This window comes from Xenia sp. Carnegie-2017, unplaced genomic scaffold (genome assembly GCF_021976095.1).
Source record: "Xenia sp. Carnegie-2017 unplaced genomic scaffold, XeniaSp_v1 HiC_scaffold_6, whole genome shotgun sequence".
NCBI lineage: Eukaryota > Metazoa > Cnidaria > Anthozoa > Malacalcyonacea > Xeniidae > Xenia > Xenia sp. Carnegie-2017.
Genome location: NW_025813526.1, coordinates 2,389,111 through 2,529,110, shown reverse-complemented (window position 1 = coordinate 2,529,110; position 140,000 = coordinate 2,389,111). Strand labels below are relative to the sequence as shown.

General features: G+C 34.0%; 7 protein-coding genes, 4 long non-coding RNA genes and 1 pseudogene across 11 annotated transcripts; 2 read left to right on the top strand and 10 right to left on the bottom strand.

The window, feature by feature from the left end:
• Nucleotides 1-2,562: 2,562 nt before the first annotated feature.
• On the bottom strand, nt 2,563-4,310 carry LOC124458387 (zinc finger protein 862-like). The gene is made up of 2 exons (XM_047008411.1): nt 3,699-4,310; nt 2,563-3,540 (listed from the first exon to the last, which is right to left on the bottom strand). Exons 1-2 carry the CDS (start codon nt 4,308-4,310, stop codon nt 2,563-2,565), a joined length of 1,590 nt encoding a protein of 529 aa, XP_046864367.1.
• A 4,735-nt stretch (nt 4,311-9,045) lies between these two features.
• On the bottom strand, nt 9,046-9,596 carry LOC124457766. The gene is made up of 2 exons (XR_006952781.1): nt 9,542-9,596; nt 9,046-9,423 (listed from the first exon to the last, which is right to left on the bottom strand). It is a non-coding gene; the product is annotated as an uncharacterized LOC124457766 (long non-coding RNA).
• Nucleotides 9,597-35,433: 25,837 nt separating this feature from the next.
• Nucleotides 35,434-37,875, bottom strand: LOC124458382 (piggyBac transposable element-derived protein 3-like). Its single transcript, XM_047008408.1, has 3 exons — nt 37,744-37,875; nt 36,700-37,518; nt 35,434-35,520 (listed from the first exon to the last, which is right to left on the bottom strand). Exons 1-3 carry the CDS (start codon nt 37,873-37,875, stop codon nt 35,434-35,436), a joined length of 1,038 nt encoding a protein of 345 aa, XP_046864364.1.
• A 5,327-nt stretch (nt 37,876-43,202) lies between these two features.
• Nucleotides 43,203-43,932, bottom strand: LOC124458045. Its single transcript, XM_047008154.1, has 4 exons — nt 43,841-43,932; nt 43,702-43,770; nt 43,544-43,618; nt 43,203-43,474 (listed from the first exon to the last, which is right to left on the bottom strand). Exons 1-4 carry the CDS (start codon nt 43,914-43,916, stop codon nt 43,323-43,325), a joined length of 372 nt encoding a protein of 123 aa, XP_046864110.1. The 5' UTR covers nt 43,917-43,932; the 3' UTR covers nt 43,203-43,322.
• A 4,975-nt stretch (nt 43,933-48,907) lies between these two features.
• Nucleotides 48,908-51,453, bottom strand: LOC124458381 (annotated as a pseudogene).
• Nucleotides 51,454-51,911: 458 nt separating this feature from the next.
• On the top strand, nt 51,912-52,510 carry LOC124458219. Its single transcript, XR_006953083.1, has 2 exons — nt 51,912-52,030; nt 52,359-52,510. It is a non-coding gene; the product is annotated as an uncharacterized LOC124458219 (long non-coding RNA).
• Nucleotides 52,511-52,831: 321 nt separating this feature from the next.
• Nucleotides 52,832-61,030, bottom strand: LOC124458220. Its single transcript, XR_006953084.1, has 3 exons — nt 60,965-61,030; nt 54,701-54,702; nt 52,832-52,842 (listed from the first exon to the last, which is right to left on the bottom strand). It is a non-coding gene; the product is annotated as an uncharacterized LOC124458220 (long non-coding RNA).
• Nucleotides 61,031-71,534: 10,504 nt separating this feature from the next.
• LOC124458380 lies at nt 71,535-74,463 on the bottom strand. The gene is made up of 2 exons (XM_047008407.1): nt 74,204-74,463; nt 71,535-72,132 (listed from the first exon to the last, which is right to left on the bottom strand). The coding sequence occupies exons 1-2, from the start codon at nt 74,461-74,463 to the stop codon at nt 71,535-71,537; spliced, it is 858 nt and encodes a 285-aa protein (XP_046864363.1).
• Nucleotides 74,464-77,519: 3,056 nt separating this feature from the next.
• On the bottom strand, nt 77,520-79,085 carry LOC124458379. Its single transcript, XM_047008406.1, has 2 exons — nt 78,677-79,085; nt 77,520-78,556 (listed from the first exon to the last, which is right to left on the bottom strand). The coding sequence occupies exons 1-2, from the start codon at nt 79,083-79,085 to the stop codon at nt 77,520-77,522; spliced, it is 1,446 nt and encodes a 481-aa protein (XP_046864362.1).
• Nucleotides 79,086-89,483: 10,398 nt separating this feature from the next.
• LOC124458378 lies at nt 89,484-91,028 on the top strand. The gene has a single exon (XM_047008405.1). It carries the CDS (start codon nt 89,484-89,486, stop codon nt 90,966-90,968), a length of 1,485 nt encoding a protein of 494 aa, XP_046864361.1. The 3' UTR covers nt 90,969-91,028.
• An 87-nt stretch (nt 91,029-91,115) lies between these two features.
• On the bottom strand, nt 91,116-93,119 carry LOC124458377. The gene is given in 3 exon segments (XM_047008403.1): nt 91,116-91,461; nt 91,463-92,822; nt 92,950-93,119. Coding segments are annotated over 3 exon segments (1,815 nt in total). The 3' UTR covers nt 91,116-91,176.
• Nucleotides 93,120-134,198: 41,079 nt separating this feature from the next.
• Nucleotides 134,199-135,002, bottom strand: LOC124458179. The gene is made up of 3 exons (XR_006953053.1): nt 134,925-135,002; nt 134,684-134,853; nt 134,199-134,449 (listed from the first exon to the last, which is right to left on the bottom strand). It is a non-coding gene; the product is annotated as an uncharacterized LOC124458179 (long non-coding RNA).
• Between the last annotated feature and the right edge of the window lie 4,998 nt (nt 135,003-140,000).

The window sequence follows — 140,000 nt, the reverse complement described above, 5'->3', positions numbered from 1 at the left end:
GTGCATGCAAAAGGTTCTCTTTAAAAGGTGATAGGAAAATGAAAATAAGTTTTGATTTCAATAAATGAAAGTGTGAAAGACAATAAACAATAATTAAAGTAATTTAGAAGGAAGAAATAACCTGTGATAACCAACAAAATGTATTCTTAAATGAAGAAATGAAAAATTTTACGTTTACATTTGATGTATTAATGTATTAATGTATTTGATGTATTAATGTATTGTACTGATGACTTTTACAATTCCATATGGTTATTTTTAGATTGATAATATAATATATAAACCAGTTGTAAAACTTCATCATCCTTTTATGATGACTATTTGTGGACCATCACAATGTGGAAAAACACATTTTATGAATTAATAAAATTTAATAATGAAATCTTTGATCCTCTTTTCACAAATCTTTTGTATTACTATTCATCTAGTTACCAAGAAATGTTTGACAAAATAAAATCTGTTATTAATGAACAAAAAAATACAGCCCTGCAAAATTAGGAATTTATTAAATGTAAATTGCATATACCCTTTGTAACTGACATAAAACAAAAATTAAGGAAACAATTTATTAAAGTCATATCAAGCTGATCTATAATTTTGCAAGTTTTATTATTAACAAGCTTTACTTGTACATTTTTCCCATTTCAATCAGCTTCTTCACCGCCAGTCATATTTGAAGGAATTTTCTCTACAGTGTCAATTTTTTGAATCCATCCAATATATCTTAGTTCACATTAGTTAAATTGTCACGTGAATTATATGGTGTGTATAAAATACTTTTTAAATATGAAATTCTATTATATTGATTAGTAATATTATTTACTAAAACATCATTAATGAATAAATTTACTTTACCCCACTTACTGGTTAAAGGTCTTCAATAAATTTTATTTTACCACTTATAGCAAAGTCATCAGTTCTCAAACCATACTCAGATCTTGACATTTGAAGAGGTCTAAATTCTATTAATGTGTAATTTAAAGGAACTGGTTGAAACAGATTTAAATTATTACTTACAATATGATCATTTTTATCAAGTTCATTTTCATTAACACTTGCCATATTTTATTACTGAGAAGTTGACACCACCAACAAAAAATATAAATGAAAACATAATTTTTTTTTAAAACTTATAAATTTATATTATTTACAAAAAATTAAATTTATTTCTGCGAAAAATTCATTAAATCATCATTAGGAAGTGTGAAAGCAGCAGTGAGATAGTACGAGGGAGTGTTTTGGCTTGTATGGTCCTTCATAACATCTGTCTTATGAGAAAAGATAAGATTTCCAAAACCCTTGCCCTTTCAATTGATCCTGCTACCAATGAGAAACGAGATAGGGAGAGACATGTCAAATATGACAACATGTCGAAAAGTTAAAGATACCTGTATTGAAGCTGGGAAAATTATAAGTGCTCTTGTTGAAAAACTATGGCTGGAAAAAGAGACTGGAGAAATATGCAATTTTTAATGACAATACCACTAATTTTACATGAATATCCTACAAGTGTTTTATATCATAGAAGAGGTATTTTAAGGTAAAGAAATGGTTATTTTTATATCTCTGTTTATTGTATATTATTACCTCTGTTTATTTTTCTTCTAGGATGTAATTGTGATGTAAATTATTTGAACCCAGGATATCGTTACATGTTTGTAAATGTATATCGTCCAGGTTGATATAGTCCTAAGAAGGACTGTCTTCGTTGTTGTTGACTGACGTTTTGACAACCTTAACGGTCAGAGTCAAATGAATGTCATTCATGAGTGGCAATTTCCCTGTTGTTGGGCAGCTATTGATGGCTGCCACAAACCAATAAAATGCCCACCAGGTGGTGCAGAATCATGAAATTATGAATTAACAATTAAAATCATGATCAATTAATCAAAATCTGAATTAAAAATAATATTTTTTAATTAGAATCATGAATTGAAAATAATATTTTTGAAAAGGAAAGTTTAAGACAGTTGGTTAATGAGATTTTTTATGTAAATAAAGTTTTGTTGGTGGATCCTGTTATAAGCTTTGTGATAAAAAATGTGAAGAAATTGAAGGGAAATTTTATCGTGAAAAATTAAAAAAGGTTTAAAAATGAAAAATATTACATTAATTAGTAATGTTAATAATAAAAATGGTGAAAAAAATGTTTTACTACAACATTACCTGGTCAAATTCATGCATTAAATGATAAAATATAACATAACTGTGTGAAATGTTTTTTTATCCAAAAACAGCAAAAATATTAATGAAGATGAATGCTGATGTGATTTAAAATTATTTTATATATAAAATATTTTATTCAAACGGATGTTACTCAGGGTGCGAATTAGTTAAGAAAAAACGATGTGCAAATTTTTTCGACAAAAATTTTTCTCCAGAGGCATAATCAAATGATATTACATTTATTATTATACTGTACTATTTACTAAATTAATATTTTTAGAACGTAATATTTTTATAACATTTTATCAACATATACATATTTACAAGTTATCACGTTATAGTACACGAGTAGTCACTTTCTGACGAGTCTTGGTCCGAAAAATAAGCATGTTTGCTTCAGCTTGATGCGTCTAACGTATCGACGCTCTTTCGCTTCTCTGGGTAAGCATGGCCTCCATATCCAATCCTTCGTTTCTTTTGTTGATACCACCGCTCTATTGCGGGAGCTGGATCATAATCTTCCACTGATGGACCCTCCTCACTAATTTGTAACAGACTGTCCAATCTTTCTCTTGACATTCTGTTACGTAGGTGTGGCTTCATTCTGGCCATTGTTGCGAACATTCGCTCAACCACAGCATTAGAGATGGGCGTAATTAATAACAGTTCCACAATGTTAGCATTTGAAAACTTTTCTTTACTAACTGGTGAAGAGAGAATGGCAGCCCAAACATCTAAGTATGGTATAGCTCTGCCATACGTCTCTGAAATCAACAACTTAAGCCCACTCCATTCTGTCAGCATCGTATCGTGCGACACATCGCATCCGTTATGCTTCAAAAGCTGAATGAAGTGGTCGACAAGTAGCGTAACCGATTCGTCTCCATAGCTCACCAAATTAACTTCCTCACCTGGCCAGGATTGGGTGTCTATAATTGGACAAAGGTGTTTGTAAACTGGTGTCTCTTGAAGATCACTAAAGCGATTGCCCAAACAAAGGATACTCGCATCTATCCACTCTTGTCGTTGTCCCGCAGCTCCATTTAGTGCACGGGGACAATTTGTGAGCACAACTTGATACGAAATCTGGTTCTTGTCATCACCAGTAGGTTTGCAATCCTCCCTAAATTTATCGAAAGTAGCCTTGCCAAATGTACTATCTTGAAGCTTGACCATTTTCCAGTCAAATTCCTTGATTCTCCTTAAAGCTTTAGCTGGATCATTGTCGTCAGTTTGTAGTCCAAGAGACAGAACACGCAAAGGACCAATAATGTCCACAAAGATAGAAGCATACATTGGGAAACGAGCGTCTTTCCATTTAGCTAGGAAGCCATTTATCTTCTGCTTTTGGGCATCAGGTGAAGTAGTTGCGGCCTACATAAGAAACAAAAAGTAACATATTACATGACATTAAATAATTTAATAAAAATGCTTATTACTGTTATTACAGGCAAACATTATTCTAGAAAATTTAAGGAGGCGATGCAAATTTGATGGAAAACAGCAAAAGTTGGAAAATTAGCCATTTTTACCTGTTCAAGATGCTGCATATACATGCCGTAGTTCTCCAGGAAAACCTGCGTTGCGCGCACTTTGTGATCTATCCACCTTGTCCCACTTGCTTTGATGGGCTTATAGACAGTTTCTCCATACACTTCAGCTAGTTTTTTCAGCTCTCTCAGTTTCTTGGGTGACGTCTGGTACAAAGAAAACAGTTGACGCAATATTTCATCTACTTGTGAAAAAAACGTAGCATTGAATGCGTCGGCAGCAGCTAATTCTAGACAGTGATTGAAGCAGTGGACGACAGTGAGCCAAGGAGTGACTTCTTTTAGACAAGCTGCTAAACCAGTATTTCTCCCCATATTAACACTTGCCCCATGTAGACCAGTTGCAGCTAGTTTCGATTCGAAGTTTGTAATGCCAAAACGGGCAAAAGCTTCGTTCATACCTTCCTTTAGCCCTGCAGTATCTTCGTTTTCAACTGTTTCAACCGACATAAATTTGCAAGTACTACGACTGTTCTTATTCACATATAACACGTAAAATAGTTCTTGTGATTTTACACTAGTATCAGTGCTGGCATCGCATAAAACTGACAAATATCTAGCATCCTTTAAATCTTCATCAAGATTTCCTTTCATGACCCCAGAAATGTGATCTGACAATTCAGCGGCTGATCAGCCTGTTTGATACGATTTACCTAGATCAACGCAGCACTTCTCCAGGAGCTCGCAAATGGGGATATACTTTTTGAAAGGCAACTCTTCTTTACACACAGTGAAAGTGGCATTAAAGAGATATTCCATCCTTTCACGATCGGCAACTGCCATTTTGTTGAGTTCTTGCCCAATGGGAGTTTCGTTTAAGTATTCTTCAACATATTTTTCATTCAACGTTTCTTTCAAATTTAGCTTAACTGCCATCTTATGTTGATCAGAATTCATATGATTTACCACTGTGTTTTTCTTTACAACAGCTGATCCTGTTATGAATGTGCGAGAGAAATTTTTTGCGTTTGTTATTCTGTCCTCTTTGTTTGTACAAACTTTAAAGCGCAGTGAATTCACCACTTGGCCATCATTCTCGTATTCAAGCCAGTCGGCATTTAACGTTTCTATCCATTTTTTTACTGTTAATTTTGCTAGTACAACGTTTCGATGAAGAAGCAATCATGGCAAGAAAAACATAAGCGAGGAGAGAAACATGCACCGAGTATAGCTACTTTTGTCTTCTGAGTATCTAATATTCTTTATTGATGTTTACTTACAACAAAAAATATTTTTGTCATATTACAAACAATGCATAAAAGCAAAAAGTATGTTTAATCCAAGTTGCCAGTGATTTTTTTCTAGCATTATGCTCCCAAAAATCTTTTTGGCTTATTTTTCAAATTTGAAAGTTTTAAAGGTTTTTTTAGGAATCAGAAGGAAAATGTCTCCTGATTTTATCGAAAACACTCAGAATAGCTATGATGCCAAAAAAGTAATGATGTACAAACTACAAAACAATGCAATGCAAAAAATAATATTTATATATGTATTACATCCGTATATGGTCAGAAGAACCATGTATGTCGACCAGTATGTCGACCTTTGACAGACTTTCCAGTCTCAAAGTGACGACGTTTTGAATTTGATGACATTGTTTCAACAAGGCCAATTACATGGCCTAAGATTTTAAAAACGTTTTTTTTCAATATATGTGATATTAATGAAAAACTTTTTTGCTCATCGTTTGAAAAAGTGATGTGCAATTATTTTCATTTTAGCCAAAACAATGTGAAATTGCACACCGTTAATTCGCACCCTGATGTTACCACTAAAAATATAGATAAAAGTTTATATACAATTTTGAAGTTTAATATACCACGAATTAGAATACCGTTGGGAGTATATAACAATAAAAAAGTTATTTCGCTTTTAAATGATTATTTAAATTATTTCAATATTTTTTTAATAATAAAAATGGAAAAATAATATAATTTTAACAAATGAATATACTTGTTACTATATTCAGGGGAAAGAGTCGTATTCTAGAGGGTAAAAAATATGATTTTAAAAATTATATTTGGACAAAACCCATAATGAACAAAATAAAATATATCGATTTTGCTACAGGAAATAATACATAAATAATTGTTCCTTTACATTATGCAAGTGAAAGTGGAGATGATTTGTTTGTGTACAATCCTCCAATTATAAAAAAAAATTAATTTCTTCATTAATAAAAGATTTAACTATAAAAGTATTGAATCATCAAGGCAATTATATACCATTTGATTCTGGAAATATAATGTTGGGATGTCAAATTGATTAAAAAATGGAAATTAAATTACGTCCTCTTAAAATACCGCAACATACCGATACTTCAACTCGAAATTGTTTTAGGGCAAATAAAGATATATCCTTTGAGTTTAAGTGTGCCAAATCGAGCAGTACCCACCAACACAATCTGGACCGTCCAATAGTAAACGATAGTGTTGAGAAATTAAGTCAGATCGATTAATTATTAGCAGAATTGAAGAGAAGACATGAGGAAGATGATTTGATTAATGGAGTAACTAATAATACAAAAAGACATGAAGTAATAAAAGCATATAATATATTAAAATCAATGGTACGAATACATATATATTTTCTAATATTATTTCTATCCAATTGAATTCCTTTGTGTTCGTAATAATCTAATATAAAATCATTTAGTTTATCTTCGTTAACAGTTTTATCCTCATTATAACATTCTGCAGGAATACCACTATTTTCTTGTTTCATTTTCATAAAGTTATTTACAAATTGACCAAAACTTTTACCCTTATTTTTATAATGATAAATTTCATATATTTTAATTATTCTATAACCACATTCAATAGCTTTACTTATCTCAACACTTGTCCATGTACCCCTTAGTGCTCTCTTATCATTATATTGAATACATTTTTGATTTTTTTCCATAGCACAAGTATAACACAATGTAAATATCAATTTATTATCAATGTGTATGGGTAAAACAGGAAATAGAACTGTACTAGGCAGTAAAATACAGCATTTAATCCAAACATACTACCAACATCAGTATGTAAGCATTCTTCCTCTAAATATGTTTCAGGATGATTTAGAGGATATTCATATTTTTTTAAACGTATGGATATAATGACATAAAGTCAAAATATTCAATCTTTTCACTTTCCTTCACTTCATAATATAAATATGAAGGTGATATTCTACCACCATATAATGCGTCACGTGGATGTAACGGTAGCACATTAAAAAATTCCTCTTTCCTATTTTTTATTTCACTAATATTTGTATCTTTTAAATATTCATATTGCCACGTTTCGACTATGCTATAATTATTAACAATTGTTTTGAAAAATGTTGTTTGCATTCTTATAAAATACATTTTTTCTTTTTTAATGTATTATAATCATCATTATTAAAACAATTATTACAACCATGAAAAAAACATCCGTAAAATTGATATACAGTATTGTTTTCTTCACAATATCCATCAACTAATCTACCTAAAATTTTTATTTCTCCATTAATGGTAATTTTTATTCTAAAGTGTAACCCATTTCATCTAATTTTAATTTAACTTCGCTTAACCAACAATGCTATTAAACTTTGCATGGTATTACTCCTGTATCCAAATGATGGGATTTGTGATATTTTATCATCTGGTAAATAATTACTTCTGAATATTTTTAGTGTTAAACCAGCAATTGTTATGCATGATGTATTGTTAAAAGGTAAAATGTTTGTGATGTTGTAGATTAAATTTGAAAATTTTATACATCCAAGTCTTAGTATATTAACATCATTACTACAATAATAATGTATTGCATCTCAAATTTTATATTCTTTTTCACATTATTATACCATGTGTTAAAATCATTTGTTTCATTTTCTGAAATATCAAAGTACTTTTTATCAATCATATTTCCCCTGTATGTCAAATCAAAAAATTTGTATGGATCATATCCTTTTACAATATTATCAATTTCGAGTGATTTTGTAAAGTTTGCTAATTTCATGAATAAAAATTAATAACTATCAATAATTTGTAGATTAATTTCTTTTATTTTTAAAGATATAAAATTTTATTTCCATTCATAACAGTTTCGAATTATATTTTTTTCTGTCAATAAGAATTTTAATAAAAATTTTGTGTCAAATCTAGCACCATTATGTGCAATCCAAACAGCATTTCTTTGTTCTAACATAAACTGAACTAATCGTGATGTTACATCATTATTACAATCAAATACAAATTGACCATAACCACAGCAATCAACGTGATCAATTGATAAGTCAGTAAAATAATCCATATCTTGTAAAAATACTCTAAATTTTTGTGAAAAGGAATTTTCTCGCATTTCCGACATATTTTCCGAACAACACAATAGAATGGTATCATTAAATTATTTTCATCAGTTTTTGTTTCAAAATCAAAGAAAAACAATGTTGGTGTACGCTCATACTTAAAGTCTTGGAATAAAGTCTAAAGGTTTGATGTGGCATTTAACTTGCTTGTTCAAATACTTTCTACAATGAGCACACTACATTTTTTGATAATCATGAAAAACAACCTTATTTTTTTTAATGAAGAAAAATCGTGGAACAATTTCTTCCATGTATTACAAACAAAAATTTTCGACAAGGAGTGACCTTAACACTGTTCTTATTTTTAAGCAATTTATTAAACAGATGTTTTTTGAAAACTATCTGTAGATTTAAAAATATGTTACATTCTTTGCGTTGAAATTTTTTGCTTTCTTAGTGTTCCGATAACATTTTAAACATTTATCTTCATTTTTACACATATGAGAGTCCACATACTCGTCAAATAATGCATGCATTTAAAGCAAAATAAATCTATGTTTAACTTAGAAAAAAGTTTAGGATTTAAGATTAAGTCATAGTGATAATCATTTAACCATAAAAAATAATTTTATCACTTATGTGAAAGGATTCGTGATTAGTCATTCTTGAATCATAACTTATTGTGTCTAATTTATCTTTAAAAAAAATTACGCCAATATAGTCATATTTTATGAATTTATTGGTACGTAAATATAAAAAGTGCTTTTTATTTAGATTCCCCTTAAAAAATCCTAGTCTGTTAAAAATAGGCTAATTGCAATGAAACGGGATAAATGGAAACCATCTCAATACTCTGTTTTGTGTGAGAAACACTTCAAACTGCATGACTATGTAATGCTTGGAATTCACATAGTTTCTAGAGGGGTTGAAACCCACCCCTACATAGACATATCCACCCCAAATTGGTAACCCACCCCTACATTTGGGTCCAAAATTTCCTTACCCACCCCTACATACGAGCCGAAAAAAAATTCGTTTTTTTCTACGGAAAAGCTGATTTTAGACTTATTTATGGTCTCTCTATGCATACTATATACAACACTGATAAAGTCTATGTATTCACTAATATTGTCAATCAAGCAAGTTCACCAAACTCGCCAAATATCTTCTTCTTTGAGGCTAACTCTATCTCTTCATTGTATCCAGTGGTACACTCCCGGACAGGTAGTTCCAGCATGTTCAGGAAGAACTCATGGCGGATATTGTCGACCAGAAGTTTGTTCCGTCTTGCAGTGCAAATCAACTGCAATTTGCTGTATGCTCTCTCAATCCACCCAGTGTTGGGTGGGATTGAGAGCATGACCTTCACCACCTGCACCATGCACTTATGTTCCATCCTCCTCTCTTGAACTAATTTCCTCCACAGAGCCATCTGAATGTGAAATAAATGAATCATTTCAATTCTCTGCCTATTTTTCATCAATATTATAGGTCAACAAGGATGCATTATATATCCAGTGGATCTAGTTAAACGAAAGAAATGTGTTTACCTGGGTTATTTTTCCTTCTCCATACGATATCAATGTCTTCGTTTGAAAACTGCCAACCGTTACCAATTGGTGAAGGAAGAGTCATTTGGGGTAAAATAGACTGACACCACACACCCGCCTGGTAATTTACTCTTTCAATGTGTCTAAGAAGGCTGTCACATGTTGGTGGCAATACTTCATCCGAACATTTTCCACCTTTCAACATTGTGTATCGGCATTCATCGGCATTCTTTGATGTATTGTCGCCATACAGTAGACAAGTGAACTTGTTCAGATCACATAAAAGGACGTTGGCAGGAGGGAAGTTATAACCAAGGAGAGAAAATGTCTCAACAAAGCAAGGATGAGCAATTAGCGTTTTCCATGCTTTGACCTTACCTTTTCCGTAAAACGAGCTCGTGCAGTCACTTCCTAAATGTAAAGCAAACGTCAATACTTTAGTATTAGTTACCCTCATATTTTAGAACTTGGTAGAAGTATAATATCAGTGAAAATATACGCAAAAAATAAGAAAATGATGCAATGATTAGAAGGAGCCATTTCTCTGACCACCCCCATCAAAATACCTACATTGAAATGCTAACCTGAAAACACGTGAAAGCCTGGCAAGCAGCGACAAAATTCTTCGTTCATGGCGACAGTAACTGCATTTATATGTACTGTGCGAGATTTGTTTCCAGTACCAGTCATAAAAAACAAATCCTTTGAACCCAGGTTTTTTTGCATTGCTACACAAAGAATGAAGACATCTGTATCTGGACTCCTAATAATAACATTAACGTTAGTGCCCATTGCATGCTTGGCGTGTAAAGCATACGGGTGTCGGCTTCCTCATGATTGCTTTCTAGCACACTGCATTCACAACATAAAACCGGTCCTCGTCAAAAGCTGAACAAGAAAGTACATAGCATTTTTCTTTTGTAGTAATATATAAATTTTCAACTTGCGTCAGTTGAGATGATTTATACTCTTTCCAATGTTCACACAAAAATCATAAGGGACTCCTTGTTTTCTCCACAACTTAAGAATTTTTCCACTGCTTTGGAACGGGCTGATCTTTACCAAAAATTCAATTCGTTGAACTCCTTTCTCGCCCGTCTCTTTCTTTCAGCGTTCTTGATACTCAATTTTGGATATCGATCTGTGACGAAGTCCAATCTTGTAGCATTACATTGAAATGCAACTTTCAGAAGAAATTGAAATATCGAGTCAGATAATTCACCGAAGGTCTTCCACTTTCTTTAAATAAGCAATTAAAGTGAGAGGCCTCTGAATTGCGCAAAGAATTAACAGAACACTTTATGTCAAGTTACGACACAGAAAGACAAGTCTACGTTATTAAATTCAAGAGAATATGTCGTGTTTGCATATATAAAAGAAGGTCTGTGCATGCAACGTGTCTTTAACATTTACCTTTCATAACTTGCAAGACAGCCATTGCATCTGCTATAAGAGCATTGTTGTGAAAGCTGCGAATATCGACTTCTGGATTGTCTGCTTCTCTCTCCAAAATTTCAAGCAGTTTAGGCCTTGCAGTTTTTATGAGTCCTCCATTCGGTGTTGAAAGTGACAGGGGAAACAATCCTATACTGTATGACAATACCCCCTTCAAATTGACGTGACGATTTTTTGCTATGACTAAAAGCTTAGCAAAATAACTTCGGTTTATTTTGATGTTTTTTCCTTCCCTTTTGAGCCACTCAGTACTTGTTTCCTTTTTCCAGAGAACGTTTCAATACTGTTGCGCTCCAATTTTGTGAAAATATCCGGATTGTCGGAAAACAAGTTGTTTTTAGAAAATTCTGAGAACTACCGCTCACCCAGTTGCTCTGCAGATAGAAGTCGATCTGCCACAGTGGTTTCTAACTCTACTCCACTTGCCAAATTTATCAAATGTTCTTGATCAACATCAAAAGGATGTGCCATTTGGGATATAGAAGTTAGTACGTCTTGAACACATTGCTCATAGCGTTTGCACTTGGAGTAATCAAGGTCTTTACGCTTTCTGAAATGCATGAAAAGAGGATGTCTCCAACATTTGAAGGGAATTATAAATTTATTTACACGAAACAACCCATCCTAACCCTAAGCTTCATAGCAGAATATGCGAATCAAATTCACCTTGGCTTATATTCCAACCCCGCCATGTAATTACACTTTCTTGTTATTGCTGCTCTCTGCGATTGTGATAGCATCCATCTTTGCACCGCTCCAGGATTCATAGAAATTCCAGTCAAACCACCCTTCGTCTTCGAATCGCGGTTTACAGTTTGCTCAATTGTTTGATCACACGCCACAGCAGAAAAACCATAGTTGTTTTGACGTTGTACAGCAAAGTTACATGATATTTCAGACAAGATTCCTATATAATAAAGATATATCACAATTGTTTGTCGTAATAAGCAAGACTTTAATTAAATGACACAATGACCAAATCAAACCTGGATGTGTCTGATCCAAAGCAACCATCTCAAGCCAATATGCAGACCCATATCTTGCATAGTTTATCCGATCACAGGCGAAAAACCATGGCAACATTGCTCTAAAGGTTGCCAAATGTAGTTTCCAGTTTATCTCCCTTGTAGCTCTGATAAACATCAACAAAATATCTAAAAAGTAGGAAGTATATCTAAAATTGATAAATTCAAAGTGCATGTCCTGTAGATTTGACCTTGTTACAACCTAGAAAATAAATGAGAGGGTTTATTGTTATTTACCTATCATTTTGTTGTACATACTCCAGAAAGCAAACGCTCTTGATTTTGAGGATGCATTTTGTATGAAGTTTTCGTACTCTTCGCATATTTCCTCAAACAGTTCACTTTCAATACAATCGCGGAAACCTTTATTTGGAAACGAATTTGACATTTCACATAGGAATGCCATTATTCTTCCATCTTTTTCTTCTTCTAAATCATCCAGGTATGCTTCAAACCTTAAACGTTGCAGTGCTTCGTACAAAATTTTATGGCATGACATCGATCTATTGTAATTCTTTCCAGAAAGGACACTCTTTACGGATCCTTCGCTCACAACACCCGACTCAATTAACAGATCCTAAAGAACGTTTTGCGGAATCATTACTTTTAGAAACGTATTTATCTAATTGCCACTTATTTCTTGTATAAGTTTTATATGTGAAAATTAAGATATGAATTCGCACCTTAAGTCCTCCATCTTCAAAGAGCTTTTACACTGCAGATAGAAAAGACATGACAGTATGAAATTCTCCAAGACGTACGACCAGTTTATCATAGTAAACGGGTTCTTTCCATCGTACGTGCTGGATTTAGAGTAAACTGCCTCATCAAAGACTAAGACAGCATATTGTAAGTCAAGCTTCTCTGCGATATTCTTGCTTCTTTTAAGAATTTCATTAATTGTAGAATATTCAGTTGGTGGCGCATTTATAACTGGCAGGTAACCCACTCTCGATACCTCAGGTATTTCTTCAATAAGCATGGTGTTAAAGCCGGTCCATCCAGGCAGTGCTGTTTCATCAGTGACATGAACCATTTTCGTTAAAACATATGCTAAATCAAGCTTGTGAGCTGCTTAATTTAACTCATGGTTCCTATCAATAAGCATTGAACGGGCGACTTCATTGATATCAAAAAATATTGGAGTTTTTTTTGGCCCAATACTATATTCTGCTATGTTGGTATTCGGCATCTTAACAGTTCGCTGTGACTTTTTGACGATGCTGGAATTTTGCATTGTTATGTGTTGCTGTCCAGACAATTTCTGCGTTATAATTCCGTTTGTGACATGGGTTTGTTTTTTTATGTCCTCGCCAAAATCAATGTTGTCGTAAATCAGGTTAACATACTCTTTCTCTACAAACTCTTTGGGAACAATATTAGATGTATCAATAGTTGTTTGGGCAAGGGCAGAATCATACGCCATTGCGGATGACAAGGAGACACAGTGTCCAAGACAGTTCAAAAGGCTGATCAGGCTTGAACAGCCAGAAATTTGTCTAACAGCTGTTGCCAAGGCTAAGGATTTAGGCGTTTGCATTTTTCCTTTACTGCTAACGTTGATTCTTCGTTTAGCGTTCTTCTCCCCTACTTCAACATATTCCGACAAGTCCGGGTCGTATGAAAAACCAAGCATCCATGCGAGGAAATTAAACAGAGTTGGCGAAACAATTTTCCTAACACTCTCATTATTTATGTCAGAAGCAAGGGGCGGCCAGTTTTCGTACCATATTGAGACGGCCCCGTAATGTTAGCGCTACGTTAAATACTTCATTAAGGGTCGTCGTTTTATTGCAGCTGCCTTTTGGAACGTCATTGTTGAAAAATTCATCTTCTGTGTCCATCTCACTTTGCGAAGTTTCTGTGTCTTCATTTAAATAATTTTCTGCCACAGTTCCTTGACAAAGACCTTCAACGTATACAATTTCACTTTTTTTCCGTTCTTTTGGTGAAAAGAAAACAATTTGAGGGAATCTCTCTCAAAATCTCTCTTTTAATCGAAAATTTCTATAATTTGACGCATCTGTGCCTTCAATTTCTGAAACTGTCTTAACAAACTCAGCTTTCATTCTCTTCATAAAAAAAATTTCTTCGTTCATCAGCAGTCTTTTCTTTACAAATCTTTCACAAAAAACATCAAAGGACTTTTCGTATTTGCATGCGTATCTGTCATAGTTTTCAGAATCATAAACTTCATCTATTACATTGCTGCGTCTTAAAAAGCTAGTGTATCGTTCGTAACACCGTCTATGATACCTAACCTCTAAAGCTACACAATCTTTATCAGCAATATTTACAAGTATACTTTCATCTGAATTTCTCCTAGCTGCTTCTCTTAATTTACCCCCATCTTTTGTCTCTGCCATAACCAGTCGATCTAGCTTTCGCTTTCGAGTGCCCTATTAGTCATAAGTGAACATTTTTTGGTGAAATTATTAATTATCAAGAAGACAAAGATTGTTTCTCACGTAAAAAAATTTCTTTTCAATGCGGAAAAAATATATAAGCGAGCTTTTAATGTAGGATGTAAAAGCTTTCGATAAAAAGAAAAATACAATAAAAATGTGTCACTTACCACTTCAATCACAAAAGACCTTTCTTTTTTACAAATGATACATGTAGGCGGAAGTACATGTTTTGATTTTGGTGCAATGGCTTGTTTCTTCAGTGTAGATCTAATTAGTTTTTTTGCCGATGTGCCTGTTATACTTTCGCCACCAGCAGGTAATAAATTGTCTGCAGTCGCATTAGTGTCCTGTCTTTCCCTCTCTTTCTCACAACAAGTCTGCACTCGATTTATAAACGTTTTATTGGTAAACTTAGAATAGCATCCTCTGTGATAAGCTAGGCTTGGTTCATTTTCTTCAATAAACGCCGTTCTCTCTGCAATTTCCCTCTGATCACCATCAAAAGTCACCCAAATTTCTCTGCATTCCATAAACGTTTTAAAAGAAACTTCGGTAAAATTTGTAAGTTGCCCACTCTCTCCTTTAAAGTGAATTAAACATTTCAAGGGCAAAGATGCCATCCTTTCGTTTTTTTCCGTTTTATCGCTTCGAACAAACACAGATACACATTTAATTGCCTATTTTAGTTCAAAGCAAATCAGAAGCAGGGCCAATATGAGCCATTTAAGAGACTAGAACTAGTACAATAGCTATTTATTACATGAAGTACGTAGGGAAATAATGGCGGCGATCAAGTTTCAAAGCAACAAAAATTATTGATGTTTGATGGCAAATGCTCACAAACTGCAGGTTTATACGCGTGACAACAAGTAAATTCTTATTCAGCATGTGAAAATGTATAGATTTATTTAAATTAAACTTAGTGCCCGACCGATGGCAACGGAACTGCACGATAATTCGACACAGAATACGGCCTAAGTTCCACTCTGGCATGATGATGTACTGACATAAATCAGTGGATACAATATGCTGTCTTAATAAGTCTTATTTTACGTCACTCATCAGCAATCTAGTTTTATTATATTTATGGTATAATACAACACATAACAAAACCATATACGAAATTTAAATCTTATTGAAGCACTTAATTAATTTGTTTTAAACTTTAATATTATACAATAAACACTTATTTGTGTCTACTGTAAAAATTATAAATCAAAATACATTTCCTTCTATAAGAACTAGGTACACCCCACTTGATATACTATATCTTAAGCTAATAAGGAAACAAATATAAACAGTAGACTAGCTAGAAGTGTCATTGCCAACTCCTTATCATCAACCTTCACTCCCATTTCCTTTAATTGATCGTGGAGCGATTTCAAATTGCTGATATGATCAAGCATGCTTTTGTCAACGCGGAATTTACAAGGATAATATTGTTGATGCAATCGAACCTTTTGTAACAATGATTTTCGCGCAAATTGTCCTTTTAAGGCATCCCAAACCTCCTTCGCCGTTGTTGTTTTTCTAACTTGTATTTTCTGTTCAGGCTCGAAGGCCAAACAAATATACGTCCATGCCTTCTTTGCTTGTGAATTGAATTTTCTTCGAATGTCATCATTGGCATCCTCCGCAGGAGATTCAGCAGTTCCATCTGCAAACTCGAACAGATCGAGGCTCTCCACGTACAACCGAATGTTGAATGCCCATGTTCGATAATTTGTACCATTTAACTTAGCAAATTTTAATGCATTTGAAACCTCCGGCGAGGCCATTGCCGTGCTAAACTAATATTCGCACAATTGTAACATTTGATTTATGATCGCGTATAACAAGGACTTTCTACGTCCTGGGCCCATAACCTATTGAAAGTAGTCATAAATCACAGTATCCAGTAATATAGTTTATTAAACGTGCAACATAAAAGAATAGAAAAGAATAGAAACGTAAACAGTAAAGCGCGGGCCACACTATTGTCGAAATGCAACGAAGTTCGTGACGAGTCGCTCGCCAACGAGCCGACGTGACAAGTACATGTGTCACATTGTAACGATTTTCCGTACAAGCATGGACGATTATCAGAGCAAAAAGAAACTTCTATTATTGAAGAGAAAAATTCTACTGCTTCTAATTTCTGCAAAACGACGTACATACAAAAGAAGGTTCTGGGTACATAAATAGAAGGCGAGAAGAGAAGGGCTTGTATGACACGATGTTGCAAGAGCTTCGTCAAGATAATGAAAGACAGTTGAACATTTTGACGAAATATTACGTTCAATTGCACCACTTTTGAAAAAAAGGACACACATTTGAGAGCAGTCATTAAACCAGGACTAAAGCTTGCCATCACATTGCACCATTTGGCTGAAGGAGCGTCTCATAACGCCATAGTAGCGGACTATCGACTGGGTCATTCAACAGTATCAGAGATTATTTACAGCATGTGTGATGCTCTTTGGGAAAAAATGCAGCCTGAATAATTGACCATGCCATGTGGTCCAGAAGCGTGGAAAAAGATATCTGATGGGTCAGTTTCTAATTTAGATAGCTGCATACGTATTGATTGCAATTGTGCAACAGAACATTATTAATATTATAGCACTATTTGCTAGCCAATAATAGCTGTATATTTCATTTATGCAATGTTTATCAGATTTGAGAAATAGAATTTCCCCCATTTTCTTGGGAGCATCGATGGAAAGCACATTTTGATCCAGAAGCCTAAGCATGGTGGATCAGAGTATTTCAACTACAAACAGCGGGAGTCCATTGTACTTATGGATGTAGTTGATGCGTCATATAAATTTATTATCATCAATGTTGGAAAATCTGGCAGCAACAGTGATGGTGGCCTTTGGGAGTCATGAGGTTTTGGAAGAGCTTTGGAGAACGGTTAGTACTTGGTTTGTCCACTTTGAGCAATCTTGCTTTTTATTACATAACTTTTTACTTGTCACAGGACGTGTAAACCTACCATTTCCAGCACCTTTGTCTAGAATTGAATCAGGTGAAGCATTGCCCTACATGTTTGTGGGAGATGAGGCATTCCCATTGCGCCCATGCCTGATGCGTCTGTAGTGAAGGATTAACTACGCATTGACCTGAAGTTAGGCTTTAATCAACGATAAACATAACCTAATTAACAAACATTGCGGCTGCTAAGACAGAAGACCGCTGACAATGATAATAACTGACTCATAAGCCACAGGAACCCCAAAACCATATAAAATGTACATAGAAGCGAATGCGGTTATCACAACAGCATCCTTTTCCTGGCCGGTCACTGGACAATGATTCACGCCGGATATTTAATTATTGTTTGTCAAGTGCTAGGAGAGTGGTAGAGAATGCATTTGGTATGTTTAACTCATTTTGTGAATTGCTTTACGTAATATTAAACTTATTATGATTGACACATGTTTGTTTCCTTGAAGGTATCATGTCTCGCAGATCGAGAATATTACTCAAACCCATCATTGCAGAACCATCAAAAGCTATTTCATTAGTTAAAGCCATCTGTGTTCTACACAACTTCCTGCATGTTAAGAATGATCTCAACTATACTCCTCCAGGGTTTTTAGATTCCGTTAATGAAGCTGGCAACAGAACAAAGGGTTTCTGGAGGACAAATGCACATAATCAAACCTCTATCACTGGCTACAACAGTCGCAGTGCTACTCAACAAGCCAGTCAAATTAGAGAAAAACTTTGCACATATTTTATAAGTTGTGAAGGTTCTGTGGAATGGCAGTGGAAGCATATAAATTGTCGATAGTGGATATTATCTTTTGTAGGATTTTGTTTTAATAGATATGGTCATTTGTTTTTGAAGCAGAAATAACTTTATATATGTTGTAAATATATTTAATAAGTATAATACAAGGAAAATAAACTGTTAGTAAAACATTGAAATAGTTGTGTGCTTAATGATGACATAAGATATTAAAAAAGAAAAACTACAGATAACAAATTTTTTTAAATAATTAACCTAGGTTGATGTAAGTAAGTGCATTATCTGGCGCAACAGACTGGATAGTCTGATCAGTAGTATTAGTAACAGTTGTGGGTTGGCTATTGGTAAAATTGGGACCGTGTGTTTGTGAAGGTGCAAATTGAATTTGAAATAAAATGTTTTCAATTTCTTTTCGTGCCACAGCTTGTTGATATTCACTCATTTTCCACATTTTACCAGCTATTGACATGGAAAAATAGTTTAAGTCATCATTAGGGTCCATCTGTGACATGCTAGAAAGTCCAGAGTTAACAGATGCCAACTCTTTAAGCAACAATGCATTTTCTCTCTCAGCATTACTGCGTTTTCTTTTGCTTGACCTCTTTGGTGTGAAGGTTGAATTACAAGTGAAATTACAAGCAGAGACAATGGATGTATGTTCCCGGTCCTCCATATCATCGGATTCAGCAATATATGGTGAACTTGTTTGATCACTTGCATGGCTGCATGTTGATGAAACTCAAGGCTCAATTTCAGGTAAATTGGAAAATAAACTGCTACTGAGAATGCAAATTTACTCGTGAAATAAATATTTTATGGCGAAGAAAGAAATTATGGAAGGCAAAAGAGAATATGAATCTGACTTACGTATTTTGTTTTGTGACATCATGTAACCATTGGAAACACTTCCACCATTTCCACACTGGCTCCTCCACTTCTGGAGCACCACTTGCAAGCTTTGCCTCATATGACCGTCTTTGCTGGTTGAAACGTGTCACGAAGGTTAGCCCACTTTTTCTTCACATCTTCATCTTTTAAAAAGATGGAAAAATTAATAAACATTCGACATAATACTGCGAGTATAATTCTATTAATCATTCGAATCCCGTTGAGTCACCTGAATATTTCAGGTTCATGACACAATTGCTTAAATTGTCCAGCAAAGTGCAAAGATCATATCTTCATTTAATTTCAAACACCGCACTGCATTTAACATTCAATCATAACAAAATATTTAAAACTTTACCTGAATGATCAATATTGGTCGCAACTTTCAGTTCCCGAGCAACATCCTTCCAATTAGTTTTTTTTATATTGCGTGTATCTTTATAGTCAGCATGAAATTTGTCCCACAAACATTGCCTTTCTCTCACTAGCTCAATTAATATTTCTTGCCAATCCGCCATTTTGCCACAGCACAGTGAAAGCAAACATTAGTCATGTGATTTTTTTTTGTCCAATCAGAGTAGATATGCAACAGATTACTCGTCACTCGTTGACGATTGGGGTGTGCATGCTCAACGGCGACGAATTCGGCCATATCGTCATATTTTCCCGTTGACGAGCGACTCGTCACGAAATTCGTTGCATTTCGACAATAGTGTGGCCCGCGCTTACAGATGCCAACTATAATAAAGCATGCAACAGTATCAAGTGACAAATTAAACCAATCATCGTTAACATAGATATGTGACCTTTGTGACCACGTTCTTATAGTGTGATCATTACATGCAAACTACATCAATTGATCTAAATAAAGTATCACTTCTTAACAAGATCACCATGTATGCACAGCAAACCTCCAGCAAGATTAACAGCAACTTCTTCCAATGATTCTAGAAGATGAGACTCTCTTACCATGTGGGCATCATGGCAACTGCCTTCAACAGGGCCATAGACTTTACTTGTCATTGGGGTAGCTATGAAGCTTTATTAAACAATCCATAAATAAAATTGGCAAAAAATAAAAATGGGCTTAATTAATTGATACAAAATTAGAGATTTTTGAGACTTGTGAGCCTCAAAACATTGAGTATTCCAGGAAATTTTTTAAGTATTTTGGTCTGGTATCTGAATATTATGCAACGTCACAATTTGGCATTGATGCAATGAGCAACAGCAATGTATAATGGAGACAATAGACGTGGTATAGAAATAGCATGAGAAAAACAACGGAATGTAAACAAGAACATTTTGAAATTTTTTTACTCATTTCCCGTGATAGTTATTTCTTAACATTTAAAGTACACTTGTGTGTAATATAAGAATACAAATACTTTAGGTGCATACAATTATTGGTAACAACATGAACATGCTATACAAAAAAAAGTTTAACACACTACAAAAAATCCTTTTTAGCAAGGCATTCCAGAACAGACGTGTGACATCATATGCTTATTTGGGACGTAAAAATTTTGGTTTTTAACCTTAAAGTTTCTAATTCTTTGCCCTGGTAACAGATTAGGTTTAATCCAATAATGTTTGGCTTTCTTGGTTTTAATGAGTTTAAAAGTTAGTTCTGAGCTTGTCTTGTCTAACCAATATCCCCAAATCTTATCTTCAGTAGACAATGATTCAATGCCTTCAGCTTCACCAGGATAATAGAAGAGCCAAATCGGTTCATCAGAGTCAGTATAAACTGGAAGAATGTGTCCTTTGTGTGTTCGTCTGCTTTTACAGTTTGCAATAATAGTTGCAAAGGCATCAGGTTTGAAAAAATTTCTAAGTTTCCCAGTCAACAAATCGAACTCTGACAAATCTATATCAGTTACCACCACATCGCATTTTTCAATCAGCTTGTTATGTATCAAGCACATTGATACTTTGGCTTCTTTGAAAACAACTTTCTTCAACACACATACGTAACATTCTCTCTCCTGATCAGAATATTGACAATTCTCTGTCAAAACCTTTTCTTCTTGCGGTGATACGATTATTTTGAAATTAACATTCTGTGCATTTTTCATAATGTTGGAAATCTGTTTAATACCCTACTGACCGGGTTTTTTAAATGTAATACCTTCTGACAAACCAGTAACAGTAAATCCCCCTTTTGAATAAGGTACTCGGCACGTTTTCTCACAAGCTTCACCTTCGAAGTGAATTACATTGATGGGCAATACATAAATGTAGCTAGCAACAATGACAATAACAAAAAGTCCCACACATATTTATGTGGGAGAGATTTTAATTCACACAAAACTATGAGGACAGACACTTACATTAAATGATATTTCTAAAATATGTATACTGTAATGCGCATTGTTCATTTTTTACAAAACAGCATTCTTTCCCATGATTTGATTTACTAAATTTGGAAATGTTTCACAATGGTGTAAAACATCATGCTGACTTACAATAAGTTAATTGTCATAAAAGGAATTGTGTATAAAATGGAGTAAAAAATATTAACCATGACACAAGCTCAGATGGAAAATCATTTCAAATGCAATTTGCACTTACTGTACTTCTGGTTGAATAGTTTTAATTATCACATCACATACCCTGTACTTTCTGACATCCTGTTTTGGAGAATCTATTTAATAAAAAAACATTGATAAAGAAATAAAGCCCATGTAAAATGCATGGAAAGGGAGGAGATGATTATTCATATATCTAGCTGAGCCCAACTGTGTAGGTACAGCAGTTACCCAAATACTCAACGAAATTGACACCATTTTTTTCATTTTTATTCAAAAAGTTGATTCCTTTTTCTGTTCCAAACTGTTGAAGACAAGAATCATCAGGCTCCAAGAATTCTTATCAGTAGTTTATTTAAATTGATGGGCCCAATTACAACAATCAATATTTACAATAATAATTTCATGCATATAGAACTAATAGTTACAATATCCTATATTAAGGTAGTTAAGGTAAGTATAGAAAATAGGTAGAAAAAACAGATAAGTAAGAAGATAAGTTAAAAGGTAAATGACAAGGTAAGTAAAGAAATAGATGACATTGGAGAGAAGGTAAGTGGCAGTAGGAGAAGACTATATGTAGAAAGAAATTCGACGAAAGCAGAAAGAAACCCACCCGTATTGTTCATTTCCCCAAAGTACATCATTACTATATACATATACTATTTACAAATATATAGAGTGTTCCATTGAATTATAGGTACGTTCGTAATAAGAGATGAGTTTTTATGTCGATTATGATTTACTGGGCTTCCTGGGTTGCCAGATCGCAGCCCAGGTGGAGGCGGTAGATGTCAGAAGATCCACGAATTGCATCCGAGCAGCATAACTTGCGGAAGAGGTTCTTGTATCGTCGCGTCATGCCAAGTCGGGTACAAAGTAGCTCGTTGGGGCGGTACCAGGATCCCAGGGCTCCGATGACGAAATGGTGGATTTCGCAGCGCTTGCCAAGTCCAATGAAGTGTTGTTTAAGAGGTTCGTACTTATTGAGCTTGGTTTGCGCTGCATCAGCCAAAGCGTTGTCATCATTGTCAAAGGGGCAAGTAACATCGATGATCAGGACTTCGTCCTCTTCCTCCACTACGATGTCCGGGCGAAGGCGTAGTCCAGAGTTCTGCACCGCATGGTCGGTGGTGACGTCACCGAATCGCACCGAATTCAGAATACGGTCCACGATAAGGTTGTGTCGTTCGCGCATCTGCGTCATCAGCGGTCGGCAGTGGCAGAGGACGTGAGGCAGAGTTTCCGGTTGCGTGCAATGGCGGCATGTCGGATCCGTGTGTGAGAATCTGCTCTTGTTGGCGTTAAGGGGGAGCACGTTGAGTCTGGCGCGATGAATGAATCTCCAGTCTTTGAAGCGAATGTTGAGGCCATTCATGTGCCAGCTCGAGCCATTGGCATAGATGTCCTCAGCCAGGCAACGAGCCACCTTCCCTTGGTCAGGAAGAGCAGCCAGCGAGTCCGCATACCGTTGTTGGGCCAAACAGTGCAGAAAAGACGATACCTGGTTGGACTTAACTGCGTCAGACTCGTCCGCAGAAATGGTGGGAGGCTCGGTATCAGAAAAGCGTATGGCGATGTTCTGGCGGCAACAGGCTTTTCTGACTCTCGACCACAGCGACGAGTGGGAAGAGTAATGAAGTGTTCGCAGTCTGGGATCGTCTTTAGCAGAGGTATTTCGAGATCAAGTTGGGTTGGATTGGGCTGTCTGACGGACAAAGGCACGAAGATCTTCCTTGGCGATGGTGGTGACGTTGTCATCATTGGAGGAAAGCACATGGACTGCCTGGACGATCGCCTGCATGTCACACTCCACGAAAGGGTCCTGAAATCCCAGGCCACCGGCCTTTTCGCCGCAAAGAAATAGCTCTGAGTGGCTCTGGTTGGCAGGTTGCAGATTTCGCGTAGGACCCTGACGAGGAGGGAGCGGTATTCACTGAGCGACTTCTTCAGCGGATCGCCGGCACGAAGAGCGTATGTGAGGCAGGGTTGAATGAAAGTGCGGATCGCATCCAGTTTCTGCCACGGAGCGAGAAGAGAAGAGTTGATGGAGTGGAGATCGTGGATCAGACGCGGGATGATGCTCGGGATGTCATCGATGTTGTGGATGACCCCAATTGGTACTCCTAGGTAACGGTATGACTGTTCGTTCTCAAGGGCCGGCAAATGGTCACCCTGAAGAATGAAGTCGTGGCAGTCTGTCCAGAGGCGACGTTTGCCTTCGGTGGTGAGAAATAGGGTTGCACATTTGTCAGGCCGAAATTCGAATCCGAGCACCGAGGCGGCGTCCGAGGCACGATCGAGAAGTTGTTGGAGAGCGTCTGGAGAGCGGGCCAGCAGGACCAAATCATCGGCGTAGGCTAGACACGAGACGGTGCGACTCTGAAACTTGCACACCCCCGAGCGGAGTTGACTGGCTTTAGATTTGACCATGCGCAGAATCAACTCCATGCATAGATTGAATATAATAGGGCTCAGGGGACAGCCCTGCTTCACCCCAGCACGAATTGGGATAGAAGCAGTGCTGCCTGCAGGTGTTTTTATAGTTGTTGAGGCACCAGAGTACGCGTTGCCGATGAGCTGAATCATGTCTGCTGGGACACCAATGTGCTGGAGCGAAGAGCGTATGACGTCGTGAGAGATGCTGCCAAATGCATTGCGGATGTCCAGCCAGGCCATGCACAGCTTCTGCTTGCGGCGTCGGGCATCGGCGACAATTGATTTTAGCAGGAAAGTATGCTCGTAGCATCCTTCCGAGGGCCGCGCACTTTTCTGTTCATCCGAGAGTATGCCGGTAGAAATACTCCACCTGGTCAGACGTTTTGCGAGCACGCCCATGAACAGTTTGTACATAGTCGACATAAGAGCAATGGGCCGGAAGTTAGAAATGTCATCCGTGTCCCCTTTCTTGTAAATCAGGATCGTCACCGCATCTTTCCACGGTTGTGGAACGTCCTTCTCTGCTTGGCATCGGTTAAAGATTAGGGACAGGATGGCAGCGGTGGGGTCGACTTTCTTAAGATGAGCATACTCGCATCTGTCTGAGCCCGGTGCAGTGTTGGCAGCGGAGCCGAGTTTAGCAGCTATCTCGGACTGTCGCAGTTCATCGTACAGGAGCTCGGTAGTGGGATCCTCACAGGCCGTTGGAGTGAACTGGTCGAGTTGTTCGTGAAGGATTGATATGTTTGTGTGTTTTTCTGCGAGGGAGGTAGTGAAGTGTTGTTTGGCCTCCCCAATAGAGCTGGTGAAGATGGTATTATTGTTCCCCAGAATCTTGCGCGCAGCCCGTCTCTTTGAGTGGTAATAGAGACCTTGCAGGCGACGGGCTTCAGTGGGGTCAAATCTGGGGATGGGTCTACCCTGTGGCGGGCGGCGTGAGGTTGGTGGGTGTGATTGAGATGGTTGTTTGGGCGTACGTGAGGTGTGCGATTTTTTCAGAGTGGATGCCAGTTCTCGAGCAGCAGCGGCGAAAGTGGTGCAATGATTTGTGAATTCCTCCCAGGTGGAATCCTCCGAGAATGTTGCCTTCCACTGCTCCCGGAAGAGCAGAAGGGCAGCTTGGTCGGCGGATGTGGGCAGTTGTTCCTCATCATTGAAGAATCCATCCACACCATCCTCATCGTCCGACGGGGGGGCGTTGTGATTGCTTTCCCCCGGTGGTAGGTGGTCGGGTTCCCGATGAGGACGAGGTTGGTGCGAGGGGATCTCGTTGATGGTTTCTTCCACCTGGTCAGTCATCCCAGGAGGTGTGTGCTGCGACTGTGGTGAGATGGATGGTGCGTCAGAATGGCAAGATACAGGCCTAGGGTGAAATGGAGGACTCGCAAAGTCGTCGGCAGAGTCCCAATCTGCATGGGTTGGAGCAGCCAGGGGCTGTTCAGTGTGGTCGTGTGGTGATGGGTGCATTGGTCTGTGGGCTGCTCGTCCCTTCTGGTGACGATATGCTTTGAGGATGGGGGTGAGCTGTGGTATCTTGGAAGAGGAGGAGTGGCGGTTGCGGCGGTGGGTCGGTTGTGTTTGTTGACTTAAAGGTGGTGGCGGAGCTACCCTGACGGGTGCACGGACCTCTGCGACTGTGGATGGTGAGCTGCTGGAAGGTTTGGGGTGTTCAGACATCTCCAGCAGGCGTGAAAAGGCAGTGATGGCTGGCTGCATATCAGTTGGTGATGGCTCGGACACAGAGGAGGGTGATGAAGCGGATGGAGGTGACGGAGACGCGCTGTCCTCACGGGTCAGTTGCCGTAAGCGGGAGAGACGTATCTGGATGTTGTCGATGTCGTGGCGGGTGGGCTGTTGAGGGGGGGGGAGGTGGAGATGGTGGTGGAGGTGACAGTGTGGCAGTGGTGGAAGATTGGGGAGTCTGATGGTCCAACTCCTGTGCTTTGCCAGGCGTTGATGGGGATATGGGTGGTGGGGTTTGGCCAGGGATGGTGAACTGTGAAGAGAGTACAGGAGTGAACGGGGAGTTGGAATGGCAGGTGGTGAGTGGAGAATCCAGTGGGAGGATTGATGGGTCCGGTGTGGAGCCAGGTGAGATGGACAAGCGGTCCAGCGTGTTGGGGGAATCAGGGGTGATGTTGTGCTTTGCTTGGTGGTGAAGCGCTGAGGTGGGTTAGGAGGTGATTGTGTGGGTCCCGTGGAGTGAGATGGAGCGGGAGGTGGTGGCTGGTGAACGATGTCAGGAGTATCTCTGGGATGATCTGGCGAGGATCCTCCATGTAGAGAAAGTCTATCGTCTTGTGAAGCTGGAAACCAACCAGGTGATGAGAACGATGGCTGTGGGGGACTTGGTACAGATGGTTGTGTAGGTGGTGATGACGGCGTGAACGGGGCAGCCAGTGGATCCAGTGGTGAGTGATGGATGTGTCGTTTCGCCATGGGTATGGAAACCTTCTTGGGTGAAGTGAGGCGGAACGACTCCTGTGGGGATAGAAGCCTGATGTCAAGCTTCATTGGCGATAGCGAAGACGATGGTGCGGGTTGGAGATGGCCCGGGACGAGTGTCAGTTCAGCAGTGGCGGGATCGATCACTGGTGTGGGCGGACTGAACTGCGTGCCAGACTGGGAGGCTCTGGTGTGCGCTTCCTGATGGGACTGCCGCTCAGCTGGGTCCAAATAGATGCCGCAGGTGCCACAAAAGTAGTTCACGACGAGCTCCTCACGCTTGTGACACCTGGAGAAGTGTTTAGATAGGTGTTTCACGGTATTGACGCGTCGGCTCTGAAATTTACAGCCTTTATGTGGGCAGTGAAGGTCTTGAGCCGAGCGGTCCGTGTTAAATGTCACTGTGCACTTCTCAGGAGGAGATCCGTCACCTTTAAGCCGACCATGATGCGTGCAGTTCCAATGACTGCTTAGAGCGTGACGGGTGCGGAAGTATTGCTTGCAGTAGACGCACCTCATTGCAAAAAGTCAAGTTGAGGTAACGTGTACCGCCAAACAGACGTGACACGATCTCTTGTAGCCACGCAAGCAATAGAAACAGCCGAAATACCAGCAAAGTTCGAAAAATAGGGGCCAAATTACGCTTTGTTAGCGGTATGTGGCGGGAAAACGCGCGAAAATGAACGGCACGCGTCAAAAAAGTTAAAATTTGGCTTAAGTATGGTGTCAAATATCGGCCCGTGTACGGCACGTACAGCGAAGTAGGACTCCTGGCAGTGCTGAATCGGCCGCAATCGGATAAAAAAAAAGAACCCAGAAATACTGTAATAACTCGCGTGGCCACGGAGAGAAGGTACAAAGTGTCGGGCCGTGTAAAAAGTGCTTTCCAAACACTAGCGAGCGAGTAACTTTCGATGGGCACGCGATACGCTTGACTCGCTGAACAAAAATATGCTCGGGAAAGTCTGGGATAAGAATCGCAAAATATCGTCGGTTGTCACCGATGTAATAACAAATAGTCGATAGGTGCTGCGGAGTGTACGTGCAGGAACAATTATATGTTATGGTTGGGCGAATAGGTTCACTGCACGGCGAGAAAATAGCGGCGAGGATGGTCGATGCAAATGTAAACAAACAGTCGGTCGGGAATATATAATCGCGTTTGTGTAGAGACTATATATCCCGAAATAAGTAAAGAGGCGGTTAAAATGTTTATCCCTCGATACAATCGCCGTGAAATAGTAGCAGCAGCAACTATCAGAGAGAGTTCGGTGGAAAATGCGGCAGATCGATGAGTTAGCGACGAGAAAGTTCCGTATTATGTGACGGTATCAATGTCACGCGATAATTGCTCGGTCAATTGAGCAGGCAAGTCGATAGAGTAGTGATTTAAATTCGTTACGTAGCAACCGAAAAACAGCCAACGGTCGCTTTTTCAAACTTCGGTTGAATCTCTCCAAATGACAAAGCGAATGTTATAAAACTGAGTGTGCTCGGGTAGAACAGCGATATCTCTCCAGCGATAGATAAAAAGTTCAAATATAATGGATTGTTTAAAAAAGTAAAGACGAATTTAAAATCGTAGCTAGGCAACCGAAAAACAGCCAACGGTCGGTTTAAAACTTGATAAGATTTCTCACGAATTTATTGTCGAATTCGTGCAAAATTCTGGTTGTAATGCTATATTGCCGGTGCTAACGCAAATTCGATGCGATGTTTGAGAGAACGATCGTCCAAACGCGTAATGGGGTCGTGACGGAATCTCGAGCAACTCGCTTATGAAAGTTCGTCTTCGCAATATCGGTTTTCTAGCGATATATATGAGTAGAGAATCGCACACAGTGTTCGTAGCAATACGAGGATCAATTGCAGGAAAAAATTACGTGGTTAAAAGCGATAAATGGTCCGAACCGAACGATGTAGGGAAGTGCCGGTCGAAAGTTCAAATTCTGTATCGCTTCGTAAATGAGTCCAAGTACGATAATACCAAAGGGTCTTCCAATTCCAAGTCCAATTCCAATTCCGATATAATCCAGTGACGTGAGCAAATCCAAATTCAAATTCAACTAACCTTAAAGAGCGTTATCCAATTAGCGATCCAATTAGCGATCCAATTAACTTTCCAACGAACCAATTAACGAAAATTGATCAAGTATAGCGTTGCCAATTAAGCTGATAAGCCCTAAGTAAGCTAGCAAAGAGCATAAGTTTTCAGCATATTTTTTCTCTAAGTAAACAAAAAGTATAAAATAAACACATCTACAACGTGTTAGATTAAACACTTATCATAATTGCTTTTGCCTTATTTTTTGATACATCTACTATTATTTTGTTGAGGAATTAGAGCCCCTCGTACACCCTAATCAATCTAAAGCTATGGGTTTGCAAAATTTCTTACAAAATACTCCCCCTTCACACCCATGACACTTGTCTATCAATGATAATATTTTCCACAGTAAAATTGCAAACGTTACAAATTGCTAACTTTGTGGATTTGTAACCCAGTAGACTTGGCTAAATTTCTGCATTTATTTGCTATTTCTAACAATTTATAACAACATTTTAAACTTTTTTGTAGTTGAAGTTCTGTGTAGGTAAATTGTCTTTTCTTTAAAATGGATTAAAATTTACAAACCATCGCGTTATGTGTATAGAGATGGTCAACTAAATCTACACACAAACAATCAAAGTAAAAATCATTCTCTTACATCATAACATAGGCGGGGTGGGCTGGGGCTGCAGCCCCAATTTCTCGAAATTTGTGTATTCGGGCAAGCATTTACATGATATTCTGGCAAGATACTTACTACAGTTTTAAATTTTCAATATTAATCTACATCATTTCTAGATCATAAACTGCTTCGGTTCTTGAGCGTGAACGGTCTTTAATGGATGGTTTTAAATTGTTTAAATTACTTAAATTTCAGGAGGTAAAATAAAAATCGCGTAAAGTGATTGGGTGCAAAATTTTTCTTGAGACATAATAGGAGAATTTTACATCCGCCCCATTATAATATAAACAAATTACGTCACGAGAAATCGGTCTATTTACTAGCGATATTGCGACGAATATATTCGGTGTTTACAACTTTTAAACGAACACGAACGCCGATATTTTCAATCAGAGCAAAGCTTTTGGTATTAAATTTATCCACATAACGTTCTCCATTTATAAAAGGGCTGAGGTCAGTAAAAGTCTTGAAATGTCTTGAAATTGCGAAAAATCGTCTCCCACACGCTATCCGTTATACATTAATATATAGATTAACAATCGCTGCGATCCCCAAAAGTGATTTTTAATTTTGCATGAAAATTAGGCTTCGTATGGAGAGGCACTGTCCATTCCATTGATTAGATTAGTGCCATTCACTCTATGATTGTTGTTCAAGGAAACTATTATCCACAAGGGGAAAACATTTAGTAGCCAAGCTCTAATAAAGCGTACATATGGCGTCTCGTAAACGACCGTATCGACATCGCGTTTGGTGCGAGGAATGCAGCAAGGAAATTGACAGTGATTATAAGGTCCACTTTCGACGAGTTCACAATAATGAAAAAGTTAAGTGTCATCGAGTGATGGATTCATCGGATTTATCGCAGTCAAAGATCAGTGGTTTCTTTGTAAAAAGTAACATGACAACCAAGGATAATAACCTAACCTTACAGGAAACAGAATCGAGTGCTAGTAAAGATTTAGCAGCCACTGGGTCTTTTGAGGAAAATCTACCTGAGATTAATTTGAAGGAGCCCATAAGCGAAGACCAAACGGAACCAATGAGAACGTTTATTGATGTTGATGAATTAAATCCACTGACGCAGTTCAGAGAAAATAAAGAATTGAATACGGTCACGGATAATGAAAATCTTACTTCCAGTGACGCACTGTTCATCGAAGAATTTAACTTAAATCAAAATATACAACGCGTTGCAACACCAGAATCAACGACGACGTCTAACACTCTAGACACAACAGCAATACAAGATTTAGATTCAACAGCATCTGTTCTAAATGAACAGACTAGAAAGGTTTCCTTAACAGTATGAATGAAGAAGAGATTTCCACCTTGCACGCCCCAAAACAGCCTATATTAGGTGAATATCCTGCACGAAAATTCGGCAGTGAAACATTTGTGCGACGATTTCAGCCTGAATGGTACAAGAAATATCCATGGATTAGTTACGAAGTGGATAAAGATGCATGCGTTTGTTTTGCCTGTAAAGAATTTGGGAAGAATACTTCATTTGTGCTTACAAATTGGAAGAAGTCGTCAAAGCTGGCAAAACATGGCAAGAGTGAGAACCACGTCAGATCCATGACAAGATGGCTCCAGTTTAAAGCAATGGAAAGAAAGAAAACCTCCGTACTACAACAGCTGAATAGTGCACACCAGGACCAGGTTGCTATTAACAGACAATACTTAAAAGTAATCATACAATCTTTGATGTACACTGCACAACAAAATGTTGCAATTAGAGGTCATGAAGAGATTCGGGGTGATATATGGGAGATATCTGATATAAATAGAGGAAACTTTCTCGAGTTACTTTGCATAAGATGCAACGATTTGCCTTGGCTGAAATCTAAACTTCAAAGCCAGCTGCAGACACATGCTCAGTGGACATCCCTGCTATTCAAAATGAACTACTGGAAATAGTAGCAAGTGTCATGCTTGAGAGGATAGCAGAAGAAGCAAGAAGTAGCGACTACTACGGAATAGTTGTCGATGAAACGGCAGACATCAGTCGAACAGAGCAATTATCTCTTTTCCTCAGATATGTTTTCAATGGCGAAACCAAAGAGACATTCACTGGTTTCTATTCAACCAAATCTACGGAAGGAGAAGTATTGTATGAGCTGTTAAAGACAGCCATTGGCAGGCTAGAGTTGACATTGGAAAACATTGTCGCAGAATGCTTTGATGGCGCTGCAAATATGAGTGGCCCTCGCAAAGGACTTGCTGCACGCATGAAGGAGTGCTCACCTCTTAGCATCTATGTTCACTGCCATGGGCATCGGCTTAACTTGGCTACAAGATACGATGACTACAATTGAGCCACTTCAGAAAGCTTTAGGTGTGATCCAGAGTCTCCATAATTTCTTGGAAGGAAGTCCCAACGCCACTCCATCTTCAATGACATCAAGGTCGAAGATGAGGACGAAGATATTACACTGACTATTAAATCGCAGAGTGCTACTAGATGGTCTTGTCGTTGGGCAGCTGTAAAGCAGTAGTAAACCAATTACCTAAGATCATCGAGGTTCTCCTTACACTCTCAAAAGATCGCGATCCGAAGACCTACAATGACAGCAATTCGCTACTTAACTCGATTTGCGACTTTCGGTTCGTTTTTGGTTTGATGGTATTAAAGGTTATTTTATCTAACACCGATGGTTTGAGCAGGTACCTACAAGGAAAGCAAATGGATGTCGCCACAGCAAAGAAGAGTGTTGATGGCGTGATTAAGACATTAATTGATGTCGTTCCCGAAAATTTCGAACTGTTATGGTCACGGGCTGAAATCATAGCACACAAAATTAAGGAGCAAATTGAAGGTACAGAATTCAATTTCAAAGATGCAAAAGTACCAAGATTCCAACAGCCGTCACGGCGGCTCCAAGCTCGTCGGTGAAATGGCTGAAGTAAATGCAGAAGTGGAAAATCGAACAGAAAAAGATTACTATCGTATCACATGCTACTACCTAAGCATTGACAAGATTGTGGCGGAGATGAAATCAAGATTTGAAGGTAGTGATCAAGAGGTCCTATTGGCACTTGCAGATATTGTGTTCAACAGGTCTCCAACCACGGCGAATGTTGAGTTGGTATCACACTTCTATGGTATCGACAGTGAGCTTCTTAGTAGCGAGAAAAATGTCTTTGAGAATATTGACGTTGATTTCCCTTGTGCTGAGAGAAAACGCTGCCAAAATTGTTAAGAGAATGTTCGAAAATGGTGTTCATGAAGTCCTGCCTGTGGCTTACAAAGTATTTTCGATTCTGGCCGCGATCCCGCAACATCCTGCTCAGCAGAAAGATCTTTTAGCGCTCTTCGTCGCTTAAAACCTATCTTCGAAGTACAATTGGTCAAAACGGTTAAACAGCATTGCCCTAATCAATGTGGAAAGAGCCTATGCAAATAGTACTTTAAAGAACGACATGGAAAAGATAATTAACATTTTGGACAGCGACGTAATCGTAAATCTTATTTCTTTTAGTCTTAGATCGTCGCACATTTAACTAACTAAATTTCTTCTCTAGTGTTATATATGACAAAATTTCAAATATCAAATAAAATGTAGTTACTTTCGTAGCATCCTCTTAGCAAATTGTAATGATTTTAGCTTATTAATTGAGATGGCCAGAGACAACATAAGAATATCTATGACGTCATACGTCATATGACGTCATATAATTCGGGCAAATTTAGTCCAGCTCCCCCTAAAAATATGTGCCCGTACGCCTATGCATCATAATACTGTACATATGTACAGTGGGTAATAACAGCTGTACCTGTAACAAAAGCTGCTTTTTCCCTTTTTTTTACTTGGTTTTTGCACTGCTTAACTATCAAGTCATGAATTTCATTGCTTTGAACAGCCTTTGCTCTTTCCACCTAAAACACACGCTCCTCTGCCCCTAACAGGTTCCTGTGGTCTACAGCTAACATTAACCTTTCAGAATTAGAGCTCAGCTGCTTACATTCCTCTAAAATTAAAAAATGCATATTCACAAAAAGGCATTTAACAACAGAAAGAAACATAGTACTTATTTGGGTTTAAGTGACGACTGCACAGGTTTTGTCTTATCACTTTTGGTGGAAGCAACGATGATACATATTGTGCAGGCCATAAAAAACAGACAGTTTATAGATCAGAACCTGACTTCAGCATATGTGAGCAAGAAAGATTATACACTGTAGTTCAACGCTTTGAAGGGCACAGGCTTAAGTCCTCATCTTGATGAGAGCTGGCTTTTCTTTTTCTGGACTGCCTTTCATTCCTAATCTATTTCTAGATGAAATAACAATAAAAACTTTCTTTTTCTTGTAGCTAACCTGGTTAACCAAGGTTATTTACTAAATGGTGATTGTACAAATAGAGTACTAACATAAAACATTCAAGTTATTTGAAGAATAGGACATGCTAACTTAGTCTATGTTACATGATAATCCATAATCATGTAAATTATACTTATTATTGTCATATACTTAAATATATTATGAAGCAACTGTTTAGTCATCTTTGTAAAATGCCTTACTCATACATGCATGTGTATGATAATCACAATAACAGGAAAAGCTTATGCATAGGACGTGGTCAGCCTACTGACCACACACAACGTAAAGGACGTGGTTAATCAACTGACCACAGTCTACGCGCAAGCGGCTAATCCTACATCATTGTACGATCACTTATAAGCAGAGAAATGAAAGATGTAGTTTTGTTTGTGCTCAGTAGAAGTCCACATCAGAAGAAAGCCACAAGTAAAAGAAAACAAACCATTTACGAAAACAACCAAAGAATCCAGAACATTCTATCCATCAACGAAAGAGTCACTGAAAGCAGTTGTCCTAGATAAGTTTGAACACTTAAACATTTATATTATAACGTTTATATTAAAATTATTAGTATATTAAATAAATATCTTAAGAATTGATCACAACTTCTCCACAAAGATTTACCTTTTGATAAGAGCAATTGAACCAAAAGCAGCTATTTTTATTGTTAGTCGGGACGTTCGTAACAAAATTGGGGGCCCACCTGGGAAAGAACTCTTTCAAGTTACTCAATTAAGCAGAAGTCAAAACGAAAAAGAAAATAGAATCCAAAACAAATTGCAATAATTTCAACAACAAAATTTCACATCAATATTTTATAAACAACAAAAAGAGAAAAATCATTTATCAAAGTAAACTTGTGGACCAGTTGTTTCAACATGTCTGCATTTAAACCAGAAGAGTTTATGGTGGAACCAACGTATGAAAATATTTTGAAATTAAGAAAAGATGATTTAAAAGCTTTAGCAAAATATCTTAAGGTCGTATTAAAAAGTTCAATGTCTAAACGCGAAATACAGCATGTAATTTTAAAAAGATTATGCAACGATAAACTTGTTGATGAAGCAGTTTTAGAAAGCAGTTTTAGAAAGCAGTTTAAGAAAGCAGTTTTAGAAGATGAGGTGTAGGCTGTGTCGAAGATTTTGAAGCAAGAAAGTGAATAGTTGGTTTTACATGAGTGAGATTTAAGGTGTCGGTTTTGTCTGTTGTGGTATGTTCCCTGATTCTGGTGGATAAATGGCGAAGTTTCGCCAATGTATCGGGAATTACATACTGCGCAATTGATTTCATATACCACCAGAGATTTAATTGAATCAGGGATTGGGTCTTTGAATGAGAAAAGGTTTTTGATTTTGAATGATATCAAAATTAGTCGAATGTCAATATCTGTACAGAAGTGTTTCATAATGTTGGTTAACAAAACTAACCCTGACCTCAATGTTCAAGTTTTTTTAAATTCAATACAATATTTAGTTTATAATACGCTCGGACGCTCCCATTAATTTATCTTATTTCCTTTTTATTATTCTAATTATTCTTATCTCCTTTTTATTGTTGTAATTTATGTATCATATTACTTTTATATAAACCTTGTATTACTTATTATTTCACTCATACTGAAGATGGCATCATGAGATGTCGAAACATGTCTATTTTCAAAAAACTTGTCGATTATATTAAATGTGCATTAGCAATAGTACTTTTACGAAATTATACAGTGGAATGTCATGTCAATTAGCCATGTCAATTAGCCACTGTTGAATGAATATACCATCAAAGGCTTTGGCGTTATGAGCAAAGGCTGTAAAACCAATTTGCTCTTGGTAAAAGAAAAATAAGCAAAACTCATTCAAGGCATTATAGCCTTTAAAAATGAATCTGTACTGTCAGAGTACTGAGCAGCAGCTTAATTTACGATAAGTTCGCCAGTTGAAAAGTCTCTCGCAAAGTCATGAAATATCAGTTTGATGTTACGCCGTTTTGGTTCTTCAGGCTGCATAAAGCACAAATGATCTTTCAACAAAAACTTTTTACCTAGATGGCACATGACTTAAATCACTGTTGAAGTACTGGAAGCATTTATCACAATAAAAACGTTTGCCAGGGAAAGCTGGGAGTTTAGTCGGATTTATAACATTGTAATGGTCCCCTTGCCTATACAGAACTTCTTACTTCTACGGGGCCCTCGTAAATTACGGTGTTTCTTGCATTAAAATTAATGACAACAATGTAGTAATCAGGCAGAATCCTTTGGATATTTTACTGAGACCACAGGGACCTGGAGAAATATTATCTTTATGTAAAGTTTTAAAGCTTCTTTCTTCTGTGCAATACTTAATAGTTTAAACAGCTTAAGTTTCGAATGCCTGTCTGCTATGGCTTATGCTACAGATAGGAAAGGGCCACAGCAAATATTATCCTTATTCCTTATAGCGATAATAGATTTCTTAACTATTTTGTCTTTAGAATAATCTAATACTTTTAAAGAGGTTGAATTTTTTTACCGGACCCTGTCAGCTGTCGTACTGCAACTACATCAATTTTGAACTTTTTACCTAGATGGCACATGACTTAAATCACTGTTGAAGTACTGGAAGCATTTATCACAATAAAAACGTTTGCCAGGGAAAGCTGGGAGTTTAATCGGATTTATAACATTGTGATGGTCCCCTTGCCTATACAGAACTTCTTACTTCTACGGGCCCTCAGAATTACGGTGTTTCTTGCATTAAAATTAATGACAACATTGTAGTAATCAGGCAGAATCCTTTGGATATTTTGCTGAGACCACAGGGACCTGGAGAAATATTATCTTTATGTAAAGTTTTAAAGCTTCTTTCTTCTGTGCAATACTTCCTAGTTTAAACAGCTTAAGTTTCGAATGCCTGTCTGCTATGGCTTATGCTACAGATAGGAAAGGGCCACAGCAAATATTATCCTTATTCCTTATAGCGATAATAGATTTCTTAACTATTTTGTCTTTAGAATAATCTAATACTTTTAAAGAGGTTGAATTTTTTTACCGGACCCTGTCAGCTGTCGTACTGCAACTACATTAATTTTGAACGATGTGTGCAGAGGGATGTTTTCGTTACTACCGTGAAATTGGCACCACATTGGGAACCACATTCAACACAACATTCATTACCACATTCAACACAACATTCATCACCACATTCAAAAAAGTTGAGGTCAGCTTTAGTACTACATCGGCTCCTTGGCCCAATTGACTTCTTTTCCCATTTCCACCTTGGTAAGCATCAAAATCGTACAATATTCCACTGTCACCTGCTCTACACCAGACCTTGAATCCCCATGGATGTGGTTTACTCTTGATATATTGTCGAATGGGACTTGTCCTTCCTCTGTATTTACACATCATTTCATCAATTGAATTGTGCTCTTCTGGAATAAGTTTCAGGCAGTTTTCTCTCATTTTTTCAAGCCATGGTCGAATTTTCCACAATTTGTCTCTCTTGTCATTGTCAGATACCAACAAATTGTTCACAAAATGAAGCATTCTCAACAAAAGCTGAAATTGATTACGACTCATGACATCACAAACAGGACTGTATGCAGTAGCAGATTCCCAATACTGTCGAACTCCATTCCACATCCTTACAAGCCCCATATGAAAAAACATACAGATGAGTTGTTCTATCTCTTTTTTATTAGTGTTTATTGAGTTTCCAGACTTTTGGACACTGTATTCATTGGTGCTTGTCAGCAAATTTTGAAGCATATCATCACTCACAAATTGCTTAAAATATTGAAGAGGAGTTTTTGTTTCCATGTTCACTGGGGCTTCAATGTTTGGACCAGTAAATGTTACACTAGTTTCCGACACAACAAATGAAGTTTTTCTCCAACTCGGCTTACTTGTTCGTATTGAAGCTAGGGGCATGTTATCATCATTGTCATCACTATCATCAATTTCCCCACTCACATTTTCAAACTTACCATCATCATCACTGCTGCCAGAGTATTCTCCCTACAGAAAAAAATATTTTCAAGTGAAAAAAAGTACTGGTTAGCATGATTGGCTTCTTGAATAATCAGCCTTACTGAAAATTGCTGACAAGTTTATTTGTATTTTGATATTTGATAACAATCAATCTTCTTTATTGCTATTATAGCATTTCTATTTTGGTTTATTCCAGTGTCAGTTAGCCAAACTAATAGGAAATCTAAATTTCATTTGTACAAAAACCAATACAATCAGCAAAGCTTTTAGCTGTATCTGTTCCCAACATTCGTTGTCACTGCTGCTATCTGAATCACCAGCATCACTATTGTCACAATCAAGGATGTCGAGAACATTGTGAGCATCAAAATGTTGCCTTTCCATCACCTAGAGATTTCATTCTAGTGTTAGCAAGTCAGTCTACACTTCCAGTAGTAAATATTTATTGGGATATAAACGTATTATTAGAGTAATATGATACCGGAAATTCATATCTATAATGATGATACATGATTGGATAATTGATCATGGACTTTGGCACTAACACTTATATATATACTAAGTTCTTTGTCTTGTTGACATTCTATATCTTTTAGTTTTCTTATTCTGTTCTATTGCACTGCACGTTGTATTTGGTTATGTTATATTAAAATGGTTACTTAAACATTATAATTCTAATAGGTTATGGGCCCAGGACGCAAACTGTCCTACTAAAGATAAGTAATTTAAAACTTAAGCAATGTCTTTTTCGGATAGCGCTCTTAAGTTCGCAAAATTGAATGGCACGAACTACCGGTCATGGGCTTTCAACATGCGGTTATATTTGGAAAGCATGGACTTGTTTGAATTCGTCGAAGGTAGTGCGATTGCTCCTAACGACGATGCCGGTGCTGATGTTCGAAGGAGATTCAATTCCTCCGCGAAAAAAGCATGGACGTATATTTGCTTGGCTATCGAGCCGGATCAGCAAGTGCACGTGAGAGAAACGATAACGGCAAAGGAAGCGTGGGACGCTTTGAAAAGTCAATTTGCCAGGGAATCGTTACTTCAAAAGGTTCGTCTTCGCCAGCAATATTATTCGTCAAAATTTCATGTTGGAGGGAATATGTTGGAGCATATAAACAACTTAAAATCATTACACGAGCAACTAAAAGAAATGGCGCAAGTATCGATGATACAACTAAAAAAATGGGCGCAAGTATCGATGATAAGGAACTGGCAATGACCCTGTTGGCTAGTTTGCCAGATAAATATAAGCCATTAATAACGGCATTGGATGCTGTTGGTGAGAATGAACTTTCTTATGAGAAAGTGAAAAACATGATACTAAATGATGAAGACAGAGCTAAAGATTCCGAGACCAGAAAAGAGGATGCATTTTCCGTGCAACGTAACAAGTTTCGAGGTGGGAAACAACGTGGTGGTCAGAATGAGAACATTTATAATCGAAAGAAAGGCTTTCGTGGCAAGTGTTTCATTTGTGACGAGAAAGGGCATCTAGCAAAAGACTGTCCGCAGAAGAAGACGAAGCAGTTTCCAAACAGTGGCAACTCTTCAATCAATAAGGGAAACAAGTCTGCTCAGCTTGCAGAAAACGAAGAAAATAGCGAAATCGATAATGGTGATGCGTTGATTTCAAATTCATCAAACATTACAAGGAATTCAGATTGGATTATCGACTCCGGTGCAACCCAGCACATGACTTACGATTTGGAAGGCTTATGCAATTACGTAGAATTTAAGCAACTCTGTGTAGTAAACCTTGGAGATAACCGCTCTATTTTAGCGTATGGCAAAGGAACTTATAAGGTAAAAGCTATTCTTGGCGACGGAAACAAAAACATCTCTTTGCAGGATGTATTGTATTTACCTGACATAAATAGAAAATTATTATCTGTTCGAGCGATGGTAAGACTTGGAGCTATTGTTACTTTCGAAAACGATGTTTGTAACATTCGACGAAATTCAAAACTGTTAGCAGTGGGAGAACTACAAGGAAAACTGTACATCTTGAAAATTGTCGAGCATTATATGAATGTTGCAAAAGAACAAAGCTTTGATTCAGATTTGAATTTATGGCATTGCAGATTGGGACATCTTGGAATAAACAATGTAATGAAACTCGTCGAGAATGATATGGTCGATGGAATAGGCAATGTAACAGGTAAAAATCAGTTTTGTGAAGCTTGTGTGTTGGGAAAACAGCATCGTTGCTCTTTTCCAACGAGCTAAGGAACCGTTCGAAATTATACATAGTGATGTATGTGGACCGATACAAGAGAATTCCATTGGTGGATCTCGATATTATGTCTCCTTTATCGATGACTACACCAGATATGTACAAGTATACTTTTTGAAGAACAAGAGCGAAGTTTTGGAAAAATTTAAAGAGTTTTTCAACTATGCAAAGAATATCTCTGGTAAGCAAGTTAAGATTATACGCACAGACAACGGTGGTGAGTATCAATCAAAAGAATTTGAGTCGTTTTTAAAGGACAATGGTATCACACATCAAACAACTGTTCCGTATAACCCAGAGCAAAACAGAGTTGCAGAACGGATGAATTGTACGATAATGGAATCAGCAAGAAGTATGTTGATGCACTCACGTCTACCCAATAAATTCTGGGCTGAAGCTGTAAATACAGCAACTTATCTTCGAAATAGAAGTCCAACAATTGCTTTGGACGGTATGACTCCTTATCAGTGTCTATTTGGGATAAAACCTGATGTAAGTAATCTGAAAGTGTTTGGCTGCGTAACATATATGCACATTCCTAAAGAGCAAAGGAAAAAGTTGGATGCAAAATCTCTCAAGACAATTTTCATGGGTTATCCTGATGGGACGAAAGGGTTTAAGGTATTTGATCCAATGTCGAAGAAGTTTTATAAAAGTCGTGACGTTATGTTTCTAGAGCAGCAATTTTATAACTTTGAAAACAAACAGCGTGAGCAAAAACTCATTGAAGATGAAGAAAATCGTAATGTACATGATGTTCATGTAAATAGCAATGATGAAAGCCAATCAATAGAAGATCGAAATGCTGAACATGAAAACGGTAATGTTGATGCAAGAGAAGTAGATGATTGCAATCGAGGGGGAGAAAATTCTTACGAAGAGAAATTCATGAATGAGGTTAGACAACTCAAAGGTGAAAGGATACGAAGAGCACCTCAAAGATTCAACGAAGAATGTTACACAGTCAGCGACTTAACTGCAGACATCAGTGAACCCAACAATATAAAAGAAGCAACAACTGGAGAACATGCGAATGAATGGAAGAACGCAATGATCTCAGAATACAATTCGTTGAAAGATAATCATACTTGGGATTTAGTACCTTTACCAGAAAACAAAAACGTAATCGGGAGTAAATGGGTTTACAAAGTAAAAAGAAAAGCTGATGGTTCAATCGAACGATTTAAGGCAAGATTAGTTGCTCAAGGTTATGCTCAATCATATGGAGTAGATTACGAAGATGTGTTTGCTCCAGTGGCAAGATATAATACCATCAGATCATTATTGGCTGTGGCAACCATGTGTGATTGGTAAATACATCAAACAGATGTAAAAACTGCATTTCTTCAAGGAGAATTAGAGGAAGAAATCTATTTACGGCAGCCTGATGGTTTTGTTGACAAAGATCATCCTGAATATGTTTGCAAGCTTAATAAAAGTATATATGGTTTAAAGCAAGCTGCAAGGTGCTGGAATGCCTCTATATGTTGACGACATGCTCCATTTCTCCAATTCTATTGAGATGTTGGAAAAAGAAAAGTCAGGAATTGCAAATAGATTCCATGTTGAAGATCTTGGTGAGATTCATTATGTGCTAGGGATGAGTATAAAACGAAATCGAAGATTGCGAACATTAACCATTAATCAGGAGAAATATCTACAAGGAATACTGAAAAGATTCAACATGCAAAATTGTAAAGCAGTCTCAACACCACTTGAATTTGGAAAGAAGTATGAAGTGTTAAGTGAAGGTGAGAATCCAGTTAATGTGAAGCAATATCAAATGGCAATTGGATGCTTAAACTATGCTACATTGATAAGTCGACCCGATTTAGCTGTTGCAGTTGGAACTTTATCAAAGTTTATGGCAAAACCAGGACTAGAGCATTGGAGAGGAGTTAAAAGGATCCTACGTTACATTCAAGGTACATTGGATTATGGTCTAAAATTTACCACAGATGGCAATGATCCAACATTGTCAGGATATACAGATGCAGATTGGGGTGGAGATATAGTGACACGTCGATCTACTACAGGGTACATATATCAAATTAATGGGAATACTGTGAGTTGGTGCAGCAAAAGGCAGGGATATGTTGCAAGATCAACAACAGAAGCCGAGTATGTATCTTTAAGTACAGCATGCCAAGAAGGAGTCTGGTTGAGAAAACTTCTGGATAGTATCTCAATAACACAACAAGAGCCTACCATCATCTATGAAGACAACCAAGGGGCTATTGAGCTATCAAGAAATCCGAAATTCCACTCTCGGACAAAACATATAGATGTGGCATACCATTATGTGAGAGAGAAAGTTCACGAGAATATCATTTCTGTTAAATATTGTTCCAGTGAGAATATGTTAGCGGATATATTTACAAAAGGACTTAGTAAAGATACTTTTCAGAAATTCAGGAACATGTTAGGCGCTATCAAGATTAAAGAACAATGAACATTCAACTGATTCAAGTATAATCATTAAGTGGGAGTATTGGGATATAAACGTATTATTAGAGTAATATGATACCGGAAATTCATATCTATAATGATGATACATGATTGGATACTTGATCATGGACTTTGGCACTAACACTTATATATATACTAAGTTCATTGTCTTGTTGACATTCTATATCTTTTAGTTTTCTTATTCTGTTCTATTGCACTGCACGTTGTATTTGGTTATGTTATATTAAAATGGTTACTTAAACATTATAATTCTAATAATATTGACTATTAGGCATTGGGCATTGTGAGCAGATTTTTGACTCCAATGTTACTTACATGGTCTTTATATTCTCTTATTCTTATTCAATACAAAGTAATTACCTTATCATGTTGCTTCTGAGCGATACTGCGTCCATTATATCTTTATTCCAACATTCTATATTATCTGCTATGAGGCAGAAAGCCCAATGTGACACCAATGTACACAAAAGTTTTGACGAAGTAAAATAACACATACCTTTTGAATCTAGAGCACATTATTGATTTAATATGAAAATAAACACTAAAAAAAGCTCAAATATATATAAAAAAGTAATTTCATACCTTATATAATCAAAAATATCAAACATATTTGATGTGTGTTGATGGACTTTGGACTTCTTGTTGATGATGGCCAATTTGTATATTGGATACTGATCGCCATATATAGAATAACCAATCAAATTCACTCATTTTGTGTTACAAGTACGTCACGTTGGGTATTGGTGCAAAATTTTATCAAAAAACTAGAATAGCTGGAATACAGAAGTCCTCTGAAAGGAATGTTACACATATGTCACAAGGGGCTTTACAGGGTTAAGTTGAGATTTTCAAGTCATTGCTAAACAAAGGCCTGTAAATAAAAAACTACACGGTAGAATTGTTTTAAACTTGGCCATTTTTGTAGATATTTTTATTGTCTATATCATATCCAAAATCTGTTTATATCATATCCAAAATCTGTCTATAACACTATCAAAATCATTGTTGATATATGGTTACCAATGTGCGTAATATGTAAATAAGTAGCGGTTCCCGTTCTATTGCAAACAAAGGCGTCTAACTTGTGAATCAAACGACATGCCTAATTAGCTGACAACAGTATTTAAAGTTTTTTATTCATTTTGAAGTCATATACATTAATATATATGAATAACTTTTTTTGCCCCCCTCTTCTTCCCCGTGGCTTTCTTCTTTTGTTTTGTGGGCATCTCCACTTTTTGTGCCCAAGCTGCCCACAAATAAAGCATCTCACATCTGTAAAAAGTGTTCGCACTCATTTTACTTGAATAGTTCTAGCGTTACTTCCTATAAAAGATGAATTACCTCTTAAAAATTGGGACTGCGTCGACGCTTGGTGCATTGGTTGATCTGTTGGCTCCTGATGCTCAATAGATGGAGCTAAAATTAAAATGGAAGAGAATTTTTTATCGGCTAAGAAAAATGAGGTTTTTCGAACATTTATTTTCAATATAAAACTGCACCTTGGGTACGTTGACTTTGTTGTTCGCTCGGCGGAACCTCTCCATTTTTCCGCAAATGTTCTTCAAACACTGTAAAATTATAATATATAACTATTTTATAAAGCTCATTAGATTGACTTGAAAGGATATTTTTATTTACAGCGAAATCTTTGGAGCATTTCGTCGTCCATTGTTATGGTTTTTCCCCCACTGTTTGGGGTAGCCACTTCGCGCATTGCCTCCTCGTTTTTGTCAGCATCTATAATAAAAAATTAGTCTTGTTGTTAGAAGAAAATATGAAAATATTGATGAACTTTTCTTTCTTCTATTCAAAAATATTACCCATTGGCGAAGAGATATTTTTTTTGAGATTCAACTCAACTGTTTAGATTTCAACGTAGTGGCTGGTCTGTAAGCTGTGAACAGTGAATAGGATGTTATGTTGTAGGATGCTTTGGTGTTAGTATTTTGAGACGAGGTGACATTTTGGCTTGAGATAAGATTACAACAACATAGCCAATGACTGCACTGCAATTTTGGGATGATTTGCATATCTCAATAGAACATTGACAGTTCCCTATTTTCATTAATTGAAGTATATTCAAAAGCATTTCATCGATTGTAGTTAACTTTAGAAAATTACATTGCTGATTAACATACCTTTTTTGAATAGGTAAGCAGTGGCCTTTTTTGATTTTTTGGCAACGAAATAACCAAACCGTTCTGATTTACTCGCTTTATTTTAATTTGCATTTCTTAAGGTAGCATTCATAAGGTAGTATCGTTGAATTGTGCCAACATACATGCATGTAAGTGGTGGAAAATTGATGGTTTTTGGGCTAAAGTTTTGGAAGAGTGTGGACATCCAAATCTAGTAAATTCACGCAAATACCTCTATATGATGTGGCGACGAAATTGGGGAGGGTTTCAAAATGCATACGAGAGTGAACAGCAAAGGGAAACAAACATCGCTAAAAAGGAGGTAAATTATTGTGAATAAGACATTAATACATTGTTTGTGTAATTAACCCTTATTTTACAATGACGATGCAATCTCGATTGTGCATGCAAACAGTGAACTCAATATTTAAAGAACTGGAATGATGCCTGAAAGCTGAAAGCAAAAATTGAAGCCAAAAAATCTTTGTCGTCATCATTCGTCATCACTCGTGTTTCTTCCGCGTTCATAAATAATTTGTATTTTTTTGGACTTTAATTTGACCTCAGTTGATTTCATTTTACTAGTCTGTTTTATCTTCATCAAGAAAACATTTTGAACTTAATTTACTTCATGCATGAGTGATTGTTTGAATGACATACCTAACAGTAAAGACTCCATTTGAATAAACAAACGTTTTGCGATAAAGAAACGAGGAAAACGTCTAAAATCTTACTTTCCTAATAAAGCCATGTGATTAAATGAAGCTAAAAAATATGTTTAACCGCATTACGTAAAACGTTGTTAAATGCACATATCTGTTCGTGAGGGTTTGTTTAAAATTTGTTGACAGAAGCCTTCTTACAGATAATGCACGGTCGTTTGCAAATTTGTAGACACCCCCATTCAGTGAAAAATTGGAGAATCGGGACAAGAAAAAAGTCCTATGGAGCAATAAAGTGAGCAGATTTTTTCTTCTATTATTGTCAAAGCTAATTTGCAAGCAAGGCATGAAAATAAAGAACGCAAGTCAATTGTAAAACCCCTGTCATAATCTTTATATATTTGTAGGTTGTTGGCTCTAGCATTCCGGGAAGTTGTATGCAATCACAAGAGAAATGGAAAAAGGAGATGCATACAAAAGCTCCTATATCAGGTGAAAAGAACATATTTATTGACACAAATGACTTTACACCATTGACATGTTTAGGGGAGAATGATAAGTCTGCAAGAATACAAGTTAAGAAAGACGAAAATATGCAAGTAGAAGTGAAGACGTTGGAAACTGTTCTCCAAGATAAAAAGTCAGCATGTGCAACACCCTCTAGTCATATTCGTGTTGCTACTAGGCAGCGTCGTGCCCCTAATGTGTACACTCCGAACTGCAACGAACAAGCTGTTTATTGCTTTTGCCAACGAGAAGACACTGGCTGGTATTTAGTGTGTAATTTTGAGAAGGTAGGATGCATGAAGTACTATCATCCTAGATGAGTTGGTTTGGAGCACTTGAAAAATAAAGAAGATGGAGAATGTTTTAGTAACTGTCTAGATGGTGTTTCATTCATGTGTCCTGTATGCATAAAGAAAACGGAAGAGGAAACAAGTGGCTGGATGAGAAACAAGGGTGTAACACGTGTGCAAAATAGTTCGAAACAAACAAACCGAGCCAATGCACATTTGTTGACTGAAGAAAATGAATGTACGGTCATAGAAGAAGTTAGCAGACTTAACAGCCCAAATGTTCCAACTAATGACGAATTATTTACTGCGAAGAATCAAGATGCTGAGATTGAAGGTGCTTGGAAAGAAGAAAATATAGTTTGCTCTTACTCATCAGATGACGTGAATTACGATGACATGCCAGACGACGTGAATTACGATGACATGCCCAATGACGTGATAACGCTGACATGCCAGATGACGTGAATTACGATGACATGCCAGATGACGTTAATTACGAGGACATGGCAGAGGATGTGAAGCATGATGGTATGCCAGATGACACATCAATAACGCTCAGAGAAATAAGAGACGACGATCTAATACAGAATTATAAAATCAACAGCTTAAAAAGGAGTGATTTGACGTATGTTTCCAAAGACAAAAAAGCAATTGGGAATGAGAACGGGAGTGACAAAAAACCATTTGATGCGAAAGAAGCTGTTCATATAAGACCACCAACTGTCAACATTTTGCCAATTCCTCATGACACCTTAGGTCGCATGATGGATTGTCCAAAACTAACATTTGATTCATTCTTCACTGCATAATGTCCATCAGAAGCATTGTTTACACTAAGTCAGGATGAATAGTCGCAGATGGTACCCACGTATGTATCACCAAATCGCCTTCAAAACAATTGGACTAAGATAATTGCTGGACACCTGCAACTATCTAATCCATTTTGCAGTTTCATCTTCGACAGGCATTATGTTCAGAAACAAAACTCACGTAAGCGACGTTACAAAATCTATTTCAAAGCTAATGGTCGATGTATATTTGAAGACTGTTCGTGCCGCTTTACTCTCGCAATGAGTAAAGATGATTTTCATCAAAAAATTGTTCACATGAAATACACTGGTAGCATGAAACATACAAATAGTGAAAGAAAATCTCGTCCCATTTAAGGAGAAGAACGCGCTCAACTCAGGGAAGAATTCTGCAGTGGCCTTCTTAAGCCATCCGTTATGTATCAGAAGAAAAAACAGGATGTTTTCCATGATGCAATGGCATCTGGAAATAGAACAGGCTGTGGCAATAAACTTGAAACCATGAGAAAAATTGCAAGTGAAGGAAAACAGTTGTTGCAACAAGATAAAGACCTTGCATGCTCTCTGGAAAAAATAAGAAGAACGCTTGTTGAAAAGGAAACTGCACGCGAATTTCCACCATCAAAAGCCCACGATGGTTTCGTACATACTATTGCAATGTATCCTCTCATCGTTCACATGTGGATAGAGAATCAAGTGCGTTTGTGGCACGATAGATGCAAGGATATTTCTTATCTTGACGCAACAGGAACATTGGTTGCTGATCACAACGGGAAGCGCGTCCTTTATTATGCATTAGTAATACGCCATCCAGTAAAATATGAACCATCGTTTCCAGTTGCAGAAATGATGACTTCGGATCATACAACGGGAAATATTCGCTCATTTTTAGAAAGATTTCGGCGAGATGAATCAAAGTTATATAGAGGGAATCTATCATCTCCAAGGCAGGTAAACACTGACTATTCAAGGGCTTTGTTAATGGCAGTTTTGCAGGAATTCAATAACGAATCAATGGCTGCATTCTTCAAGAGAGCTTTCAGGATAGTCAATGGAAGAAGTCTTGACAATGATTTATCTCTTACAGTACCTCATGTTGGATGTAGTCATTTCATGCACATTGTTCACAGGTATCTCAAGAAATTGGATTCTGCCGAAAAATTTGTACGGCCTGGAGACGAACTTAAGGAGAAAGAAGAAAATTTGTATCGTTTCAACATGTACGCCATGTCCTTGCTTGTGAATGCCAGGACTCTACACGAATTACAAACGACTTTAGAAGACATTATTATATGTTTATGCAGCAAGAAACAAACAAAGATGTTAAGGAACGCATATGCAAGAGTTAATGCATGCATCCAAAACATGGACAAATTGTGTTCTGTATACATTTCCGAACTTAAGAAGGAAAGCAATCACACCAGTTTGGATTGCAGCGACTGTGAGGATAGTGTAGTTATCCAATCTTCCAACCCTTTTGTCGATTTGTTTTCTACCATCGTTGGGAAAGTTAAAGGATGTGTTGAGAAGGATTCAGAAAATTCCTGCAAATCACCAGTAAATGAGAATCGTTGCTATTGTCCCAAATTTCTCTGCTTCATTACAAAGTATTTGAGTGAGATGGCATTGTGGTCTGGTGTTTTATTAGGAGATATGAAAGCTATGGGGAGAACGGGGGAATTCAACAAAGTAGCTCTTGTAAGTTTTTGTCGTTCACATCGGCAAACGCTAAGACTGAAGGCTACATAGAAGGAGCTATGCGAAATCTCAAACAGGAAGACTTCCTTGGAAAAAGACAGTTAAGAGCTGACGTATTTGTACTGCAAAATTATGAGCGCATACGACGTCGTGAGCGAAATTATGGTGATGGATTGCATGCTTACTTGAAAAAACAGAAAAAGAGAAGGTATGAAAAGAAGACAAAGAATATCGCTAACACAAACAATGAATCTGATAGTGATTTGCCAGAAATGACATATCACACAAGCCAAGAGAGATGGGGTAAGAAAGACCCGGAAACTCCTAAGCAGAATCCAAAGCTTGGAAGGTATCAACAATCACCATCAATTCCACTGAGTGTAACTCCAGATTTAAAGAAAAATAAAAGCAAAAGCAAAACGCTACTCGATAAAACAGACAGAGATACAACATTGATGCAAAGTTCACCAGGTAAAAGAAAGTTTATGAGTGATATGACGTACAAACAGAACGAAGCAGATAGTACCTATTCCGAAGTGGCAGTTACGAAGATGAAAATTGACGATTTAACAGAAAAAAAATAAACATGAAGATGTTCAGGTCATAAAGAAGGACAAAACCCGTAAGATATTAGTTTCTGGTGTATTTTGTCTACCGATTCTATAGCTGCTTGAAGATCACCAACTTTATCAACGAGAAAGGACGTGTTTTTTATAGCATCCAGTTTCTCATGAAGAACTTTTCTCAACTTGGGTGTGTCGTGATTTTGAAATTTTCCTTCGCACAATTTAGAATTAAAAGCAGGATGAAAAGACTTTTCGGATTTATCTGCAGTGCTTTCGATGTCGCATTTGGTGTCTTCCGGCGTTTCTATGGTTGTTGATTTCTCCTCTGCTGTTTTCTCTGAAATATCATAGTTTATAATGGTGAAATGTTCATTATCAAGTGTAATGAAAACGCTATTTCTGTAGTGATCAGGCAAAGAGTCGAAACTCCACTCTAGATTGGCGGAAAATATTGCAAAAAAATGTTTGCAAGGGTAATGAGTCTTCTTCCAAGCTTTGCAAGAACACTCTGGTTTGCTCAAATTTACAAGATGCCTTTCACGTGGGTTGGCTAAACTTCTGATATGAAACTCCCCCTTTTGGAAATTAACTGCTGAAATGTCAGAGGTATTGTACTCTGTGGCAGCATAACGACTTTTAAGGCAATGTTTTACGAATTGTGGAGATCTGTCTCTTAAATTGGAACGCTTTTGTTATACATTGCATATGCACTACTAAACATAAGGTTTTTTTGCATATAGCCCCGGTGAGAGTCAGGAATGAAACACTCTACAATTGTGATTGCAATGCCATTCACAGATTTATCCACTGATCTTGGTAAATATTCGTATTTAAATAGCTTGTTCATTGCCTCTGTGCCATTGTTAGTGTTGACGACGTTCACTGCTTGTTGTGTTTGAAACGCATGGACCCAACGTGCCGAACACGAAAGCCATGTGTTTTCAGTATATTCTTTAACTTTTTCATAGAATCCAGACTTCCGTAAGTTGGTGACTTCGGCATCATACTCACTCTCTGTGCTTGCAAATGATATTCTCTGCATTTGGCTCAGGAACATTTCCTGTACTTCTGGTGTTAGGTTGTGCTTCTTTGCTTTTGACCATCTTTGCATGGCTTGAATTCTGTGGAAATCGCAGATGTAGACTGTTATGTCATGAAACTGTTCTTCGATCGCCCCAATCTCGGCTGTTGAATAGTCGACCATGAAATACTTAGGGGTCCAATCACGATTCCATGATTTGACAATGTTCAAAGCTTCACTGATAGATACTCTGTCCTCTGCTTGGCACATGAACTCGCCACGAGTTTGTAGCCAACATTTTTGTGAACACAAATGAAGAACAGGGGTATCGCATACTTCGTTGTTTTGTATGTAGCATCCATCAAAACAAGCTCGTATCCATATCTTGTCAACAAACGCTGCTGCCATTGTTCTTGATGAACAAACAAAAAGCTTTGCTCTGCAGATACTCTATCGCTGTCGTTATTTCTCTTTGTCGTTTCCTCTCGCATCCTATAAAAAAAATTCGAAGTGGGATCTTTTGCTTTCCACTCGTCAACTTTCCTTACCAGTGCTTCCTGTTCATCGTCGCAAGATTTGAAAGAAGAAATGGCTCTACCAATGTGATTTCGAATGTCTTGCCGGATGGATAGTATCGTCGATTTGCTTTTTTGGGAACCTGTGTTTTTGGAACATCTCGAAATAGATCGTTCTCTACGAAATTGTCCAGCCATCGCTTTACTTCAGCAACGCTGGTAATATTTTGTTCGACCAAATCATAGATTTTTTTCACGACACGTGAATCGACGTATTGGCCAATTGATAACTCAGTTCCCACTGGGTGTTTTTGGTGAGCAAAGCTTGCGGTATCCTTAGATAAAATCGCGTGGACCTACGGACTTTTGCGTTCTCTTTATTAAGGGCCTCGTTTAGTTTAGTTAGAAGCGTACGTTTGGCAACTTTTATGGCGTTGTTGGATTGACAAGCGTTTTTGTCCATGAAGTAATCATCAAATCTCGATGCAGCGAATTTGCAAAGTTGCAGGGCACTGGAGTTTTCGACTGTTTTGTAGTCTAACTCGCTGTTTCTTTTCATATTCGTGGTCTCCCACAGACTGTACACTATAACCTCCTCTTCCATCCTGGATGTGTAATAAAGCAACGCAATTTTTTACCCGCTATATATATGTAAAAAGCCCAAATATTTCTTCTTTAATGTATAGCGAATGTAATTCTCTTTCTTACTGAATAAGATTTTTTAATAGTTAACTCTACAAACATTTTTATAGGCAGTGTTAATAACTAGAAATTTTTGATAAAAAGACTGTTTTTTACATCTTTGATGTTGTTGTCTGGTGATTGATCATTGATGTTGATTTACGTACCTTATTAGGTCCATGGAGACAATGCCGCGTTTCTGTGCTTTTTATAGAGAATGGCTTGCCAAAAAACGAAATTGGAAGATATCCTCTTTTGTCTTCAAAAACTGCATGATCTACGAGAACATGTATTGTAATTCATTCTATAGCTGAGTTACAACATCTGCGCGATCATTGTTTTTCATGTTTTCCAATTAACCCATTTTTGGAAAAAACGATATTTTCAATTAAGTGTGTTAAGTGGGATTATTCAAGCGTATTTGCGTCGTCGGGATCTTATTTCAAGCAACACATGTATTTGTCCAAAAACTCTGACCAGCCAACAATTTAAAAAAATATAATATAAAACAAATTCTGAAAAAACAGGACATCTTGAGATTGCAAAATATCAATCAAAACAAGACGAGAAGTGAACTGTAAATTTTCGACTTTATTTCAAAGTCATCCTCAGACATGTATTTGTAAACCTTGCTTGCGGCCTAACTAACATTAGCATGATTGGTTTCATGTTATCCGTGTTCATTTAAGTTGCTTGGATGTAGCGTAGCCTGGGGCAAAGTGCGACACCGGGGCAAAGTGCAACATTTGCCAATGATTATTAATTAGTTAAACTAAGCTGCAGCTTAAGAGTCAGTCAGCAGCTTCTCTGTCATCTGTGTCATGTAAGAAAAGTGAAACATCGCAGAAATTTACAAACGGAGAAAGCATGGCGGCCGTCTCGTGAAGTCAATTCACGAGTGAATTCAAATTGTGCTCGATAAAGTTTGGTTGAGTTAACAGGTATGTTGAAAAATTTTATTCAATACATGGCAAATGCTGGTAATTTCTCCATAGTCTTGCGGTTTGGATGTCGTTCCTTGAACTGAATCATCGTTTTTCAAAAAAGTTTCTACGACAACATTCATATTTGAGTTTATCAAAACCGCACTACTTTGGGGCAAAGTGAGACACTCGCCATATTTAAAAGTGATCAAAAGATATTATGTATCTGGTTTCTTTTGGCTTGCGTTTCTGTGTATGCATTGTTTGTTTTAAGTGACTATAAGCTCAGTTGACTTCACTATAATAGAATATGTATTTGAAATCTAAAGTCTAGTTTAATTTTTAGCAGAGCCATGGTTAGAAATTATGTTCGAAAGACAGACCACGGGTCCTGGAGTGAGAGTAATATGAAAGAGGCAATAAAAAGTGTCATCAAGAATGAAATGCCCCTTAGACAAGCAGCCAGGACTTTTGGTGTTCCAAAGGACACATTGAATAGAAGATTGAAGAAGTTGGATAAACAGAGTACTGATGATAACATTGATACCATGTGCCACAATAAGCTTGGAAGATTCTGCACTGTTTTGTCCAATGACCAGGAGAAGCAGCTGGCCAAATACATTACAGATATGGATAATGCATTTTTAGGACTAACTATTATGGACCTTAGGGTAATAGTTTATGAATTCTGTGACAAAAATAAGATTCCAAATCCTTTCTCAAAAGAAAAGAAACTTTGCGGGGAAGATTTTGTCCGAGGGTTTTTAAAAAGAAATCCAGACCTGTCTTTACGGAAACCACAAGGTGTTGCTTTAAATCGAGTATATGGGCTGAACAGGACGGCTGTGAGGACATATTTCAGTAATCTTGAGAAACTTCTAACTGAGCACAATTTTCAACCCCACAGAATTTATAACTGTGATGAGAGTGGAATTACCAGTGTTCACAAACCGGTGAAGGTGGTCACAAAAAAAAGGAAAACATTGTGTTTCCTCAGTAACTAGTGGTGAAAAGGGAATTACCACAACTGTTCTTTGTGCGGCAAGTGGTACTGGCCACTACATTCCACCCATGATGATCTTTAAAAGGAAAAATAAGAAAGATTCTCTCACTGATCATGCACCAGTTGGAACTTTGCAAGGAGTCTCTGATAATGGTTGGATCAACACCGAGCTATTTCTGCAATATACAAAGCATTTCATTAAGTATACCAATTGCACAAAAGAAAACCCTGCTCTGATGATTTTTGATGGGCACAAGACCCATACACAAAGTCTTCAATTAATTGATCTTGCCAGAGATAATGGATTGTTTCTTTTGTCATTGGCCCCCCATACAACGCACAAGCTGCACCCTCAGGATAGATCTTTTTTCAAGCCACTAAAAACACATTATAATAATGCTTGTCAGAAGTGGATGAGAAATCACCCTGGCCGAAGAATCCAAATCGAGAATTTGGGAGAGCTTTTCAATGAAGCTTATGTCAAATCTGCTACCATAGAAAATGCTGTCTCTGGTTTTCGCACAAGTGGAATTGTTCCATTCAATCCAGATGTAGTACCAGAGCACGAATATATGGAGGATCCATGTTTGTTAGTTACCACTTCCTCTGCTACAAGTGGAGAGGTTGCAAACAGTGTGGATGAAATTGAGGTGAACGTGCCAGAAGCTAGAGATAATGAAAGCCATGATGAATGTCTTTACTTGAATGAAAGTGTTACCACAAGAGCAACAACACCTCCAACACAAAGTTTGGCACCTGCTACATATCCTGTTTCTTCTCCACTTGGTGCTGATTTTGGCACCAGTCCAAGATCATCCACCCAAAATCACCAACCCAAGAACACAATCCCACAATCCTCAACATCATTTGAGGATATTTTGGCAACGCCTAAACTTTGTTTCAAAAGAAGCCGCCGAGGTATCTGAAATTATAACAAGCTCCCCATATAAAAGAAAACTACAAAGTGAGAAAGAACAACAGGCACAGAAGAGTTTAAAAACAAATAAGAGAAAAGGCAAGGCAAAGAACACGAAGGTAAAGAATAAAAGAAAACCAAAGGAAAAGAATATTGCAAGACCTGTTCTGACTGAATGTGAGAATGATAGATCAGACTGGATCTGCCCTGTCTGCAGTGGGAATTGGAAAGAAAGTGAAACTGATTGGATTGTTTGTACGAATTGCACTGCTTGGGTTCACGAGGAGTGCACATCAGACGAAATTTGTTTCTTGTGTGATTAGATTAGTTGTTTTTGACTTTTAAACATTTACATTTTGAACACTTACATTTTAGCTTAAGCTTTCTATAGATTAATTAATCTTTTTATCTTAGATTTGTTTGTACAAATGAAGTTTATATATTTTTCGAGATGTTTTCTCAAATTTTTCTCCTCCGGTGCCCTATTACCTATTAAAAAAGGTACCTAGCTAAGTGTCGCACTTTGCCCCAGGTAATGGGGAAAGTGAGACACTTCGACTTGTCGGATATTATGGAATACTGAAACGATACTTATTATATTTGAACGTTTTTTCATCCATTATTTATATCAGAAGGGCCTTGAGATTTATTGTGCCAATCTTTGAGTTAAACAAGTTTTTCCCAACCGAGATATATCAAAAAATGTGAAAAAGTGTCGCACTTTGCCCCAGGCTACGCTAAGATTGACGAAAACAAACATACAGTTTACGGCTTTTTGGCGTACGCACTTACTTGCTTGAGTAAATCTCTTATTACTCATCTCTTTCGTATGATTTTCGACGGTAACAAAGCTAATAGAATTAATTGCTTGAAGTTTCTGCAAAACAGCCTCCAATTCTTCATTTTTCCCATCAAAGTACGATAAACAATAATCATTTTCAATGTTCACGACATCGAAATGTTCATTAATGAAACAAATCTCCAAATTTTTCATTGCATTTATCTCATCCATGATTTTATTCGAAGGGAAAAGCCACTTAAACGAATAAGGGAAAAGCCAATATTCATATCAATAATTATTAATCGTGAAAGATGCTTAGGGTTTTCAAAGATTATCAATAATTATCAACTATGATCCACTACACTGACCATAATGCATCGCAGATGCACCCTCTCTCTCCGCCCACGATGTAATGTTTCCCGAATATATTGTAAACTCTGCAGCAAAAGCTTTGTAACGTTCTTCTACAACCCAATGACTATTGGTTGGTCGGTCTGACTTTTAGATATTACCTTGTCAATTTGCTTAAGAAGGCGTTCAACTTTGGCTTTTTTCTTAATACACTTAACCCTTAAACGTTCTAACTTCTCTTTTTTTCCCATCCTTTACTATAAGGCTAGCTATGTTCAAAGGAAAATTTTGGGAAACTTGACTTCAATTTATGGTGTTGCTCTGAAGGAATTTGCTTGTAGACTCAGCTAATTATAATATACGAGGCAGAATTATTGGAATTATTTATTCAAAACAATTCACAACGATATGATCCTTAAAACGGATAATTATAAAGAATAGTGCAATTATAAAGAAAGAGTTGGATTTTTCTGATTTCTTCTTTTTCTTTGGGATGGTTTCTGATTGGTTTTTACTTTTACGTTTGTTCGTCTTCTTCACCATATCTTCCCATTGAATAAAATCACACTTTTCATCCTTGGGAATGTACTTACATCTAAAGTACGGCCTTTCCGGATTGGAAGACGATTGGGACACCCACAAACTAGCGAGATTATCGCATTTACATGAAGGGAACTTATTCGGTTTGTACTGCTTTTCACAAGTAACAGGCAGCCTTTAGTTTTCCACTTCACTATCGCTCTGTCTGTTTTCTTAGACATGATTCAGTCAAGAACTGAGCTACAGAAGCAGGGATATTTTTTACGGAGACCATTATCCAACAGAAATATGTTAGTTCTTATGCTTTAAACTTGATATGATAAAGGCATACGAATTCTCTCTTTTCAAAGTATCGGACAGTCAATAAATTGAAATTCCAGCTAGTCGTGAGCATGAGTGGGCATGTTTGGGCAAGTTCATGGTAACTTTAATTTTTAGAGTATTCAATGTAGGCTTCACTGATCGTTTGAATAATTAAGAATGCAAAGGATTAATAAATCTTATTCAGGAAGCATTTGGAAGCACTTGTTATAAAATGAAAAATCGATAATCCCAACGACTCTTTCTTTTACCGTCCTCCTTCAACAACGTTAACATCAGATAAACCTATCCAAATCAAAGGTACTAATAATGTATCTGAGGAAAAGCCAGGAAGAATCTATCAAAACTTTAATGTTTTGCCATCAGACTAGTGACCAACGACGACTATTTTAATGATGACATGAAATGACAACCAGATGTGCTTAATAGATGCCAATCATGCCACCGATAGAACTACAAAAAAAAACGATCTTCCTTTGAACTTCTTCAATTTTCTGTGCAAAAAGTCTTGACAAAAGTGTTGTACATAAAAAACAACTGCTAAGCATGTTGCAAAACATCATGTGCACAACATCCTTGAATGTCAGAAATCAACTAAAGTACAATCTATGGAAAGAAAATGCAAAACTAAAGAATTAGCTTGGTAATAAGTTGCTACCACATTTGAAGGGAACAGTGATTTTCTTAATGCTGTGGATATTCATCCGACATTGGAACTTAATGTTCAAATGCTATTCATCCAACATAACTATTTATGTCTTAAAAACTTAAATAAACCTAATTCAAACCCTAACCCAAACCCTAACCAAGATTATTGTTACATTTTTATGTTTTGGTTGAAAAATATGAAAGACTAAGTGGATTATGATAACAACAAAATATTTGAATAATTCAACAAAATCGGACATGCTGGGGTGGGTTCCGAACTCATATAATTGACATAGGCTTCATTCATTCAGCTCTTACCACAAGGCTATGTAAACATCGACAAACTCTGAGCAAAACGTAATTTTGGTAGGCAACATAAATACATGAAAATTAAAAACTTAAAAAGTTTAAGGTAGCAAAATGTCTTAAATACTCGAAATTCTTTCTTTGTATTAGAAACATATTTTGAAATTTTATTCATAGAAACATTCTTGGTATAATTTATGAAGAAGGATTGGCAGATGAAGATACTCAATCATCACTGCAAAGAGTATGAGCCATTTTCATTCTTCTAGGATGAAGGGTAGAAAGCAAGTCTACAATTTTTTCTAAGTCTAGTGGAATGTTTCAATTTGCATGTATCCTACCCTCCAACTGTCTTTGCCATTAAGTCAACTTAGCAGGTGCTAACCAAAAATATTAGGTATATCCCCAGAGTAATAATCACAAACCATGTTAACACAAGTCTTCCAGCTAGATGTAAAAGATAAAAGAACAGAAGGCACAATGGCAAACCCTTTATAGCATAAGTGGGTTTCAGTGGAAACTTTGTATCAAGTTGAACTAAAGCATGATCAAGAAAACAGCAGTCAGATTTAGTTGAAATATTCTTCAATGGAAGTTGATGGCAAATTGGTCCTGTACATTTGTCGTTGAACAGTTCTAGGCTTTCCTAGGTTCAAGACCAATTCTAGCAGCAAGCTAAACAGCTTCTTCATACAGGAGAATGATCCTCATCATCAATGGAGATTCTACTATTTTACAGAAGTTTTTTCAAAATAAGATTTCTGATTCTGCTTTCAAGAGGTCCATTTCTTTACTATGTAACTTTACTGTTTCAGGCCTAGTTAGATCTAAGATTTAGTGAATGATGACCAAAGTAACCAAAAAAGAAAAATCAATAAGCTCTGAGTAAATTCTTTGCATCCTCTCTCCTATTTCCATTTCAGTCACCAGATCCAGGCTTATCATTAACATAATACCTATTTGCAGCTATATCCTCAAGGGTACAAAGCTGTGGATAAAAAGCTCAATGATTCTGTCAAAGCCATCCAGACAAGCATTCCATCTGGTCTCAGAAACATTAATAAGTATCTCATGATTCGACTCAGGCATTAAAGATCTAATCTTAGTTTTCATAATGGAGTTGCCATTTAGGAGTATTAGAAAAGAACACAGACAGGTTGCGAGCAATGAACAAGTTTCAGCAAGACAAAGATCGAGGTGGTGGTTCATGCAATGAATATACAAAACTTTATCAAACTGACTTGTCCAACTTACAGCAAATAATGTAACATAATTCGTCGTTCTTGGATTAAATGTTTTGCAGTAGATTGTGCTGTACTGTGATGTTTAGCTGAGCAAATAACAGAACTATAAGCCTTCGTCGCTGTAGAAGAGAATGGCTAGAGAAAGACTACTTGAGGCTGAGCGAAAACTCTTGCAGCTAGATCCCATATAGTCTTTAGGTTGTCTTTAGACAATGTTGTTATGCCACATTTCTCGTGGGATATACCAAGTGTGGCCCTTTCACCATCAATTACTTTCTCGACTCCATCCTCATATTCCTGAGCTTCTCCATTGACACCATCCTCAGATTTCTCAAGCTTCGTCAACTACTCCATCTTCAAATTTCTTGAGCTTGTCCAACATGTTGTCAAAGCAATTGTCAATGTGAGCTTGTCTTTGGGTATTTGTCATCTAAAATTAAAGAGAGCTTATTATTCAAGTTGTTTAAATCTGTTATATTGGACCTGGAAGCTAGTATTGATATTTTCATTGGTCTTGTGCCTATGAACAGCACGAAATTGCATCGTGATAAATGCTTAATATCACATCCTGATAAATGCAGTGTGTGACAAAAGCACATTATAGAAAGGTCTGATAACACTGCCTCACTTTGAGTCACTTTTTGGAACTTACCGATTCTTAAATTCCGATGGTAATCTTAAGTCCCGATCTGATGAAGGGCTTTCTTCACATCTTGTTCAAGCATTCAACAGGTTCCTTCAAGAACATGCAAAATACAGTCCAACACTTCTTTCCACCAGCATCTGCTATTATAATTTTGTTGGTGCTTTCAGCAACATTCTGAGTGTAAAATTGAGCAGGAGCACCAAGTCAAGCTTACTCACTAATGGTTGCAATAATTTTTTTCTCATAACTGATATCAAATACTTTGCAAACCAATCAAAGAATTTTGGGCTGGCTATTGAGGTGGGCTTTTTCTGCGTCATTAAACTTGTCTCTTTGTATCAGTCATGGAGTTGAAATCTTTTACACTACTTGGGTCAGCAAGGCCTTTGTTTTACACTTGACCATCCCTCTGTCCAAATATTGACTTGAGGATATGCAAGCAAGCTCTCTTGCTGAACCATAATTTGATAAATCTGCAATCAAAGTTACTTGCCAAGTGAAGCTTACATCTGAGATTAAGGGTGTAAAGTGATTTGCAAGCAAATTCCTTGGCTATGTTCACCGTCAGTGCCAAAAAACTCAAAGCTATTGCAGTGAGTCTTCGATTGCTTTGTTTGATAGTAATAATCTTTGAATATATATTTCTCAAATAAAGAATTGATGGATGAATCATCACAGGAAACCTACCAGCTTTGTTCGCTAACATTTTCTATCACTGCCAAATAAACTTCCTTTTTAATAGCAGGTGGTACACACTTGCTGCAAGTGAATGATTGCTGCTGTGTCATACTTTACCATCAAAAAAGCAATATTCATTGTTTAGAAAATGTTCACCATCTCTGTTTATGTTGTTTGCGATAAGTAGTTTCGCTTTATTGTATAAATTTTCTGCATACTGGTTAATTTGTTTATTTAGTCGAGAGTGTGAGAACTGGTTTTGTAAAGTAGCCAGGAATTGAACGTTTTCACCCTCAGAGAAATGCTGGCCAACTGCACTAGAAGAGAGCCTGGTTTCATGTTCTTTGAGCCATACAGACATGCATCCTTGTGTCATGCCGATGTAGGTTTTACCACAGCCAGGGTAGGTTATTTCATAGGCAAGATTACTGCAAGAATGTGAAGGAAGTTTGTCCTTGTTAGAGACAAATAAGAAAGTTTTTTAGTGTCATAAACAGTAACAAATTTCACTGGTTGAGGAAGATGTATTTTTGTATTTTCTTAAAACAGGACTTTAAGAGGAAATCGCCACGCTTGCCAAGATAAGGAATACAAACCCAGAAGAGCGGTTGTCAATGGGAATAGAATCATTGTATTTGGATTTCTATGCTATAAGCGATAATCTCACAAGCAATTTTTGCATAACGTTAAAATTAAATAGAAAGGAATAGACTGCAAAGATAATGTCATGAAATGAAAATATTCATGTATTGTACCTGTCATTCTCAGATACTTGCTCAAAAAGTTCTGGATTTCTGAGATGACTTTTTGATGAACTTGTCGTAACTTTCGTGAATTGCTTTAAACTCTGGACTGTTGATGTTGTCTATGAATGCCTCTTCAGGAAAAGATTGCATTATGTTAAAAACAATGTTGTATATGCCTTCATTTTCTTTGTTATCAAGCAATTCCAGAAATGCTTCAAATCTAAGACGCTTTAAGGCTTCATAGACCAATTTATGACAGGAAACTGATCTATTATATTGTTTCCCATGTAAAACACTATTAACGGATCCTGCTGAAACGAGCCCTGACTCTATGAAGATGTCCTGTTTGATAAAGACGAACACTTTAACTTTTAAATCAAACATTACTAGTCATCAGATAATGCTTTTCTATGATATTTGTATTTATGTGAGGCAATACTAAGTCCTCCATCTTTGAAAAGCTTAGATATGGCAGACAAAAGCACATATAAGCATAAAATTCTCCAAGACAAACTACAAACCGGTTGTAGAAAACTTGTTCCTTCCATCTTATTTCTTGTATTTTTGAATACAAGCCTTTATCAAATACTAGAACAGTCTGTTCCAATTGTAATTCATCCAGAATATAAGAAACTATCAGTATTTGAAGGACTTTAAAGAAGGAAATAAACTAATGGAGAAAAAAAATTTAGAAAATCACTAATTACACTAATTATCCAACATGGCAGCCACTAATTAACTACTGTGAAGGTACCACAGGATTCATCCTGACATTCATCCTTACATTCATCCTTACATTCATCCTTACATTCACCACAGGATTCACCACAACATTCAAAATTAGCATAAAGTGTGAAGTTGACACCACATTCAATTTAGTACTATTAAATAAGTTTCAGAAACAAAATAGAAAAAACTGTATTTTTTGCTACAAAAAAGCAAAAGATGCACACGTGTTTGGTGCCATTGTAAAGACCAAGTTATTTAGACAAGGATTATACTATTTTTATTTTGGTCGAAAGTCTTGGAGCAAATCTACAGCCTCTTAAAGACTACTTCCGCTTTTGTCTCTTTACGTTAATTAATTGTGCAATGTTTACAATGCATAAATGTTGACATCTAAAAAGGCCTAATTTTCAAGAAATAAACATGCTGGAAAATACTTGTGTTTGGTAACATCCGAAAGTACGTTTTCTGAGGATTTCAAATATATCTTTACTTTTGTGGCTCAAATTCCTGGAGCGAATCTACAGCCTTGCAAAGTCGACTGTGAAGGTACCACAGGATTCAAGATAGTACGGTTTTTATACGGTAAACACGCTACAATTTACTTGTGTTTAGTATCGTCTTAAAGATCTTGTTCTGAGGATTACAAATATGGTTTTATTATCTTGGTCCAAATTCGTGAAGCGGTTCTACAGCTTTGGAAAGGTAGAGCATTTTTGCGTTAATTAATAGGCAAGTTGTCATGTTGCATTATTTCACTAACGTCTAAATATGCAGGGTTTTGAACTAGTTAACACGCTGCAATATACTCGTATTTGGTATCAGATTAAAGATCTTGCTATGAGGATTACAAATATGTCTTTATTATTGTGGCCGAAATTCCAGGAGCGAATCTACAGCTTGAGAAATGTGGAGACTTTTTGCGTTAATTAATAGGCAAGTTGTCATGTTGCATTATTTCAGTAACGTCTAAATATGCCGGGTTTTGAACTAGTTAACACGCTGCAATATACTCGTATTTGGTGTCAGATTAAAGATCTTGCTATAAGGATTACAAATATGTCTTTATTATTGTGGCCGAAATTCCAGGAGCGAATCTACAGCTTGAGAAATGTGGAGACCTTTTCCGTTAATTAATATTCGCGGTACTTAACTGACATGTTTATATATATCTAATTTTGATGAAGTTAACACGCTACAATATACTCGTATTTGGTGTCAGATTAAAGATCTTGCTATGAGGATTACAAATATGTCTTTATTATTGTGGCCGAAATTCCAGGAGCGAATCCACAGCTTGAGAAATGTGGAGACTTTTTGCGTTAATTAATATTCGCGGTACTTAACTGACATGTTTATATATATCTAATTTTGATGAAGTTAACACGCTACAATTTACTTGTGTTTAGTATAATCTTAAAGATCTTGTTGTGAGGATTACAAATAGGAAGAAAAATGTTTTGTTTGTTTCTTTGAATGAACATATCATATAGATTATAAACAACATATAATTACAATAACAGCTCGCAAAAAACATTTTTTGGCGTTTTAGTTAATAAATTTCCTTAAGAACGAAAAAAACTTACATGCAGTATATTAAAGAACAAGCCAAACAAAAACAGGATAGCAGATGGCAAAATGATTATGTCTTCGTTTATACTTTTTTAGTGCGTCACGAAACAAGGTCGCAATAGAACGGGGACCTAAATTTGCCCCCCATCAGGGCGAATTTTATTGTTTGATAATGAATAGCTGTTTGTAATAATGATTGGACACAGGAAAGATGTTTTTCAGAAATTTTTATTTTTTTTGGAGATTTTTTTAAACTTTTTTTCTTTGGATTAACCTCTTTAGTCCCTGCAAAAGATGGTAAGAACAATGTAAGATAACAAAAGGAAATAATATTTATTTTTTGCATTGTTTTGAAATAAGTTTTGTTTTTGATTGATCGAATAGTGTCAGAATCAGAATGTTTTCTTTTTATTCTGCGAATATAGTTTAAAAACCTCTTTTTTTGTACACTTCACTACTTAATTGATCAAGTAAGTTTTTAATCTTTTTTGTTTGATATCAGTTTCTGAAAATCGTTTGACCTTGTAAATATATTAATTACAACTTGGCCACGCCCTTGGCCGCGCCAAATTTGGCGGCCTCGCCATTGGGGACGACCACCGCCGCGGCTTCTACGGCCACCCCGCTTCCCTCGACGTGGTTTTTTTGGGCAATCTTTAGGGGCGCACTCACTGATTTGGATACACGCAAATTTTTATGGAGCTAATCCCTCAAAAATAGTGTAATAGCCTTAAAAACAAAGTTAAGCGATGCACACATGTGGGTCCAATAACTATCTAAACTATTCTGCATTTACTGTGCTTATTGACAAAAGTGAAGTCCAAAAGATCGTGCATCGAAAACCATTTTTGCTGTGAATACTTTATCCTCAAAAACTCTTTTAAAACAATTTTCTGAACTGTACATATTCCACCCAACCGATAATTCAAAACGCTTGTAACTTTTGCGTTTTACATAAATAGGTTAGCGATATTTTCGACGATGTAACTTTTATTTCGTCTTTAAGTGAGGATTAACGCTTCATATAATGCAACTATATATCGATGAATTATGCAAGGTCTTTGTTGTACTGATAACATCACGAAGTACAAAATGCTATAAATTTTCGATCACAATGCACTGAGCGAGCGACGTATCAAATACAGCAAAAATACAACAATCTTAATAACTCAAATGACAAATTGCATTTTAATTTAAGTTCGCAGAAAATTTTTGGGCTTGCTTTGAATAATTCTCAAGCACAAACATCGGTTATCAATCAGCGCATGCGCAGAAGATATCACAAATATTCAAACGGTCATTACGTTTTGAAAAATAATTAATTCGTAATCTTTACACAAACAACCAATCAGAAAGTTTAAGATAATTTTCAAACCGCCCAAAATTCATAAACCGTCTACTGTCAAACGAATGATCAATACATGAAATTAAATATCCTTTGCGTACCTCTAATCGCCCATGCTCGATTGCAGATCGCATGCCATTCCGGTTATCGTGCCAGCGAAGATATAGGTTTTTCCGTGCAAGCAATTTGTTTCTAATCCCAAGTTCAACTAAAATTTTCCCCCAGAAGCTATTTGACTTTCTGTAAGAGTCGTTTTGGTCGCCAGACACATTTGACATAGCTGCAACAATTGCATTGACGTCAAACGTGTATTTCGATGGACGACCCGCAGTGCGCTGAAAAGCACAAACAAATGCAGTGAATGATAAAGGACATGAACGACCGTAAGACAAGAAGAAGCGATAACGTACCTTCATCATTTAGCGTTACACGAAAACGAGAAGAGCACAAAAGATTTAAATATAATCCTGAATTAACTTTTCTCGCAAAAGTAATAATTGCTTTGATAATACAGGAAAACCATTGACATCAACGATTCAACGGTCAGTCAAGAAAGACGCAAACACAGGATACGACAAAGACACATATGTTCTAATTATATTGCAACAAATTATGTAGCACAAAAGTGTTGTTCTTTTCATAAGCCGTAGATTCTCTCCTCGAACTCGTGCCACGATAATCAGAACATCTTTCCAATCTTCAGAATCACATCTTTAAAATGGTACCCAATGAAAAATGATTGCAGCGTGTTTATCACTACTTCAAAATTAGAAATAAGTACATCTCATTTAAATAACGCACAAATTAATTAAACCAAAAAAGAAAACTATTTCATAAGCTGTAGAACCGCTTCACGAATTTGGACCAAGATAATAAAACCATATTTGTAATCCTCAGAACAAGATCTTTAAGACGATACTAAACACAAGTAAATTGTAGCGTGTTAACTTCATCAAAATTAGATATATATAAACATGTCAGTTAAGTACCGCGAATATTAATTAACGCAAAAAGTCTCCACATTTCTCAAGCTGTGGATTCGCTCCTGGAATTTCGGCCACAATAATAAAGACATATTTGTAATCCTCATAGCAAGATCTTTAATCTTATACCAAATACGAGTATATTGCAGCGTGTTAACTAGTTCAAAACCCTGCATATTTAGACGTTAGTGAAATAATGCAACATGACAACTTGCCTATTAATTAACGCAAAAATGCTCTACCTTTCCAAAGCTGTAGAACCGCTTCACGAATTTGGACCAAGATAATAAAACCATATTTGTAATCCTCAGAACAAGATCTTTAAGACGATACTAAACACAAGTAAATTGTAGCGTGTTTACCGTATAAAAACCGTACTATCTTGAATCCTGTGGTACCTTCACAGTCGACTTTGCAAGGCTGTAGATTCGCTCCAGGAATTTGAGCCACAAAAGTAAAGATATATTTGAAATCCTCAGAAAACGTACTTTCGGATGTTACCAAACACAAGTATTTTCCAGCATGTTTATTTCTTGAAAATTAGGCCTTTTTAGATGTCAACATTTATGCATTGTAAACATCGCGCAATTAATTAACGTAAAGAGACAAAAGCGGAAGTAGTCTTTAAAAGGCTGTAGATTTGCTCCAAGACTTTCGACCAAAATAAAAATAGTATAATCCTTGTCTAAATAACTTGGTCTTTACAATGGCACCAAACACGTGTGCATCTTTTGCTTTTTTGTAGCAAAAAATACGGTTTTTTCTATTTTGTTTCTGAAACTGATGTTATTTAATAGTACTAAATTGAATGTGGTGTCAACTTCACACTTTATGCTAATTTTGAACGTTGTGGTGAATCCTGTGGTGAATGTAAGGATGAATGTCAGGATGAATCCTGTGGTACCTTCACAGTAGTCACTAATTAGCCAATAAATTAACTTCGCAGCAAACATGATATCTTGGGAACCAATGATCCAAATTCAACGAGTAATGTTTTTTTTTAAAAGCTTAGAACATAATCTAGTGCTTGACACTTCAATTTTTTATTAATTCTTTATGAAAAAAAATGTATTCCAAAATTTGATTTTCTTCAATAATTTTTCATTTCTGGTACACATTTTATGACATAACAAGTAAATATTTCATCAACAATGCAAAATATCAAAATTTGAAAAATGTCAAGCACTAGATATTACTAGCCTTCAATCTACAAAATTTCAGGCATCTCTGACAAATAACAAAGATAATATGATGTCACAAAGTTCTTACTAAGTACTAAAATCACCAAAAATGAGAAAACAACATTTAAAGTTTACGTAACCTATATAATACCCCAGGAAGCCCTAAAAATTGCCAGCTTCATAAGTAACTCCTTCCTTATGTTTAGCATTGTCAATATAATTCTATCTAAAGTTTCTTAATGTTTTTCTTTGCTTTTTCACCTTCTCTGAGCTCTTCCTTCTGACAACTTTATCCGATGATGATCATATTCTTGAGCCCCTTTACTTGTAAACATTCCAAGAGTTATGTCCAGTTCACTTAATATCTTTAACAAATTTATGTCCCCATCATTAAATTTAAGTATAGCCAAGTATATTGCAAGAACAACAGTTTCTTGATCAACATATGTGGTCTTCGGATATCTTTCCCATATCATGGCCTCTCTTTTGCCATGTACCATCCAAAGATATTCCACATTCTGGTGCTCCATACTCCTCTCTAACATGCATAGCATTGCTGAGCATGCTGTCATTGGCCAAATGTTGAACAACTGGTGACAGCTTTCCATTTTGGATTATTGTAAAGCTTCGGCAAGTTGGTGGAGCATATTCATGACCTTGCTATATGTGACCATTGCAGCTTGCCCTCGACCAATTTCTCGAAATACTAGGACTGCTTGGGCATTAAGTTTGTGTGAACAGCCTTGCTTTTTAGATGTGTTGAAACTTTACTTCCACTCACATTCTTTATTCTTACATTGAAGAACAATATAATGTGCATAGCCTTTCCTTTTCTTCAAGTCAACATGGGATTCCACACTGCTTTTGCAATCAGGGCATTTTAAAATTTCATCAAAAACACCAAACAGCAAAGACAAGTCCATAAACACAGTGCCTTCTTTTGCAATGTGTGGATTATTAAAAGTTTCGTCAATGCTCCTCGTTTGATGACTTATTTTCTTTCCAGAAGGTCCAGGGTTTGCGTCATCGTTTCTGCCATGTTTTGACTTCTTTGCCATTTTTGATTACAGAGTTCTAACAGCTTTTCTCTTTCTATTTCGACTATTCCCCATTATTTTTCACTCTGATAATTCTTGGAATAACAAAAGGAAAGGTCCGAAATACTAACAAAAAGACTTTTCTCCTTAGAGACACAAAATTAAAATGTTTTTTGAATAGTAACTTTTCCAACAATGCGAGCACGCGATATGAAATTTGATATGAAATTCTAAGAGTTACCGTGGTGCCAAAATGCAACCAATCACGATGTAACTTAACGAGAAGGCTTTGAATAACATCCACCAAAAGTAGAGACAAAAAACTCGCTTTAGAAAGAGAGGTTTTAGGGTAAAATTTGGGTAAAAATCCGTTGCTAAGGCGTTGCTATGAACCAAAAACTCTAAGACAACTTGGAAAGCATTTTTCGTGGGTAAATGATTGTTTTAAAGAAAAACGATTAGAATATTCATAAAAACCACAGATAAAGTACTTATAATGAAAGAAAAAAAATTTTGAGTTTTTAGAAAAAATAGTGCCTTCAATTTGTTTATGACTACCTTAATACTTCATGAAGTGTAGAATATTCTGTAGGGATGGCATTAATAGTAGGAAGATAGCCATCTCTCGATACTGTTGGTAAGCTACACTGTCTTAGCATCGCGTTAAATCCTGTCCAACCAGGCCAAGGCTCTTCACCATTTGCACTGAAAATCTTGATCAACGAATATATTAGATCTAACTTTTGCGCTATTGCACTTTTTTTGTTTTTGATGAGAGGCTCTATTGCTTTTACGTGCAATTCACAGTTATCATAATTCGCTGTTTTCCTTATGCCAATATAGTATGGGGCTATTTCAGTGGTTGGTAATTCTATAGATCTTAATTTCTTCTTTATCGTTGATTTTCCACGTGGACGTTCGGCAACCAGCATAGTATGAGGAAATGCTTTCTGAATGATACTCCCATTTGTTACATGTGTTTGTCAATAGGATTCCTCTTAAAAATGAATATTGTCAAACAGAAGACAGATATGTTTTCCAGGAATGAACTCCTTGGGAACAATATTTCATGTATTTATTGTCATTTAAGCTAATGCTAAGACATATGCCATTGTTGAGGGCAAAGAAATGCAATGCCCTAGTTTGTGTAAAATGTTTATATATCCAGAAGAACATGTTATCAGCCTCGCTGCCATAGCTAGAGACAATGCCTTTTGCATTTGGATCCTTTCTAAAAGCATTTATCATATCTGGACAAATGGAGAAAACCTGGACGGCTACTTTCTCTCGAACATGGAGATAACTTGTAAACAATGGTTCATCTGAAATACTCACGTCCAAGCAATAAAGTTGAAAAATATTGGTGAAACTAATTTCTGAACACTTTCATCGAACAAATCTGTGGCAACAGGAGGCTATGTCTCGTACCACCTTGAGATGTAAATGATTTAAGTTTTTATTCATATCAACAATACATACACATCAATCATACTTCTTTATAAGTAGTAATAATTTACAGCTTACCCTGTTTTCGATTTCTCCATGAGGTGTGATCTCCGGCAATATTAATTTTTTCACTTTTGAAGTTAAAAGTTTTCATTATTAAGTGCTGTCATTTCATTATACTCTTTTAATTGCAATTTTGCAATGAAAACTCTCTTTTTTCAGCATTTCATTCGGAGTAATTTCATTCGGCATGCATGGTAATTCATTCGGAATGGCATTCAGAAACCAATTTTTTTTGAACGGAAATGGAACATGGACACGTGCATTTCACCACCAAATAAGGCAATATCATGGCCACATCATCCACATACATGGCTGTAGATACCCAATCTACTTTTCCCAGCCCAAGCGCAGAAAACAAACTCGAAAGGCTACAACAAACGGGAAACCTGGATGCACATCTTTTTCTCTTTGGCCAACTGTAAGGAAAATGCTGCTCCTAGCTTGGAGCTCAAAGAGCAACTTTAAGGAGCAGGGCTGGGGAAAAGAAAAATTACTCTTCAAGCCAAAAGCAAATGCAGTTGATCTGAAAACTAAGCTAGAAGCAGTGTATCCTAAATAGAAAGATGGTGGAGGATTTGACATCTTAAGACATGGTGTGCAAGCCAGTGAGTTGATCATGATAAAGCCACATCGGTCTGGATATAGTGGGCCATTTTTATGCGATATAGGAGGACTTGGACAGGCTGTTGCTTTCGTAAGACTAATCCAATGCAATTTAAATGTGACACCTTCCGAAATTATTGACTCAAGCGAAGTGAGTATTTTTTTAATGTTTATTCATGAAAAACGAGAAGGAAGTGCATGCTTGTTGTTGATTAGTTTTTATACAAAAAAAAACTTATTCCATAAGTTAGTTTATATATTTGTGTCATGTGTTTCATTGCTAATTTTTTATATTTGCCTTCTTCGTCAGGAACATTGTGATCCTACACCCACAGTCATGTGCTTTAACTGTAAACTTGATGTATCTGTCAACAATATCAGGGAGCATCAAGAAAGCTGCTCTGATGATGATGAATTGTATGTACTATTTTGTTGTTAAAAATTTTAGCCTTGTCAATTAAAGATGCTTAAAAACAATTTATAAATGCAACTAACTACCACCATGTTTCTTCAACGTGAATAAATGGTGGTCTTGCATTAACATTTCTTAACATAACAGCATAACAGTAATGGGAAAATATACTTTCATTTTAAAATGATTTTAAGTAAATCCTATTGGTAGTATTTTGTTGTTTAAGCAATTTGTATAAATTTCCAACCAACAGCTGTTGGTTACAAATTGTATATATGAAGCATGTGTGAAGCTAACCATAAACATTTGAGTTAGAATTAAAAAGCTACTAATATATTTAAATTTTTTGATTTCATCATTTTGCTTATGATTAGAGTACAAACTGTTTGAAAAGAAGTTAATGAAAAAAGATTAAGTTGGCCAATAAGGCATACCTTGCTGTTATTGTTTATAAATTTATTTATAAAGCCTGTTTGCTTTACAGGAAGAACTGTTATAAACATTGTGCACACTGTAAAGTGTGAAGATTTCAATGCAGCCATGACAGTGGCTCAAACTAATGAACATGCACGCATTTGTTATGGCAAGACAACTGACTCTTGTGAAAATGATAAAGGAAGGTAGATTTTGGTGTAACCATTGGCAGACTAAGAAGATGGCAGTTGTCCCCTAACCAACTTTAAAGTGCACATACAGCCTTTCCAAATTCGTTGAACTTTTAAAGTTTAGACTGTGGAAAATATGATTACAAAGAAAATTTCGTAAAAAAATAAAAAGTTTTTTTGCGGTTTGAATTAACCTGATTTTGAGAAATTTCTGCACCTCTAAGGGGACTTAAGACGAGAGGTTTGTGAGGTCATTTAAAGAACGTATGAATGCGCTGCATACAAAACAACACAGTGTGAAATAACAATTCTTAATATATTGCTTGAAATTAATATAAAAATTGTACAAAACATGTCGACATCCGATTCTGAGTCGAGTACAGCAACAACAGCGGAAAATATTTAATTGAACTGTCGGGAATTCGATTTAGAAGACGAAGATCGATCGTCATCAAATGCGCTCCGAAACACCGATGGCGATTTTGAGTATAGCCAAGCTGCAGCATATGAACACGAACCACTAGCTGATGATGAGTGGTTAGAAAACTATAATAGAGAGGCAGAAGAAGAAGATGCCAAACAGAAGAGCTTGAATGCGGAATGCAAAATGAAGTTCCTCTTGATTCTTGGTAAGAAAAGTTGGAAAATTTGTTTATATATTGTTGCCGAAGCTTTTGACATAACTTTCTCAGGTGCAATTGTGGTAACTGCCATGTTCCTCTCTTTGTTAATCCAAAAGAATGTAGATGTTGCCACAAAATTATCAATTGCATGATTGAAATGCAAGATCATATGGTTGTTTCCAAATTAGGAAGGCAGCCAAAATGCATAACAGAGCATCCAGGCTTTCATGCCATTTGCCTCAATCGATGGGCATTAAATTTAGCTGCCAATCTTTACCAAAGACGAGATGGAGTTAGATATCGTAAAGGATTCTTGGAGCAAAGGTTTGTTACAGTTAATAGTTAAAATGCTTCTGTCTTGGTTATCTATGAATGCACACTTGCAAAATTTGTATTTTATGGCATTTAATTTAGCTGCCAATCTTTACCAAAGACGAGATGGAGTTAGATATCGTAAAGGATTCTTGGAGCAAAGGTTTGTTACAATTAATAGTTAAATGCTTGTTACAATAATTTATTTCAGAACAACATGTAAATACATCATTATTAAGAAAAAGGAAACCCAGAGGTTAGCCCTATATCAAAGGTCTCCTATTTATGTAAAAAATCTTACAGAACTAGTTAATAAAAATAAAAATAATAAATATAAAAAAATAAATAGTAAATAATAAATAAAAAAAAAATGTCAAATAAGAAACAGCTAAATATCAATTAACTGATGATTCAATAAATATTCATGTGTTTCTTCAATTTTGATTTAAACTCACGAACGTTAGGGCTGTCACAAAAATTAAATAAATTAATAGGAAGTTATTCCAGGGTTTGATAATTCTGACAAAGAAAGAATTTTTGTAACAGTTCAGTCTTGCGAGTTTGAGTTGTAGTTTATATGGGTGGTTAGATCTCGATTTAGTGTTTTTACAAAGTTCAAAATATTCGCTGAAATTCAATCCATTTAGATTGAATACAGTTTTATAACATTCCACTAAGGAAAGGAAATTTCTCCTTTGTACTAAAGAGTTCCATTTAAGAATTTTACACCTCTCCGTGTACGCCATCTCTTGTCTTCTTTGGCCTAAGGCAATTCGCGAGGCTCTTCTTTGTATCTTCTCAATTTCATCGATGTCTTTCATGAGGTGTGGTGACCACACCGCGCAGGCGTATTCCGAGATTGGACGAACCAAGGTTTTGTACAAGTTTGAAAAAATATCTTTGTTTTTACCGCCTACTGTGCGCGTAAGTAAGCCAAGAACCTTATTTGCTTTGTGAACTATTTGTTCAACATGTTGTGACCATTTTAGATCACTAGACATAATAACTCCAAGATCTTTGTAATTAGATACAAGGAATAATGATACAAGGAATAATGATATCTAAAGATACAAGGAATAATGACGACTCCGTTCCTATTGCTGACGAAAACAACAACCTGATAAAGGATGACCATTCAATCGCTGAACGCTTTAACCGCTTCTTCGCTGATGTATATAAACGTCTCATAAAGGCGGCTCCTGTACTTCATTATGATGCTCTTCCTGGTCCTCCAGACAAATCTAACAGTCAAATTGAGAATCTTATTCCGCAAATAACTCCTAGTGAGGTTAACGATTATCTTCTAAGTATACCTACACACAAAGCCACGGGATTTGATGGGCTTGGTGCCAGAGTTCTAAGGATTGCAGCTCCTGAAATATCATGCTCCATAGCTAAAATTATAAATCACTGTATTGAAACTTGTACATTTCCCTCACAATGGAAAATAGCAAAGGTTAAACCACTATTCAAGAATCAAGGAAACAAGCAAGATATTCAAAACTATCGTCCTATTAGTATTTCGCCTATTCTTTCTTAAGTCTTTGAAAGACACATCCTCAATGCAATGAACACTTACTTAACAAAAAACGCACTTTTATACCGCTTCCAATCAGGGTTCCGTAAAAACCACTCCACGGATACTGCTTTGTTGTTTCTTCTGGACCAAGTCCTTCTTGACCTTGATAAAAACAATGTCAGCGGCTTAGTTTTTGTTATAGCAAGGCATTCGACTTGATCAATCATGACATTCTCCTAGTAAAGTTAACATCATATGGATTTCCAGATAATGTTGTAAAGCTATTGCAGAGCTATCTACTCAATCGCAAACAGTGTGTCACTGTAAATAACTCGACTTCGTCACAACTTATGCTAACCAATGGAGTTCCTCAAGGTAGCATATTAGGACCTCTACTGTTTTTAATTTTCGTCAATGATCTTCCCGTAGCTGTTGGATCGGACTCAACTATTCATGCTTACGCGGATGACACCACATTTAAAGCCAGCGCTAATATCGATAATGCACCTTTGGAATTGGAACGACGTCTTCAAGAATACATGGATAAATTAAGTAAATGGTCTAGCAAAAATGGGATGGTCCTAAACGCTGTTAAAACCAAAGCATTACTTATCACTGGAAAGAGGCTACATTCATCATTAGTTGATGGCAATCACCTGTCAGTGACCCTTGATGGGGCTGAAATAGAACAAGTAACCTCTTATAAATTGCTTGGTGTAACACTCGATCAAGATCTTACATTTAGTGACCACATTTCTAGCCTAAAGGCCAAGCTTTCTCAGCGTATTGGTTTATTAAAAAAGATAAAGAGATACCTTCCAATAAAAGAAAGACTTTTATACTATAACGCCTTGATTAAACCTGTCCTTATGTACGGGAGCATGGTTTGGAATACCTGCGACGTTAAAGAACTCCACTGTCTCCTAAGGTTACAAAAAAGGGCTGCCCGAGTAATTCTTGGAGTAGACCCTTATTCTAGAAGTGTTGTAAACTTTAGTAAACTAGGCTGATTGCCTTTTTTTGACAAAATAAAACTAAACAAGTGTGCCATGATCTTTAAGAGCCTCAAATGCGATGTTCCCATTTATATCAAAGATTTGTTCAAGACGAACAGTTCTGTTCACAATAGGTCCACGAGACATGGCAATTTAAATTTAGTGTGTCCCAAATACCTAAGAAATAACGATGGTGGCAAGGCATTCAGTGTTAACGCAGTTAAGTTATGGAACAGCCTTCCCCATGATATCAAAAAAATGCCTAGTATAAATCTATTCAAAACAGCTGTGAAAAAGCATTTTATAAGCTCATATAAAAACCTGGACAACTTTGAAACAATATTAAGCAATAGTACACTACCTAATTTTAATTTTAATTTTTTATAAATTAATTTTATCTTTCTGAATATTTTTAATATGTCCAGCTATTTTTATCATAGAATTTTGTAATTATTTATATATTTATTCATTATCAGTTTTTTTGTAATCCTGTATAATCTAGTTAGAGGGCCACAGGTTTGTCAGCTTTTCAGCTGTTACGTGTCCCCCTCTTCAAATAAAGTTATTATTATTATTATTATTAGATACATTGCTCAACGCTGTACTCGGTATATTGTACCGCGTGGACTTTTTGTCTCTCTTATGTGTAATTCTCATGACTTCACATTTGGTAGAATTAAATTTCATCTGCCAACGATCCGCCCATAGGTCGAGGGTTGTCAGATCTATCTGTAAAGCAATAGAATCGTCGATATTATTTATCTGTCGGTACATTTTGGTATCGTCAGCAAATAATTTGGCAGTAGACGTGATGATGCCAGGTATTTCGTTCACATAAATAAGGAACATAACCAGTCCCAGTACTGAGCCTTGAGGGACACCAGATGTAACTGGTGACCAATCCGAGTACGATCCACGTACCATAACTCTTTGTTTTCGATTGGTTAAGAATTTTTTGAACCACAGGTGCAGCTGCCCATCTATCCCGTACCTATTGAGTTTTAAAAGTAGGCGCTCATGAGGGACACTGTCGAACGCTTTTGACAGGTCCAGAAATATTACATCAGACACTTTGGACGAATTTCTTGTTAAACACCAGTCATTATAACAGCTTAAAAGTTGTGACACTGTCGATCGGCCCTCCAGGTATCCAAATTGGCTTGGGTTTAGTAGTTGGTGTTCCGTCCAAAATGAGACAACTCTCGATTTCACAATCTTCTCCGCCGTTTTACTAATGATAGATGTTAGCGAGACCTGGCGATAATTTTCCTTTCTATATTTTGTCCGTCTTGGTTATCTATGAATGCACACTTGCAAAATTTTATGGACTCCTACCTCTTTTAATGGACCTTGTGTTTTATGCCTTTTCAGGTTTTTTTTTGAGTTGTTGCATATAGGGCATACGAGAGCGATACGCGTATGATACGAAAAGGATACGCGTCTGATACAAGAATGATACTTGTATGATACGAAAAGGATACGCGTATGATGAGCGCGTGAACGATAGGCGTACGTATGATACGAGGATGAAACGCTATGATACTTGATAGAACTTTGTTCATTGTAATGAGCGGCACTATGGTGACATATAGATGTCATCAATATACACTTAATTTTCACCATGAAGGAGTTAAAAGGAACAATAAAGCAACTGGGTTTTTATAAATGATACCATTCAAGCTCATGTATGTTATGCATCCATAAATTTTGGGTTGCTTTAGTTTCAATGAAATGTGCTTATCCACGTCGTATCTAAGTATACATATGACTCATCAATGACGTACATAGTTTGTGACACATTCTATGAAAACGGAAAGTCATTGTGATTAGTTTGTTTTGAGATTCATTCAAAGTTGCATGTGATATAAACATACGAAACAACACACTAACAACTGCTTTGTAGCACAATGATCACATAAAAAAGTGTCAGTATACTCTTAAGATATTTTATTCACGAAATAGTTTTAAGGCACGATATAGCAAAAGAATTTTTTAATAGCCATTAATTAGCCCATAATTAATTAACAGCATTAACATGATATCTCAAGAACAAGTCATCACAATGAAACAAATAATACATTTTTGAAAAGCCAATAATCTGAGCTAGAGAATGAGATTTTTCAATTTTCTTCAAATTTTTTTATAAAAATTTAACAGCTGATTTATTGAATTGTCAGATATTTTGGGTTTTAATCCACCATTTTTTCGGAAAAAAGTGCGGAAATAATTCATCTGAGGAAAATTTTAAAATTTGAAAATGTCAGTTTCTAGATTATATTGTACTGAATAAATATACTAAATATCAAGCTTCTACAATAAATATTTACAAAATCACAGTGTCACAAATATTGGTGACACACAAAAAATAACGAAATGCAGAAAAGTCAAGTTAAAGTTATAGTAAAGTTTTCATAACATTATACAGGGTTTAAAAGCCACCTGACTCATATGTAACTCCTTCATTGTCCTCAGCAATATCTAAATACTTTTTTCTATAATATCTTAGGGATTTTCTTTGTCCCTTCACCTTCTCAGTGCTCTTTTTTGCTGAAAGTTTTATTCGAGCTTGGTCACAAATGTGCACACCTTGGCAAGTAAAGAAACCTGGTGTTATGGCCAAATCTTCAAATATCTTTAGGAAGGAAATGTCTCCATCATTAAATTTCAAAACAGCTAAATATGTGTCAAGAGCCACAGTTTCATGTTTAACATAGATTGTCTTCGGACATCTATCCCAAATAAGTCCATTCAAACATTAATTTGGATTTTGTGTCAAACCATGTGTACATTTGTTTAATAATGTAGTGTCAGCCAAATCCTCGAAAATAGGCTCTAACAAATCAACAATGGACTTTGAAAGGCCATTCTTGTGGTTATAACCATCCTTGTCACGTTGATATCCACACCAACTGTCCATTCCTTTTGGACAAAGGTGATGCTGTGGATTCTCCTTTGTTGATGCCACATGAAAAAGCCATTTCGCAGCCTTCACAGCCTTTGCCATTTCCTCAACACTGTGAAGGTTTACTCTGATTGCCAGACCATAATAATTTTGGAACACATCTATTTTGCCATCAGTTAGTCTACCTTCACCTGACATACCCTTCCCATCAGCGAGCTTTCTTCCTTTACTAGTACTTATGAGTCTTTGCAACCTACTTCCCACTCTTTTCTGCACATGCCCAATGCACTCCAATTCATTTGGTAGACAATCTTCTCCATATGGTTTGCTTGCTAGGACTGCATTATATGTAGATGAATCACCATCGCCAAGCATATGTTTATACTTCAACACTCTTGTAGCAAAGGACCTTTCAAACATCCTCAGTGCACCTGCCATTTCCATGCTGCCAGAACTCCCAGTATGATTTATTTTACAAACATGAGTTGCCTCCCATTATTTAAATCTAGCATCACTTTGTTTCTTCCTCCACCTGATACACTGCTGACACTTGTCAGAAAGCACTTCTACGTCAAGGCACTTCTTGGTATCAAGGGAAATTACCGTGACAACACCATGGTGTGAAGAGTATCCTCACTTCTGCCAGGTGCCATCAATTGAAACCCCACATTTTCCAGCATCATTTACAATCAAGTCCTTAACATGCATAGCAAGTTACCGAAAAAACGCACTTGCTTTCATTAAATGTTAGGTTACGTTTCCTCGCTGCTTTCATAAAAAGTTCCAAATTTTTATCATGATGCTCCTGATTGTAACCGCATATAGTAATATTGTCTGAATACGCGAAAGTATCTTCTAAAGCTTCTTCGGATATGAAAGTATCCATTGATCGTTGAAAGGCTGCCGCTCCATTAGTTACACTAAATGGGATTTTACGGAACTGATAAAGTCGATGGTTAGCTTCAAAAGCCGTGTACTTTCTCTCTTTATTTTTGATAGGTACTTAATGGTATGCACTTCTACGATCTACAGTGCTAAAGACACTATATTGGGCAACTGTGTTTACTGTATCATCTATTCTTGGCATCGGATAAGCGTCCAACTGAGTAAATTTATTAATTGTTTCAGAGTAATCGATTACTAGTCTTTTCTTTTGTCTTTCGTTCTTGGTTACAACGACTTGGGCTCTCCAGGGAGAGTCACTTTCTTCAATAATCCCTTCTTCAAGCAATTTCGACACTTCTGTTGCGATGAACGCTCTGTCTTCGGCACTGTATCTTCGTGATTTTGCAGCTACCGGTCTACAATCTTCAGACAAAAATTGAAACAACGGCGGTGGCCCTATATTTATAGTTGATAAACCACATATCGTTAAAGAGGGCGATTTTCCCCCATACTCAATAATTATGCTTTCATGTTTTTCCTGCCAATTTTGTCCTAATATCACGTTCATACATAAATTTGTTAAGACAAACAGTTTTACTTTCGCATACTCTCGCTCTTTAAGTATAATATCTGCAAGACAATAGCCTTGAATTTTAGAGGAAAACGAGGATGCAGCCATTGTTACTTTCTCTTGGGTTGTATAAACGTTCAATCCCAGATTACTTGCAACTTTAGGATGTATAAAATTATGTCTACTTCCCGAATCAATTAGAGCTTCGCAAGATTTTCCATTAATCAAGACATCAATACAGGCTTTCTTTAGTGACTTTGCTACTGTATGTTTAGTTGATGCTAATGCTATATACGAAGCCTGAGGAGCGACCGATTTACATACTCTTTGGAAATGTCCTTTCTTTTTACATTTATAACAATAGGCGTCTTTAGCCGGGCATGCGGAACGATGGTGTGGTGGATTACCGCAGAAGAAACATTTCGCTGATCTAGAAGAGGCGGCAACATACCTTACTATGCCGTTGTTCTCTTGATGTCCGTCAGATTGATCAGTTTTATCTTGGTTTTCGAATGCCCGTTGATTAATAAACGAATTCTCCCCGTCCTTGTTTGATAGAGCAGCAGCTGTTATTGGAATTCCGTCTGCATAAGTTTCAGAAGTTCTCTGTGCTGTATCTAAGGCTCAGGCTTGATCAAAAGCTGTCTGAAGGTCTAATGTTTTATTCTCGAGAAGACGTTGGCGGATGTTAGTTGAAAGAAGACCTGCTATAAACGCGTCTCGTACAGCCTCGTCTCGATATTGATTTGATGTCACGCTACGAAAATTACAATCTTTGCTTAGCGATTTTAATTCTTGCAAATACTCATCCAGGCTCTCGCCAGATTGTTGTTTACGAGTAGCTAACTTATGTCGCGAAAATATCTCATTAGGAACCTTAACATAGAGATTTTTTAACAATTCTATAGCTTCCTCGTAGGTTGTCGCTTCACAGAAAAGTTGATAAACGTCGGTAGAAACATAATTGACTAGAACCTTTAATTTGTTCACTTCTTCGTTAGGTATAGCAGCTACAAAATTTTGGAAAGTAGCAAACCAGTGCAACCACGATCTAGCAGCGTCTTGAGCGTTAGGATTGGTGTCAAAACGTTGTGGTCTTAAAACTTTCTCCATCACAGCATAAGATGCGGAAGACACTTGATAGGATAGACTAGTGAGAGCACCGACATTCTGAGTGTTGTGTAAATTGTTGTAAAAGTTTTATTAAATATTTATTATATCTTCTATATACTAACCTAAGGAGGTTTTACACAACACTGCTGGGGTTCAATGCAAAGGCTCCTTAAATAATGGGCATACTTATTTACATTTACGTGTATTTAATTTCGTAATGAATTCTGTTCAGGTCTACAGCACAGAATAGATATCTTAACAGAAGGTCCCACTCGTGTTTGAACCTTTATGTTCATGTCCCCAATTTTTCCAAAACAAATTTTATACACACACACCTTCCAGCAACATACTTCAGCTAGGTCGCAATAGAAAATATAGATATTTTTACATCTATGTTGTTTTTCACTGCAAAAGCTTTGAACTTTATCTCCTTCTGAAGATGATCACTCTTGATGAAAACATCAACAAACTTATAGCGTGAATTATTAATAAAATAACATCCTCGTGCAATACTATTCGGTATTAATTTTGTAAAATGTCTTGCTGGGAAATCATGCATGTGAGTAGTTAACTAATATATATATGTATATATATTATACTAATATATACAAAGTGTTACCGTTACACATTGTATGGGTTGTATTGTAGAGTCACCACAGTGCTCAAACCTATAAAGGTGAGCTTTGCATATCGCGAACACAGTGAACGTCTCCATATGAGACTCTCTACACAATCCGACAGTGCTCAAACTATGCACGCGCAGTGAGCGTAATATACAAAGTGTATAAACAATGCGCCCTCCCTGCTATCACCACAGTGCAATGGTGACTCCTGCACTTGGGCCACAGGAAGTATGGTTACACATTGTATGGCTTGTATTATAGTCACCAGAGTGCTCAAACCTATAAAGGTGAGCTTTGCTTATCGCGAACACAGTCAACGTATCATTAAGAAGCTCTCTACATAATCCGAGAGTGCTCAAACTACGCACGCGCAGTGAGCGCAATAAACAAACTGTATATACAATTTATAATAAGTTTAAAGATTGGTAATCCAGGCATATTTAATGTATAAAAATAAAAGATTCTCTGAATTGTATAAAATGATTTTTATTAAGCTTTTGACCTTCATAAGAATAAGGAAATTACTATTTACATGTGCTTTTAGCTTGTAGACGCTTAGAGCATCTAATTGGATTAGCGGGTGGATTAATGTGATTATATGGGGTGGAATGCATTGCCATGGGTTTTGGTGTGTTGTTAATATGATCGGTGTTAATATTATTATATCAATAATTTTAATAATATTTTAATCAGGGGCGGATCCAGCTTCGTATATGAACTTAGGCACAATGTCGCACCGTTAGCGTGACTTTTCTCGGTGGGTCCAGCAGCATGTACCCCCCCCCCCAATAAAATTTTAAAATTGGATTGCGAAAAATGCTATTTCCTGCGTTTTTGCAGTTGGTCTTCTAAAATATTTATTACTGGAATGAGCTAACATTCTTGCTCATAAATTATAGATTTTTGACCGTTTCGCTCAATATCAGAGCTCATCAGTGTTAGATTTTGTGATGTAGCCATGTACCTTCTTTAGTATAATTTGACTAACACCAACAAATGTTACAGATAACTATACGATCACATCTAATGTTCAACGTCTTCTATTTTACAATGAGTTAACTACTTCTATTTATACAAAATTTACGTAAGTTTATTTTGGGTTCTGCTAGCAAATATGGTTTATTGACGTCAACGGAAAACTACTAGGAACTATAAAAAATATTGTCTTGATAACATTATAAGTATCTCTTAACATTAGTCATCTAATTACTTACACTTGAATTAATTATTTACTAATTACGGGAAGAATATGAGAGCATATCTTAACACCCCCACTTGCTCTTATGTTCTGAGTATAAAATATTTGCATTCCTAAACTGATACTTACCGTTTGGTCTTACTTATGCGTACTTTATAATTCCTATCATATCTTTCCTAAAATTGTCTGCTCAAATTTCTCCAATTTGTTTTTGCTGGCTGGTTTTGTAAAAATATCTGCTATGTTTTCTTCACTGGTTACATATTCTAAGTTAATTCTACCTTTCTGTATTTCTGATCTGATGAAGTGGTATTTTATGTCAATATGTTTGGATCTCTGGTGATGGACTGGATTCTTTGCTAAGTTCATTGCTCCTTGATTATCAATCATAATTAATGACTTATCTTCGTTTATACCTACCTTCGTATCTTGACAGAGTTGCATTAAGAACTTTGCTTCCTGCACTGTATTAGCAAGTGCAACATACTCTGCTTCGCACGTTGACAATGCAACTGTTGGTTGTTTTCGGCTTTTCCATGATATCAGTGGTCCTTGTTGTGAAAGCTGGAAGTTATAACCTGTAATACTTCGTCTATCTTCTATAGACGCTCCCCAATCTGAATCACTAAATCTTTAAGTGCTAGTGGCTGACTCGATTTTTGAAATATCAACCCTAACTCTTAAGTATCTCTACACGTGCCTTTTAAGTATCTCAACACGTGCTTTGCTATACGAAGGTCTGCTTGTGTGGGTTTGGACATTTTCTGAGACAGTTTTGTTACAACATAACACAAATCTGGTCGTGTACCGGTCATCACATAAATTAAGCTTCCTATTATTGCCCTTTCATTCAATTATGCTTGCCTTAGGATATGCTTGCCTTATGCTTGCCCTATGCTTGCCTTAGGATCATTCAATTCAGGGGACTCCTTACCCAAAACACATGGAGTTGGCTTTGGTTTGCAATCAGACATTTTGAACTTCGAAAGAACTTTCTGAAGGTAACGGCATTGGTTCATCTTCATGCAGTTTTCGCTTCTTTGAAATTCAACACCTAAGAACCATTTTAGTTCTCCTAAGTCAGTCATCTTAAATCTGCGTTGCTTGCTGCTAAAATGATATCATCTACCCATATAATAACAATAATGCATCGCTTATCATCAATCGTATGAACATATAGGCATGGATCTGCGAGTGACTGAACAAATTTTTCCTGGATTAGGAATTCATGCAATAAATTCCAATTTCTACCGCTCTGTTTGAGTCCATATAGTGACTTTTTAATTTACAAACTAGTTTTTCACCTTTGTTACCTATTTTCTCGAAACCTTCGGGCTGTTCTATATAGATTTCCCAATCAATAGGCGCATTTAAGTAGGCAGTCTTCACATCCATTTGGTGAATAAGCATATTTTTCTGAACCGTGCTTTGTAATAGCGTGCGAACTGAACTCATTCGTGCTGTGGGTGCGAACGTTTCTTGACAGTCAATATCCTGCACTTGAGAGTAACCCTTAGCCACAAATCTTGCTTTGTATGTTTCCTCTCCTTTCTGGTTTGTCTTAATTGTATATACCCATTTTGCCCCCACTATTTGCCTATCCTTAGGTTGTGGTACAATTTCAAATGTCTCATTGTCCAGTAATGTTTTCATTTCTACACCCATGGCTTCCTGCCATTTGGCTGCATCTGGTGCTTTTAATGCTTACATGTATTCATGTATTTTTTCATTTCCATAAAGAAATCATTTAGTTTCCCACGTTTAATAAAAGAGAATTTTTTACTCTCCAAGAACGACACGTTTTGGTAAATAGTATCAGCAAATTCGATACGTGAATTTGATATGTGAATTGCAAAGAATATGCTTGTTCATAATTCACTGGAATGTCTGCTAGTCTATTGCAGTAATCTACTGTTATATTAATATTATCCTCTGTTTTGGTTTGTCCAAAATAATTTGGTTTGCTACGTGCTCTTGTCGGATATCGTATTTGCGTATCTTGTTCATGACTTTCCTGTATTTGTGAGTCATCACTTGCTTGTACAATTTCATTGTTAGAACTATCTTGTTTTGCCTCTACTGTACTAGGTAATTCAGGTTTATTATTTTCGCTCTTAGCATTCTTTTGTCCGCTTAAGACAAAATCATCTGAATCAATTTGCTGAACCTTAAAATTGTCATGGAATTTTACGCATCGTGCTTTTCAACTTTATTAGTACCTGCATAATACACTAGATACGCTGGGCTTCCTTTGTCGTACCCAACAAAGGTCCCTTTTATACTACGGTCATCAAGCTTTTTTTGCATTTTGTACATATGCAAAACATGTTGAGCCGAAAACATGCATCCTACTCAAATTTGGCTTCTTCCCAGTAAGTGCTTCATAGGGTGTCTTCCCCAATCGTGTATTAAAACATCTGTTTCGGATGTATGCAGAAGCCATCACGGCATACGTCCACAAGTATTTTGGTAATGCAGCATCTATTAATAGACACCTTGCCATGCTGAATAAACTACGCCGTGCTCTTTCTACAGTGCCGTTTTGATGGGGTGAGTACGGCGCACTAGTCTCATGTTTAATGGACTTCTTTCTCATTAGGCACTTGAATTCGTCATTAAGAAACTCACCTCCGTTGTCACTTCGTAACCTCTTGACTTTCCGTAAGGCGCCACGTCAGCTAGGAACTTTTCTGTAGCTTCTAATGTGTCACTTTTTTGCTTCAGAAAATAGACCATATTTATACCTGAAAAATCATCTACAAATGATAGAGCATATTTGAATCCACCTTTGGCAGTGGGCTCTATTGGCCCTGCTAGGTCACCACTGACATTTTATGCAAATCTAGACTGATGTTCCTTTACAATTACTTCTTTCCTGGGTGGACATAATTTAGAAATGTTCTTTGGAAGATTCTCGCCATGATGTACAAGTTCAATCTCCTCAGTTTTGCATGCATTCACAACCTTGGCAAGTAGTTTATCAATGTACTGGTACTCTTTCTTTTCTTTCATTGCTTTTACAACCTATTGCTTCTTTGTTTTAGCAAAAATCATTTTCTAACGGTCTTGCCCTTTTTTTTGTCCCTGACTTAATGACTGCTTTATAACTGTTAATATTGTTGTTGTGATCTAATGCTGCTGAGTGCGGGCTACTATTCCAGGAAATGAAAAATGCTCTCGGTTTGGGCAGTATTTCAGTAAAAGGGAATGGTAAACCTCCAACTCTCCTGTGTGACAAAACTCAGATAGCTTCTGCAGGTCTTTTAGAAGCCTCTTGTCACAAATCACCTTCTCTGCAGCAAGATATGCTTGTGAAGTAGAAGATAACCACTTCTGCTTGTTTCTGTTTTTGTTAATTGTTGGTGGCAACATTGATGAAAATATGTGTTCCCTCTCCATAAATGCTTGTTGTTGGTTAAGGATAGACTTCCAATTTTCCAAGAATTCTTCTGCATTCTTGTTACAACTTGCAGAGCACCACAAAGATGATTAGAAATGGACTTAAAGGACATGGGACATATATTTTTTCATGTCGCTATATCATTCATTGCAGTTTAGTATTGCGTAAAACATTATTTTTCCGGTTTGAAAATATATATTTAAAGCGCAATTTACAATGAAAGTTTGCTTATTTCAAGGGCTGTTCCGCCATCTTGAAATGAGCAGCCAAATTAATTAGATTTCATATGTGACGTCACAACAGGGAGACTTTTCCTAATGAATATTGTTTATATTGCAAATTGACAATCATTCTCATTTATTACGCAAAGTTTGGGACTTTTCACTGCTGTTACAGCCCTGAAAATGGAAAATATTAACAAAGATGCTATGGTTCAGCCATATATGTTTGAGCCAATGCCAGATGAATTTGTAGAGAGTGAGAATTCTGACTCAGAAAGTTCTTCGTCGAGCGAAGTAGATGATCAGATAGACGAGGAGTTGAAGCTATGTATAGTTGGCGTAAAACTTCACTCAGTTGGTGTAAATGCGGCCATTGTGAGTTGATGGCAAAAACGATTGAATGCTTTTGCTGTCATGAAAAAGCGGTTGAATATGACGAATATGATGGTAAACTTAAATGGGCACAGGATGCAGGCTTGTCTTGCGTGACTGAACTTGCTTCCTTCAATCAAAACATATCGGCAAACGTCCTTGAAATAGATACTTGGCAGTATATTGAAGAAAACAGTCCATTAGGTGATGACAAATTTGCAGTCATACACAAAATATACCGTCATGTTGCGTATCGAAGATGTTTGAGATGGATTTTTCATATTCTTGGCAAGAAATGTCGAAGGCCATTTCCATCTTGCATGTACAAATGCATACGAGGGAAGTATTGGTCATCTGATGCACTTTACACTCATTTCAAATATGCCAAGTAAATTGAAATTGGATTTGAGGTATTTGAGATTTCAAGGCTTTTAAATTTTCATCATCTATTGTTGCATTTTATGGTTTGGCAACCACAACTTTCCGTACATGGACGATTTTTATTCCTACAATAACATCAATGTGCTTGTAGCACATTTTCCCTTGCAAAGACATACTATGTCATTAATTTTATCGTTGGGCAAAGCAGGCGTTGTGAATCTACTGTGTCTGCGAGTCATGACTTCATTTTTTGGCTGCCTTTGCTTCCCACACAAGTATGTTTCCACAAGTGAGGGAGGTTCCTTTGGAAGCAGTGTTTTTGCATTCTCCAATGCTATTTTTGTGGTGTTGAAATCTTTGCGAAGTCTCACACTCAGTCTGAACATCTTGCACATAATCTGAAAATGTTAAATGTATTTCGCATTAACATTTTGTCATTAATGATTCTGATTTGTCTATTAACTCTTACTGTAGTTAGGACAGTCGCTTATTGGTTTAACTACATCTTTTTCTCCTTTGTGAGCTTTAGGGTATGCAACTGACCATCTTTTTTCACCTTTTTGTGTTGTTGCTTGGGGTCTATTAGCATTTTCATTGTAATATAAATTGGCACAAAATAACCTGAAAAATTCACAATGGGTAACTGTATAGGCTGGAATAACACATTACTCTTTATTGGTCAATGCAACCCTTTTTTAAAGTAAAATATGTGAGAAAAAATGCATGATTTCAACTGGCCATGAGTGAGTGATATGGATAGTATGTATTTTTTGATGCAAAAAGATTATCAAGTGAATGCTTTGCCTCCAAGCCTGATGTTTGTTGGTGACTTGACAACTTTCTAACTGCATTTATCAATCTTGGTCTTGAAATAAGTTCAGTTAGTTTCTTATGAGCTGCACCACCTTCAAAAGTATAAAGAGGTCAGTCTTATGAATACATTGATAAGAAGCAAGATTATAATATACATGCAAATGCTTTGAGACTTGTTAAAGAACAGGTGCACTGTGCACTTATTTTTTTGTTAATAGTAATGAAGTCTCCATGAACGAATCGGAGCTAGATACTACCCTTAACCTTTTTTTAACTATTGCCGTTCAGTAGCTTCATGCAAGCATTTGGTAAGCACCTTGTTGTCTTCGTGAGTATGAATATCAGCAATGTGATTTGCCAAACTTTTCCAATTTTCTTCTTTTTCAATTTCAGTGCTGCTGGAGCTTGCCACCCAATACAAATGATTTATGATGGACTGTTAGATAAAGTTTAAGATATAGCTACAAGTGTCACTCATACTCCTCTGGAATGGCATGATATATATTTTTTAAATGTAGTTACCCCAATCCAAGGCTTAATTGCACAAAATTTCTTCTTTTTTTACAAGTTTAAGTAACCTCTTTCTCTCCTAAAAGGTTCAATTTAAATACATCTTACTTTATCACATGATTCACAATTCCAGTGATTTGATTCACAACTGATGCACTTATATTTGAGTGATTAATACTTGCAAATAGAGAATTAGCTGCACCTTTGGCCACATGCCAAACATCATAAACATGTTCTATTTCTGGCTTCTCCTTAGCCATGTAAGATGTAACCTGGATGTGTCTGTCAGTCACAAGCTTGATAATTTCAACGTCACCATTTTAAAGGTATGCAAGTTGACGCTTGATGGATTCTAGCTCCATGGCGTTGGAATTCTTGACTTCAGTGCTCTGAGTATTGATAAAGTATAGAGAAATATCATACGAAAGAAGACTATATTACATCAACAGAATATTTTCAGGCAATCATTATAATATGTTATTAGGCTCTCATAACCTTTATGATCTGTGTATCAAGTATGACATTGTTATCGACGTCCAAAGAACTCCCGGAAACAAACAACCCGCTGTGACCTGGGCCATCTACTCGCATATCTGACGCAATACAGCAAGTTTGTTCTTTTAGTTTTTGTAACAATCTCTTTTCTCACAACCCCAAACATTGAACACGGCAGGTATAACATACACCGATTGCAATCTTGAAAATTCACGACGTGTGAAACATTTTATTTTCAATGCACTGAGAAGTCGAAGAACCTAGCCACATTCTAGCCCTGTGGCCAAGATGCCTGAGGCCAGCATCAGGTGAAATACCGGTAGTCTATTACACAAGGGGCCTGTGCACCATGTAAAGCTATGGGTTTTGTCTAGTAAGCATTGAACGGATATTCTGGAAAAGGTTCCAATGGTGTTTGCTACGCTAACAAGGCATTTACTACCACATTTAGAGCAGCAATTGAAACATTCAACCACGGAATCGTCAAACACAATAAATTTCCTTTGATCTTGCAGAAGCTTGTTGCGTGACAAAATCTTACTCGTGCATTTAGATTCTACATTGCTGTTAATATTGTCTTCGAACTCTGAGTCTTCACTATTTGTATCTCCAAGTACGAATTCTTCACTATCTGTATCTTGCTCCTGATCATATTCATTTCTATCATTTTTGTCCACAGTTTTGGAAAATCTGTTATCGTCAAGACCAATATCAGATGTGCCAAAAGGTGACTGTACACAACCCAGAGTGGCTTTTGTTTCATCTGTCTGTGAACTAGTGGATGTCATTTTTGCACTTTTTGTAAAAAGGTCTGCCTTTAGTCTCTCTGCCGTTATGAATGTTTGAGCAGCGACACTTTTAAATTGTTTTCGATGATTGTAGCATCTGCACGGCTTTCCAATTTGTGTCGATTTGTCTTTTTTACTTTGTGTAATTTTTCTTTTTGACAAAGAACTAGCATGGTGCGTTGTTTGCATTAAATCTGAGTTCTCATGGAAAATAACCTCCCCACGAGAACTGCATGTATGGAAAGCCATAGTGGACAAAAGTAGTGAAGAATTTTTTTGGAGTCGAGTTTTTTTTTACAGTCGAGAATTTTTTTTTACAGTCGAGAATTTTTTTTACAGTCGAGAATTTTATTGGAGTCGAGAATTTTTTGGCAATTAAAAATCAAAAACTAAGTCTGATTATAAACTAAGAGAAAGATAGCGAAGCTTTTTCATTTCATTGCTGTGGTTTTATTAGAAATGTCAAACGTCTCAAGAGCTGTTGACGAAGATTTAGAAAATTTGTTATTCCCGATACAACACTGTATAGAACGTATAGATAGGAACGATATTCTTGGTAACTTCAACTTTTTAGAACATTTATGTGATCGCCTTGAAGGACATATTCGAATAATAATGGCCATCTCTTTAGTCCTTAGAAATCAACAACATCCCATATCGCCGCTGATAGCAAACTTACTCAATATATTAAGAGAAAAACTTCAATTTCTGCTAACACAGATTACTTTATGTAATGAGCAAGTTGCGATAATTTGTAGAATTCCAGTCCCGCAAGAAGCAAGCTCTGGAGGCAGACGTAGATACATTGTTACAGCAGACCAAATTGAAGAATTACGCAGTACGGGTATGAATTGGAAAGCCATTGCCAGTTGCTTGGGAGTGAGTGCCAAAACTCTTTACAGAAGAATACACTATGGTATAGCAAACACTTACTGTGACATAACAAAACAAGAGCTTGAAAGATACATTAGAGATATTTTAAGATTGACAGCCTTCTCTGGCGAAACTTACGTAAGAGGAGCTTTGCGTGGTCGGGGTATTCATATCCAAAGGTGGAGAGTTAGGAAGCATTAGAAACTATTGACCCTATTAACCGTGCCATAAGACGGAGATACGCTATACAAAGGCGGGTGTACAATGTGAGGAAACCAAATCATCTCTGGCACATTGACTCCAATCACAAACGCATGGTTGCATCGACGGCTATAGCAGAACTATTATTTATTTGAAATGCTTCACGAACAATCTTGCGCATACTGTTTTGCAATGTTTTGTCAATGGTGCACAAAGATTTGGGATTCCATCTCGCGTACGTGGCAATAGGGGGGGGGTGGAAAATGTACACGTTGCACGGTTTATGATAGCTAATAGAGGTCTAAACAGAGGAAGCTTCATAGCCGGACGCAGCGTGCATAACCAAAGAATTGAGCGCCTTTGGGCGGAGGTGAATAAGCCTTTTCAAAAATGAGGCGGGGACTAAGGCGATTTTTGCCTGCAAGCGTTTCTGGGATCGTTACCGGGGACACAAAATTACCTCGCGAATAGAAGTGCAGTGTTTATACATATGTTGATGAAGTGTTTATGTGATTTAGCAAGAATGCCAAAGTATAACTGCTGTGTGCCAGGTTGTAGCGACAGCCACAGAAATAAGCCTCGCGATTTCAAATTTTATTGCTTGCCAAAGGATTTAGAACTGCGTAAAAAATACGATGTTCTAATAAGAAACGATAACCTCAAAGTGGCGTCTCCGAACACAAGGATTTGTTGTGATCACTGGGAAGGCGGGAAAAAATTGAGCAGAACTCATCTTCCGTCTGTTTTTCCGTGGACTGTACATAAAGAACAACGCAGAGAGATAACCAGAGCCAGTCAGGAAAAAATTAGTAAACACAAACGCAAGAGAAAGAACTTTATGCAAAATTATGAAGTTGATATTGAAAGCGAACAACTACAAAACGACCAAGCATCTCATCTTCAATCTTCTGCTACTCAGACAGACTTGGCATGTTTCTGCAAAGCTAAGGACCATGTCCTGCTACTTCAAGACGTTAAAAAGCAAATTATAGAAGAACAAATATTTCTCGAAAGTGAACTGCTGCGTTTAACAAAATTACTTGAAATCACCAAAAGCAACCTGGCAAGACAACAACAACGACAAAGTAGATTTGATATTGACAAATACAAATCAAGTGATTCTGATATAGAGTTCTATACTGGTTTATCTAACTACAAAATGCTGACATTTTGTTTCAATTTAGTTGAGGAGTCAAGAATTGATATTAATGGTGATAATACAGATGACACACAGATTAGAAGACCAAAGCTTGGTAGGCCAAGAGCACTAAGTTGTTATGAAGAATATATTTTGGTTTTAATGAGATTAAGATTGGGCCTTTTTGAAAAGGACTTGGCTCACCGATTTGGCGTGGCAGTTGGTACAGTCTCGAACATCATTCGCAAGTGGATAAAACTGCTCCGTGCAAAACTTGGGTCATTAATCAGAATGCCAGAAAGAGATACAATCAAATATTACAGCCCCCCTGCATTCAAACAGCTCTTCCCCCAGGTAGTTATTGTAATTGATTGCACAGAGATTGAGATGGAAAGGCCATCAGCTTTGAACAATCAGTCTGCCTGTTATTCTTCTTACAAAAGCAGACCAACAATGAAGGTTTTAATTGGAATCACACCTAGTGGTGTGTTGTCGTACATCAGTGAGTTATTCCCTGGAAGCACTTCTGATTTGGAAATAGTTAAAAAAAGCAATTTCTTGGACATTCTCTCCCCTGGAGATAGTGTCATGGCAGACAGAGGCTTTAACATAAAAGATGAACTTGCGTCAGTTGGTGCATTTCTTGAAGCTCCTTCTTTTCTCCAAAAGAAAACCCAATTTACACAAGAAGAAATTAACAAGAACAAAGCTATACCTAGCCTGCGCATACATGTTGAACGACAAATGGAAAGACTAAAAAACTGGCACATATTAGATAGAAAGATCCCTATCACTATGGCCCCATTAGCATCAGATGCACTTGTGGTCATAGCAGCATTGGCTAATTTTTTGCCACCACTTGTTTGTTAGATTTTGCCTTCATTCTCATGTTTAAAATTGATAAATAAATAAAACAAGCCATTTCAATAATGATAATTTAGAAATTCAGTATCGTGATTAAAAACAGATTTACAGCAAAAAAGCCCTTTTTTTAATTATATTTTGACAGATATTAAATTTTCAACTGTTATTTATCCTTAGTAATTTATGTTTTAAAAATCTTTACAAGTTACACCATTTAATTATCTCCTGTGAAATTGTTTCTTGGCAGCCCATACTTGATCTTTGGATATGCTAGTTCAGGAATAATAAATTCTTCATAGAAAATCTTAAGTTTTGCCTTAGTATTGCACCAGAAATTAGAGTCAAAAGGTACTCTTTCAATATATATACCAGGTGAACAAGATCCAGCAATCACAAAGTCTGCCCACTTCCTCCCTGATAAATACATTCCCTGCTGTATTTGGTAAAAATATTTGTGGTTTCTGTTAATTGTAATACCACTGTTGTCAAGTTTGTGCTTGACACACATGCTTACGTAAGACAGCTTCTGTTAAACTTTCCTTTTCAGATGTTTCTATGAACTTCATTTCTAGGATACCTAAAGGTTCATTATTGTTCGAGGGATCACAAACCAAGCCATCAGGACTAGCCCCTAAGAAACCATCATCATGCTTGCCAACAATCAGAACTGACTGTGACACAGACAAATTGTCATGTCCACGTTTGTGTTGCTCCTTTATGTATTGCTTCATTATTTCTGGTTCCATTTCTAGTCCTTTTATCATTTGCTTCGTTGCTGAAAATTTGGCATACAAAATTTCATTAATGGCCTTTGTTGGTGAGGTTGTTTGTTTAAGTACAGCAGCTCTATAGAATTTAGATGCTGTAATGCGGTATTGTCGATGTAGGTGCCATTTCTTATTAAAGGATTGCTCTCTAGTTTCTTTTTCAATTTCTGAGGCCTTTCTGTAGTCTATGAAAAGGCATTTCTTAATCTTTTCCATCCTCTCTTTAATGGCACTCATTGCCATAGGGTTGTCTTGAACTTTTATGGGAGATATGAGTTCATTCTCATACTTCTCAACTGGGATATCCTGGGGTAAAATGTGACAACATCCAATGGACTTCCTAACCTCATTTTCTAGTTCTTTAAATTTGTTAAAAATGCTTTGTAAGTTTTTACTATTTAAACCTTCCTGGTTAATGGAGCTGACATCCTGGTATTTGCATTTATCTTCTGCTTTTTTGTTCTCTTTGTTGTAGTCATATTTCTGGAACTTCATTGCAGAAATTGGCTGCACTTCTTCTTTTCTCTTTCTTGGTACACTCCATTCACATGGCTTTGACATGCATGAAATTTCTGAAGATGACTTCTTATTTTTCTTACAAATAGAGTCAAGGAAAAAAAGAGTTGCACAGACGTGATTACATCTCCCATCCACACCTGCTGGGCACCCACATTTGGCTGACAAAACAAAGCCAAATGATGAAAGCTTAATGTAACAAGTATATACCATCTTTTTCTTCATTGAAGGCAAGACCTGACTTTTGATGTAATGTTTTGAATCCTTGTGGAGATAATACAAACACAGCACATGGTTTGACTTAAAGAAATTATAGCCTTTCACTAGAGGCTTAGCAGTTGAAAGTCGTCTTTTGAATTCCATGCTGTCTATCATAAACTTCCATACAGTGCCAAAAGTAACTTTTGGTAGATTTGTTAGGTCGGCACTATATCCTGTGGTAGGAAAACTTTTAACTTCTGATGGCAATGTCTGATGTAGGAGACCAGCTTGTGCTTTCTTTTTCAAAACATGAACGCCTCCATCAGGGTCACATAGATACTTTTCCGCCAGTTTATGTTCGATATAATTTTTGACTCTGCAATAAAAAATATATAGTTATTCGTTAAACGATTTTTAATTCCTTCATAAAAAGGACGAAATAAATCAAATGAATGTTAGATTATATAAAAATAAAAACTTAAAATTAAAAGTAAATTACTGACCTCAGTCGTAAATCAGAGAGTTTACCAGAGGTTTTTGCTCCTCTGCAAAGAAGCCATCGTCGTAAAATTGCACAATTGCATTCCTCAATCGGCTTAGGTAGCTTAGCTCCGGGAATATCACTTTCATTTAGCGAAAAACTTTTATCTTTACACTCAAACGCGCTTTCCATCTTCACTTTTTTTTCCAACTATAATAATATAACAACCTGTCCCCACTAACAATCCCAGACGTGCTTGCGGGCTAAAACTTGCCCTAGTCCCCAACTCTTATTTGAAAAGGCCTATAGAGTGAGTTCCTCCTATTATAAAGATCTATTCCAATTTATGGAGGAAACCGAGCTTCTTGATGCGCACGATGAAATTGATTTGTATGCTCTGCACCATGTTTACATTCCTGCAATACAAGCCTCACTCAATGAGTTTGTCAACCAATGGAATCATCATGGACTTCGAACTATGCGGAGTATGTCGCCCCTAGCACTATGGCGTTCTGAGCTTAATGAAACTGATTTAACAGACATTAATATTGATAATGTAAATTTATATGGCATTGATCCTGATGGCGCGGTAGGTGATATCGAAACGGACAATATGGTTGTTGTCCCTGAAAATTCAGTTGAGTTGACCGAAGATCATGTCAATGAAATACGCCGCCTTGTTCCGCAACCTTTAAGTGATGACGGCAATCACGGAATTCACCACTACCTCACAGTTCGTCAATATTTGCAAAATATTTTTCAGTAACAATAGAAACTATTTAATGAAAGATTATTAGAATGAATTGAGCCTTAAAAATATACCATTTTATCAACAATCGTCGTAACTGCTTTCATTGTCACATATTAGAAGTCAAAGGATTTTTTTATGAGGTGTGCCGTTCTTGCATTTGGTGAAGAGAAACACAATATACACTATAATTTATCTACAAAACAATTTCTTACTACATAAATGTATCATATAATGGGATATTGTGAAGTAAAACTCTTGATAAAAGAACACTATAACAGAACAGTTGTATACGTACGTATACAGTATAGTATAACTTCAACCACAACATTGTTGTTTAATTGTTCGTCTTTATCCATTATCTATTAAACTATGTAAAATGACCATGCAGCTTCTCGTCGAAAAATGTTATTGAATTCCTCGGACAGTTCGTTGTATGACTGGTAAGTTGATGGTATTATCAGTAGAGGAGCACATGTGTGCGCAACAGGTCGACGTGCGTTACCTGATTCATCACTAAATGCAACCTCGATTGAATCAACTGCAATGATGTTGCTACCAGTAACATACTGTAGAAAAACACTAATAACGTTGTCGTCAAGAGATTTAACAAACCGCTTTGAATGAGAGAAGCATTCCCGTTCGGCATCAGAGGCTGGGCTTGAAATAAAAAGCTTGCAAACCTTTTTCTGGTTTGGCTTTTTTGCTCCATAAAAACTCACCAAACTCTCAACAGTTTCAAATTGCTTAAAACCTTTCAGTTGCTTCAGGATCGGTGACCATGCATTAGCCACGTATTTTGGACGCTGTATTATTTCTTGACGAGCTAACTCCTCAATAATTTTTGGCATCGAGCTCTTTTTAATCACCCTGCGGCACTTAAAACTTGAAAGCACGTCAGCTACATCTTCGTCCAATGACGGGTCGGGGCATTCATCACTGATACTTCTTTTTAAAGTTTCACTTTCGTCCTTTGATATATATTGATTAAAAGACTCTACTAGCCAATCCTTAGGAATTGCGTCCTCCGAAAAAAGACAGGAAGCAATAAATGCACTGGACAAAGTAACAGGAAAATATCCAAAGTTAATAAATCCTGCTACAAGAATACGAGCAATACTTTTCCATTCACTCTGTTGGTAGTCATGACGTATAGCTGGGACTTTTTCGGAAGCACCAGTAGCCAGTGAGTTATAAAACTCTCTCCAAAATATGCTAAGCGCCTCTCGTTTTACACCAGAACCTCTTCCGTTTTCGATATCTCCTGCTTCGTCGATAAATACAATCTCTAGGCAACACGCCAAAATACTTTCGTCCTTGAACGCAATAATCATGTCTGCTAACACATTGTGGCGGTTAATGGCGATTTCCTTAACCAAACTGTTTTCATGAAGCTGATTACCACTGTACAATTCACCATCTGCATCAATATTTACGTCTCCATCATCTTTCAAATCAAATAATATAGCACTTTTTACAATCACAAAAAAACAAAGATTTTTATCAGGCATAAGTAACAAATTTATTTTTATAACACTTTTGGTAAAAGTGAGTGATTGATGTCTGCAGATAAAATTTATCACAGTTTAATAATATTAATAGTAGTACTAATAATAATAGCAATAATACAAATAATGCAAGGACTAATAAGGATACTGATGGAAAAATGCTAGGGTACTTGGGATACAATTAAAGATAACAGTTATAAAATATTCAACTAGTTTGTATAGTTTCTTTGGCATACTCTATATAAATAAAAATAAAAATACTGATGATGATGATGATGATGATGATGATGATGATAATGATGAATATTGTGGAAGACTTAAGGAAGATATAAGGATACATTTAACTATTTGTATTTCAAACAACATGGTTTTAGTGGTTTAGTTGTTTTTATTATAAACTATTTAATGTAGTTGTGATTATTTGATTCTTTAACTGGGTCAATAACTTTAACAATGTCTGACTCATTTTATTTTCATATGCATGGAAACATTAGTTACCTTGTTAATCAAATGGTTCTTCCAAGTTTGTTTCAAACAATTCACACTGGTTGTTTTGCATTTCAGTAGAAGGTTCAGGATTGGTCATATCTGCAACAGCATCATCAAGCTGCTTATCATTAATGGCTTTATGTTGCTTGAAGGGTTCATCTATGACCACAGTAGTTTGATTTGTTTCTCCAAATTGAACTTGATTTGCTTGATAAATTACAATATATGAATAAGTGTTTATGACAAATACTGAAATATAGACATTACACAATTTTGCTCCTTTCAATGTATAAAAAGCTTTAAATTATATATTTTAATCTTTTTTCATCTCTAGAACACGTATATATACTGCTATAGATTTTTCATAAGATTTTACTCCAAAACAATAAAAAAAAGAATATTTTCTCAAATCCCACCTTGAAAATTGTTAGTTAAGATTTCATTAAGACTTGAATCATTTGATAGCCTCCATAATTCATCATCCCAAACACATTTTCTGGAAGACTATACCTTTTACGTTTCTCTTTATTTATGCTGATTTAGGATTTGTCTACATGGCCTAATATAAACTGGTTTGTTGTTGCTAAAGATTCTGTTGATTACAGAATCATTTAAATATTGACCTTGAGCTAATGTAGGTTTGAGAACTGCTGTATGGACAGAATGCACAATCTCAATTTCCACGTCATCAGGCAGGGTTCCTTGAAAAGCTTGGCGTATTTCAAGTTCTACGTCAATGTCAGTCCACTCTTTGTGAAATTCAAACGCACTGATGATGTGTCCATTTTCCTGCAGAAAAGCATTTCCTCCTTGACGAGGTACATACTTGTCATCTGGACCTGATAGTAACATAAGATCACGCGAGAATGGCCCAGTACTAACTTTTTTCGATTTAGAATATTTTCTCCGACGATTTGATCTCATAGTTGACCGAAATATCTTCTGGTATTGTAGGAAGGAGTTGCCAGATGTGAAGAGGAAGCTGTGACGGATGCATGATTTGTGCAATGCGACAGCATTGTATTACTTGGTTGATTTACTTCCATACCTGATGATAATGAATGTTGTCCAAACGTCTTTCTTACTTCATTCTCAACCGAGTCGTGAACTTCAACACTAGCATAGTTATTGGAAGATGCCTCAGTACTTGCCAAGGCATCCGACAATTCTTCGATACGGTTAAATATTTGCAAAAGTATCTCTTTTGCGCCAATGATCTAGTACCCATTCTACTAGATACCTGACTCAGCCAAATTTGTATAGTAATGAGTGAGGCAAATTTCTACGCGGCCGCCATTTGCAAAGGTGGCAAAAGCACAATGGCGGCATATAAAAACATTAATGTGCTGAGAGAAATCGACTTTGAGAGCGTTTTTATGATGCTGTTCTACTGAAGTTGCATTAAAAATGGTGAGTAATTTCTTTAATATTGTTAAAATGTGTAAAATTTTTAAATACTTCAGATAGAGCGGTCTTAACGTGTATTTTGCGACCATAAACTAAAGGCTGAGAGTTACATAAGTATGAACTACTAATCGTGAGTATTTATTAATTTACATCTTTGCTGTTCTCTACGCTTTTTATCGTAAACCAAAAACATATTTACAGAAAAAAAGCGACAAAATCGCATAACAGCTATCCAGAACTTTGATTTGAACACAACGTTTACGGTTTATATGAATTATTTTACCTGAACAACATAATTTTAGATCTATTAACAATATGACTGCATCGTTGTAAAAATGCGCTTATTTTCACTATTTACAATAAACCACTATTAATTATTTTTTTAGCATTTACATTTACTTGGTTGTGGTGTGGATGTTCATCAAAGTCGACTAGATTCCTTGAAATAAAACAAGCTTCATAGATTGCTGGCAAACACCAATTTTGTTTTTGTGGAGGATATCTTTATTATATTGCTTACCATAGGTCGAAAGTCGTAAATTAATGTATTTTTCAATGATCTGTTTGACAAGCTGTGATGAATGTAGATCTTCAGTTATTGCTTCGTGATCAACATCATGCTCGTTGAGTTCAGGAAACAAGCTCTTTTCTGCAAGCTCTTGGTTAATAAGATGAACCATTATAGTCTTCAAGTTTCTCTCCTGCTGGAAATTTTTTGTTTTTTTGAACGAGTTTCATGAATGAGGACTTGAAAAGCTCTTTCAGATGCAAATATTATTTTGGTCACACCATTAGAAGGGAGAACAAGACCACCACGATTCTTCAAACTGATTAAAGATAAAGATGTAGTAGTTTGGAAGTGTGAATACTTATGATCATGAACTGATGATGATTTTTTTGACTTAAGCAAAAGAGCTCTTGCACATTCAGTACAGGTGATTCTATTGATTATCTTTTTTACAACAAACCCAGCAATATATCCAAGTATTGCTTCTTTGTATGATGACAGTGAACATGATTCTAATCCAGAAACTAAACTACTGACATATTGTGTGTCCTTTGGTGTCATCTCTTCTACTTCAAAGGCTGGAGCATTTCTTTTATTCCATTTTAATGAAAAAATAGAACCAGCAGATTCATTTTCGAAAGTCAAACAGTTTGCATGCTTGGAACCAATGATGGAATTTCTTAAAAGAATTTTTCGTAGACTGGACTTAAATTGTACAGTATCTGGATTATTGTTGAAGCCATTCTTACCACGTATGCATGCAAACAGCAGCTCAAGGTGGTCTTGGGACATTTTGTATGTCAGAATGTATTTGAAAGGATCATGTTCCCTTGTAAGGAGAATATGAGCCAACTCTTTAATGCTTGATGCTGCTACTACAAAACCAAGAACAAATGTTTTTCTTCTATGTTTGATCAAAGGAACACCAGAGTTTGTTTTAAGGGAAAAAAGGTATTCAATTGACTTTTCTAAAGTTTTTTTCCATGTGTTGTGATCATAATTTTTAATTAGCAGCAATTTTAAAAAACACTTGAGAAAAACGACGATTTTTTTGAAAGCAAACATGTTTCGACATTATCAGAATGCCATCTTCAGTGCAGAATGGTTAGTGTTAAGTAATATGATACGTAATATGATATGAATAAATTAATTACAATGAATAGGATTATGATTTAGTTAGGAAATTATAAAATATTTACAAAAAAGGAAAAGAAAAATAAGTATTAAGAACTTATAACGTAAATATAGTGTTGTAGTGGTGAACTTGGATATTTAAATCGGGATTAGTTTTATTGATGTGTAGAGCTTCCTTGATTTTGAGTGAGAAAGTGGATTGATCAGTGTCGATGATTTTAAAACAGGAAGGTGAGAATTTGTTTTTACATGAAGGAGAGGTTTGAAGATGTTTGTAGATAGTGGAGTTTTTGTCTGTTTGAGTATGTTCCTTTATCCTGGTAGATAATTGGCGAGAAGTTTCACCAATATAGCGGGAATTACATCCTGCACATGAAAATTGATAAACTACCATAGATTTGGAAAGTTCGGGAAGTGGGTCTTTAAACGAAAATAAAGATTTTATTTTAAAAGGTGTGAAAATAAGTTTAACGTCAATGTCAGTGCAGTAGCGTTTAATGATTTGTGCGAGTTTGCGTTGTGTGTGTCGTGAGTAATCACCTATGTAAGGTAGTTTGAAATGACGTTTATTGTCAGGTTGTTGTATATCGTTAGTGTTAGTTGTGGAGTTAGATGAGTCAGTGCTTTTCTTGTTGTCCAAATAGTGTTGTATAGTGTTGTTGATGAAATGAAAAGGAAAAGAATTACGTTGGAGAGTGAATATTAGTTTCTTTAAATCACGTTGAAAGCCGATGTCTGTGTTGTTAAGTTTCCGTGTTAAGTTTCCGTGATCTGTGTTGTGATCACATAAAAAAAGTGGTTTTTTAAAACATTTGCCAAAGGGACTTTGTATGTTTAATATGTCAAAAAGTTGATCAACAATCCTTATGAATTCTATTGTTGCACTCGCATCACTAAGAGCTGGATGACCAGAAAGCATCAGGTATTCAATGGCATCTGCAACTGAACTGCTGAATGTTTGTGCTGCAACTTTCACATTCATCTTGTGCCTATGGAACTCAATGTGCCCCGTGGACAGCTTATTTGCAAATTTTAACCCTTCTCCCTCTTGAACTTTATGCAGCACTTCAATATGCTCCCATTTGATCAAACTACCTTCACTCGAAACCAGTACTTTAAGATCGGACAATGCATTTCTTGCCAGTTTTAGCATGTGAAAAACATCAGGAACAAAAAACAGTGGGTGTTCATATGACTCATAGTTAAAAGAGTATTTAATGTCAGACAAATTTGATCCAAACTCACAACCAAGGGCTTTCATGCAATAAAAATTGGTGGCAGTACCGTCACAAGTCACACTGTAAATATTTAGCCCATGTGAAGATGCTAAGCGAAACGATTTGCTAACCAGTGCACTCAAATTTGAAGAATTTATTCCACTACATAAAGTAAGTAAGTAAATGGACTCCGTCGTTTTCGACGTATGAGGGTTCCACACACAAAGTGGAACATCCTGGTCACTGAAATTATAGTGAAGGCAGCTGATCAGACTACAATCACTCCGTACCCTTCGCGCAACTACAACGCTGATATCAGCGTGACACAGGGTGACAAGGCTGCAACATTGCAGATGCAGATACAGTCATTCCACTACATAGCACGTAACCAATAGGACATTTCCAATGTCCTCGTAAATCAACTAACATAAACACAAGAGCTTCAGTAGCAACCTTGTCTGGATCAAAAGCAACAACATCCGCACCAAAATTGACAAACCCTTCATAATTTCCTTTACTTCTGTTGCAAACAACCCGACTTAATGTACATACCATCAAAAAGAAGAGCGCAGTCCCTATACTCCGGATTATTTCTTGCTTTTTCTTGTAGAAATGAAAACACATCATCAAAAAACCCTGGTTCACAGTTTACACTGGAAGTCCAGTTTGAGATAGCGCTTGGACATGGCAATGTAAAAATCGTGCGTACAAAATTGTACGCTCGTGGAGAGTAAAAATTAAGTGTTAACGCAAACTTTTTAACTTCGTCTGAGTATCGACGGCCTGTAGCAGCACGATTTTTGCTATTTAGGTCTGATTTTAAAATTTCCCCACCTACTCCTGAAAAGTTGTTATCGAGAATTGAAGCTGCGTCTGATGAAATAAATTTCTCTTTTTCAAGCTTTTTCACCAAACTACTTAGCGACTGAATTTTCGTTTCCTTACGTCGTAACTTTTGCTTAAGAGTTTTTATTTTTCTTCCCGCAATTTTTTTTCCTGGGACTACTTGCTACAGCATTTTGCGTTGGTATTGTCTCTTCTATTAGACTTTCCTCGAGCAAATCTATTTTAGCTTTTTTAGCGCTGGGTGATGATGTTTCTGTCTCTCTTCTAGCAGGAGGCTTTCTTTTTGACTTTTTAGATAGTAGTCTCTCCGGAAAAGCGAACACTGAAGGTATCGCGTCTAACTTTAACTTGCGTTTATAGGCATTTTCAGTGTTATAATCATCGGGCAAAAAATGATCGCTGCAAAGAAAGCTGCTTGCGTTTGGGGTAAAGTTTTTTCGTTTCATAGCAATGACCCATCTTTTACAGAGGTCCTTATTTTCAATGGGAAATTTGTGAAAAGCTATGTTACTCTCTTTCGAAAAGCGATTTGTACATCAATACGCGGCGCACGATTTGACCATGAAAAATCGAAAATGACGCGCTTTGCAGCTAAAATGTGCTTCTTGAACGTTGTTTTAGAGTTGAGGATGTTATACCTGTGTTTGTTTTTAAGATTGATTGCTTTCAACGTTTTTCAACCATATATTTGAGTCAGTTTGACATGTAAACTATACTACCGTATATTGCGTGTTATGTTTTTTGCCACCTTTCAAGATGGCGCCCGCGAATAAAATTTGCCTCACCGTGACAACGACAGTTAGATATCTAGAGGATTGGGTATAAGTCATTGTGTTTTGCGCCTGATGAAGATTCAGTTGCCATATTGTTTTTAATGCGCCTATAAACGCGGAAAAAATTGTTGCGAAAAAATGTCGACTGCCATAAAAATTCTCGACTGTAAAAAAAAAATTCTCGACTGTAAAAAAAAAATTCTCGACTGTAAAAAAAAATCTCGACTGTAAAAAAAATCTCGACTGTAAAAAAAAAAATTCTCGACTATAAAAAAAAATTCTCGACTATAAAGACTATAAAAAAAAAATTCTCGACTATAAAAAAAATCTCGACTGTAAAAAAAAATTCTCGACTGTGTAAAAAAAACTCGACTCCAAAAAAATTGTCGACGACTTTTGTCCACTATGGCTTCCCATATGCATGCATTTGCGTTTACAATTTCTTCTTCAACCAGGGCACATTTGTTCTCTATGTATTCTCCTACCATGGCATCAATATCCTGTCATGAAGCAAAATAGCCAGAAACTAAAGTTAGCAAGTTTCTGTGAAAGTAGAAATAATTTCTTTTCCTAAATATTAAAGACTTTTTGACATTTTACCTTTCTTCTCGAGTGACTGCCTGTGCATTGACTCTTTGCAGTTAGTTTTTCAGCTCCACTTGCGGTCTTGGGTTTATTTAATGTGGGTATAGCATCACCCTTTAGCATGGCTTTAGTAGTTAACTAATATATATATATATATATCATCGCAGGCTCAAGTTTTTTTACTATAAAATGTATTATGTCTAAAAATAGTCATAATACATCTTATAATAAAAAAAACCGGGGGGATCGTTTTTGAGGGTGTCAGCAGTAGTAAACATAAAAATAGAGAAGGGTGAGCCTGTGATAATATACATATATATATTAGAATAGTGGATAAGAGTAATATAAAATATATAAACAAGAAGATTACATAAAAAAAGATATATATTTCAAATACAATAGAAAATAATTACATTGATGAAAGTCCAAAGTCCAATTTTTTAAAAATGATTAATATGGAAAGTCCAAAGTCCAATTTAGTGATAATACAAATTGTCACGCTTCAATGCTTCATCCACATTAAAGAAACGATAAAAGGACTAAAAAATGATGATAAACAAGTGTCATAATGTTAATAAATATTAAATATTAAAATATGCTTACCAAAAAAAACATTGGAGATAAATTTAATCACAAACACCAATATTAGCGGTCTGAACCAAACACGTTGTTGCTTTATGAAGACAGAAAAAAAATCCAATATGAAGAAGACCTGTCATAAACAAGTATTGACCATCATATTTCAAAAAATTCAAATCTTGAATAATTGAATTAATTCTACTTTTGAAAGACATCTTCTCTCTTTGAGCGACTGAATATTTATGATACAAGTAGATATATAAAAAAGTATAAATATAGAGAAAATTGTAAAAAAATGAAATTTATTGTAAAAAATTGAAAAAAAATAAATTTAAAAATGTAAAAAAATGAAAAAAAATGTAAAAAATTGCAAAACAATTTTAATCAAGAAAAAACAATTTATTACATGTTTTTACAATTTAAAATGTTATATTAAAAAAAGTTTTTTAAAATAAACCCCTAGATTCACCAAATAACGTGGGTTTTTCCTCTTTTTTAATAAATGAACCCATGGGTACAGCACCAACTCTTGATTGAAAAGATGCATCAAATGCTAATGGATTTTCCTCCTTACTAAGTAAATCAAATGATTTTTTAGCAGTAGATTTTCCAAACAATCCTGTAGGTGTAACAAATGTTGATTTTTCAGTTTTATTATTTTCATCAACATTGTTATTTTTTTCTAGTACATTAATTTTATCAAGTAATTTCAAATGTATTAAAACATTTTCTTCCTCAAATTTTGTAATCATATCTTTTATTTCTTTAATTTCTTTTTGCACTAACATGTTTGTTGTTTTTATAAATAAAGATATTTCTTGTAGTCTTGTTTTTATATCCTTAACTTCATTCATTTTTTTTCTTTTTTTGTGTTTTCTTTCTGTAACACAACAAAAGTTGGATTAAAAAATGAATATATTCTCATTTGAGTTTTGTTAATATCATATCTTACCTTTGTATAATTTCTTTCTTTATGAATGAAATTAACTTCTTTTTCAATTTTTTTTTGTAATTCTTTCTTTTCTTTACAGCAAGTATATGTATGATAAAAAATACAATCTGATGGGTATACTGGTAATGATGCGTTATTTAAAAGCTTTTGAGATTTTTGACATTTTTTACAATAAAAACAATATTTATAAAATAATTTTTTATATCTTTCATTTTCAAGAAAATTCTCACTTTTATTTTCCATTCAAAAATTCAATTTTCTTATAAAAAAGAAAAATAGAATAATGTGTTTTTCTTTCTTTTTATTTCTTTAAGTTCTTTCTTAACATATCTTTTATTTTCCCTCTTTTTTTTTCTTCTTCTTTTATCGATTGAATTTCTTCTTTAATTTTTCTTTTTAATTCTTTTTTGTCTTTACAGCAAACGTTTGCATGATAATCAATACTTTCTGCTGCAGTTGGTGTTGGTAAATTTTTCAAACTCAAATAAATTTCGTAATAAAAGCATATTTTGCAATGATAACAATATTTATAAAACAATTTGCTGTATTCTGTATTGATTTTGCTTGTATGATGTACTTTATATGACATATTGAGTTGAATTGTTTTTTTATCTTTTAAAAAAATTTACATGAGGTTTTAAATAGGGATCTTTTCATTTTTATTTCTTTAAGTTCTTTCTTGTATATTCTTTTATTTTTTTCCTTTTCTCTTTTTCTTCTTCGATATATTTTATTTCTTCTTCAACTTTTTTCTTTAATTCTTCATTTTCTTTACAACAAAATTCTGCATGATACTTGATAGCATCTTCATTTGATAATGGTGTATGACCAAACCAACTTAACTTAATTTTATGATTTTGACACGACGTACAAGAAAAGCAATATTTATAATGTAATTTGTTGTATAGTTTATAGATGTGTTCATATGCCATATATATTTTTGATTATAAAATTTTACACTACAGTGTTTCTTTATATAGTTTTGTAATAATATAAAGTGTTTTTTTCTTTTTACCATTTCCTTTTGTTTACAGAAAACAATTATCTTTACAATAAAAACAATATTTATAAAACAATTTTCTATAACTTTCATTTGCAATACTATTTTTGTTTTCATCCATTTTTTTCCAAAATAAATCAGGTATTTTCCATTAAATGTCAGTATGAAAATGAATAAAGTTTGCAATTTAATCTGTACACAAACTATTACAATAAACTATCATGTTTTTTTTTATTTTTTTCCTTCTTTCTTTTTTTTCGATAAATTCAATTTCTTTTTCAATTTTTTTCCTTAATTTTTCGTTTCCTTCACAGCAAAACTCTGCGTGATACTTGATAGATTCTTCAATTGATAAAGGTGCACGTCCATAACACAATAATTTAATATTATGAGTTTGACAAAATGAACAATTAAAACAATATTTATAATGTAATTTTATGTACAGTTTAAAGATGTGATCATATGGTATAGTGATTTTATTTATTTCTCTATTAGAATTCAGTTTCTTTATATTTTCGTCAACTATTTCTAGTTTCTTTGCAAAATATTCTTTTTCTTCTTTGTTTTCTGTGCAACAATTGTCAGCATGAAAATGAATACGTTGTAATTGACTTGGAAATGAGTATAAATTATGATGAATTTTATATTTTTGACACGCTTTACAAGAAAAGCAATAGTTATAAAATAGATCTCTATATATTATCTTTATATTAGCAATAGACATTTTCACTTAAGTTTTTTATATCCTAGCTATTTAGTAAATGAATAAAAAATAGTAAGTTTACACTTTTATAAATTTTTTGATAATATTAAGTGTTTTCTTCTTTTTTCCATTTTTTAAATTCTTTTTTGAATTTTTTTATTTTTTTTCGTATTCAATATGATTTATATGGGTAATAATAAATTCATTAAAAGATAATTCACTTATATATTTATAAGTATTTGGTAAAAAGTATATATATATATATACATTTACTACAGTTAAATTCAGTTAAAAATTCATAAATTTTACCTATTTCACTTTTACCCATTTTATTTTAAGTGTGTTCTTTTAACTCTATTGATATAATATGGAACAAAATTTAAAAAGAGCACAAACATATCTTTCTGAATGGGAAAAAATACCTGAAAAAAAAAGGAAAGATTTTCTAAAAGATATGCTTGTTTGTAATGAGAAATTGGTTTCTTCTATTCATGATTATATTCGGATTATTAGATATATTTTGAAGAATGAACAATTGTACAATGATTTAAGAAATACACCATGGTATAATGAAGAAAAAACGAAGAGGCGGTTTTCGACTTGAATAAATATGAAGAAAATGAACACGATTTGTTTTAAAGAAAAATGTAGATAACGAAGTATTTATTTACTTGGTTGGTTGTTGTTATAAACATTTGTTGTGAAATTTACTATTCAATCATATCAATAGTATCGTTGTATGAAGTTTTGGTTTGTATATTGTATATAAAGATATCAATGGCATCTATACCTCCTGAAACTTTGGAAAGAATAAATAAAGCTTACGAGGAAGAAGAAAGAGAGAGAAAAAAATTTTTAAAAGAAGTGGTGTTGGAAAATGAAGTTACTTTATGTTCATTAATTCATGGTTATATCGATTTGTTAAACGCTTTGTTAGTTTCTTCTGATTTATATAATGATTTAAAAAAATAGCATGGAGAGGATTTAAAATTCTCTAATATTGTTGGAAGTTATTCTCAAATGTATGTGAATACACTCAAGAAAAATGAAAAAAATCAAATTTATCTACCTTTTGGTTTTTCTGATTCCACGTATAAAGATCAACGAACAAATGAAGACATGAACAAAATGGATGAGAACTTTTACTTGTAGATAGTGTTTTAACCAACGAATATTTTATAGAATTTACCATAAAAATGATGAACAATATGATTATTTTAAAATATGTATGCAATCTATAGACGATACTGGTATATATAAAGAGAACGCTTGGATTTGTAAACAAAAAGACATGGTTTAAATACAGTGAAGGAATTATTAGAGAAGATAAAAATATTTTAAATATGGATAATGGAGAGAGTTTTGTGCGGTATATGAATAGATTTTTTGATTTATCTCGTGAGACTAATCAATACTTTTTGACGAATATTTTGAAGCTGTTAAAGAAAGAGAAAAGATAAAAAATTATAGCTGAAATATCGCTCGAAAATTATAGTAATCAAGTTCAAATCACAAATTACGTGTTGGAAAAAAACATCACAGAACAAAAGATAAAGGATTTAGAAGAAAGACTTCGAATTGCTGAAGAAAAGATTAAACATTTTGTGGAAAGGCAAGAAACATTATTTCTAACTATTGAAGAAATAAAAATAGTAATTAAATCTTTATGTGAAAAAAAAATGAATTAATTGATATAAATAAAACATTGCTAAAAAAACTTGAAGACAAAGACGATGTCCTAGTAGTTGATTAATACATATATATACTCATAACTGTATTAAGAAGAAAATTTTATTATAATTTTTTATTTGAAATTGATGATGGATGTGAATAAACAACAATTTTATGGGGATTATATTTTATTTTTTGGCATACAAAAATCTCAAGAAGTGACTGCTTTAAAATTAGATGTTGAAAAATTGAATGTAGAGATTGAAACTCTTAACCACAAGATTAAAGAGCAAGATATTATCATAAAAGAAAAAGAAAATAAAATTATAGAGTTAGAGAAATTGATAGAAGAAGAAAGAAAAAAAATATTGAATGAAAATGGAAAATAATCATGATGATTGTGATACTATTTATAATTGTTTTTTGTTTATATTATGTATTATTTTTATTATTTTAATTTATGTTTGGGTGTATATATAAAGAGCAATAAGAACAATAAGAACGGAGAAATGGATGATTCCTACATTTGTCTTTTACTTATATCTGGTTGTATTCTTCTTAAATTGAACGAAATACATTCAACGAAAGTGGAATTTTTTAATACCAGGATAAAGATATTGGAAGAAAATATCAAGGAATTAAATATTTTATTTGATGGACGTACTTGTAGATGAAATGATTATAACATTTCTTGTGACATATTAGAGAAATTGATAGAAGAAGAAAAAAATTATTGAATGAAAATGGAAAAATAATCATGATGATGATGATGCTGTTGATGTTATTTTTAATTTTTTTTTGTTTACCCTTTTTATTATTTTTATTATTTTTTTTGTTTGTGTGTTTATATAAAGAGCAATAAGATAAGAATGGAGAAATGGCTGAAGTGAAGGAAAATGAAAAGGTTAAATATATTGACTTTACTTCATTATATCCATGTTGGAAGAAAACATCAAGGAATTAAAGATTTTATTTGATGAATGTGCTTGTAGATGAATTGGTTATAACATTTCTTTTTACATTATTATTTTTTTCAATAATTTTATCATGGTATATTTGTTATTACTGTCATATTATTGAAGAGGGATTTACGAAAAAGATAAAATACCAAGAAAAGAAAATTCTCGAGATACAGGAACTTATGAAAAATACGTGTTTGTTAGAAGAAGGAACTATCTGTATTGGTGGTGGTGATGAATGGAAATAATATAATTCATTGTTATTTTAACGCAATTTATTTGTTTCAATTCGACGAAAAATTTTTAAAAATTTTTCTAAAAATTATATTTTGACTTTTATCAAAGAATAACGAGTTGAAAATTACTGATCAAAAAAATTTATAATTTTATTTTAAAATATAAATCATATCTCAGAGACTATAATAATATTTATATAAATGAACAAAATATATAGAAAAAATATTGGTAAAGAATTATATTTTTTAAGGGACCATATATTAATATAACAAAATGGAATGGGATTAATGAAAAACATTTGTTGATAATTTTGTAAAAAATTTGTTGATTTTTGTAAAAATAAAAATTGTCGATTTTTGTAGGGTATATATTCATCTTATTTTTCATGTTTTGTATCATTTGATTTCATATACTTTCAAACAACACATCGATATAAGTTTTTAAGGAAAAGATAAAACAAATGGCTCAAGAGTTTACCATTTATAAAAACTTTTAGAGATTTGGTAACAGTTTTACAAAGTTATACTAATGGAAAAGCAATCCTTGGAAATAAAGTATGCAGTTTTAATCGTTTTAGTAAGTTATGTTTTTTTCAAAATCTGTTTACTCTCCATACAATGATGGGTTGTGTTGTAATGACGAATTGCAAATGAATTTGCAAGCATGTGAAAAATTAGCAAACGTGTTGAATAAAATTGCTAATAAAGATGAAGGTGAAGATTTGTATGAAGTTTTGTTTTCATCTAACGAAAACGTGTTATTTTGGAACGTGAATCAGGAAAACTTATTTTAAAAACACAAAAATCATCTCGTACTGTTGATGAAAGTGTAACTATTTGTGTTGATGATGATAATGATGAGTGGGATGAATGTTTCAAACCAAGCGATCTAAATGATATTTCGATGATTGATTGGTCGGATGAATTTTACAAAGTGTATTTCAGAAAAGATGACGACTTAAAATCTATATCACAAAAATTGCGAGAATTTGTTGCATCTTGTCGTGATTTATTAAAAGTGAAGAAGAGAAGAAAAAGCAACCAAAGTAAAGGAAGTTAAAGAAAAAAAGTAAAAAAGAAAAGACGAAAACTGTACCAAGAAAAAAAGAAAAATGAATGAAAATGGAAATGATATTGAAAATGGTAATGACATTGAAATTGATAATGATATTGAAGCTATTTATATGTTGAAAGAGTTTTCTAATAAATTGGATATTTCAATATATGATTGCGTTGTTTATCATAGTGAAATTATGAATGAAATTTTAGAGGAAAAATGGGAAAGAAATATGATTTTGTAGAAATTTATAAAAATATGGAAATGATGAAATCGAAAGAATATATAATGACATTTTTCTTTCAGTGCTTGATTATCACCATCCTCTTCCAACGATTGTAAATGATGACGATGAGGAGAACGAAGAAGAAGACTAATTTAATTAATGACGATTTTATAAAAAAAGCCGCAAGATTATTAAAAGGTGAACATTTAGAAGATAATGAACAAAATATATATAATTTGTATCAAAAGAAAAAGAAAAATATAATCGATTAAATATAAATATATGGAAAAAAATGATTTGTGGAGTATTGATTTAGCTGAAATGAAAGATTTGGCAAGATATAATGATAATTTGATATTTGTTATGTGTAGTCGATGTTTATTCAAGATATGCATTTGTTCGTTTATTACAAAATAAATCTAGTAAAAATGTTATGAAAAATTTGAAGATATTTTATTGAAAGAAAATGAATTTCCTAAAAAATAGTATCGGACGAGGGAAGTGAATTTCAAGGGATTCGAAAAGAATTATCAAAAAAATATAATTTTACAATTTATAATACCTATAATCGTGAAATTAAAGCTACTCATGCTGAAAGATTTATACGAACAATAAAACAGATGATTAGAAGAACTATTGACTTGTTGCAAACGAGAAAAAAAAAATTTTAATTATAAAAATACTTACATTTAATTGTTGAAAGATATAACGAATCTCCTCATCGTGGATTACTTTCCGATAATCTTTCACCATATGATGTCTATTTAGGTGGAAAAAAATAAATTACATCAAAAGACTGTCTAATATTTTAAACAAAAAAGGGATAAAAATTTAAATATATTAAAAAAATGATAAAGTGCAAATTTCAAGAATTAAAAATAATATTTTGAAAAGGAAAGTTTAAGACAGTGGGTTAATGAGATTTTTATATAAATAAAGTTTTGTTGACGGATCCTGTTACTTATAAGCTTTGTGATAACAGCGGTGAGGAAATTCAAGGGAAGTTTTATCGTGAAGAATTAAAAAGGTTTAAAAATGAAAAATATTACATTAATTAGTAATGTTAATAATAAAATGGTGAAAAAATTATATTAATCATTTTACCACAACATTACCAGGTCAAATTGATGCAATAAATAATAAAAATACATATCTGTGTTAAATGTTTTTATCCAAAACAGCAAAAATATTAATGAAGATGAATGCTGGTGTGATTTGGAATTAAAATTTTCAAAATACTTTATTCAAACGGATGATACCACTAAAAATATAGATAAAAGTTTATATCCAATTTTGAAGTTTAATTTACCAAGAATTAAAATACCATCTGGAATATATAACAATAAAAAAATTTTAGCGCTTTTAAATGATTATTTAAACGATTTTAATGTTTTTTAATAATAAAATGGAAAAATAATATAATTTTAACAAATGAATATACTTGTTACTATGGTCAGGGAAAAGAATCTTATATCAAAATGGTAAAAATATGATTTTAAGAATTATATTTGGACACAACCCGTAATGAACAAAATAGAATATATTGATTATGCTACAGGAAATAATACCTTGGAATTTAAATTGACTTTTTCAAAAAAATTAAGTTTTATGTTGGGGTTGGATAAAGAAGAAATAAAATATACATTTGATTCTGGATTTGATTCTAGCGAACGTAAATTTTTAAAAAAAATTAAAATATTTCATTGTCCATATCTTCCTGATGAGACAATTGGGTTAAATAAAATGTTTATATATTGTGATAAAATTGATAGTGAAATTGTTGGTGATTCAAGAAGTGAATTGTTATGTATTGTCCCTTTACATTATGCAGATGAAAGTGGAGACGACTTGTTTGTGTACACCCCTTCAATTATAAAAAAACAATTAATTTGTTCATTTATTAAAGATTTAACTATAAAAGTGTTGGATCATCAAGGCAACTATATACCGTTTGATTCTGGAAATATAACGTTGGAATGCCAAATTGATTGAAATTAAGTTACGACCTATTAAAATACCTAATCATAATCATGCTTTATCTCGAAATTTTTTTTGGCCAGATATAGATATATTATATCCATTTAATTTATCAGGAATTAGTAAAAATAATAAAATTTTATATCGAATAAAGAGTTTAAAAGCAAAAAATTTTAAAAAAAGGAGGATTTAAATTAAATATCTATTCAGTTATTGCATATGATTTTTTTACTAATACAAGTGAAAATGTACAAAAAATACCAGATCTTGGTGATTTAACTAATGTGAAAAATTGTATACCAGATAGTATAAAAATATTAATAACGAACTAATATAATATTAAATTTTTTTATATTTAAATGAAGGGTTAGCTAAATTAAATGCTGTTGCTAATTTTAATTTGCCATCAATGCAAATAATGGAATATGAAAAAGCTCCTTCGATTCTATTTTCAAAATATATATTATTTGAATTGGAGTATGATGATTCAGATAATAACTATATCACCAACGAAGAACTAGATATATTTCTGGACTTCAAATTTGAAGAATAATGAATGAAGAAAGAAAAATAATTTGTATAAATATTATGAAAATGTATTAGAGGGTAACGGAATGAAATATTGTAATCCACATTTTAATTATATAAAATATACATCTAATTCTATCACTGAAAAAAAAGGAATTTGTCAACCTACAGGCTTAACTGATGTCGCACTTTATAATTTATTAAAAAAACAATTATCAGAATATACTGTAAAAGAGAAAGAAAAGGAAAATAAAAAAGATTTTCCAAAGAGAAAAAGGAAAAGAATTGATGATGATTCATTGAATTTTTTACAGAAATAAATTGAATTTCTTGTAAATAATATATATATATATAAGCTATTAAAAATTATCATTTCATTTTATATCTTTTGTTGGTAGTGTGAAGTTCTAACTAACAAAAATAATAAAAAATGGCAAGCGTTAGTGAAAATGAAATTGATAAAATGATCATGTTGTAAGCAGTAATTTAAATTTATTTCAACCAGTTCCTCGAAATCACACATTTTAGAATTTAGACCTATTTATTTAAATCCCGAACCTGACGAACCTTATGCAAAAAATTCGAATGTATAATGTCAAAATCCGAATATGGTTTATTGAGAACTGATGACTTTGATATGAGTGGTAGAATAAAATTAATGGCTGGTGGTACTTTATTTAATAATTTAAACATATGCGTTTATCCAAGACCTCTAACTAACATGTGGTGTAATATAAATTTATATATTAATGATGTTTTAGTAAATAACATTACTAATCAGTATAATAGAATTTCGTATTTAAAAATATTTTATATACACCATATGAATCACGTGGTGATTTAGGGCTGTAAATCTAGATATATTGGATGGGAGTGGAAAAATGGATGTAGTAAATAAAATTGCGGATAATACAAATAATGATCGAGCTGATGTAAATGGGAAAAATGCACGAGTAAGCTTATAAATAATAAGACTTGCAAAATTATAGACCAACTTGATATGACTTTGATAAATGGATATGGTAAAACAACATGGATTACATCAGCTAGTGATTTGAAATTTCAATTTGCAAGAGCAGATAAAACAAATTATTTGATGGGATTAGCTGGTGATAATCCCCAAAATTATGATATTCATCTTAAAGATTTTAAGATAAATACTAGAATGTTTAAACCAAATGAACAATTGAGTAGAGCCATAAATAATAAACTGATACAAGAAAATAAAGAGTGTCATTATTTTGTAAATAATATGAGAGTTGTTACAAAAACTCTTCCTATTGGATCCCAAGCAATCAACTGTTATGATGTATTCACTGGGGTTTACCATCAAGAGTTTTTATAGTTTTTCCAAAAACAACAAGATTTAATGGATCACATCAACTCAATTGTCACTTATATAATTTATTGAATTTCCGTTATTGTTGTGCACGTACTAACCGTGCAGTAACACATGAGTATTACGGTCGAAAAGAAGCATATTGGAATTTAAAGAAAATTTTAAATAAAAAAAATGAAAAAATGAATTTTGATTACGCACGATTTAAGTCTGAATGTGGAATTATCGGTTTGATTTATCTCCTAATCAAGATAGTTTCACCGAAGTTTTATCGGGTCAGAATACAGGGATTTTGGATTTGATATTAATTTAAAAAGCATTAACTGAAGCACATACGATGATATTTTTTGGAGAATTTAGAAATCAAATGAATTATGGATATAAAATCCCTATATATTTTGAATATCGATTTTAATTTTGTTATTATTGTTGTGTATTCAACATGAGAAGAACAAAAAAATTATATAAATTAAAGAGAAAGAAAAAAAATTTAAAAAGAAAAACTTTAAAAGTAATTGATATTGATTTTCCATTAAAAAAACAAATTATACACGTTGATCCAGTAATAAACCCTACTTATTTATAATGGATGATAAAGAAAATGTAAATGAATGGGGAAAATATGATATGGAAAATGAAGATAATAAAGAAAATGCGGAAAAAATTGTTAAAGACGAAGAGAATTTAATTAAAGAAAAAAATAAATTTGATGAAGAAAAATTTGATTCTGATGATGATGATGATGAATATGAATTTGATGATGATAACGATGATAATGATGATGAAGATGATGATGATGAAGAAAATATTTTAAATGAAGAGGTTTTAAAAGCAATTGTCAAATTAGTCGAATTTTCAAAACAAAAGAAAAAAAGTGAAAAAAATAACATTATTCCAAGTTTGAAATTATTTATTAATTCTAGAGTAGAAAATAGAATAAAATTAATTAAAAATAAGAATATATTTAAAATTTGATTTTTATTTTAAAAATATTTTAAATGATAAAATAATTTTGCATGAAGAAATAAATCCATTTCATAAGAAAATGTTATTAAGAAGTTTAAAACAAAAACATAGTGACGATATAAAACATTTATTATGTGAAGATGTTCAAACAGGGTACTTATTAGAAGATGCTTATAACATAATTAAAAATAATGGTAAATGATAGTGTTGAGAAATTTGGTCTTGTTGACACAAGTCAAATAAATAAATTATTAGCAGAATTGAAGAGAAGACGTGAGGAAGATGATTTAATTAATGGGATAACTAATAATACAAAAAGACATGAAGTAATAAAAGCATATAATATATTAAAAAAGAAAGAAAAGTAAAAGAAAAGGAAATTTAATTAATTTTTGAATAAAGCGAGTGATTTAAGACGAGCTGAAAACGAGACGTTGTAGATACAGATGATATAATGGATGATGGTGATACTTTAAATATAGATGGTGGGGTACTCCTTTAAAACACCAATAATAACGAGGGGTTCAAAAGCACAACATCACAATTTAATTTCAAGATTTTTTAATAATCAAGGCATAAACAAAAAAGACTTAAAAATAAATGGGAAGAAATTTAATTTTACCTACTTTGATTTAGTAAATGATTTAATATCTAATAGAAAAACATTAAATCTCAAAGAACATGAATTAAGATCTATTTTACCTGAGTCAAAAAGAAAAGGAATGCCAGTTTCATATATTAAAAATAATAAAATTAAGGAGATGTATATAAATTCGAATGCAAGCAATACTAGAAGACGAAGTTTACAAATACCTATTTTATCTACTCCTCCATCACTATTATCTCCTGCTTCAACATCGTCATCTACACATATACCACCATTATTAATTCCTGAACCGTCTTTAAATTTAGGGAGTTCTACACCCCACCGTTTTTCTAGTTTTTCTCGACGAAAAACATTGAGAGAAAATAAAACATTTGATATATAAAAAAATGGATATAAAATGTATGTTGGGAAAGTTTTAACAACTGATAATTTAATAAATTTGGGAAATAAAATAAAATTATTAAAAAAATTCAAAGGTGTTTTTCCAGCTGATTATTACCCTAAAATAGATTTTAAAGAAGGTGGATGGATATGGAATACAGATACTAGTGATAAACCAGGTCAACATTGGGTAGCAGCGTGGAAAAATGGGAAAAATTTATATTTTTTTGATAGTTTTGGATTAACTCCAGAACATTATAAAAATAAAAGATGGAAAAAATTTGCAACTGATAAAAAATTAAATTTTGAAATATTTTCTTATAAAAGACGTCAAAATATTAATACAACTACTTGTGGGGTTTGGTGTTTGTTTTTGTTACAAAATGTTTAAAATGAATATTTTAAATGTAATTAATCATAATTCGACTTTAGATAATGATAAAAATTGTTAAGTTTATCTAAAATGTTTTTCCAAGAATTAAAAAGTGTACGCAAGAAAATGTAAAATGAGAAGAAAAATACTCAAATATGTTGTAGTTATAAAATATATTTAAAAAGTAAAATTATGTTGTTGTCATTTTATCAGGAATTACATCAATATCTTTGCTTACATATCCATGTCTAATACATAAGTCCCAAAACTTTTCAACAAACTCTTTCATAACATAAAGTTCATCAATTGTATAATCATTGAAATCGGGATGCATCATGAATACTCTGATAAATAGCGAGAATACAACTTCATCCAATGTAAAACGTACTTTTTCATAATCGTTCTTGTAAAATACTATGACAACCATCACTTTTCTTTTTCTTCTTCTTCAAAATCTTTATATGAAAGACGAAGTTCGGTAATTCTTAAATCAGGCTTGCTTAGAACTTTAGAAAAAATAAATATTTAAGAAAGCAATTCAAATCTTTTCATCACATTTAAACAAAATGTTTACCTCGTTCAGGAATCAATGAATTTTTAAGAAAGTACCTCCAAACTGTCGTGACAAAGTTTTCATCAATATATATCTCTTCGTCCCTTTCATTGACAAATGGGACTTCTACATTTTCTTTTCCTATATTACTTACTATATCTTCAAACACATCAAATTCACACCAAAATTGAAAAATGGGTATAGTGTAATTATGCTCAAAAAAAGTTACAATCATTTTTTTTAAATAAGATGTTTTCGTTAGAAGTATTATACATAATTTGAAAATTTACTCTCTATTTATACAAGTCATTTAGCGAAAAGAACTATCTTTATTTAATAAAAAATATATTTCAGAAATAAAATTAAATATTTACATCATATATTGTTGTCAGTTCATTGGGAAAAATATCTTTCCTAATTCTTACATTATGTTTACTTTTTATATGATTGTCGAAAACAATATAACCATGATCATTCTCATTCATATCGTCTATTAAACATTCCATGAAATTTTTTGATAAACCCTTATTAAACAATAATGTTTTAAATTCCTATTATCTCCTACATTATTGAATACAATAATGTATTGACTATTTGTTCTAGCTGTTCTTAATTTTGTATTTCCGTAATTTAAATTTTGACATGTAAATATGATAGAAAAATCCTCATGATGACAGTCTCGTGTAGCAATTTCATCCAATTTTTTTGTATTATCTTTATTATCCGTTGCATTAATCATCAAATCGTCCAGTATTATTAATGTTTGATTTCCTAATTTTTGTTTTATGTCAGTTACAGAGGGTATGTGTAATTTGCATTTGATAAATTCGTAATTTTGCAGGGCTGTATTTTTTTGTTCATTAATAATAGATTTTATTTCGTCAAACATTTCTTGATAACTAGACGAGTAATAATATAAAAGTTTTGTAAAGGGGTTCAAAGATTTCATCATTAAATTTTATCAATTCTTTTATAAAATGTGTTTTTCCACATTGTGATGGTCCACAAATAGTCATCATAAAAGGATGTTGAAATTTTACAACTGGTTTATATATCATATTTTCAATCTAAAAAATAACCATAAGGAATTGTAAAAAAATTATCTAATACTATACGTTTATCAAAAGTGAATGCAAACTTTTTCACTTCTTCGTTTAAAAATACATTTTGTTGGTTATCACGTGATATTTTTCTTTATAAATTACTTCAATTATTTTTCATTATCTTTTACACACTCATTTATCGAATCAAATGTTATTTTTCTTTTCCCATCACCCTTTAAAGAAAATCCTTTTGCATGCACTATTTCATTATTTTTATCTGTTTTAAAAGAATAACTTTTGGTCCCGTAGAACAAAATGATTTAATATATTCACCATTTTTAATTCGTTAGTAAGGTCACCTAGGTAATTACCCGTTTTAATATCATTTCCATCAACACTAATGTAAATTATTGAATCGGTATCATAATATAAAACTTTGTCTTGCAGCTTATGTAATACATTTAAAAGCTCTAATCTTGCATAACTTGTTACAAAGAAGCAATAACAACATTACGATTGGGTAAAATTGACGAACATGTTTCATTTTTTATGTGTTGTTCTTAAAATATCCGAAGACACGATATTTAAAGAAGTTAATTCGTTAGTATGATTGTTTGCTAAATACAGTAGATCATATAAGTTATTGATAAATGATACTGTAACTACATTATCATTTTGTGCAAACTTTCCCCATAATGAATTTAAAATCATTTTCATAATGGTACGAATACATATATTTTTCTTAATATTACTTCTATCTAATTGAATTCCTTCGTGTTCATAATAATCTAATATAAATTCATTTAATTTTTCTTCATTAACAGTTTTTTCATCCTCATTAACAGTTTCATCCTCAGTTTTATTATAACATTCTTTAGGAATACCACTATTTTCTTGTTTTATTTTCATAAAATTGTCTACAAACCCTCCGAAAATTTTACCCCTGTTTTTATAATGATAAATTTCATATATTTTAATTATTCTATAACCACATTCAATAGCTTTATTTATTTCAACACTAGTCCATGTACCCCTTAATGCCCTCTTCTCATCATTATGATTACATTTCCATAGCACAAGTGTAACATAGTGTAAATAGTAATTTATTATCAATGCGTAAGGGTAAAACAGGAAATAAAAGTGTAGTAGGGGGTAATATACAGCATTTAATTAACCCAAACACACTTCCGACATCAATATTTAAACATTCTTCCTCTAAATATATTTCGGGATGATTTAAAGGATATTCATACTTTTTTTGAACATATGGATATAATGACGTAAAGTCAACATATTCAACCTTTTCATTTTCCTTCGCTTCATAATATAAACATGAAGGTGATGTTCTACCACCATATAATGCATCACGTGGATGCAACGGTAATATATTAAAAAATTCCTCTTTCCTATTTTTTATTTCACTAATATTTTTATCTTTTAAATATTCACATTCCCACATTTCGACTACATTATAATTATTTTCAATTAATTGTTTTGAAAACTGTTTTGTTTGCATTCGTAAAAAATACATTTTTTCTTTTTTCAAAGTATTATAATCATCATTATTAAAACATTTATTACAACCGTGGAAAAAACATCCGTGAAATTGATATACAGTATTGTTTTCTTCACAATACCCATCAACAAATCTACCTAGAATTTTTCTTTCTCCATTAATGGATAGTTTGTATTCTAAAGTGTAACCCATTTCATCTAATTCTGATTTAACTTCACTCAACCAACATAATGCTATTAAACTTTGCATGGTATTACCCCTGTACCCGAATGATGGAATTTGTGCAATTTTATCATCTTGTAAATAATTACTTCTAAATATTTTTAATGTTAAACCAGCAATTGTTATGCATGTTGTGTCGTAAAAAGGCAAAATATTTGTAATGTTGTAGATTAAATTTGAAAATTTTATACATCCAAGCCTTAGAATATTAACATCATTACTACAATAATAATAAATTGCATCTCGAAATACGTATTCTTTTCACATTGTTTGTCATACCATGTGTTAAAATCGTTTTATCATCTTCTGAAATATCAAAGTATTTTTATCAATCATATTTCCCTATACGTCAGATCAAAAATTTGTATGGGTGATATCCTTTTACAATGTTATCAATTTCAAGTGATTTTGGAAAGTCTGCTAATTTCATGTTTAAAATGAATAACTATCAATAATTTGCAGATTAATTTCTTTTATTTTAAAGATAAAATTTTATTCCGTTCATAACAGTTTCCGAATTAAATTTTTTCTGTCAATAGGTATTTTAATAAAAATATTGTATCAAATCTACCACCATTATGCGCAATCCAAACAGAACTTTTTTGTTCTAACATAAACTGAGCTAATCGTGATGTTACATCATCATTATTACAATCAAAGACAAATTGACGATAACCACAACAGTCAACGGGATCAATTGATAAGTCAGTAATATAATCCATATGTATGTTGTAAATGGAATTTTTTCACATTTACGACATACTTTTTGAACAACACAATAGAATGGTATCATTAAATTATTTTCATCTGTTTTTGTTTCAAAATCAAAGAAAAATAACGTTGGTGTAGACTTATACTTATTAAATTCTAAGGGTTTGATATGACATTTATGTTGTTTGTCCAAATATTTTCTACAATGAGCACAATATGTTTTTTGACAATCATGTAAAACAACCTTATTTTTTTTAACAAAGAAAAATCTTGGAACAATTTTATTACATGTATTACAAAAAAAAAATTTTTGACATGGTGTGACTTTAATACTATTCTTATTTTTAAACAATTTATTAAACAAATGTTTCCGGAAACAATCTGATGATTTGAAAATTATATTACATTCGGTGCATTGAATAGAAAAATTTGCTTCTTTTTTACAGTTTGAATAACATTTTAAACATGTGTCTTCATTTTACAAATATGAGAATCCGCATACTCGTCAAATTTCAAATAATGCATGCATTTAAAGCAAAATAAATCCAATTTTAAATTAGAAAAAAGTTTAGGATTTAAGATTAAGTCATAGTGGGAATCATTTAACCATAAAAAAATAATTTTATCACTAATGTGAAAGGAATCATGATTACTCACTCTTGAGTCATAAATTATTGTATCTAATTTATCTTTAGAAAAAATCACCAAATGAAAATTATCTTTTTTTAAGTAGTTTTCGTAAACTAAATTTAATTGGTTAATGGCAACACTTCCTTCTGATAATTTAGCTTCTTTATAAAATGATTTAACTTCGTCTACAGTAATTATTTCATCAACTGTTTTATTTAAATTTTTTTTAAAAATTGTTAGTTTCTCATCATTATTAATAAACATTTTTCCAACTAATACAGCCACAGCAAAACAACAATTTTTACTTGAGTTTGCAATTTGTCACACTTAATTTGCAATATACCATTTCTAACTTCTCTTTGATGTTTCAATACTGGACGATTTGTTTTACCACCCCCCCTACTATCATCATCAGGATTTAAATTATAAATAAGTTTTTTGTTTTGTTTTTCCGAATTGGTCTTTTTTTCCTAAATGAGATTTTCTCATTTTATATTGATGTGGGACAATTATAAGACATACATTAGTTTCCCAGTCATTATTTAAAAATTCTGAAATATTACTTTGTAAATTATGTTCAAAAGTATCTAATAATCTCTGTATAGTAAATTCCTTTAAGGGTAATAAGGATGTTGAAAAAGGTTTTAACGGAGCTTTTTCGAAAAAAAATCTAATTAAATCATTCTCAGAATTTACGGTTAATTTTGCTATATTGAGCAAATATTGTAATATTTTTGAAAATTGTTTCAAAAAATCTGGTAAACTGTTGAAATTGTTTTTTTTTATAAAAATTTGATATATGTGATCCTTAACTTCACCATTTAATGTAAAAATGGTATTTTTATATTGTAATTCAATTAATTTTTTAATTTTTTTGATGTATTCAATTTTTTCACCAATTTTTGAATCAAATATACTAACTATTTTCTTTATTTCATCATTCGAAATAATTTTCATTTTTTTTCTTCTTTCTTCTTCAATTTCTTCATTTTTCCGTTTTGACATGGTTTGGGTTTTTCTTTTTTATTTTTTTCTTTATTATTTTCTTTTTCCTTTATTTTTTCTTCACCGTCTACATTATCATGATAATCAATTTCATTTTCGAACCTTTTATACACATGCAGTTTAGATTTAATTTTATAAGCGGTGTATCGTTGGATGGTTTACACATAGAATTACCCATTGCTAAAATTAATTAATAAAATGGCTGGAGAAACACTATGTTATATAGAAGTTCATTTATTCTTAAATGAAAATGAAAAAGAAAAATAAAAATAATAAAAGAGCTAGTACTAAATGTACCTATCAAATACTGGATAATGATAAATGTATTTTATTCTCACCTTTCTTATTTCAACAATCAATTCAAGATTGGAAATCAGATGATAATGATGATAATTCTGTAAGGTATTATGATGTCAATTCATTAAAAAGAATTTTCTTTTTGAAATATATAATCTCGAGTCAAATCATTCTGATATATGTTTTAAAATTGAGAAATTAATAGAATATATTGAAACAAATATTGAACTTTATGCTGGAATAAGATTAATTTACTAAAAATGAAACAAAGTATACGAAAAGTACAACAATGTGATGGAATTACCTTAAAAATGTAAGATGTCGAAAAAACTTCAATGACCAATTTATGTTGGATTCACTTGGGAAAAAATTTAATTTAAGAATTAAAACTTCAAACATTTCAAACGGTGGTAAAGGATTATTTGCAAAAAAAAATTCGAAAAACAAAAAATTGCAAATTATACAGGAAGACATCTTACCTCAAGTCAAGTAATAAGAAAATATGGTGATGGTTTAGCAGAATACGCAATTTGCGATAAAGGAAAATGTGTTGATGCTAATGAAACAACTGATGGCGCACCAAGATATGCAAATGATGCTCGAGGGTCACGCTTTAAAACAACTCGTTTTACTTGGAAAAAATTTAATTATTTCTTAAAATCATCAAAAACATTAAACCACACCAAGAAATATTTACTAATTATGGTAGAGAATATTGGAAAAAAGTAAAAAGTAAAATATTTTGTAAATAAATAATATTTTTTATTGAATAAAAATATATTTTACATAAATGTTTTTTAATTAATTAATTAAGTACACAAATTGATTTCAACTAAAATATCGATCCCAATATTGGTGCTAACAATGGTAATATTCCTCCTTTTTGACCTCTTCTTCTTTTACCCCTTACATACATCTGACCTCTATATGCACCTTTACCCAATTGATTATTTGCAATTTCAAATGCTTTATCCATTAAGGGTGAATTTACAAATTTTTTTGCTTTAGAACCCAGTATTCCTGATTTTGCTATAGCTCTGGCAGCTTTTGCAGATTTTAACGCTAAATGTTTTTACTTAATGCTTTTTAAATCCAGATTTAAGTGTATTGCGAATTTTAGAAAATTTAATAAATCCTCCTTTTGTCGTCTCCCTCCTCTTTGACGTCTCCCATTTTTTAGTAATTTTAAAAAATATTATTTCAGAAATTTAAAATGTGATTTTAAAAAATCTATATATATGTTATAACAATTGTACTACTTCTGCATAAATAAACAGATATTGCTTCCCATGCATATATTTATTGAATTTGCTTACTATTTATTTTACTTATTTATTCTTTTTTTAAAAATAAAAATAAAAAAATGTATAAAAGAAAACGAAAAAGAATTAAAAAAAGAAAATATAGAAAAAAGCACAAAGAGGAGGAATTATTGGTGGACTAGCAGGATTGGCATTAAAGGGTATTGTTCCAGCTATAACCGGTGGAGTTGTTAAAAAAATATTTAAATATTAATTTAATAAGGAATAATTTTTTTCTGATGAAACAAAAAATGTGTAAAAGGAAAAGAAAAAGGAAAAATTATTGTATAAGAGGATCAATAAAAAAAAACAAAAGGGAGGTGGATATTTAAAGACAATGATGAATGAAAATAGAAAAAATAGAAAATTTGTATTTAATTAATCAATTATTTCCATTAAAATTAAAAAAAAATAATTCGTATCTATCAAGTCCATTTTTTTTTAAAATAAATAAAATATCATTACAAGTTGACGTATGAAAATTAGGATCTCTATCAAATATTAAACCAATTTGCTCAAACGTTAAAAAAGTACGTGTTGTTAATGTAAAATTAGGTTTTTCTAATTGTTTACATTTTATAATAAGTAAAGTTATAAAATCATCAAACAATATATTACAATATTTACAAGATAATATATGCCGTGCATAATCCGTATAAATTTCGTTTTCTATTAAAAAATTATAAATTACATCTTTATTTACATTTTTCAATTTTATTTTTTCAATTGTATTAAAAAATTTTTTACAAGATATATAAATTTTACATCACTAACATGTTGAAAAAATATCTATATAACACACTCTAAACCTAAATGAAAACTATCTTTTTACAACCTGAGAATCATGCAAATAAATGTTGAAATAATCATATAAAATTATATTCGTTTGTTTATCTACATTAAAATAATGATATCTGCAACAAAAATTTTCATTAAATAATAATATTTTTTATGTTGCATATAAACTTTGGGTAACCAATAAGTCGAAATTAAATAAAGATGTTCGGTATTTTCATTCTCCCAACAACGTATTATCCCTACTGTTCCATATAGAAATTCAATGAAATCTACATTTTGTAGACGGATTTGAATTTTTCATCATTTGAAAAAGATTTAAAATAAAGCGAATATTTTAAATCTTCTACAGTTGGCTTAATTTTAAGCACTTTCATTAGTGACAGGGTTCTTTTCAATTTTAATAAACAACTGCATACAAAATTCAACGGATATAACAATGGATGACCAGGATATTCGTTCAATAAAATGGCAAATACTTGGATAGATAAAAATCCATATCGTTAAACTATAAAAAATATAATAAACGTTAATTTTTCGAGGTTATGTAATGGGTGAAATACACAAAAACGGTATCAAATATAACCAATTTCTTTGTCACTATGTTATCTGCAAAGAAATACTAATAAAACCATTTAAAAATGAAACAATTGATTTTTAATAGCATATTCATTTATATACATTGTATAGTTAGAGTTAATATCAACTCGTGGTTTATATTGATTATAATAAAATTACAAGTATGTCCACCAAAATGCCCAATACGACAAAAAATATATCCATTATGATCTATAACAGCACATGACTTTTGATATAATGTTTTTCCATTATTCAATTTCCAAAAAATTACTAATAAAAAAAGTATCATTAATTTAGTTTAACTCGTTTCATAGCTTTTTTGTCAGATATTATTTTTCTTTTCTGACCTTTCTTTTTATTAAATTCAATTTTATCATTGTCATATTCTTCTTCTTCCATATAATTGTCTTCTTCAGTATCATTATTTCCGTCTTTTTTTAAACCCGCATAAATTTTATTCAACAATCCATTTGGGTTTAATAAAGTACAATCCATATTTCCTTTTTTCAAAATTTTTAATAGAAAATTGTCTTTAATTTGAAAATGATCCTTTCTTTGTATCTTTCCACGAATAAAATGAAAGAAATCAGCTTCAATATAGTCCAGTACTAATTTTGCTAAGGTTAACTTGAGCCTTACACAATAATAGCACTTTTGACAGTTCTGAAATTTACTTTCGCCTAGTTCTTTAAATAAGTTCATAACTCTATTTTTTGAAATACCCCATAATTTTTCCTAGCAAAAATTAACATAAAAATCTATTATACTTTTTAAAACCGTACCTGATTCTTTGCATTATGCAAATAAAAATATTTAAAACTTTATCAAGATCTTTAACATCATAAAAGTTCTTTTCATATGTCTAACTTTTATAATAAATGTTTTTTCATCCATAATAAAAATTCTGGGTAATTGATATACGTCTTTAAAATAACATTTTATAATAAAAGCCAGTATGTTATTTCATCAGTGTGACGCAAATACTCTTTCAAATGATCCATTAACTGTTTTCTATACCGTGTGATCATCTATAATTTTTCCATAAATAATATCATACTTCGTAAGTAAAAGCAAATAATATTAAATTCATACCTTTATTTCAAACAACGTATAGTCCTTGCGATAGTATTTGGAAGAGTCTCCAATAAACAGACTTTATTAGTCTCCAATAAACAGACTTTAGCGTAGCTAGAGAAGCGTTAATGCAATTGTGATATTAAGAAATTGGTTCGTAAATAAAACCAAATAGTATTAACTTCTTACCTTTATTTCAAACAACGTAAAGTCTTTGCGATAGTATTTGGAAGAGTCTCCAATAAACAGACTTTAACGTAGCTAGAGAAAAGAAATTAGTTCGTGAATAAAAGCAAAATACTATTAAATTCTTAAACTTTATTTCAAACAACGTATTGTCTTTCGGAATAGTATTTGGAAGAAACAATAAACAGCGTAACTAGAAAAATGCAATTGCGTTCTTAAAAAATTTGAACGTAAATAAACGCAAATAATAGTAAAATGTTAGATTTCTTACCATTATTTGGAAGACTCTCAAGTAAACAGACTTTAACGTTACTAGAGAAACGTTAATGCAATTGCGGTATTAAAAATTAGCTTGTAAATAAAGGAAAATTCTTACCAGTACAATTTTCTCCTAAACAAATAACGAGTGGTTCACGATTTCCAACAAGATAACTTCAACAGAGGCTGAGAAACTTCGATGCAGTTGTGATATTTACGCATTCTTAAATACTCTCGTTACAACAAAATACCCTTTGTTTCCGTTCACCTTGAACGTTCGTATCTACATCTCAATACACTGTACCTTTGTTTGCTAGTTGCCCTTGAACATTCGAGAACACAAACAACCCCATTTACTGTCATCATATCAATTAAATATCAATTAAACATCTGTGACTGGTACAATCTGACACAGACTTCAACAGAATCGAAAATGAACGTTTTGTTTTAAAAAAAGATACAAAAATTGTTTTCACCTCTTTAATATATTTAATAATCAAAGCGATTTGTGTTGTGACAAAAATCGCAAGTTTTTGTCCATAGAATCACACCTAAATTCAAAACAGAATACCATAAACTCTAGAGAATACTAATAATATCTTAAACAAAATCCGTTTGCTGTCATCACATCTATTAAGCAATTATCTTCTATACCCGTGACTGGTACAATCTGACACTGACTTCAACAAAATCAAAAATATGCATTTTGCATTAAACAAAGTTGTAAAAAATTTTTTTCACCGCTTTAATGTATTTAATAAACAAAACGATGTATCTTATAATAAAATCGCATGTTTAATACATAGAATCACACCTAAATTCAAAACAGAACACAAATAATATCTCAAACAAAGACCATTGGTTGTCATCACATTTTATTAAAAATTATCTTCCAATGCTGTCATCACATTTTTTAAACTATTATCTTCAACAAAATCGAAATATGAGATTTTTATTAAATTTTTGTAAAATTCTAATGTTGTTTGTACAATTTTACCACATTTAACATATTTTCGCGCTCTTTTTGTAATTTTTTGATTGCTTTGATTTCATCTTTACACGCCCGAAAATATCGATGTACTTTAACTTGATCGTAATTTTGTTCTTTTAATTCAGAGTGCATCATCTCTAATATGTCTTCTATAAATCCCTTGAGGGTGTCGATGCGAATTTCACATTTATATATCTCATCATCTATTCTATTGTACCAATCCCCATCTGGTGTCAAACCCATTATGATACACGAGTTACAAAACACTCTTTAACCTTCAACTACCAACAATCGATACAATTTGTGTTGTGACAAAAAAACGCAAGTTTTAATATATAAAGAAACAATTTTTTTACAAATAAATTCAAAACAGAATTATGTAAATTTTAGACAATACTAATAATAACTGAAACAAAATCCATTTGCTGTCATCACATCTATTAAGCAATTATCTTATGGGTAATGATGGAATCTGATACTGCTAGCTTCAACAAAATCAAAAATATAAGTTTTATTAGAAAATCTAAATGCAATTTTTTTTTCAACACATTAATGTAGTGAATACTCGATGCGGTTTATGTTATTACAAAAATCGCAAGTTTTAACATATGTGAAACAAGTAAACGCAACAACAGTATGTTTCACTGGGTCAAAAGGTTATATTTGCGCAAAAAATTGATCTATAAAATTCAAGCATTTGTTTCGTTTACTTCACTTGCAAGCATACACTTATCGCAAAGACAGTGAGAAAAAACGGTGAAACAAAGAAAAGATGGGAAAATGTCAAAAAGAAAGAGTTCTACGATACAAAAGACGCAAAGAAAAAAAGAAACAACGCAATATAAAATATATTAAAATATACAGTCATATTTGGAAAGAGGTTTGCGACGAGATGGTAGAGTTTATTGAAAAAGAAACAAAACAATTTGAAGAAATCTTCGAACTAAATAAAAAACAAATAGAAGAAGAAGAAAGAAGAAAAAAAGAAAAAGTAATTAGAAAATCTAAAGATTATTTAGATTTTATTTTTTTAGATGTTGACATGTCTGACAATGAAAAACAACTGCATGTTAATCGTCTAAACAAAATATTTGAAGAGTTATATTAAAATTGTTATATGAACTATATTTCATCACTTTGAAGTTCTTCATCCAACTTAGCTTGTGCTAATATTAATTTTACTTGAGTATTTTCTTTTATTTTTTCATAATCAGTTAACGAATTGTTTAAACAATCGCATTCATCTTGTAAATCTTGAACATCTTTTAAATATTCAATATGCTTTGCTTCATTTTGTTTTTTCTTTTTTTCCAACTCATCTTTTAAAGCTTGAATTTCTTTTGAAAACTCGCTCATTTTGCTTCATTTTGCGTTAGCTTCTCTCGTTTCTTCTAATTCACTCTGCAAGTCAAGTATTTCTTTTCTAAATTGTTAAGTTTTTATAATTTTCGGTAAGTTCGATGTTTACATCATCATCATCAGATATATAATAAAATTTTCTTTTGAGCCAATGCGATGTGTTGGACTTTCATCTTCAGATGTATTTGGAGTTGAAATGTGTGATGTATTTGCGTTTGATTCTTGTGATTCCATTTTATAAACAAACTTAACAAATATATGACACGTTAGTTCTTCAATGCATACAATTTCAAAAACAGGTCTTTTATATACCCCACCAATATTAAAAAAACCAAAAATTCAAGCAATGCAAATATGAAGCGTTCAAGGTTATCGTGCATGTAATAACCATATATAGTAATAAAAACATGTAGTAATTCTTCATTGACGTCAAAAAATGCAAAACATCTCAATTAGTAACTTCTAGACACTCAGTAATGTCAATCAATCAACTTGAAAAGTCAAGGTTATATTCTAAATTTAAGCAAAAAATGGTATCAGATTGTACCAAGTACAATCAAGGGTGTATACCAAGTTCACCCAAGGGTAATAATACCATAAATAGATTAAATGAAAGGAAATACATTTTTATATATCAAATTCGGGTAGTATATAAGAGCTTGCTCGTTAAAAATTTCTTTATTATAAAGAAAAAATGGGCTCAAACGTGTCATATGAAGATTTTTTACTCTATTTGAAAGATAAAAGAAACAAAACTCGCTTCGATATATTTATAAAAAAAAATAAAGAAAAAAAATTAAAAGCAAAAAAAAATCAAGAAGAAAATCAATTTCAAGAAGAAAATCTATTTCAAGAGAATAATGAATATCCCTCTCTACAAACACCCATATATTTTTCTACATCATCTGGTAAACTGAAGCGATCTGGTTGTCGCGTGATGATTGCGGTGATATATATAATACTTTATCCATATTAAATTTGCATTTGAAGACCGCAACCATTTTTCCGAAATTTCAGCAATTAATACAATAATTCTGTACAAAACAGTCATTTTACCAGTAAGAAATTATATTATGCAATACCCGCTACTTTTACCATCTTATATATATCATATAGTTACTATTACAATTTTTTCAATAATATTTTTATAAAACACTTTAACTAAATCCAATTGTGTAATGTGCTTATAAAATTCTTTTTCATCATGATCATAAAAGTAGTCTTCCAATTTTTCTATAAATATGTCAATACTATCTTTTTCGCTGATTATCATCCCTTCATCGCATAATTTGAAATTAAATTTTCTTCCATCTTCAATTTCTTTATTAAAAATAATCATTCCACCACCATCAATGAATTTAGATATATATTCTGATTTCATAATAATTTGACTTAAATCTTTTTCTTCATCAAAATCTTCATCGCGCTCAAATATAAAAGTAATGCTATGATTTGAAGATTTTACCATTATCAATTAGACAGCAAAACATTCAAATGAAAATAAATCTTTTATTGAAGATTTTACATTAAAAGAGCGATAAAAAGGGTAAGAAATTCGAATTTTTTTAAAAAAAGAAAAAAAGAAATATGATGAAAAATTGAGAAATTCTTATTTTTATAAAATAAGAAATATGTTTTTATTTATTTACTAAAAAATGTAATATATAAATCCTTAATATCAATGTAGAGTAGATAACCACATTGGTATTGGATAAAAAAAGATGGAAAAAAATGATGTGGATAACCCTTCCAAAAATTATGGTGGATTTGGAAATATTTCATATAAAAAAACCGCAAACATTTCATGAATTTAATAATTTTAATTCACACCGTATTTCTCCTCTAAAAATATGTAAGCAATCAACATGTACAAAATGTATCTATTGTGAAATTGAATCTTCTGTAAATTCAAAAGTTTTTTCTGAATTTAACAAAATAATACCAGTAATAAAAGGAGAAATAAAAAAAATTGAAGAAAGACTTACAGAGAAAATTGATGAATTAATAAATCATCTAAGAATAGAATTTGAGTTTAATATAAAAGAAATGTGTGAAAAAGTAGAAAAAGATATAAAGTAAGAAAAAAAGATTTTTTATTAATTCAAAATAAAATTATTTGGGTAAAAATGTTTGTACTTATAAAAAAATAAAAATAAAAAACCCATAAAAGGAAGCATTACAATGATTCGTTACTAGTAATCAATGTGAGGCTTGCTTTCATGGTATTATTTACATGATGTCGAAGAAACTAATAAATGCATCAAGACGAAATACAAGAGAAAATATTAAACCAGTTAACTGTATTAACTATGTTGAAAAACACTCTAAAGAATATCCCAATGGAAAATGTATTTTCAGCTACAATGCAAATGAATTTCTTTGAGAGGAAATATTATTCATTGGTTGAATAATCAACAAGAAAAAATTCAACAGAATCAACTTTATTATGAAGGAGATGATGAGCTTTTCAATTTCCATATAAATCAAATAGAGGTGAAGTTGAATATGTTCCCTATTCTTTTATTTATGGATAAGGCAAAAAAAATATAAATATGTTGGTGTTTGCAATCGTTTGAAGTCGTTTTTTAAGAAATAACTCAAAGCAATAAAAGAAACCCTCATTTACAATGTGTGTGTACAATGTGCGACATAACGTCTTCTACAAATTCTTTTACATGCGTTTGTGTACAAATAGAAGATTGGATTAATTGGTTTTGGGACAACAAAGTTGGTGAAAAGACAGTCATATTTGCGATTCTTTCTTGTCGATGATATATTGAAACGAAACAATTTATACCATCAGTAAATTGGACTTTGGCAAAATTTAGAATGTGTAACATACAAGTTGGGTCAAGTTTTTATTCATGTCTTTGTTTACAAATAGAAGATTGGCTTAACTGGTTTTGGGATGAAGAATTTGGTGAAAAAGTTGATTCCTTTTATCGTTTCTTTAATGTTGTTGAAGCATTGAAGCGTGACAATTTGTATCATCAATAAATTGGACTTTGGACTTTCCATATTATCATTTTAAAAAAATTGGACTTTGGACTTTTATCAATGTAATTATTTTCTATTGTATTTGAAATATATCTTTTTTTATAAAATCTTCTTACTTATATATTTTATATTACTCTTATTCACTATTCACTATTCTAATATATATATGTATATTATCACAGGCTCACCCTTCTCTATTTTTATATTTACTACCGCTGACACCATCAAAAACGATCCCCCCGTTTTTTTTTATTATAAGATGTATTATGACTATTTTTAGACATAATACATTTTATAATAAAAAAACTTGAGCCTGCGATGATATATATATATATATTAGTTAACTACTGCTTTCTTTTTCCCCGAAAAGTTAATTGAATTTAGAAAAGACGGTGAACAGGATGATATATAGGCATCGTTCTCAAAATGCAGAGCAAATAGTCGAGTTCTTTTTAGGTTTGTAACCCTTTCTTTTACAAATTTCAATCCAAATTTTTCTCGTTTTTTCATCTGTATTTTTACGCCGTTTGGGAAAGTGAAAAATGAATAGAATGGTCAGAATTATTTTTGCTGTTACTGTAACATCCATATACTGCGCAGTACATGATCGCTGAAATCTTTCGCACAATCTGCCTTCTGCAATACGAATCTAATTCATCAAATTTGTATGACCAGTTCATACACCAATAACTACAACTTTTCCGAACTCCCGAACCAACGCTTGCAAGCTATATTTATGTATAATTAGTCGGAAGTGGTTTTTGGGCGTCTACATATGACGCACAACTTTGCCATCCGTTTCTACCTACATCCTACCGCAATGGCGATTTGTGAGGAAGTGTTCTCTTAACATGACTATACTATTTTACATCAACATAATATCCGTTATATCTTATGATCTATAATATGACAAAGTCACACACTACACAACATAACATTACAATTTACAACAAAATCTGCTGTCTACAAAAATACAATTCTTAAAACTTTCTTCTATTTGTAATCATCTCTCAGACTTTGGCGAATATGTTTCATGAAGCTTTAGCTGTCATATTTGTTGATGTTTTTAATCGTCTACGATTTCCTACGAGTGGAAATGAACATGGACACGAACAAGCTCCGATACAACCATACAAAATGTATACTGAATATATAAATAAATAACTTATTTTTCTTTATTTATTTCATTATGTATATTGCATGTACATGATGTAAAAAAAGTGTGAAAAAACGTTTTTTTAAGAATAATTCACACTGACTTCATCAAAACACATATAAAAGTATATTGTGTTACCAGATATGCCTCCCAGTTGTGACTTCATTGCATAAATCTGCATATCTCATTATATTCAAAACAAATCAAAATGGTTGGCGGAACTTTGAAATTGGAGTCAGAAAACCTTTGTTACATGAAGACAAAAACTTTGGTTGAACTAACAAAGGTATATTATAAGTCTATGCGATATTTCCCGTTAATTAAGCCTAACTTAAATTATACGTCCAATGTCCGTTAATCCAATGGGTCAAGTCATTTCCGTTGTTAGTCTTTGTTAGTTTTTTGTGACAGATTTAGACAAATGCCACACATCATATTGGTGATCAATATAAGGGTGTTTGTTTTTCATAGCACTGGCAATTTTTCCCAAATGTGACTTAAAAGGGAAATTATGTACAAATAATTAGGAAACTATCGTTCATACTTTACATCAAGGAAACTACACCTAAATTCTATGCACGATTATTATTATTATTATTATTATTATTATGTAGGATTATTTTCTAACCATAATGAATCTAAATTACACAACAATGTTTTATTATTATTCAATGTTATTCAATGTTATTATTATTATTATTATTATTATTATGTAGGATTATTTTCTAACCATAATGAATCTAAATTACGCAACCATGTTTTATTATTATTCAATGTTATTCATGGCAATAGACTGGGTTCACATCAGTAGAAACTGTTGTTAAGGTCGAATTCAGTGGACAAGCAAACGAAGCAAACGGCATTACAGCACAGTTTCCACACAAATAAACCTTAGTATTTTTTAAAAAATAATATTAATCAATAGTTAAATTCTCTATGTAGTGCAGAAACTGTGCGATAATGGCTTTTATGGATATGAAACCGTTCTATTAAAACAGAATACAAATAACCAGCTCAATACTTGCAGGTAAGCTATAAAAGTTGCTTGTGTATATACTTATGGATAAAAAATTCTGACGTTTCGAAAAGAAACTTTTTGTGATTAGGAGAAGCATTTTGAGGCAAGTTTGTTATGACTGCGCAATGACTTTACATAAGGCTTTGAGCAGCAATTGACGATATGGCTTCAAATACAAGCTGCTGACATATTTCTTCTCCTATGCACCGGATGCCCTAGCTGCAGCATTTCAACTCATTTTTTTTGAAAATATTGAATCAAACAAACAAAAAAATTGCCGCATATTTATTTTCACAGGACAGACAAAGTTTTAAGACCAACATGTGAGGGCGGAGTTCCCCTTTAAAGATCTTGTTCTGAGGATTACAAATATGTTCTTACTATCCTGGCTCGAATTCGTGGAGCAATTCTACAGCTTGAGAAAGGTAGAGCATTTTTGCGTTAATTAATATTTGCGGTACTTAACTGACATGTTTATATATACCTAATTTGGAAGAAATTAACATGCTGCAACATACTTGTGTTTGGTATCATCTTAAAGATCCTGTTTTGAGGATTACAAATATGGTTGTATTATCCTGGCCCAAATTCGTGTACCAGTATACTTGTGTTTAGTATAATCTTAAAGATCTTGTTGTGAGGATTACAAATAGGAAGAAAAATGTTTTGTTTGTTTCTTTGAATGAACATATCATATAGATTATAAACAACATATAATTACAATAACAGCTCGCAAAAAACATTTTTTGGCGTTTTAGTTAATAAATTTCCTTAAGAACGAAAAAAACTTACATGCAGTATATTAAAGAACAAGCCAAACAAAAACAGGATAGCAGATGGCAAAATGATTATGTCTTCGTGTATACTTTTTTAGTGCTTCACGAAACAAGGTCGCAATACAACAGGGACCTAAATTTGCCCCCCATCAGGGCGAATTTTATTGTTTGATAATGAATAGTTGTTTGTAATAATGATTGGACACAGGAAAGATGTTTTTCAGAATATTTTTATTTTTTTTAGAGATTGTTTTAAACTTTTTCTTATGGATAACGTCTTGACTCCCTGCAAAAGATGGTAAGAACAATGTAAGATAACAAAAGGAATTCATATTTATTTTTTGCATTGTTTTGAAATAAGTTTTGTGTTTGATTGGTCAAATAGTTTCAGAATCAGAATGTTTTCTTTTTATTCTGCGCGAATATAGTTTAAAAAGCTCTTTTTTTGTACACTTCACTACTTAATTGATCAATTAAATTTTTAAACTTTTTGGTATATGTTTAATGAAAATCGTTTCACCTTGTAAATATATTTATGACTATTTGGCCACGCCATCCTCCGCAGCCACGCCATTGGGCTACGCCGACTACGCCGTCCGCCGGGGCCTCTCCGGCTACCCTGCTTCCTCGACGCGGTTTGGTAGGGCACTCTTCAGGGGCGTGCCCCACCTTATTGCATCTGTAAAAATTCTGAAATAATAAAGTAATAAAATCAACATATATAATTTGTGCGAACAAGTGTGACATTAGTTTAAACTTACTGATTTCTTCTTGCTTTTCGACGTCTGCTAAAAAGTTGCGAACGATAGACATTAGAGATTTTCCATGCCCAACAAAATACAAAAAAAACATGTATTATAATTGGAAACCTGTTCTGAAGTTTCTCCTGATTTGGTCATGTTAAAGAAAAATATAAATACATACTTAGGCATTACAATACTTAGTTTTGCATTTCGCAAAATGCATTTAGATGGTTGTTATAAAAGCGAGGGTGAATTTTACAGTGTTGCAGAGCTGCTTTTTATACTATATTCATTGGCATTAACTTAACATGAAAAAGATCATAAAGATGTTCAGTTATCATACATGTATAAGTACTATGTTAAGCACAAGTACAAAAAACACTCTTAGTCGATATATTGTAAAATTATGCAACAAACCTTTTTGCTTCTTCGATTTGTTTCTTCTGATTAAGATGATTCATAAAAAGAGATATTTTTGAGTCAGCTGCATGCACATGTATTTAGCTATTAACATTTTTGAAATTTTATATCTATTCTGAAGAACTGGCTCACCTTTATCCCCCTCTATCGTTTGTTTTGAGTATCTGAAACAAAGAACACATTAAACTGATTGGATAACATGCATGTTAATAAACACAATTTTTTTGAGACTATTCTATCTCATAAGCACGTTTAAGTAAGGTTGATGGTGATGTAATAAAATTGAATCAACTATTGTTGAACATTTCACACTTTGCCATAAACACAAGTTGCAATATTTCTTTTCACTTAATGCAGAAAACTAAGAAACTGCAAAAATGTTACTTATCGTTTTACCATTCCGTGCTTCTTTTCAGCCATTTCTAAATAGAAAATAATGTTTATCATTAGTTGTACAGTGTGAACAAACTTATGGTCTTATGACCAGCGCCGATATCCAACAGTGGCAAATATGCCATGTGCTCCGCGATCCATGCTAAAAGGTAGTAACAATGCGTCATAGGGTACCGCGATAAGAAAATGCCTTGGGCACCGTAGGACGCTACTAAAGACGATACTAAACACAAGTATATTGCAGCGTGTTAACTTCTTCAAAATTAGGTATAAATAAACATGTCAGTTAAGTACAGCAAATATTAATTAACGCAAAAGTCATAAGTATTTTCTAAGCTTTAGAATTGCTCCACGAATTTGGGCCATGATAATAAGAACATATTTGTAATCCTCTTAACAAGATCTTTAAGACGATACTAAACACAAGTATATTGCAGGGTATTAAAGGTCACCTGAAATGCTTGATATAACTTTGCTTCATATGAAAGCTTAGCTAATGATTAGCCTATTCGCCAAATTTGAAAGTCCAATGTTTTATATTTTATGAGATATGGTCTTCTGAATTCATGACATTGACGATTTCGAAGGCCGAATTCAAATAGCGCGAGCGAATTTGAATTACCCAAGCTAGGCGAGTTTGACGTAATAGTTGCCATTGCATGTTTTTCTCAGTGCAGCCAGTAGCAGTAAAATTAAATTTCGCCAATTTTCTTTTGTTGTTGCTGCTATTATTAATGCGTGTTTATCTCGATGTCTTCAACGGAGGAAGAAGTCGAATTTGACATCGAATATATTGCTACGGAGGTCCAGCCTTACATGTTTGAACCGCTAGCTAGTAGCAATAATGTTGAAACTGACGAAGATCTGTCTTCGTCGTCGTCAATGGACAGCTCATCTGACGAATATACTCACAGGATTGGAAATACAAACTGGTGCGTTGCTTTTTCATGATTAACATTTCAGATCGCGTCATAAAATTCTTTTCTTTATTTTAATGGCAGGTGTGAGTGTGGACACTGTGTGGCGATGACAACCGGCCGGGAAAGCATTTGTTGCCATGAGGAACCAAGACAGACCCTAAAATTCATGGTGACCATTTATGCATCACAGAAGAACAAGAGTTTCACATGGTCTGCATCAACGAAACAGTCGTTAGAACAGCTATGGTTGTATTCATTCACGATCACGGGCAATACCAGACGCTCCAGAAACCGAGTCAGTTTCAGCTTTTTGATATCTCCTCATATATCGACAATAATTTGCTTATGTTTGATTTTGTTTTGTTTCCCAGAACTTTCGCTTACACTGCCTATAGGCAATGGACAGCATGGATACATGGAAAGCTTGGCAAGAAATATCGACTTCCTATACCATCCTGTGCTGTTAAAGAAATAAGGAAAGCATTTCCTTCACCTTCTGGCATATATAAAGGCTTTGAATATGCACAGCATTTATAAATACCTGTGAGTGTTAGACTTCAATTTAGCTAAGATTGAATCGTGAAGTATGTTGTTGCACTGCTGTTACTTTATCAACTTTTTCAACTCTACTAGTCAGTGGATCTGGTATTTTTTGTTGTCTTTCTGTTGCAATTGCTTGGTTTAAACTGGAATTAGCATGTCTGCACCTTATCACTTCCTCCATTAGTTGTTTCACATAGTCTGTAAAACAGGGGGAGAAGAATTAAACTGAGAAGTGCAAGAAATGTACCATCAGTAGAACAATTATTTGGCTTTTGAGTGCTAAAACTTGTCCTTAGCATAAGTACTATCAATTTTAACACCTTTGATGACTCCACATGACTGTCTTGATTTGGGGTGAGACACTTTCCACATTAATTCCCCATTTTCTTTTGTATGCCTTTGTTCTTTACTTCCATTTTCATTGAAATAGAGAGCAGCAATCAGTAATCTAAAAATTTAATTTTACTTTTAGTGTGCCACCTTGCAATCATTTTCAGTTGAAAACAACATTGTTTATTGTTTGTTTACCTAGCTTGCATTGCCTTATAAAAGAAATGTGTATGCTTTGGTGCATATAGTATAACAACTCGATGAAAACCTTCAAGAGCTGATGTTTGTTTCTCATGGCTGAGCTTCCCAATATCTTTCATGAGATACCAGCTTTCAACAATCGATGCCAATTCAGTAAATGCTCTAGATCCTTGGAAAAAAGATAGAAAATTTTATGGTGCCCATTTATGTCATATGTTGACAAATAACACCACATTGTGGCATTGGCTGGCAATTGAAGTTTGTTGATAAAGAAAGTATCAATTACTGTAAATAACTATTGTCTTATACCAGAGCATTTAGGATTAATTTGTACCTTTCTTTATCCATAAGCGAGGCTCAAGAGTACCATGCTCACATTTTGGAAATAATTATGACCATCATGAATGTTGCAAATGTGATTCAGCAATGATAGCCATTTAGCCTTAAGTAGTTTCTCATCACCACCACTACTTGCAGCACACCAGTAGACATGGTTAGATATTGACTGTGCCCAATCAAGTAGCAATCTACATCCACTCTTCTTACCGGCTGACATTACCTTTTTGATACCTGTAGAAAAATAGACACTGTACATTGGTTAAAATTGTAATGCAAAACATAGCAATAACTGATCAAAATATCATGAAATTAAATGCAATTAGAAAAATTCTAAAACCTCTTAATCACTTGGTAATTTATGATTATAAAGATACTCTTTGATCAAATCAGGAAGTACTTTATTTTAAGACCCATTGCTGTACTTTGAGCAGCTTTTGTAGCCTTAATTTTACCTTTTGCCACATGCCAAACATCAAATAGTGCTTCACTCCTGGCTGTTGGGTTTTCATGTATTTTTAACTTGGCAATGCCTGTCTGTGATAAGATGAATCACTTGAAGATTGTGTGTGACTGAATAAGTTTAGATCTTTTCAGTCCTTCCAATTCCATTGCCCCTGAATTTGCAACTTCATTTGACTGTAATAGATATATTAATGTAAATAAAATCATACAGTGTTTGGGATATGCATGTCTGCAAGTATGCATGTATGTTGGTGTATATCACATGATTTAGTTACACACATTGTATTCATGTTGTATAAGTACATATTACACATTTCCTAAAATGTGTTTGCCTAATAATTGTTTTAATACAATACTAAACTAACAATGAATTGAGCTAGTTACCTAAACTAATTGTGTGTCTAGAATTTTATTGCTTTCTAAATCCATGCAGCTGTATGAGCAATATTTTTGCACAATAGCCTGGTGAATCACATCATCCATCACCCCAATAACCTGCTTCCCTGACGCCTGTCATCATCATAATAGTCTGGTGCTTTTTCCAAACATTCAAAACACTTGGAATAAGATATCTACTTTGTATATAGTTGTAGCACCTTTCAGTAATGAACTGTACATTTGCTTGTTGAAAATATTGCAGGATTTTGGATGGGCTGTTAACACAATAGAATACTGGCAGATGCAAGAGATTACCCAATGGCATCTGACTGAGTGAGTAGGTTGACTATTCCAATTATTAAGAAAGCCATTTGAGCATTTAGCGATGATGTTCACCATGCTCCAATGCTTCTGGTTGATATTGCAGTGACCACCACAGTGTCGACACTGAGAGAACAACTTTCTTAGACAGCTGTCAAAAACTATATATTTTTGAGTAACATCATTTTCCTATAACATGGAAAAATTACTTATTTTTATATGAATGTTATCTTGCTCTGTAAAATACTTGAAATGAACTTGTTTTGGGTTATCTTATTTCAAAATGATGCAGACTAACCTACCGGCAAATGATGCTTCATCATCTGACGATTCAAATTCGCTGAAACTAAGATATTCATCTGCGGTACGTTTTCGAGTGCTTATTTCAGCATCTGATAGGAAATCATCATCATTGTCGTTTCATCTTGGATAAACTATCGCCGGTGTGCTTCTTGCATTTGTCGTGATATTTCGTTTCTGTCCTGTGCAACGGAATAACATAATTAAGGAAACACTTTTCAAAATGTTTATTTTCCGCAGAGTTCATGTAAAAATTAACCTTGAGACGTCACTTCAGTATCTGTTGAGCGCGTTTGACTTCCGTTGAGTGCTTTGCCCTTCGACTGGGATTTTTTATCAGATTGACACTTACACCATGCTTACATCATCAAGCAACAGTTTAGCTTTGCAACAAAACAAAACTGTATTTTCAGACTTTTACCACTTTGTCAGTTTGTGTTCCATTGTTTATGTTACATTCTTTGTGTCCAGTTGTCCACTCAAAAAA

Coding starts and splice junctions, on each gene's coding strand:
- LOC124458387 (XM_047008411.1), bottom strand. CDS start 4,310: ATGAAAGGAAATCTTGATGAAGATTTAAAGGATGCTAGATATTTGTCA. Junction 3,541..3,698: donor ATATGCAGCATCTTGAACAG/GTAAAAATGGCT, acceptor TTTCTTATGTAG/GCCGCAACTACTTCACCTGA.
- LOC124458378 (XM_047008405.1), top strand. CDS start 89,484: ATGCCAAAGTATAACTGCTGTGTGCCAGGTTGTAGCGACAGCCACAGA.
- LOC124458045 (XM_047008154.1), bottom strand. CDS start 43,916: ATGCGCGAAGTGGCTACCCCAAACAGTGGGGGAAAAACCATAACAATG. Junction 43,771..43,840: donor AATGCTCCAAAGATTTCGCT/GTAAATAAAAAT, acceptor ATAATTTTACAG/TGTTTGAAGAACATTTGCGG. Junction 43,475..43,543: donor GCAGTCCCAATTTTTAAGAG/GTAATTCATCTT, acceptor CACTTTTTACAG/ATGTGAGATGCTTTATTTGT.
- LOC124458379 (XM_047008406.1), bottom strand. CDS start 79,085: ATGGAGAAAGTTTTAAGACCACAACGTTTTGACACCAATCCTAACGCT. Junction 78,557..78,676: donor ACGAGACGCGTTTATAGCAG/GTCTTCTTTCAA, acceptor AAACTTATGCAG/ACGGAATTCCAATAACAGCT.
- LOC124458382 (XM_047008408.1), bottom strand. CDS start 37,875: ATGGAAAGGCAACATTTTGATGCTCACAATGTTCTCGACATCCTTGAT. Junction 37,519..37,743: donor AGCTAAAAGCTTTGCTGATT/GTATTGGTTTTT, acceptor TTTTTTCTGTAG/GGAGAATACTCTGGCAGCAG. Junction 35,521..36,699: donor CCTCAACTTTTTTGAATGTG/GTGATGAATGTT, acceptor TGCTTTATGCAG/CCTGAAGAACCAAAACGGCG.
- LOC124458380 (XM_047008407.1), bottom strand. CDS start 74,463: ATGTTCCTTATTTATGTGAACGAAATACCTGGCATCATCACGTCTACT. Junction 72,133..74,203: donor CCGAGTACAGCGTTGAGCAA/TGTATCTAATAA, acceptor ATCATTATTCCT/TGTATCTAATTACAAAGATC.